General features: G+C 29.7%; 5 protein-coding genes across 7 annotated transcripts; 2 read left to right on the top strand and 3 right to left on the bottom strand.

Annotated features, from left to right (window-relative positions):
* The first annotated feature begins 7,765 nt into the window (after positions 1-7,765).
* Pp2A-29B (Protein phosphatase PP2A regulatory subunit A) lies at positions 7,766-31,589 on the top strand. The gene is made up of 16 exons (XM_016055712.4): positions 7,766-7,993; positions 8,227-8,311; positions 8,735-8,825; positions 10,527-10,627; positions 13,270-13,411; positions 17,251-17,341; positions 18,511-18,658; positions 19,092-19,247; positions 20,127-20,241; positions 20,800-20,956; positions 22,885-23,107; positions 24,618-24,678; positions 24,770-24,924; positions 25,998-26,140; positions 30,429-30,520; positions 30,614-31,589. Exons 2-16 carry the CDS (start codon positions 8,228-8,230, stop codon positions 30,625-30,627), a joined length of 1,773 nt encoding a protein of 590 aa, XP_015911198.1. The 5' UTR covers positions 7,766-7,993; position 8,227; the 3' UTR covers positions 30,628-31,589.
* A 5,362-nt stretch (positions 31,590-36,951) lies between these two features.
* On the top strand, positions 36,952-45,441 carry GABPI (zinc finger DHHC-type palmitoyltransferase GABPI). Of its 2 annotated transcripts, none has more exons than XM_016055744.4 (3): positions 36,952-37,698; positions 39,851-40,027; positions 43,794-45,441. In XM_016055744.4, the coding sequence occupies exons 1-3, from the start codon at positions 37,241-37,243 to the stop codon at positions 43,981-43,983; spliced, it is 825 nt and encodes a 274-aa protein (XP_015911230.2). In that variant the 5' UTR covers positions 36,952-37,240; the 3' UTR covers positions 43,984-45,441. The 2 variants fall into 2 exon arrangements, with proteins under 2 accessions (XP_015911230.2, XP_087012942.1); XM_087156816.1 differs by having other exon boundaries at positions 37,565-37,702; positions 43,794-44,117.
* A 5,172-nt stretch (positions 45,442-50,613) lies between these two features.
* Positions 50,614-75,776, bottom strand: LOC107442205 (deoxyribonuclease-1). 2 transcript variants are annotated; one of them, XM_043055935.3, is made up of 10 exons: positions 75,629-75,776; positions 72,654-72,924; positions 71,217-71,305; positions 68,104-68,184; positions 67,091-67,188; positions 65,611-65,726; positions 63,419-63,573; positions 61,004-61,100; positions 58,029-58,080; positions 50,614-51,015 (listed from the first exon to the last, which is right to left on the bottom strand). In XM_043055935.3, the coding sequence occupies exons 2-10, from the start codon at positions 72,909-72,911 to the stop codon at positions 50,627-50,629; spliced, it is 1,335 nt and encodes a 444-aa protein (XP_042911869.2). In that variant the 5' UTR covers positions 72,912-72,924; positions 75,629-75,776; the 3' UTR covers positions 50,614-50,626. The 2 variants fall into 2 exon arrangements, with proteins under 2 accessions (XP_042911869.2, XP_042911877.2); XM_043055943.3 differs by having other exon boundaries at positions 72,654-72,977; positions 75,629-75,754.
* A 4,982-nt stretch (positions 75,777-80,758) lies between these two features.
* LOC107442232 (deoxyribonuclease-1) lies at positions 80,759-101,274 on the bottom strand. Its single transcript, XM_043055929.3, has 10 exons — positions 101,107-101,274; positions 97,499-97,706; positions 94,903-94,991; positions 94,730-94,822; positions 92,496-92,596; positions 91,177-91,292; positions 86,741-86,895; positions 85,680-85,776; positions 82,751-82,802; positions 80,759-81,196 (listed from the first exon to the last, which is right to left on the bottom strand). Exons 2-10 carry the CDS (start codon positions 97,679-97,681, stop codon positions 80,808-80,810), a joined length of 1,275 nt encoding a protein of 424 aa, XP_042911863.2. The 5' UTR covers positions 97,682-97,706; positions 101,107-101,274; the 3' UTR covers positions 80,759-80,807.
* A 2,754-nt stretch (positions 101,275-104,028) lies between these two features.
* On the bottom strand, positions 104,029-114,795 carry LOC107442228 (uncharacterized). The gene is made up of 2 exons (XM_087156815.1): positions 114,517-114,795; positions 104,029-105,940 (listed from the first exon to the last, which is right to left on the bottom strand). Exon 2 carries the CDS (start codon positions 105,922-105,924, stop codon positions 105,532-105,534), a length of 393 nt encoding a protein of 130 aa, XP_087012941.1. The 5' UTR covers positions 105,925-105,940; positions 114,517-114,795; the 3' UTR covers positions 104,029-105,531.
* Positions 114,796-122,172: the final 7,377 nt, after the last annotated feature.

Here is a 122,172-nt window from a genome sequence, read left to right as displayed (position 1 = left end):
GCAATCATAAGGCCTGTTTAGACGATCCAATTTCTTGGACAGAGATTGATTGATATTGATGGAAACTTGTTTTGCTTTGAGCTTGGATAGTGTAAACAAACATCCAAGAACTTGGTCCAACTTCTTGGACGATAGTAGAGCATGTTCTACTTTCCATCCAAGTTTTTTCTCCCTTAACCAATCAGCGTCTTAGGTTTCGTGACGTCAACAAGCTGGCAGCAAATTATGTCATTTTGTTGTGAGTTTTCATAGATTTTAGTCCAAATAAATTGATCTGTTGAGGTTTATTTGCGCCATTATGATTTTATTTGAATTTATTTAGTAATTTTAAACTTATGTAAGTATTAATTTATAATGTAGAATATGAACAATGTGCAGGCGCAAGTTTTTCTTTCAACGAATCAGCGACATTCAAGAACTTGGATAGTGTCAACGAATCATCCAATTTCTTGGACAGAGAAATCCGTCCAATTTCTCGGATTCAAGAAATTGGACCGTGTAAACAGGCCTATACTGGTTTTTGTGTTTATCTCTGTTCCATCCAGACAACTCAAGATCGTGATTCTTTAAACTTCGATGGAACTTACAGTACTTTTTCTTACTTAGGTATTACTTTACGACCACTTATGTGTACACATTTTACATCAGTTTTTACTAGGATTTTAAGGATATATTAAGTATGGTGATTACGCAACGTTCTTGCACCTCATTTATTAGGATAAAATCGTCCGTTTATATTTTGTAACGTTTTCCAAATACATTAAATAATATGTTTAAATGAAAAAAGATACAGCACATTTTGAATTGACATGAAAATGTCCTTCTCAAATGCGCTATGCCGTCATCTGGAAACTATGTTTTCATTACGACTTCTCGATAAGTTCAGCAGTTATTAATGAATTTGATTAATCCAATAACTATTTTTGATAAATATTTGCCACATAATTTTTAAGTACTAGTTATTTTTATTTTTTTAAGCGTCATTTCACACAACTGTAACTGTTTGTTGGCAAGAAAGCTTTTCTTACAGAAAAGTGATTTTTTTCGGATTCTGGAAGACAAGAAACAATTTGTTAATTAAATTCGGCAAATTTTATTTTTAATATAATTTTGAAATTACATTTTGTTCTTCCAACTGACTTCACATTACTTTAGATATTGATTATTTTCGTCTCTTAATAGGCATAAGCAGGGCCGGATTAACCTATAGGCACACTAGGCACGTGCCTAGGGCCTACGAAATTCAGGGGCCTACGAAAAACTTGGGAGAAAAAAATTTGTTGACAAAAATAATTTAGCTTTAAAAACAACAAGTGTATTTTGCACAAAATTATGAAGATACAAATAAAAATATAATATTTTTCGGTAATAAATTATTTTACAGAATCTTATGATCTAATATATTACTTTTTTGCTATTTTTGGATTCAACGAAATCTTGTATTATGCTGTCGAAGTGCGAGCGATGCCAAACGATCTTGATTCATTGTTGAACGCAAATAATTTTTTATCAATTTTAATCTGGAGAAAGATCTTTCTCCTTCTGCATTTGCATTCATAATTCCTTCTGCATTCATAATTTCAAAAGATTTACTCTTGACAATGTTAATTTCCTTCACTTAGTTATCATAGTAGTATCATGAAAACTATGAAGCTATTTGTAGTATAAATATTTCTTGTAATTAATCTCACTATCAATTTCACTGTTTTCTTTGCTGATTTGTTGTTGTATTGTTGACATGAAGTGTTTACATAGTTATCGATCGAACTAATCATAATGGTATTATCGATATCAACTGCAATATCGGTAGTATGTCGGTATTGCAGATAAACAGATTTGTAAATTAAAATCCATATTGATAAAAATGCAAAAAAAATATGCAAGAAAATTTTAGCATATATTTTGAAAAGAGGGAAGGAGGGGAGGGCCTACGAAAACGGCTGTGCCTAGGGCCTACGAAAGGTATAATCCGGCTCTGGGCATAAGCGTTGAGGTGCATTAATGTATAATTTTTTTTTTATTGTAATAAGTCGTCATCCCATTTCCAGAATTTTATTAAGAGTCATCTAGTTTCCGAAAAAGTTCATGTCGTTTATTTATAGTTATAATTAACAACCCGGTTAAGTAGAAGTTTTTCAAAATATCCTCTTAAAGACGACGCATCTCAAATTCTAAATTGTTATTTACTTTTGGTGATCAAAATGGACTATACAGGTGGCATAGAACAAAACTTTCTACCTATGGCAACACTTCGCACGCTTTCACCCCTAGTGTGTGAAGAGTCATACCAGAATGAAGTACGCCAGTTTCTCTCTTGATTTTCAAATAAATTTAAAAAATTTAAGTTAAGAAACTATATGGAACTGAGAACTACATTAAACAGAGAAAGCGTCATGGAAATTTTAAAAAATATTTGTGACAATTAAATAGGCTATCGCAAAGCTCGAATGCCCCATCTGGAGAGAAGATCGGTTGCATGCCTTTATCCCTTCACCCTTCCATCTCCTCCTCTTTTCAGTTGTATAGGAATGTGCTACGATATTTTTTCCTTTTCTTAATATTTTTCATTTTTAATTAATAAAAATATTTTTTAAAATTTCCGTGATACTTTTCTTTAGAACTGTGTTTAATGTAGTTTTCAGTTCCATATAGTTTCCCAACTTAAGAGATTTTAATCTATGTGAAAATCAAAACAGAAAGTAACGTACTTCTTTCTTCTATGACTCTCCACACGCTAATGGTGAAAGCATGCGAAGTGTTGCCATAGGAAGAGAGTTCTGCTCTACGCCACCTGTAGCCCATTTCGATCGCCAATACGAAGAATATTAAGGAAAGGAAAATTATCGTGGTACATTGCTATAAAACTGAGAACGGGGGGAGACGATCTTCTCCCTAGATGGCGTATTCGAGGGTTACGATAGCAATTAATAAAGCTTATGTTAAATGAAGCGGGTTTACAAGGAGTAAAGAATACGTGGTGCAAACTTCATAGCTCAATATCTTAATGGTCACATTTTCAGTAGGCGTTTTATCTTGAGGAAAGTTCATTTCGTTCCAGTCCGCGAGTACTAGATGCTTTTGACGATATGAAACTGTAACTTTGCTATTTTTAGCCCTCTTGAGTTATTCAAAGAGAACAATACCAAATTTTTCTTTCACCAAAGTTATGCAAACTGTTCTGAATATTTGAGGTATTAGAAATAATATAGAACAATAATACAGTATAATGTTATTTTGAATATTAATACATTAATTCACGTAGATATTTTGAAGCAATAAACATCATGTACCTTAACTATTCAACGTAGAAGACAAGGAAGTTTCAGAAGAAAAAAAATTGCTTATGAAGATGCGGAGAGCAAAGGAAACTTTTTCAACGCTAAACATCTGGCTGACCGTGGAAGGAGTTTGTGTTGATCAGATAGCGGTGTAGAGGTAGAAGAAATTTCTTCCGCGTGCACGCAAGGAGGTACCTAAATGAAATCAGATGCAGTGGGAGTGTTCCATTGGTGATGAAAGAAGGACAATGGTCTTTTGCTCGCATACGTTATCATATTTTGAAAACGATAAGCAAATGGTGGTAGGAATCACCCGGGCTACACACAATTCCTCCCAACCGACCTTTAGACATTTTGTAGACAAATTTCGAGGGGCTGCATTCTAATTTTGGTAACCGGCTTCATGTCCACGCATTTTTTGAAGGATGCATTGAAATTCCCTTCCTATCTATCATTGCATAATACCAGTTGAGTGATCATTTCTGCCCTTTTTAATATTTGAAGGGAAAGTTTATACTGATTTTTGAATTTTTCTATGTAAATGAAAACTAAAGATGATTTTAATAAATAAACAAATAATCGTTAAGAACGGATTGTTGCTGTTGCTGTTGTTGTTGTTGTTCATTTACGTCGCACTAGAGCTGCACAATGGGCTATTGGCGACGGTCTGGAAAACATCCCTGAGGATGATCCGAAAACATGCCATCACAATTTTGATCCCCTGCGGAGGGGATGACTCCCCCGCTTCGGTAGCCCGACGACCTGCGTGCGAAGTCGAGCACTTTACGGTAGAACAGTTTAACGAGGACCAATACCTCACACCCTCGGTCGTTACGCAGGCTGATCCAAGTGGTCACCCACCCGCACACTGACCGCAGCCAGTGATGCTTGACTTCGGTGATCTGCTGGGAACCGTGTCTTAACGATCAGTCCACTGCGGGACGTTAAGAAAGGAATTTTAAGCATTCATTTAAAGAGGAAGCATTTTAGAATAGCTATCTGGGTCACCAAAATCTTTATTGGTGATCGAAATAAGCTACAGGTGGCTCATAGCAGAACTCTTTATCTGTCGAAATATTAAGCATGCTTTTACTATTAACGTGTGGATAGTCATAGGAATTGGAAGCTCGTTAGTTTCAATCTTGATTTTCAAACCGATTAAAATATTTAAGCTTGGATACTATATGTTACTCAAAGCTGCAGTAAACACAGTGCTTAAAGTAATAAGCATCGTGGAAATTTTAAAATATATTTTTGGCAACATAAATGCGGAAAATATTATGGGAGGGATCAAATTACAATACATTCCCAAATATCTAAACAGAGGAGGAGAGGGAAGAAAGAAGGCTCTAGACCAGGGGTTGCCAAACTTTTTTGATCATCGACCCCTACATAATTTTTCGAAGTCTCCATCGACCCCCATAAAAGTAATTTTCTGTTAATTAAAATAAAACTCTATTAGATACTGTGTTTGTACATTTATTTTATGATTTTGAACATTTATTAAAGTAATAGTACATAGTGTAACAATAGTTTTATGAAAAATATATTAATATTGAAATATAAATACCTTAATATTTATGAAATAATAAGTAATTATAAGTAAGTAGAAATAATAAGTAAAGTAACTACGGATTTATTGCTTCTTAATCAATGACATGGGTGTGCCTGATGTTTTTTTCTGCACGGTTCGTTATATTGGGTTCAAAATTGGTCAATTTTAATCTTAAATCCCCTCGAAACTCCACATTTAATTTATTTCTGTTCTTAGTTAAGATTGAATTTACGTGACTGAAACCGGCTTCAACCATATAGGAACTTGGAAATGCTATCATAAATGGCTGAGCTATTTCGTAAAATCTTACATATTTTTGCATTATATTTATATTTGTCCAAAATTTGCTTATTGTTAAAATTTTAAAAAGCGTCTTTACTTCAAATCTCCATAATAATTCAGCAAGCTCATCTTGCAGATTGATGTCCACGTTTTCAATTTGAGCAGGAAATGGCACAATAATCCAATCAGGGATTTCAGTGTTTTCCAAATCAACAAAACGCAGTTTAAAATCATCGCTCAATTTTTGAAGATTACCTGTATATATTTCCAAGTCTTCTTTTATTTCTAATTGTCACATATCTGAAAAATACTGATAATCCTTCGACCAATCGACCCTTCCGGTTCCGATCGACCCCCATTCGACCCCCTGGCTCAGATCGACCCCCGCTTATGTTAAATAGACCCCTGGGGTCTATATAGACCACTATGGCGACCTCTGCTCTAGACATTGAACTGGTCTTCCCCCCAGATGGCATATTTACATGTTGCGATTCCAGTGTACCGGTGGTTAAATGCCGGGCAATAGTCTGGGAAAGATGATCCGAACACATGCCATTGCAATTTTGATACTTTGCAGAAGGGATCACTTCCCTGCTTTGCTAGTCCGACAACCTGCTCGCGAAGTCGAGCATTTTAAGGTAGAATTGTTTAACGAGGATCAATACCACGCACTCTTGATCACTACGCAGACTGATCAAAGTGGTCACCCATCCGCTTACTGACCGCAGCCAGTGATGCTTGACTTCGGTGATCTACTGGGAAACGTGTCTTTACGATCAACCCACTGCGGGGCAATTAACCTTTAAGTAACTTTTTTTTAATGGCGGCCACTTGGAACTATTGTGGAACACAGAAAGTGCCAGAACTGCTAACTCTCTTTCCGTTACCTAGTGGGCACCTGTGGCGAAGCCATGGCGGTGGAGCAGCGTCGCCCACGTCGCACTACCACAACCCGTTTATAGGGTGGGTCACATTCACACACAAAGGAGAAGGGACATAGAAACACAGATAGAGAGAAAGAAACATCCATGCCTTGCACGGGATTCAAACCCAGAACCTTTCTGATGCAAGGACAGTTCCCTGCCCCCTACACAGGCCGGTCGGCCCTTTAAGAAACTTCATTGTAGGATATACCGGAGAAATGTAAAAGAGCATATGTATTGCATTCCACGTTATTAGCATTGTTTTGAGAAGTTATATTTTATTTCATACCTGTCGTTGAACAGCCAACCCAATTTTGGGTTTACGACTACTAATGCTCAACTCCGTATCCTTGTAACTTTGAACCAATCCCGTTTATAGAGGATATCCCGTTACCACAACCCGTTTATAGGGTGGGTCACATTCACACACAAAGGAGAAGGGACATAGAAACACAGATAGAGAGAAAGAAACATCCATGCCTTGCACGGGATTCAAACCCAGAACCTTTCTGATGCAAGGACAGTTCCCTGCCCCCTACACAGGCCGGTCGGCCCTTTAAGAAACTTCATTGTAGGATATACCGGAGAAATGTAAAAGAGCATCTGTATTGCATTCCACGTTATTAGCATTGTTTTGAGAAGTTATATTTTATTTCATACCTGTCGTTGAACAGCCAACCCAATTTTGGGTTTACGACTACTAATGCTCAACTCCGTATCCTTGTAACTTTGAACCAATCTAGAAGACAAGGAAACTCCTGGATCAGTACCCCCAAAGGTTTTGATTTGTTATGGGAGCATGGAGGACTTTGCGACTCGACAGATTTAACGTGCAACAGTCACCATTTACTACACGGGGAGTCTTCGGCCAGCTGGGATCGAACCCACCAACTTTTCGACATAGGCCTAGTGCCCTACCAACCAGGCTATCCCGGCCTTGAGAAGTTATAGGCGTGTTTATATGCGAAAAAAATCATTATCCAAATTCAATTTCCCGTCACCCATCAATATCAAAATAAATTAGCAGAAAAAGAGAGCTGTTTATTATATAAATCAGAGGATATAATTACAAATGATAAAAGTAAGTCAAAAAAATGGGGATTAAAACAACATTAGAAAAATGCCTTCCGCACAGTAACGAGCTTTTCGTTTTTCCCATTTCCCCAACCCTCTTTAATTTTACAATATTTTTTCCTTAAGTACCAAAGTTAGGAAGAAGCCATGAAAATTTCACTTTCGTGGCTCTTAAATAGTTGAAGATAAGACTGACTACGAGGTAAGTTAGAGTTTATCCCAAATCATGGGATACGATTCGGAGAAAGTCTAATCCCATCTTTTTTAGATGAATTCGAACCTCGGTCTGAACCTCGTGGAAGAGAGAGCACAGAGGCCATCCGGTTCACGCTATAAGGTATACGACGCACAAACGTGATGCTCTCCACAATGTGCATACTCTTAGGGGTCGTGCGTCAACTGAATATGACCAGTACCATATTATTTGTACACAAAAAGCTTAAATTTTCCAGAATTTTTTTAAAAAAACTTTATGACGTAAAATTTTAACACATTAAGGCTTAAATTTGATGTCCAGTGCCTCCTCTTATATGTCAAGTGCCCCACGCATCTGTAAAAAAAAAAGATAGGAACTTTTTGAAGATAAATACTGCTTTTTTATCATTTGAAATTATTTACAATTTTACTTATAGTTACATTTAAATGCTCTAAAGTAATTATAAATGATTTAGTAAAAAATCTTACCAAATAAAATTATTTTTTGCAGTGCCACATACGGCGAAATTTGTAACTTTTCATATCTGTTTATATGATTTGTTATTTAAACTATATATTTGACATACGAATGGAACCGTTTCTTTTCTAAATTAGTATCAACACATGAATACATCGCATTGTTTTTGAGAAAATTAGTTTTTATAATTAAAATTGTAGTTCCAGAGGTAAGTACCAATGTTATATAGAGATTATTTTTAAGTTTTTCGGTTTATTATGTTTATCAAATACCTCTACAGTTTGGAAGCCTGTATTTTGCTTATTCTTAAGCCTAGTTGGTTCAGTGATCTGGAGAAATTACCGAAAGTGACATTTTCATAGTATTCTAAATAATCTAAGATGGATTGTGCTATTTATATGAAATTATATCAACAAATTTATTAATTCAATTTGATTATAGGATGGCATCCAGCGATTCAAGTACAGACGACTCATTGTATCCTATTGCTGTTTTAATTGATGAACTGCGAAATGAAGATGTTCAGGTATGTTGTTATAAATAGCTTCGTTAAATTGTTCATTATCCAGGATTTTTATTTAAAAAGAACTTTTTAAATTTGTTACAGATTCTTGGATACGTATCTATTTTATTATACTGTTATGTTCTGCACTAAATGTTCTTTTTATCATATTATATATACTTCTACCACACCTATGAGTCTATTGCTGTAATTTTAAAATTGTGGTTTTTTGTGCAATGGATGCAAATCATATAATCTTATTTATGGAAAAGATAATTATATTTCTTCATCATGTGTATTATTAATAAATGCTATTTACACACTACCTGTACTATTTACACCTGTTCATGCTTGCAGTGCAAAACTTCATATACTTACAGTGCATAAGAATTTTTATCGCGCATTTTATAAATTGTGGGATGTATCTAATATTTGATGCATTTACAGTTGCGGCTGAACAGTATTAAGAAGTTGTCAACTATAGCCTTAGCACTCGGAGTGGAACGAACTAGGAGTGAATTAATTCCTTTTTTAACTGGTAAGTTTAATTTATTTTTCTAATTTAGTATACTAAGTTTTAAATAGTAACATTTTAGATTTATTCAAGATTTTTCGCATATAAATTATGTAATTATCATCTTGGTTGCTTAGTTCTAAATTGCCAAATTATCTCTCACTCAGTATGTTTACTTTTTTATCCTATCAATGAAATTTGCTCTAAAATTTCTTGTCAAAAATTTGCACTTTCTCTTTTGTAACTGAACTGTTTACTAATTCACAGAAGAAACTGAATTCTTTGTTTTGATTTTCTCAATTTTTTTAAATTTGATTTTATTAAATTAGCATTATAAAAATATATTTGTAGCACAATCCTTATCATTTCTTCTTCATCTTGCTCCTTATGATTTGAAGTATGGACTACCTGAGAAATCAGTGATTGTTTTTACTTTGATTTATATTGTAATTGGTTTGGAATCAATTAACTTAATGCTTGTTGTTACCTGGATTTGTCACGTCTTATATTTGCATTATGATTTAAAATATGGATTACCTAAAAGATCTGTGAATTAGGAATTTTTTCCCTTCATAGATTGAATTACAACTGGTTAGGGATCATTTAACTTTATGAATGTTTTTATCCCGATTTGTCATATATCTTATATTTGTATTATGATTTAAAATATAGACTATGAAAGAAAACGCTGAAAGGTTATTTTTTATATGGAATTGCTTTGCTGTTGGTTTGGAATCAATTCACTTTGTGAATGTTGTCTTTGTGAGTGTTGTTACCTCATTGTCATATATCTTGTATTTGCATTATGATTTAAAATGTGGACTACATAAAAAATACCTGAACTATTGTTGTTATATAAATATGGATTGCAATCAGGGTTCGCAAATTTTCCTCATTTGACAGTATAGCCATATAATATATGCAAACCTCACTCATGGAAATTTTTTTTGTTAATAACCAAAAAAAACTTGCCCAGGTTTTTGGCATCGAACCAGCAAAATCCCGACGCTGATTGCAGCTGGTTAGGAATTGATTAAATGTTCTGAATGATGTTACTGGGATTTGTCGTAAATCTTACATTTGTCTTTGTGTCAATTTTTCTCAGTTTAGAGTTTTTTTTTTTTTTAAAAATATTTAAGCGCATTAGTAAATGTTACAATTTACAGTTTTATTTGATTTTAATCAATATATGTCATTAATATAGTCAAATATATAAGATCAGCAAATCAGGTAATGAAGTATCGACAAAATAAAACAAATTAACATTTATTTTAATAATTATTTCACTTTAAACATTGTGGTGTGCAAGGATTTTCGGGTTTGCATCCTTGCGTTTTTGATTTATCCATCTATCCAGCCTATGTTCCTTATTATTTCATCAGAAGTTTTATCTATTTTTTTTTATGTTCGAATTATATCTCGACATATTAAAAAAAATATATATATCTTTTGAACGACATTAATAACAGTAAAATAGCTGTTAAAAGCAATGCTTATTTGCTGGATGTTAGCTCTATCTATTAAAGTAGTAGTTTTATCAATGATCTTTATAAATTTTAGAAGGAAAAAGTTTCATTTTGAAAATATTTCGTGCTAACAAATATGCTTTTTTATTTAGTTTTTTTCCTTCTAAATCTTCATTTATATGAACATTCTTTAAATAGAAGCCTGATAATAAAAGTGGTTTTTCTTTGTAAAATTAATTACTTAAAAATTATGTTTCAGATACTATTTATGATGAAGATGAAGTTCTCTTGGCCCTTGCTGAACAACTTGGTACATTTACTCCTCTTGTAGGAGGTCCTGAATATGTACACTGTCTTCTAGTAAGTATAAGAATTAAGTAGACATATCTTTGAGTCATCCTGTTGCAAAGTTCCATCCATTTTTTTCTGTCGATTATGTTAGTCTGTAAGACTTTCTAATAAATTGAAATAAATGTTAAAATCACTTAAGATATTAACATGTTTGTTTTCATGCAGATACTATTTCTGTGGATTATTTTTCCAATTTTTTGCTATTGTTTTCCTGAAAGTAATTTAAATCTTCTAAAGTTTGACTGCTTTAAATTTAATTATGATATGAAAATTTGCCAACTTTGTCATGACAATATTTGTATTCAGAAATATATTAGAATTACAATAGAAACTTGATGGTAAAACTTAAAGGTTATCATCAGAACACATTCCTTTAAGACAGAGATGTTTCAAAATGGAGAATGATTATCCGAAGATAAAAATTTTTCTTTATAATGTGTCGATATCTTATTAGAAAATGAGAAAATAAAAAATGATGGAATAGTAAAGGAGTTAAAAATGAAAGAAGAAAGGCTGAAAACAAACTAATTAATATAAAGAAAAAAACATTTGTTAAAATTAGATTGGCTGATCTAACAGTTAACATAATTGCTAGGAAGAAAAAATATTGATGCTTTTAGCTTTATTGTGTAAAATAATTGGTAATAAATATGACTAATTGAGTTTGTGTTGCCATTTGAAAAAATACTTAAAGAGTAATAATTATTGGAAAATTTAAGTAACAAGAACCATAATGAAAAAAGAAGTGTATAAAAATCGATATAGAATAGTATTTAAATTGGTTAAATCATTTAAAAAATCTATGTAAAACTTTCATATGAGTAATATTCGCAGGACTTAACTTACAAATGCAAACTAGGAATGAACCATTTTACTGGCATTCATTCTTTCATAGGGTAACTGTCTGAGCCTACATAAATGGATAAAAAGCAATTTATGGTTCATGCATTTTATTTTTCATTAACATTTATTTTATATTTTATAGCAATTATATCTACACTTATTACCTTCATTCTTTGGAATTGTTGGTTTATAAGCCCATAGGTGTCGCTCTTTCTTCGCTCCTGAGGACTAAAATCAGTCTTGAGAAAAAATCAGTGGACTGAATTACATCCTTCCATTAACATTTGTTTCCAATTTAAATTTTCAAAAACAATAAAATGTGCATTTTTTTTTTATAAAAATACGAATAAAAGAAGAAAAAAAAACTGTTAAGATTTAAAAAATTAATACTTTTTTTTATAAAAATATTGTTATTTTTCATAATTATTACAAATGATCAAGTAATGGTGTCACACTACAATAAAAGAATGAGATTGAATAACTTACGCATCTGATTGCGTATACAAAATTTGTAATGTTAAAACTGAATTTGCTTGAGCTTGTAATTTTTCCTGACATTTTGAGTTGCTGGGCAAAAGCTAAATTATTATTATCTTCCTTAAAAAATGAAATTTATAGCTCTAAGGAGAAGCTTTATTATGATGAAGTGAAGAATAAGTAAAGATATAAATGGCTCCAAGAAAAAGATGATGTTGTAAAAATATACATGAGGTTAGCTGTTATTTTTGTTTTGTCTGCTATAAAAAAGAAACTGATAAAATGAAAAATAATGTGCTTTTTTAGAAAAAATAATCCAAGTCATTAATATAGTATAGTATGTAGGATGGAACATAATATATTTTTTCGGATTTACAACTCACAAAAAGTGAGCTGTGAATTTCTGAAAAATTCTCTTCAATATTACTAGACTGTGTTAATTGATCAAATAATAAGTTCTGTCTCGAATTTTTTTATTTTAGTGGTACTCTTGTAAGCCAGAGACCCTATCATTTCTTCAAGAAAAATTAAAATTTTGTTTGGATATGAATAAGGATGTATGTTGAAACATTTAAAAAAAAAATATTCCAAAGTTCGAATAAAATTAATAATTCTTAAAAAGATTTAAGAATTCTAATTTATACAATTTCTTTCATATAGTGTCATTTAATGGGTTAATAACTTAATTTATCCAGTATAAAGGGTCTTATATCCACACTATTCCGTTCAGTCGCTCTAGGAATAACTTATCATAATTTATTTAACCTTTTTGATAGGATGTGAGAATTAACAATTTTATGATTTTTCTCAGTTTAAAAATAAGTTTCAAATTAGTAAAACCCAGACTAAAGTTACTTTTTCAGCATAGCTTTTATGTTTCATTATGTTTATAACTGTCAAAGAATTAATTTTTTTTAATGCAAACGCAGAATCTAGCTCACCGTATTACACTAACATAACAACCATTCTTTATTTTGACTTTCTCTTTTTACGTGCAACATAGATTCCAACATTATTTAATTTTGTTTTATTGAGTACTTTCATACTATAAATTATTTTACCTGAAGTTTCTTACAGCATAGTCTTGTCCAACTTTGTGTAATTAAATAATTATTATAATTTATTGATCACCATAATTAACATTATGTTTTATAGTTATTGAATTCATTCATTTTTTATATATATCTGACTTTTGATTTACATTTGTACTGTACATGTTGTAAAATGTACTCTTAATGTTAATTTTAAATCGATTAAATGTTTTTTTAAATATAAGTGTTTCATAAAAGTTTAGCTTATATAAATTTTAAAATACTGTATTTTCATTTTAGCCGCCACTTGAAAGCTTGGCTACTGTCGAAGAAACTGTGGTTCGAGATAAAGCTGTAGAATCTTTGCGCAACATATCGCAGCAACATAGCGCTGCTGATTTAGAACAGCATTTTGTACCTTTGGTCAAAAGATTAGCTTCTGGTAATTTATTATTTATACAGTTTTTATTTTAAATTTCATCAGAAATTTTACCTGGGAAACTGGGGAAAGTCAGGTAATTAGGAATATGTCCAAAAAATCAGGGAAATTAGCATTTTTGAGCAATCTAGAAAAATCAGAGAGTTTGATATGATATGCGCCATGGGAACTTTGCACCAACATTTCCCATGGAGCACATTTTCTGCTCAAGATAGAAAAAAAAAAACTTGAAATGTATTTGCCAGATTACAAAATATGAAAATAGAAGTGTAAAATGAGGATGAAAGGATCAACTTATGGAGTATTCTTACTGAAGTACAGAAGTGTGTACTTTAAACTTATGTGTTATATATATATATATGTGTGTGTGTGTGTACTTACAAAAGATTTAATGAAATTGAAATGAAACAGCTCAAAATCAGAAAAAGCATTCATCAGGATGCAATGCTTTTAAAAGGAAAACCTTGACATAAATGTTAATATCAATTAAGCTAAAATTGACAATTAAGACTACACCAATTTCCATTTAGAAATTTTTTGAAAGCTTAACTAAAAAGCTTACTGAGAAAAGTAAAGAGAAATATCTGCATTGTCTGCACTTCATTCTTTTAATTAGGATATATGTTTGTATAACATAATTGTTGATGATTGAATATAACTTTTAATATCAGTAAAAGGAAATGTCTTTTGTTGTGTCCTTTATACCCTAAGTATAAGAAAAAACAAATAATGTGGAAATTGTGTATTTATAACATGTGTATTACAATATATATTATCTTTGATTGCTTTAAATACAGTGAATTCCCATTTTAGCACACTAATACAGTAGAGAACCATTTATCCGGTATCCAGATAACCGGGAAAAATTTTGATTGGTTTTCCCGCCATTTTAAACTAGAACGATTATGAAAAAAAGCTGAAATGAACTCATCCTTGAAGTTGAGTAGAGGAAAATGTAAGGAAGGGGAGAATTTTTTTCCCCGCTTACCCAGAGAAACGTCATTTCCTCCGTGACCTTGAAGACAGGGAAGGGAGGAATGTTTTATTTTCTCCTTTAGGCCGTCAATCAAGCTCAAGGGTGTGGCATGCTAATTTCGTTTTCTGTTTAATTTACGAGGGGGGTGGGGGAAATGCATTGCATGCATATCAGTGAACAGAAGATGAAAGAGAAAAATATATTTATCTATTTGACATCGATTAATAAAAATAAAATCTTTTTCTTCTGAATAAATTCTAGTGCGGTATCATTTGCAAGTTTTTATTGATGTGGAATCACATCTGCTGTAATTAAATATCGTGTTTTTATCAACAAAAAAAATATAAATAAAAGGAGAATAGTTTATTAATTTAAACATAGGATTATTTTATGAAGCAGATTGCAGTTTTGTTTTTCTGATTCCACTACGTTTGATTTTTTTTTCTTTTCACGATAAATTTCGCACTCAATAAATTAATTCTTTTTATTCATAAATTTTATCATTAGGTTTTTTTTTTTTAAATTCCGTTGATCTTGCCTTGTTCCGGGTTTCTATATTTATGCTAGTGCCTTTTTTAACTATCGTTTCGATAATTTTCAAGTGTTTTTATTTAGATTACTAATAAGTTTTCCTTTTATTTTATCGTTTCCCCCCGTATAATTAGGTATGAAATAAATTGCGTTATTTAACTATTGGTTTTGTTTATATTAGTTAATTTAGGAATTGTAATTATTTTTAAAAAATAAATACGAGAATTTTGTATTTTTTAATCTTGTTTTTCTTGTCTAAACTTGCAAATTTTTTTATTCTTTTAAATGTTATTTTTCTACCATTTTTTTTTCTTTTTAAAGTTAGGAGTACCTTTCTTTTTTCTCTTACTTTATGCATTAAACTTTTTCCTTGTAATTCGGGTTCGATAAAACATCGATTAACGGCACTTTTTGGTTGATCCAGAAAACCGGGAAATTCAGACATCCGGGATAGCGATGGTCCCGAGCATCCCAGATAATTGGTTCTCTACTGTACCATATTTGTCTATAGTTGATCAAGTTTCATTATATAACATTTCCAGGGGTCGCATTCCCCCTAAAATTCCTAAAACTATGTGCAAACCCTATAATTCTTAAAAATCTGATAAAATTTTGTTAGTGTTCCTAAAAAGTTAGAGTTATAGGCTAAATATAAATAAAAAAGCAATAATCTAAAATATAAGAATTTAACTACATTAACTAAAACTGTTTTAATTTTGCCACTTGGGAATTCTGATTCGGAGAGAGGTTTTTTGATAAATAAAGCAATGCTTAATGTGAGTCACCATGAGAATACTATTATGTCTCTTAGACTAATCAAAGATACCATTTGAAATTATGGAGGAGTGTTGAAGATCACCACAACACTATTGAGGGCAATAAAAGAATCTCACAAATCATATCAAGAATATATTAGCAAAATGATTATAATTAATTTGTTTTTCTCTAACTTCTAATATAAATTGCTGATTTGAAATCTAATAATATCACACAATAGTTTTTTTAATAAAGTAAGGTAAAGGGTAATAATAAAGTTTTGATTAAGAAGGTAAAAATTAAATAAAAATCAAATATAAAAGTATTCTATTTTAGAGAGGAAGGTTCCTTTTTTTAAAAAATTACTGTAGAATCAAAATAGAATTTTAATTTATGGTAATAATTTTACTTAAAGGTATGCAGATTATTTGCTCTGAATTTCCGAACTATTTTTTTAATACTTTTATTGTTTATATAAACATCGCAGAGGATGAGAAAGGGAATTGTTTACAGTATATGTAACTTTAGTTAGCAATATTTTTGTCATGATTTCCTTCAATTTTATCTGATATTAAATTTTGGAGACTTTTCTGTGTACTTTAATTGTACTACATACAATTATCAGAGATGTGAGAATTTAAATTGTTTAAAGTATATACAATTTAAGACAGTATTATTTTTGTTAATATTTAAGTTGATACAGTTTTTATATGGTATATTTTTACTTCATAAATGATTAAATCATTTTCTGTATACTTAATCTGATAAGGATAGGAAAGAAATGAAATTGTGAATTTGTTTAATATATATATCGCTTATAATAATTTTAAGTTCGTAAAGTTTTAGTCAAATATTCCTTAATTTTTTATTTGGCGTTGCATTTTAATTTACGAATTGTTTTGGATTTAATAAAGTATATTTAATTTTTCCAAGTTGGTGTTAATTTATTTTTTCTCTTCATTTATTCTCACTTTTGCCTGTTCCTGAATTATGCACTTATTTTTTTATAGGTAATATGTAAAGTTGAAATTTCATTTTTGCACTTTAGAGATTTCATTCTTGACTTAAAAAATTTCAGAGCTTTATTTTATGACTTGCAATTATTTATGATATGTATGGATAAATTATAATAATCTTCTGTTATGTAATAGACTACCGTGTGATCTATTTTTATCCTAGCAAAGTCATATATTACCCCTAAAATTTACCTAAAATTTTTTGAAAAAATTTCCTAAAATTACCCTAAAATTTTAAAAAACTTTGCTGCTACCCTGCATTTCAAAAATTTTTTTTGAAATATTCTTTAAAATTGTCTTATTTTTGCCCCAAAGGTAAGCACCATGTCTTCTAAATGTTATGGAGATGATCTATTCAGTTATAAATGCTTTCCAGGGTTGAACTATAATAATTTGAATATCATAGTACACTAATTCTGTAAACACTCTCTGTCCTGATTCGCTTATTGAATTAGTAATCAAAGTTGAAATGTTATTTAGACATTGCTTAAAATTTTAATAATTTTCTTTTTATTATTATCATTATCTAAGAAATTTTAAAGAACTTTTTCTATTTGATCTAGGTGACTGGTTTACTTCCCGTACATCAGCATGTGGTTTGTTTGGTGTTTGCTATTCAAGATTATCTGCACCACTTAAAGCTGAGTTGCGCAAGTAAGTAGATTTTTTAAACACATTTCAATTATAGCCTTCAATTTCTGTCCATGTTTTTTCTGTTAAACTTTTTTTGTTCTTTATATTTTTCTGTATAATTAAATCAGAGTCCACTTTCCATTTTTTTCCCTTCAAAATTTCGTCATTGGAGATATAATATTTAAGCCAGTAATGTTTTAATTTGTTGTGTTTTAAACTAGTGTCAATAGTCATCCTGCACATTTAAGAATGAAAAAAAAACTGCCACAACTATGTAAAAAATAGAATTCCGATGTAAAAAAACTAAATAGATTAAATACCCTACACATTCAATGAGATCAACCATATCTATTCTGCTATTTTATCAACTAAAAAAGTCAGAATATATATGAATAATTTTGAACCAGTTCTTCCACATATTATACTGTGATTAAACTTTAAATAAATATTGAAATTACATTTTTATATAAATTTTTAGTCCAATTTGTTAGCCAGCAACTTGCCAAAGTGGCGAGATTTGAGTGTCAAATATTCATAATGTATTCAAATTTCTCTGTCATAATATTGAAACTTTCAAAAGCATTTACAAACTCTCATGATTTTTAATTTAAAATTCTGCTAATGGAACAATACATTAGTATTTTAAATGCCTTTAACTTAAATTATAAGGAACTGTAGCTCCTCATGTAAATTAAGAAGTCGAATGCAAATTGAAATATTTAAAATAAAATGTAAATATGACAATTTATGATATTTTCAGTATTTATTTTGAAACTTTTTTTTAAAGTGTAGATATGCAGGTTTATAAAATCAGCTACTTAAAAAAATTTTATGTCCTTAGAACATGATTTTAATGAACGTCAGGCTTTGTGTTTTAATTTTCTCAAGCTTTATTAACACCAAGTAAATATTTGCTTGTTCTATTACATAATCATAATTGTTAATTAGATTAATTTTATTTCCCAAGTATTCATTGGAATTTGAGACTTTATACATTAAATTATTATAATTTTTTTTTTGCTGACCAAATTTGCTACGAAAAAAAAATTGCTGATTCTTTTTATTTGATTACCAATTTAGTTATATAAGCCAAATTAAGCCTAATACTATGCGCAATTTTTTAATAGTATTCAATTGTACTGTCAGATTCTTTTTTTGTTTATTTATAATTTTCATTCTTTTAATTTTAGCCATTTTCGAAATCTTTGTCAAGACGATACACCAATGGTTCGTCGAGCTGCCGCGAATAAATTAGGTGAATTTGCTTATGTTGTTGAAATAGAGTTTGTCAAGTCAGATTTGATACCGATGTGGGCCAATCTCGCACAAGATGAACAGGTATTTTATTTTACCAGTCTTGCAAATTTTTACTTTTTGAAAGTTCATAATTTTATGTAAAGGTATTTGTCATTGACTTTCAATTAATTACAAAATTTTTTTTTTTATTACTTAAAACATTGGCTTATTTGCCATCTAATACTTATCTTTTATTGTATCCTTTTTATGCTGGTGTAAACAAGCAAAATAGTCATCTACGATGCCATTTTATTGTTTACATGCATGATTTCTTCATAATTTAGTCAAACTTTTAATTATTTTATCACTAAATAATAATCAGTGTCATTATTATGTATTTTTACTTGCACAGTAATCGGTCATTATTAACTATATGATCATCGAATGGATTCCTTGCAAATTATTCAGGGTTTACTGTTTATCCTGTATTGAAAAGGAAAAAAACCATTTAAATGTATTCAATTATATTTTTCAGGACTCAGTACGCCTCTTAGCTGTGGAAGCATGTGTTTCTATATCTGAACTTTTACCTCAAGATGACATTGAACAGTTTGTAATGCCAATTCTTCGTCAAGCTGCTGAAGACAAATCGTGGAGAGTACGTTATATGGTAGCTGATAAATTCAACGAGGTACAATTTATTAAGAAAAATTGTTTTATTGATTCAGTTAGTTACTTCAAAATTATTAGCTTATCAGTACAAACCTTAGAGTTAGTAATAAATTTACCAATGCCCAACTTCTTAAAATATCCCACTTTTTAAAGATTTCATTTCCTTCTTTAAAATTATGGAAATCTTTTGAAAACTACTAAAAAGTCCCTTTTTTTAAGAAAGGCTACTTTATCTTTTAAAACTTTTTGAATTCTTCAATATCCCTTGAATTAGATATTTGGTTAAGTTTTATTTATTTTTCCTAAGTTAGATTTTTTATTTTTGTTTTGTACTTGAAATTTACAGCCTCACAATTCAATATTTCTGTAAATCTTTTTTTTTTTTTTTGTGTGTGTGTGTTAGTCATACTATAAAATTATATAACAATAAATATTAAACAATACATACAAACATACAATAAATATTAAACCTAATTTCTGTGTGTATAATAATAGTTTCATTTCAATAATATCACAGAGAATCATAGGCGATTTTTAGAAATCTATCTTTGCTGATACAAAAAAACATTACTGATTAAAGCATTATTGTATTGATTTGTATCCCTGCAGATTTATTATGTATATATTTTATGATATGACAGCAATTTTGACCTATTTCACCACATTTTTATTTTAAGCATTTTTTTTATAATTTTTTTAATATAAAGTAACCATAGTGTGGTTTTGCTGTTTTCTAAGTAAAGAAGTGCAATCAGTTGGCTTATAACTTCTACGTGCATTATACTAGTTCAGCGCATTATACTGGTTCATATTTTAAAGTTTCTAACTGCTTAAAGTGAATTATTTTCTGTATTTTTCCTGTAATGTCTGTTTTAAAAAAAAATGTGTAAATTTATAGATTCAAAAAGCAGTTGGACCTGAAATAACCAAAACAGATTTAGTACCTGCATTTCAAAACCTGTTAAAAGACTGTGAAGCTGAAGTTCGGGCTGCTGCTGCTCATAAAGTTAAAGGTAAATTCAATGATTTTTTACTTTGCTTAGATAATTGGCTATTTGGAAAATATCTATTCATATTTTATCTACAATTTGTAAAATCCTTATAAATTCTCTAAATTCATTTTTTGAATCTTTACTTTAATTTAACATGATACCAATTTGAGTAAAACTAATTTTATTACTATAATTCAGAGATAAATTATGGGAATGATCAACTTAATATTTGCTAAACTAATACTTCCATATGTTTTTATAAAAAAAAATTTCAAGATAAACTCATAATTTGTAGCTTAATGAATTTGAAGTAGAGTTTAATGAATTCCACAAATATGCACAATTTGGTACCTGAGAAATATTTTGAAATTTTTTTTTTTTTTTTTTTTTAACACAAGGTAAATTTAAAAGATCAGGATCTAATTGATTATTATGTCATGTTTAAGATTTTGAAATACCTTAATTCTTTATATTAATAATAAAGTTTAGAGTATTTTGATTTTTCTTTTTAGTTGGATACTAATTATGTTGAAATATTTGGTAATAATGATTTAACAGAAATATTTTTTATCTTTACAGATTTCTGTCAGAATTTGCCTGCTGATATACAAGAAGCTGTAATAATGAATAATATTCTTCCGTGTATCAAAGAATTAGTAGCTGATGCAAATCAACATGTGAAATCTGCTTTAGCCTCTGTTATTATGGGTCTATCTCCTATTTTAGGGAAACAGAAGTAATGGCTTTTAAAATATTATGCTTTTATTAATCTTTAACTTATACTGTAAATTTCATTAAAAACCTTTAAAATCACAAATAGTAAGAAATTATTTAAAACCTGTATCTGTTTTGGTGGCACAATGGTGGTACACTTTCATTAATTAGATAAAGGACAGAAATGATTTTATTCAACAGTTGCTACATCATACTAAAAGATGAATATACGGTTAAAATGATGAATGAGAGAAGATTAAAAAAGTAATGATTTATAAATATCTGACGAATATGGTATAGCAATTAGGTCATTAACCGTAGAGATTTTGTTTTTGATGTAAAAACTTTCCCAAAAATCCATGTCAACACATGAAATGTGGAAAATAATGGTAAAGAGACACCTACAGCCTTCTGTTCAGCAATCAATTCAGTTTTTAATTTTATCTTTTAACTGTATATTTATCTCTTTTCATATCACTTAACCTCTGTCAGATTAAGCCATCTCTATTTTTACCTTTACTGTCTTTTATCCTACTGGTGATGGTTTACCATTGTGTCACTAAAAAGCGTATAGGTTTTTAAATTATTTTTTTTTTTTTTTTTTTACAATTTGATTTTTAAAGTTTTTTATTAATTCAATTTCATCAAAAATAATTACTCTAATAATTTTATATTATTGTACTGTAACTAATTTTTTGCACTGATTTCATCTTATCAGTGGATGAATATATTAATAAGTTGTTCAATTTATTATCCAAACCTGTGATAATTGTATGCTAGTTAATTAAATCAATACATAAATGTTCACTGCAGAAAAAAAGTTTTCTTTTTTTTTAAAGAAAAAGTGGCAACATACTAATACAATATTCAAGAATGTGTAGAATTTGTTGATGTATCTTGAAATATTGATACATTTTATTTACCGCAATAACATTCATTTTTAATTATTGCGATATAAATGTTTGAAATAGATTTTTAGGATATAATGTGAATACAATACATATTGACATTGATAAATATCAATAGCTTTTGTCAAACATAAAAACTCAATCATCTAAACACTTAGTGTGTAAAAAATAGGGGATCCTTTACTGCCATGTTCTATAGTTAAAAAATATAGGTAACTGGGCTATTCTATACTTACGGGGGCTATTTTACTTGGTGAAGGTTGAAATAAAACAGATGCATTGGTAGAGGTATCTGTTCAGCAAAAAATTAAAAGAAATTTGTCATATCGATATTTATATTTAAAAATGAGCTCTCAAAGAAAATGTCCAATCTCATCTTATAGTAGCAAAACCATGTGCAAAGAAAAAATTATTATTTTTGAATTAAGAGCTAATGAAATGCTACTAGAAAGTTAAATAAATGGGTCGTTGCTTCAAAGACTGGCAATCTGAGGAATCATTTTATGTTTCCACATTTTCTTCAACACAGACAATTTCAATCGAACTTAGAATTTTATTTTAATTTTTTATTTCTTAGAGTAGTTTTTTATAGATACTTAAATAACTTACCAGTTTTTTTTTTAGTTTTTTTTTATGTTGCTGTTTTCTGATGAAAACTTGCATTAATTTTTCTCAAAGCATACTTATGCCAATTATTTATTTCAAAAACAACATATAACAACTGCTCAACAAAACTTTAAATTTTTTTTTTTTTTTTTAATTCTTTAAAAATATAACTTTACAGCATTTGTGAGAAAAATTTTTTTTTTTAAAAGAAGACTATCTTGAAAAATTTATACCATTTGTTTGATTTATTTTTAATTTTACATAAATTTTTCTTTCTAATTGTTTTTGCTGCTTTTGTTTGTTTTGCTAATGTTCCAATCATGTTTTTTAAACAGTTATATTTTCTTATTTGTAGAAGTAGCTTTGTAATATATTTTTCTAAAACAGCTGTTAGCAAAGGAAGTCACAAATAATTTATAATTTAATTGTTTTGCAGCACGATTGAACACCTGCTCCCCCTTTTCTTGTCCCAACTGAAGGATGAATGTCCAGATGTGAGACTCAATATTATATCCAATCTTGATTGTGTGAATGAGGTTATTGGAATTACACAGCTCTCACAAAGTCTTCTTCCTGCCATTGTGGAATTGGCTGAAGATAGTAAATGGAGAGTGAGATTAGCAATTATAGAATATATGCCTCTCTTAGCCGGTCAATTGGTTCGTATTCCCATTCATATACTTTATATTCACAAGTGTTAACCCTTTTTATAAAGATACTACTGCATCTATAAAATCTGTTGAAATTAGTTTTTAAATTTTGCTCTCACATATAATGCTGAGGAATAAATTTTTAATTTTAGAAGCATGTTATTTTTATTATAATACATTAAAATGAAAAAAAAGAAAGAAAATCTTACTTTTTAAACTGAATTTTTGTTTTAAAATTGTTTCCAATTTAGTTTATTTTTGATTAATATATAAATACATCACATTATTGAGTATCGTATTATCATTTATAATGAATAGGTAATAATTTTTTAAGTTTTAAAAGTTAATTGAGATATTTTCTTAACGCTTGAATATTAAAGTGGTGTTGGACAACAAATATCTGTACTGAATAAAACAAACATAATAGTCAGCAATACAAAACGAAAATGAATTAAATTTACCTATTAGTAGGGGAAAATGTTTGCATTTGTTATAATAAAGTGATTTGTGCCGTATTCAGAATTGTCAGAGATTTAGCAATTTTGTTATTGGTTTGCAGTTATTTAGTTAATTAAAAGTCATAAATTAGTAATATTTATTATAATATCAATATCTAGTATTTATGTTCTCTTTTTTTCTTTTCTTGATGTGAGCAATTACGAGGGCAGTTATTCACCAGGGTCTGTAGCGTTTTTAGAAAGTGCTTGAAGGTGCTTTTTTTATTGGGTGTTTTTAAGAAGTGCATAATATTCCCTTTTTCAAAATAAGATTTTTCCTTTACTATGTTGATTTTCGCTTCAAATTATGTCGACAAAGTTCACATTGTTCTATTCAATGTTTTCACAATTAATTCAACCCCAATCTATTTCGTCGTATTGTCAGTTCGTAGCACATGAAAACGCCGTTCAAAATTTCATGATTTTTGACAATTGTCAAAAACAATGCCAAAGGTTTTTTTTTTGTTGACATTACTGTTAAAACAAGATAAAACCATCAATTGTCAAAAACTTTCCAACCCTGCCTAATTATGATATTTTTTTAAAGTGCTTTAAAATATTTTTTGAATCCTTGAAAAATGCTTAAAATGTGCTAACATTTTTTGTTGAATGATTTGGCTACGCACTCTGTTCACATAATAACATTAAAAAATAAGCTTTAAATCAGAATAGTTGATCATTCCTTTGGAATGATATATGTATATGTATTGATACATTTTTAGTTTAAACTAAAACAAACTTCGTGTTTCTCTTGAACTTAATTAATATTTAGCTTTATCAATATTCATAGTTAATTTCTCTCACCAAAGTTTGTTTTTCTTTATTTGCTTGCAATTAAACTTTTCTTTTAAGAATTCTCATCAAAATAATGTATATCCTATCCTAAATTATCCTAGTATTAGCTATCCTAAAGGCAGCAAGAGGAAATAAATTTTTTTTATTCGTGCATTTGATTTTGTGATGGATCAACAATCAATATGTATGTATATTAATATGTATATATATATTTTTTTTCTCTTTAGGGAGTAGAATTTTTTGATGAAAAATTAAATACTTTATGCATGACTTGGTTAGTGGATCATGGTGAGTATTTTTCATTAATTTTAAATTCAGATTTCACACTTAACTACATTTTCTTGTCTCATGTAACTAATTATTAAAAACTTGGTTATAGTATTTGCTATCCGGGAAGCAGCAACACAAAATTTAAAAAAACTGGTAGAAAAATTTGGTTCTGAATGGGCCACTAACACAGTAATCCCTAAAGTATTGACAATGGCTCAGGATCAAAATTATCTTCATCGCATGACTTGCTTGTTTTGTGTGAATGTAAGTATTGTCTTTTATCAAAATATTTATTAAAATGCAAATTTTTTCATTGAAACAATGACTAATTGTTGTGCTATATTGTATTGAACTAGTGTTTAAATATTATTAGTTTGAATTAAACCTCTCTAAAGTGAGCTGATTTTAATAAATATATTAAATCAGTTCATCACAGTTCTTAAAATGTCTTTGTGACAATGACTTTTTTTTTCAGAATTTTTAATTTGGTATGTGAGTAATTTTACATAGGAGTTGGAAAATATTGTGAAATAATTTTTAAAATTCATTGTCTAATGTTGGAAAAAACACCATCTCAATCAGTGATTAAAAAGTTGTCAACAAAAATTTATTCTAAAATAACATATTTAAAAAAAGGGCTCAAACTATGCTACTTCAAAATAGTGGAGATAGTTGATAAGCCATTCCAAAAATGTTTACAAATTAGTGACCTGCTCTTTAATTTTTAGAGGAAAAATTTCACTTTCTAAATTGAGGTAATATTTTGATTTGTAAATTATATTATTATTTAAGTATGTTTATGATTTTTATTACTTAATTTTTAGTACTAAAATTTTTTATAATGTACTTAGTCATTGGCATCTGGCTAAAGTTAAAATTATGCTTATTGAATGAATATGTAAAATTTCTTAATACAGTACAGAACCCGTTATCCGGAAATCAGAAAACCAAAAAACCGGAACGAAATTCAATACATTTTCCCGCCATTTTTTTAAAAAAAAATTTTTTCCTCATAAGATTTTAGGATTTTTCTTTCTTTTTTGAAAGATGTTCACCTTACCATCATTTTGGAAATAATTATTAGTGTATTACTTCATCGTTTTTTCCTCTTTTTAAGATTATTTCCACAAAAAAAAATTTTTTTTAGTTGGATTTAACAATAAAAAAAACGGTTTTTTGTAGCGATTCAGAAAACCGGAAAAATCAGTTATCCGGAATAGCGATGGTCCCGATCGTTCCGGATAATCGGTTCCCTACTGTAATACTGTAATTTTTCTTGGCATTTGCAGCTTTAATTCTTAGTTATTGTTTCCTCATGATCCCTTTTTTTTATATAGGTACTAGCTGAAGCATGTGGATCAGAAATAACCGCCAAGTTTATGCTTCCAACTGTTTTGGGTCTTGCAAATGACAATGTTGCAAATGTACGATTCAATGTTGCAAAGACCTTGCAAAGGATAGGGCCTGTACTAGATAATACGTAAGTTTTTTCTTTTTTTTAAATCTAAATTTTAACTCAGTCTTTTTAAAGTAACTAAAGTTTTACATTTTATTACATTCATTGTTAACTGTAGAAATAAATTTCGATGGAGAGGGAGTTGAGATTTTTATTTTTTAGATTTAAATAAATCTTTTTGAAGAAATTAAACTAATTTTTATTATTTCTTGCTAGTGAAAGTAAAATTACTGAACAGTAAAGATAGTAGGTATTGATGCTGAGAAAATATTTCTATTATAGAGTTATTTCTATATAAATTACGCATAATAAAAGACGATAAAAAATTTAAAATAATCAAAAAGTTGCCTTAACATATAAAAAGCTTTGCTTTAAGAAAAAGTATTTAAAATTTTGTAAAACCTATTTTTAAAGAGAGTGCTTGTCAGTGCTATCTGCTTTGTATAGTTGTCATTTGTAGGAATGTTTGCTTTTTTTTTTAATGAAAAACAGTGTGGAACGTGCATTCTGTGCCTCAATATATTGTATAAGTATATAATTAGTTGAAAATAGTTAGATTTTTTAACTGTTTTATTTTTCGGTTTAAAAACAGCCTCGACTGACAAAAATGAGAAAAAAAGTTTAAATAAAACTGTTGGAAATTTATGTAAATTTATAATCAAATTGCCATGTTTCGAGTGCTTCAAAATGTGATCACATAAATTTGAATTTTATGTAGCATTCAGAATTTGAAGAAGCAGTATGTAATTGACAAGGAAACAATGTGGATTAATGATGAAAGATGTGTTAAGGGTTGCAAAAAAAAAGTAATTACTCAAGTGTAAAATTTCAAACTTGGAAAAATTTTTAAAAAAATGATTGAAAATATGATAACCGCCCAAAAAAATTTATGTGATTTTATGATGAAACTGTCCCAAATTAAACGCTGATGTATTTCAAATCCTGTGAGTGGTAATAACATTCCTTAACATCCCATTAAAATATAGTTATGTGGAAATAATTGGAAGAATTCTATACGCATCAGGGAGTGTAATGGGAAAGGAATATTTTTTTTTTAGATCTTAAACAGGGTGAACCGCCCGCAAGGCTCTTTGCAAACTATGCCTGGAATAAATATTGTATTAAGTAGGGGTGTTCTCAAATTACCACCTTTCATATGTATTTTTAAAAATTCTCATATAAAATGAAATAAAAAAGGATGCACTTGGAAGTTTAAATTTTCAGATAATGTCCAATGACCTGTAGATTCTAAAAACTTAGTAATCAATTTTTACAAACTTTTTGTTGCTTTGATTAAATTATATTTTCTAAAAAAATCCATATTATTAATAATCTATGGATATAAAAAGTTAAGTCAACAATGCCAGGCTGATTGTGCTCCGAAAAAAATCCGGATTTCAGGATTTTTCAATAACAGTGATCCGGAAGTTTCCGGAGATCGAAGATCCAGACGTTTAAAAAAATCATTGATCACAGAAGTTTCTGAAAATCAAATTTTCAAAGGTGGAACTTATAAACACGGTTTATTTTGTTTGTTTGTAAGGCAGATCCAGAGGGATACTTTATAAGCTTTTATTCATGATTAATATTCATTTTTTATCAGTAAATAATTGTTATAATCATAAATTCAAAAAAGAAAGATATATCTGTAAGTTTTAATTACTTTTCCAGGTCATCATAGGTATGTGTTAATGGTATGGGTATGTGTAAAATTTTAAACATATTTTAAGTAAACTAAGAAATATTGAGAAAAAGGAGGAGAAAAACCTTGTTTAAAATTTTTTCAATTTAAACTGTTATTTATTTATTTATTTTTAACTCTGGAAATTTTCCGGAATTTTGACTTGGGCTCACAATTACCCCTGACAATGGCAATAATATAAATGTGTGGCAAAATTTAGTTAAGCGTACTGACTCTATAGAGCTTTATTTAAAAATATTTGGGGAATCGAAATACAATTTAATGTGTGCATTAAAACTTTTATAGTATGTGAATTGTTAAAGGACTCTCCTTCCATTTGAATCTTCCCATTACAAAATGAGGGATTCTGAAAGTTCAAAAATTTGAATGGAGACGTTTGAAATCTTAAAGAAAATTGTATTTTCCAGAGTATCTTTCTGCATTGATGCACTTCTATCGTTCAACAGAAAAATAAATTTTTTAAAAAAATGATGGGAAAAAGTGATTGATTGTTTACTTAATTTATGTCACTCGCCACCTGGCAGGTGGCAAGTGATTATTTTGAGATCTATACACTTGGAGGAATACAAAGGAATACTTTTGTGGGGAATAATTAAAAAGGTTTTCGAAAAACCTTAGAGAAAGGCAGGTGTTCAGTTGTTGTTATTGTTGTTAATTTACGTCACACTAGAGCTGCACAATGGGCTATTGGCGACGGTCTGGGAAACATCCCGGAGGATGATCCGGGATGTTTCCCAGACCGTCGCCAATAGCAGTGTTTTTAAGTTATGGTAACTTGTTTTTACAAAAAGGGCAAAGAAGGTGCATTTATGGGAATCAAGGGACAGGCAGGGAAGGCTGCCCTTCTAAAAATGCCTTGGGAGAATACTTATTGGAGCTTGGAGGCTACTGAACGAACGTTTTTTTTTTTTTTTAATGGGTATAAAGATGGCCTTATATTTCATGCTAATTAAGCAAAGATCCGGAGTGCACAAAAATTCTGGATACTTGAGATCTTGGTTTTCTTCATGAACATATTTTCCTTTAAAAATGCTTTTCCTTGACTTGAACAAAAATTAATCAGAGTGCCTGCTTTAAAAAAAGGTGAAATCTGAATATTATTTTTTGTTTCTGTTTTATTTATTTTCTTTGCAATTTATGAATATTGGTCTGATAATCAATTTAAATAAACATAAATCAAATCATTATGTTCCATACATTCAACATTATCTTCCACAAGATTATTATTTTTCTAAATGGTATGCTTTTGATTCTTATTTTCCCTACTTGCTCATTTTCTCTTCCTTTCTTCCTCCTCCCCTCTTAAGGAGGGAGGGAAAATATGTCCCATTTAATCTTTTGTTTGAAATTTTATATATACTAGCCAAAAGTTCTGATTACTTAAAAATATGCTATACCACGAACGAAGTACTTAGTGTCGATTTTTGTTTTACCTACATTAGTCATTTAAAAGTATAGAAAAAGTTGTTACCTAAACCAGTGTTTTCACTACAAAGCGAGAACGCGAGAATCTCGCATATTTTTTTCTTTTCTCGCATTAAAAAATGATTAACGCGAGAAGTTCTCGCTCTCTATTAATGAATTTCAAAATGAGCGAATCTCGCGAATTTTGGAAAAAATATCGTCTTCCACTATTTTAAATGAAATACGTTTCTCAATTCTTAATCCCTTGATCTTTCCTTATTTTCAACATCGGTCATTGTTATCAAGCTTTCCTATTTACCAGTATTGTTCAGAACCAGTGCGAACAGCAGAACACAATGCCCCCCACCTCCGAAACCCTTTCAGAACACATTTCTCTTCAACCACGTGTTAACCGTAGGTAAGGTTTGTGCATGTAAGACGTTTAAATTTTTTGAACTTGAATGTAAGATGCACAAATACCTTGTTAAGGCAACATTTTCTAGTCCATAACGCACAAATGAAAAGGAAACAAATGTCGGTAGGAACGGTCAAAACAAAACAAGTACGGATATTCAATGGATACGGATCAAATACTAGCATGAAGTAAGAACATGAAAATAACTTCGCTATTCTATAGCAGAAATAATTGAAACGCCTATGCTGGCAGGTGAAGAGGATAGGAAAGTGTGTGCACAATGCTACAAATTTGCTTAGTGGTTCCGAATAGTTCAGCATCTGTTGCATCCAAAACCGAATTAAGACAAAATATACTAACAGATTGACTGATAAGCATTTGAGCAACCTAATGAGAATAGCTGATGAAAAAGTAGATATAGAACATTTTCCATGTGATAATGCAGCAAAAATATTCAATGCTTTAAAAATTAGAAGATGTTAAAAATGAAATATTTCTTTTCCAAGTCTATTCGTGTTTTTTCATTTTTAGAAATCTCACCTAACTTTTTGAAATCTCACCCAGTTTTTGAGAAAGGGTGAGAAATTCTCACCCACTTTTTTTCTGTAATGAAAACACTGCCTAAACTCATTTTTTCTATATTTTAAGTTTCCGATGAAGGTAAAGCAATTTGTCATTAAATTTTCTCTTGTGATACAGCGTCCTCTTAAGGTTTTTGGGTAGTTATATTCTGTATTGTCTAACTTTCATTGTATTTTACTTCTGTTTATGTATAAATATTTTCATTGCAGTGCTCTAGAGAGTCAAGTCAAACCCTGTCTTGACAAACTGAACAATGACAATGACATAGATGTTAGATATTTTGCATCTGAAGCTTTAGGAGGTAATGGGTAAATCTTTTATATAATTAAAGTTTATATTGCGAAGATGATTGTCCGATCGAATAATTTGTAATGTTCTTTTTTATTCTTTCTAGCTTTAGGAGCTTAGTTTGATGTGCTGCGGAAATTATGGCTTTTTGTTTTATCTTAAAAAGATGTTCAAGTCATCATTAATCTTTTCTTTGTTACAATCACTCAAGTAAAAAAAAAATACAAGAGCTCCCAACCGTGCATAAATGTATACATTGCAGATGTTGACAATGCCATAAAGTGTGCAATAACTCACTTTAAAATAACTAATCATCTACAAATGTATTTCCTCTTCAAAGTAATGCTAAAGCTGTAAATTTCACTCCACTATGTTTTAGTTCTCAATTCCTAATAAAATATGATTTTAAGTATTCTCTTTTTGTTTTCTTAAATTTTTCCAAAGTTTATTTATCAAGTTGATGTGAAAATATATTTCTTTCACTAGAAATACTTTCCAGAATGTATGCTGTATACTCCAGATTTTGCTTTGAATGATTGTTGTGTTGACCTTTATAAATTTCCTTTATCATATTTCATTTCTAGTTCATTTGAATGTATTTAAATTGCAACTAGAGCATTGTCTGCCATCAATAAGCATTGTACTTTTATTTTTTGTTTGTGTGTGTTCTTATTTTGTATACATTATACCAGTGTGAGCTACTTTTTTTAAGCTGTTCTTAATTTATAAATAAACGTATGGTATAAAATATAATCTGGTCTGTATAGGTTTGTCATGACTTCGCTTGTAGAAGTTCAAATGTTTGTGATTCTAAGTCACAGAGAACCACTGTATAGCTGGGGAACTTGTATAGATGAAATCATCTAGAAAATGCTGGACCATTTTTAATCTCAATTTATGAAATGTAGTACTACTTATTAAATAGATCTGCATTTTTTGCCCCCCCCCCATTTAGCATCAAAGAGATCAACAAAGGAAATCCATATTTTGAACATCCAGTGTTTGTAAGACATGTTTCTTTGTTGGTTATTTTGCCTTTTCTGTATATCTTGTGAGAGTATTAAAATTCAATTATTAACTAACCTGTATTTCTCTTTCTTAATCTATCTCATTGGATTGAAGTTATTTCAATCCAGACATTATTTTTTGAGGGGTGTTTTGTTTAAGTACTTTTACGATCTGTTTCATTAACATTACCATATTATGGAATTAGATAGATTTGCCATAATATCAGGGTTGCCACAGATGACTAAAATGCTACTATTTGCAACTATGGCTCCTCTTTTTGCTTGGTTAGTCTATAAAAGCAACTATTTTCTGGAAAAGGAGACTATTGGGAGATTTTTCTGTGCTCCTAACAATGTTTTTTTAATCATAAATTGGGTTGATAACCTGTGGCCCGCAGTAGCTTGTGAACATAATGAATTTTTTTTATATAAAGAATAAAAAAAAATTTGAATTGCAAATTTGAGTCATCACTTTTACATGCGCTCAATTTGCACAGATTCCATTGTGAATCTATTTTGTTTCTCAATTGCCTTTTCAACAGTTATTGGTTCGAAAATCTGCCTGATTTTAAAGAACCCAATTTTTAATATGATACTATGATGGTTGAGTTTTAGTAATCACTTTTTCAATATATATATATATATTTGCTAAATCAATTATTGATAAAAGGACAAAATTATGTGAAAGGGAAAATTAATAGTGTTTTTTTTTAACAAAAAATTATTTTTCTGCATTAATTCTAGCATATAAAAGTATTTAATGTTCTGCAAATATACTTATTTTTTTAATATTAAAATTTAGTGCTAGAACACTATCATTCATTTAAAAATTATCGTATTGTCAACTTGACTAAATGGATCATGGTATATTACATTGAAGTCATTTTATAAAATTTTAGTCATTATTATAGTATTGAAAAATTTTTGTTCTTATTTAGGCAACTATTTTCATAATTTTAGGTGACTATTTTTATGCTTAAGGCTACTAGAAGCAACTATTTTGTTCATTTTTTTTTCTGTGGCAGCCCTGTAATATCAAAAGAAATTATTTTACAGATTAAAACATTCAATCACAAGTTTCATCATGACATTAAAGGTAATTTTTTTTAAGCAGATTATGTGTTCTTTAAAATTTTAAATAAAAATGACGGAGAAAAGTTGGTGAAATGCTTTTTTCCTGTCCTTCTTAGGGAAGAAGTATAGATGAGAACTATACTTTTCTGATACCTAAACATGGGAGCCATGCAAGTTGTGTATTGGTCGCATGCTTCATCTGCCCTTACATGCTACATTTCTACTAGAGGTAGTGTCTATTTTATGTTACCGTTGAATTGACCGCGCATGTTGAGTGAAGTGAGTTCTGTGACACTGAGCCAGTGGAGTGCAATAAATTGTCAAAGTTTAATTTCTTTAAATGCAAATTTAAAGAAATTAATTTTAATGAATGAGGAGAGGTTAGAAAAATCTATGATTTCGAGTTGAAAAAAACTTCTACTAAGAAATTTATTTGTACGGGAAAACCCATATAGCACTTTACTGATTGTATTTTTAATATAACATCATTGAAATTTTTTATATCTGAAATATTTAATCGGTGCAATTTATGTAAACCAACAAATGCAGTTGAAATGGTTCCAAAGTGGAAAGAGTTTTTATTTTATTTTTTAATTATGGCAATGTTAATGTGCTAATAGAGTTTATTTCTTCATGCGGAATTATTTTAAATATTAAAAAAAAATATATACCAAATAAAAATTGGTGTGGTGAGAAAACTATTAACTGGATTATTCAGAAAGTCCTAAGTCAAGTGAATGTTTATTATGTGAGATTTAATGTGTGTCCTGGCTCCATGGTTCAATAACTTGCTAAATGATCATAGTCTTTTTTTTTAATTTTATTTTTTTAATTATCCTACATTTTTATATTATCCTTCACTAAAGCTTGTATTTTTACTGAAAGATTTTTTTGTATTGTGTTAAATTTAAAACGAATTTGGAATATATAATAAAGCACACTACTCAAGATTATGTGTGTTGTACACAGCCAGATTGAGCTTAGTTTTTATCTTGTTTCTCTGTTTTGATTGTAAACAAATTTTGATTTATGATATGGTAATGGTATTACAATTTGTAGTTAGTTCTGCTTCTGAGACTTGCTGAAGGCACTACTATTGCTACCAAGTAAAAGAAGCTAATAAGATATTAAATTTATGTAATTTTGTTTTCTGTAAATTGGTAATCAATGTTAAATTCAAAAAATTACATTTTTGCTGTCAAAATATAAAATTATCAAAATTTAATTTTTAATGAGTATGGTATAAGTATTAAATTTTCCTTATTTTATACCTATACTTATAATACTTATTTCTGTTCAAGTAGATATTTTTAACAATGTTGATTTGAGAAGAAAAAATTTATCTCAAAAGTTTTAGAGATAAATTTCAGACCTGCTTTAAAATTCTTTTCTTATAGTTCAAGTTGTTAAAAAAAATCACAATTATAACTTAAAATTGCTTCTTTAGATGTATCTTTTTAACCTTTCTTTTACAACTGTTGCCAGAAGTGAACTTTATAAACTGGCTCTATCATGTTAAGTACCCTATTTAAAAAGTAACCTATCATATTGTTTTTATTTTTTCAAAACAAAAATAACCGTTTTTACTCACTAGCTAACCTTTTCTGCTTATGCTCTCTGTAAATATTCAGTTCTTTGCAAGTCTCACAGCTCTAAAATAGGGAGTGTTTCTCATGTTGAAGTTTCTCTCTTTAAATGTGCAAAACCTTGCCTTTTCTTTATTCATTTAATTAGTGACGGTTGTATAAGTTCTTATGATTAAAAGAGTTACTATGTGAGATGGATCAATTCTTATTGCAATGAAGTTTCTCACTATAATTTAAAAAGTATTTGCTTTGACATTAATCTGGGTGTTAATCTTGGAAATTATTCACAATACTCTTTGAGTGTGGAATATGATTAAAGTCTTGTAAGTCATCACAGTACATTATTTATTTCCCCATAGATAAATAAACGTTCGCCAAATAGATTACTAGCTGAGTTTCTTGAAATCTGGATGTTAGCATAATTCATGCTTTAACTTCTTCAAAAGTTACATTTTAACTTAGAGCTGGCTGAAAAACAATTTGGTTTGAAAACAAGTATTTTTTTATTTTATTTATTATTTTAACAAAGTTCATGTAATAGCACATTATTTATCATTACATGTATAAAGATATATAAACATTCAAATTAAAGTAAACTGCCTTATTTTTGTGTTCATAAGTCTCCACCGAGATTATGATTCAAATTTAATAAACTAATTTTTAATGAGTATAATTTGGAAAATTAATAATTCTGTTTGCATTAACAAACCTTTTATGATTAGTCAATCACATTTGTAGTTATGTTAAAAAAATAAAACAATTATCCAAAGAAGGCTAATGAACTGTAAATGATCTGGTTAAATATTAATAAATCAAAGTGATTTTGGTTTAAAATGTGTAGGATGTCAAGAAAACTGCAGCTCAAATTGGCACTGGAGTTATGCAACGTGAGTAGTAAAATATTAGTCGCAGAATTGTCACAAGACCTTTTGCATGGATGAATAGCTGGAATTAAATCATTAGTAAAAAAAAAATATGATGACTACATTGCAGTTTACCTTACAACGTTTAAATGGACTTCGAGAATAGTGAAAATATACATTTGTCTGAAGAGTATTAAATTCAATTTACTGGTGAGCGATGAATGTTCGACAAGAAAAAGAAATAATGTTAAAATTCTTACAGACAAACATAGTTAAGGCAATATTATGGTTTGGGGTCTCTTTCGTTTCAAAGAAACAGCATTGCTGCATATTTATAATATGGATTTCTCTATGTCTTGGTATTTAAAAAAAAAAAAAAAACGATTTTCTAGTGTATGCAGACTAAATGCCACAAAATCTGTTCCTCTCAGGAAGTGTTAGCAAATTATCCAAATCACACCTCAAAGCGTGTGAAGGAATGGTTTGCACATAACATCTTACTAAGGCCGTGTCATTTTTCCAGATCCCATATGACATTTATGGGAATAAGTGAAACGTCGTGTAAGGAGTCATCAATATTCAAATAAAACCTAATCTAAATAAATGAATTAAATCCAAGGCTTGCAACCAGAAAGATAAAATTATCTGGAGTACTTGGAAATTTCTATACTCAATGAATAGGGTCATAAGTGTTTTTCTCCCGAGCAAACTAATGGCAATCGAAATAGGCTGCGGGTGGCGCAGAGCAGAACTCTATACCTATGGCAACACTTCACATGCTTTCCCTATTAGCGTGTGGAAAGTCATAGAGGAAGGAAGTACGTTAGTTTCTCTCTTGATTTTCATATAGATTAAAATCTTTTAAGTTGGAAAACTACATTAAACATAGTTCTAAAGAAAAGTATCACGGAAATTTAAAAAAATATTTTTATTAAATAAAAAGGAGAAATATTAAGAAAAGGGAAAATATCGTAGTACATGAAAACTGAACAACTGAAAAGAGGAGGAGAGGGAAGGGAGAAGGGCTAAAGACATGAAACCGGTCTCTCCCCAGATGGCGTATTCGAGTGCTGCGATCGCTAATAATTTGAGGGATCGCGGGTTATACTGAAAACGAATTATAAGGCATATGAGAAATACAATCTTAAATTTACTGATAAATAATTTCAATGAGTTTTCTATCTAACTGCATGCGGTTCACGCGCTTCCGATTGCCACAAAATATTTTCCCGCAAAAGACTCACAAATCAGCTTATCCAGTGTGCGGGTGGGTGACCACTTGGATCAGTCTGCGTAGGGACCGAGGGTGTGCGGCATTGATCCTCGTTAAACTCTGCTACTGTAAAGAGGGCTCGACTTCGCGCGCAGGTCGTCGGGCTACCGAAGCGGAGGCGCCACCCCTCTGCAGAGGATCAAAATTGTGATGGTATGTCTTCGGATCATCCTCCGGGATGTTTCCCAGACCGTCGACAATAGCCCATTGTGCAGCTCTAGTGCGACGTAAATTAACAACAACAACATTTTTCTCTAAAGAGAAAACGCATGAACCGCTCCTAAAATAGTCCTAAGATTTCACGAATCAGGTTCTCATTCGCATTTCTGAAATCGCTTCTGGGAATTTTTTTCATGAAAGAGATTTTATTCCATCATGTTAGAACCGTTTACACTGCCATCTAAAATTTTAATTGAATATATTTATCCGCGAAAAACTCTCTAAATGCGTTTCAGTGTTCGCATACACATGCGAATATGGAATTTTTTCGCATGCGTTAAGACTGGCTCTAATCTGATTGGTGCAGCTTTCACACTGCATGAGCTGTATTAGAACTTTTTTTCGGATCAATTGTGACAAACACGGTACATATCAATTACATTTCAATGAATCAATCGTAAGTTGATTGGAAGTAATTGATTAATGATTAGTTATCTTTGGAGTTATCTTTAAAGAGAACAGCGATAATGAGGAAAATAATAATTTTTTTTCCTTGCTCATAATTCCGATAATGAAACAGCAATTTTACATAAGTAAAGGATAGCTAAAAAGACAAGATATCTGTAATAGGTCTTGAATAGTCATGAACAAATAAATATTAATTCTTTTTTTTATATATATATAATTGTTATCTTTGTTTAAGACTGAATGCATTGAGTTTATTGTGTTGACATCTTTATTGAAATCATAATTATTACTGTCAGAAACGCAATGGATTTAGAAGTAATTTCTGCGTTTTGTTTAATGCCATTTGCAATGGTAGTTGCTGCGCAAGGATGGACTTGGGCATTTGCAATTCTCAGTTCGGTACCTTTATTATTAATTTTATATTATTACAATAAATTCATGTCCCAATCCAAGACAAAATTCTTCTTGGGGTGGAGTGTGGTTACATTCTTCTTCCTTTTTGCTGTATTTGAATTGGAAGTGGTACCGTATTTGGAAATTCTCTTTTCTGAAAATTTGTGTCTTATGTGTTGTGTCGCAGCTATGTGCTTCTGTTTTTTCATTGTCAAATCGAATTCTCAACCCGCTTCACAAACTGTTCTTCAGAATGAAAAATCTGCTCGAATAAAATGTGAAACATGCACAATTCTACAACCAGTTCGTACTTTGCATTGTGATTTATGTGGTTTCTGTGTTCTTAAAAAAGACCATCATAATGCTTGGCAAGTATGCTTAATTGCCTGCATGATTTTATTTATCAATTTGTGAATGCTGAATTATGTGAATGCTATGCATTTTAATGTTTTTTTTTTTTTTTTTTATAATAATAATTTTCTTTGAAATCCATTTAGTTTGATATCCAATTGCATGTGTTCTTAAAAAAATATGTTATGAAATTTATGCATCATTTATTTTTAATTTGTTCATAGACAATCTCAGTAATGAATCTGATCTTATGTTTTGTTATATTTTGATACTGTTAAAACTATTTTTCAAAGTGAGCCTTAAATTTAAGTTTTATAATAAATCTTTGTAATTTTATTTCTGGCTGCGAAAATTTTAAATATTTTATTTGTTTGATTGGTTTATTGTTTATCCTATTGTGTTTTATGTTTAGAAAATCAAACTATTAGGGTCAGCCACAATTTTAAATAAGGCTTTTCAAATATTTCAAACCTAGATTTTTTTCTTTCAAATTTTAAGAAAAGGGCCTTACAACCTATGTCAATACAATTTATATTAATAAATAAAAGTTATATAAATTCAATAGAACCTCTTTAATATCTACTGAAAGGCAGATATAAAATTTATTTGAGATTAAAAAAGTTGATCTTATCAGTTAAGAATTTTTTTAAAATAAAAAATTTTATAATGCACAATCATTGTAGTGTTAACTACATACAACATATATTTTATTTACTATTATTTTTTTAAAGTTCATTATTTTAAAAGTTTTATGCTTCCTAATATTAATTACATTTATTATTTATATAAGGAAGCATGAAACTAAATATGATTATTAAGTTTCAGAAAATATAAGAAAGCTTGACTCATGATGTCATTCTCAGTGAAGAACTTTTTAATTTTTGCTTTCTTTTCTAGAGATGTGAAACTTTTAAAGTAATTTATATTTATAATAGGTCCTTTTATAAGAAATACAATTTACTTTGAAAGTAACTAATAAAATTTCATAATTAATTATAATTACTAACTTGTCAGGAAGAATAAGATATGTTGGCGGTATTTTGTATTATGCTCATAAAAGTGTACTCTTTTCTACGTTTTTCCAATTTTATAATTGCAGAAACAAATGAAATGATGACTTAAAAAAATAACTTAAATGTTACTATAGAAAAGTTTTTGTGACAATGCAATATATAGTGCTGTCACATTTTAATTCATGTTAATGTTAATCTAATGCTTTCAAATACTTATTTGGGAATTGTTTAAATTTAAAATATTAAAGCTGAGATCAAATTAAAGTTTCAAATTTCTAGAAAAGAAAGCAAAAATTAAAAAGTTCTTCACTAATGATGACATCATGAATCAGGCTTTTTTTTTCTTTTTTACAATATTTATTTACTGTAACTTATTGTTGCTTATTTTTTTCCATTTATTACTACTTATTTTTTTGAAGCTAGTAACAATCAGATTTTAAATTAGAAAGATTTCTCAAAAAACTAAAGCAAGTTTCCTATTTTTTAAATTTCATTTTGTACCAAAATCTTATGTTTTTACCATTTAAAATAATGATAATAACATACTTATTTAAACTGTATTTTCCTTATTTTAGTGCTATTAAAAATGACTTAGTATTTCATAGCTTTTTAAATATTTTTAAAAGTGGCAAATAGAAAAAAAAAAAAAAAAAAAACAGTGTCCTGTTTATTTATTATCTCTTGGGCAGTGACAACTTAGAAAATATTTTTAGTTTTGTCTTTTGTTTCAAAATTTGCTTTAATAGACATTAAATTATATAAAATCAGTTTTTCATAGTTACATAAAATACATGTAAGTTTTTCATTGTTTTTATTGCATTTTTCCTCAATGAACCTTATATCTGTTTAAAAACATAGTTTTATGACAATTTCGCAATATGATTTTTTAAATTATTAAGTCTGGATATAAAGGACATATGTATAATATTAGGCATAAAAGTCAACTTCTTTATTTTCACACTATTTCAAAAACTCATCTTGTGTACCAGAAATATGATACTAACCAAATGATGAATATTTTCAAGAAAGCATAAATGTAATATTTTATTCATTAATAGTGTCGCAAAACTCTGATTAAAATTATTATATCTTTTAATAAATCATTAATTGAATAAACAAAAATGTCTCATTAAGAAATATAATTTTGTTGTTCTAGGTTGGATGTTTGTATTGGCTCAAGGAATCAAAAGTATTTTATTGGTGGTTTGGTGTTTCTCTTGATAAGTTGTGTCTATAGCAGTAACTTGACTCTCACCACTATCTGCCACCCTACACTGGTTGCAGGAATACTTCTCATGCCAGATGACTGTACTGATGTTTTTGACGATTTTCAGTCAGTAAAATTTTACAATTTTAAAGTATTCTTTGTATCATTTGCAATTTATATTATTTATGATAAATTTGTACTGAAAAGGGAATAGATATGTATAATTATTAACTACTGAAAAACAAGTTAAATCAATCTTTTAATAATAATAATAGATCTTTTTCTTTTTTTTTCTTTCAAGTATCAAATCTATATTCAGTATTTGTATACATATTTATTTTTTATTTTTGTCTTAGTTTGCATTCTGGTAAGTCCAAAGTTTTATGGGTTATTTACTTAATTTGTTAGCTTTTGCATTTCTAAGCAAAGTTTCCCATTGAAATATTTATTTTCATTACTAAATGGTATGCTTTGCTTAAAATACTCAAAAGGAGTAGAAAAATATTCAGCAGACGCATTTTGAATTTAAATTATATTTATTAAAAAAAATGTGAGTGAAATGTTATTACTGTTCTGTGTTTCCAGCACATATTTCTGAAAGTTTTGAATAATTTACTATTTCATTAAAGTGTTACAGAGATAAATTTATACATATTCTGATATAGTATGACTTTTACTTAAATACTCATAACTTTGTATGTGTTTCCCAACTGACTTAAATAAAATTGAAAACTTTCTTCGAACACAGTATCAATTAAAAGAACACAAAATATCAATTAAAAGACTTTTGGCTTAGTTTGATTAACCCTTGTAATTATCTTCCTCTTGTTACAATCCTTTTATTGCCACCTCATTGTGGCAAAATTTGTTTGAAAATCATGGATTTTTTTAAAAATGTTTTAATTTTATAGAGCTTTATATTGATTCATACCACAGGGATGAGTTTGGTAGAGCTGAAAATCGAAATTAAAGAAAAATCTATATTTTTATCGACATTATAATTGAAAAAGTACCTGGAAATTGAGCAAGAAAAAAATGTATGTAGAAAGCATTTATCCACAGTGTGCTATCAACGTTTTAATTAAAATATTAATTCTAGATTTTATTTATTTATTTAAATGATTCAAATATGAATCCAATATGGGATTTTTAAATCACGCAAATACGAATATCAGCGCTTAATTTTAAAATCGCGCTAATACAAGTTTTGATGTTTGAGTTTAAAATCGCATGAATACAAATTCCGAATTATGGTTTTTACTCGAACACAAATAATAATTATAGTGGATTTTAAATCAAGTGAATATGAAATGCGATATTTAATATAAAGTTGTAAAAATTCAAAACTCGATGCGAGATTTTAAATCGCATAATAAGGAGTCACAATGTGTGATTTTGAATCATGTGAATATAATTATAAATTGCTTTTGCATTGTTAAGAAAAAGTGGAAAAATAAATATTTTTTATTTCTCAGGAATTCAAAAAAGACAAAATTTTTTGAAGAGGCAGTTTTTCTTTTCTTTGTTAGCAGTTGTAGAAAATTTTCTGCTATGGTGACAAATTTTCCATGAGCAGCATTTGCGTGTTTGTGTATATTATAAGGGTCTGTCTCCCAATTTTTTGTAATTACAGTCACTAGTTCAAAAAGTGCCAATAAAACACTTTACATGGCCCTGGTTGAATTTAGCATAATTTCCAGGTTACATGTAGCACTTTTCTCTTCAGATCAGTAAGGTTTAATTGCAGTACCGTTTCTTTCAGGGTCAATAAGCTGAAACTATCCGACTAGAAGAAATTGGCAATTTCGAATAAAATTTTTTGTATCTGTATTTTAACTATTGTTTGTTAGCTTTCAAAATCATTTTAAATTTTTATTCCCTTACCTTCAGAATCGAAGTTTTAGTTTCTTTTTTGTTTTCTGACAGTTGAAACAGAATAAAAATTATATACTTGAAATAAATTTTTAGAAAAACATTGATTTTGAGAAAATCTCTTTAGGCTAGCACACATTACAATAGATTAATATAGAATTCTTTGATAGATTAACATACAATTAATTAATATAGAATTCAATACATTAATATAGAATTCTCTGAAACTTTGTATATAGATTTTGTATAATGTTAACTATGTTTTGAACTCGAAGCTAAGATCCAAGTGTGAATTTATCATGCTTTTCGTAAGAATGTTTGGAATTTTTATTTAAAAATTTTTTACAATTTTGCCATTGCCTATTTTTTTCAAAAAAATATTAATTGAATTTTCAATTAAATGTTATACAAAATGTTTTCCTATATTTACTTATTAAGTATTAATTTATGGAAAGAAATTAAATATTATCTTAATGTGTTTTAAAGTCTTTAAAAGGGGGACAGTAATTATATTTATCCGTGCAATTAAAATTTAAAATTGTCACTAAATTTTTATTTTTAAAGTTTTTTCAGTGCTGGTCATTGATTTGTATATTTTAATATATAATCTTAATGTAAAAATTGTCAACGGTAAGTAGGAATTATGAGATGAAATTTTCCTAATTGTCTTTAGCAAAAGTTACTTTTTTGAGAAAATCACTCTTATATTTTTAAAATGTCATTGCAACAGTACTATAACTCATTATGAACTAATTAAAAATCATTCCCTCAACAGCCCATTGTGGGCCAGGGAGTTTATGGAGGATAAGGCTCCACGATTTCATGACCAACGGCATGATTATTGCAATGTGGTCAGCTATACTCACAGGCGGCCTTTACTTCCCATACAAGCTGATACCCATCGATCTGAAACCCCCACTGGGGATCAAACCCCTGTTCTTCACAATGACAGCCCATTGCTTTAACCACTGAGCCATCGTGACTCATTTACTAATGTAATTTTGCTAATTCGAAGAACTAATTTTAAATTTATGACTATAGTTAAAAAATTTAAACAATGTAATAAAATGTTTTATACATTTTTAAATTGATGATTCTTTTAAAAATTTCAATTGATTTAAATCAATAAACCCTGCATATAAATATAAGATCCCTCACATTCTATTACTTCTAAGACTGTAGAATCGCAAATTTAAGACAATTCAGCATGAGTCATAGTCATGAGTATTAGATTGATTCTGACTATTTAAAAGTTTGGTTCTATGGGCTAAAAAAAAGCTTTTATTTATTTATTTGTGTCATCATTTATTTGTGTTAAAATTATATGTCAGCACTATCTCTTAAATTGTATTGTTTTCTACCAGGCCTTTTATTTTTTTGCATGAAACATATAACAGAAATTAATCTCCCCCTACTACAATGAGCGTTATTATTATAGCTTTCTTTGACTGAAATTTTTCGGTTTCACAATTGTTAAAGAAATTTAGTTAATAAATTTGCCTTTTTTATATTTTGGCATTTTGTCACAGCGATTCAACTTGACTTAGAATACTGTGGGTCCTAAGGACTCTAGATATTCATGTTTCCGAGTTTTTTTTACTGATGGCAGGTCTATATTTAAAATAATATTAGTCTCCCATTTATATTCTTTAGAGACATCAGTCCGAACAGTCTCACAGAATAATGCTTTTGTCATAACTTTTTATTTTCTCATCCCCTTAAAATTTATTTTAGCGTATTTAATGCTCTATGGCATGCAAGCAGAATCGCTGTTGTTAACAGAACTCCTTATCAAAGCTATCCTTTATGCAAATATGAAACAAATGTGTAATAACTTTTGTCAAAAAATAGTAAAATTAATTTAATCATTTGATTTGCTTTTATAACACTTCTTGAATTGTGCAAATGATTAAAGAAGTAACACAAAAATACACAAATGATTAAAGAAGTAACACAAAAATAAATTTTAATTATTTTTTTAAGAATATTAATTTAATTATCAGTATTTTTATCTTTATAGCATTGCAATTTGCTTTGTGAGTGCAGTTTATACTTTGATGATTGCTGTTTTCTGCTCTTATTTGTTACTACAACAGCTCTGGTTTGTGTGTCACAATGCTACGTATCAAGATTGGAAAGATGGAAATATAAACTTATATAATAATGGGATACGGAGAAATTTAATTGATTTTTGGTATGGTTATTACTGAAACGAGATCTCAAAAATATTTGTTTTATTTGTCAACCAGTTTTTTTTTTTTTTGAATTTGTATGTTTGAAAACTATCAATTTATTTTTGCATTTGTTATATATGATGTTACCAACGTAACAAATACTAATAATTTTTTTAAAATTATTATTTTATATTTTCCTTAAAGTGATTAAAACTCTAATAATTGAGATTTCCTATGCAGACTAGTGCTTATATATTATATTTTTGTGTCACTGTAATGCAGTTAAAAAAAAAGAATTACTGTATTATTCTGTATTACCAATATTTATTTGAATTTTTATGCCATCATTTATTTATTTATTTTTTAAAAATTATTTATTTATAATTGTAATTATGTCAGCCTATTTTATTAGAATACTTGTATTTACCAAAATACATTTTGAAGTGTTGTTTTTCTTACATATTTTGTTTTTTTATTTCCTCAATTTCAGCACTATGCTGACATAAATCAACTATGCATGAAGTTTTAATGCTAAGCACGAGGTTCTGAATTAAAACACGTTTTTTACTGCACAACTGCATAGAATTTCTGATTTTATGTAAGTAACAAATAAGTGTTTTGTTGCTGAATTGCTTTCAGTTTTGCTAAAGAAATATGAAAGCTGTAATTTCGGTTGTTTCATCCATATTATTAAAAGTATTGTTTAGTTTGACCACATGCTTCTACTTTTGACCCTCTATTACAGCTAAAAGGTAGTGTATTACATAATGTTAGCATGTATATATCCAAGAAGAGTCGTACAAAGGTTGTAAATGAAAATAAATCAAATTCCAAAATCAATTAAATAAACTAACGATTCGGTGCTGCTTTGTACTGTTTACTAAAAAAGGAGAAGATGAGTACTACTGTGGCATAACTATCACTATAAATAATAAATACCAATTCACTAGTATGTAAGACATGTTAACTTGATTCCATCACAAGGTACCTTTTGATAGATGAAGTGTGACATAGTCGATAATTAAATCTCCCCACTACTATGTGGAATAATTAGGCAAGTGAATTCTAAAATAAAATATCTTAATACTTATTTGACAAAAAGACATTTATTAAATATTCATATTGCAGGGTCTGGCAAACAATTTTTAATATAACCTTATTAAAAGTGAAAAAATTAGCAAATAATAAGAGTAGAGTTTTACTAATGAATAAATTTAATTGGTTTCATAGTGGCCAAAGCATAAACGCTTATTGAAATTTTCAGGAATGGTTTGCTAGCCTTCTACCTCTAATCTCTCCGATTCACACTAAAGCGATTGTTTGTGTGAGTCCAAACTTTTGCGCACAAAGTAAACAAAAGATTTCACACTGTTGTTTTCTTTTGCTTAAACAACTCTAAACTAATAGATCTGTTGCTTGACTTTGTAAAAAAACTTAAAAACATTATATAAACTACAAAATAATTTATTATTAAAATGGTAGACAACAAAAAAATGAATACAAATTAAAAGGAAAAGAGTTAACTTTCTTTCTACAGTGCAGTAACTTTGTCCGAGTTTTACTGCTGCCCCCTATAATTCTAAGTATGGCTAAGTATTATTGTAACAAAAATCTCAATTTTTAGAGTTTATTGATGAAAATCGGGATGTTAACTTTACAATGAAATATTGTAATTATACAAAAGGAAAACGGGAGTTTTTTTAAATGATAATTGAGGTTCTATTGTAGTTTTGAGTTTTATAATTGAATGTTTGATTGCATACATTGAATTGTTATTGATATTCCAGCTCAATTATTAGAAAAGAGGTAAAATATTAAATGTAGTTGTGCTATTTCTATTCATGTTTTTGTTAAGGAGTATATCATAAGTATCGTAGGAAGTACCTAGTTGTATATATCCTAGTAAGTTGAGTTTTTTTTTTGTACATAAATTCTTTCAAATAGTCATTGTCTTTAGATTAAAATGTTTATTTTGTACATTATAAAGTGAGTTTTATGACATTTATCACTTTTTCTTTTTATATTATAGTAAAAGTATGTATTTTAAAGTGTAAAGTTTATCTATGTATAATTTTATATTTGCCTCATTTTTATTTTCATATCCTTTTATTTGAGATTTATTTCGATATTATTTTATCGACTCTAGTCTTTCATTTGCACTGATATAAACATAATTTTATTTATTGGAGATTATAAACATTAGCAAATTTTATTTTCTAACTATATTTATGTTAACTTTTGATTTTAAAGGAAAGTTTGGCCTCGTAATAAATTTGCAAAAATAATATTTTTTATTGCCCTTGGCTGTGATATTAATTGTCAAATCTAAAGTTAATTATTTATCTTTTTCATAAATAATAGGATTATAAGTCTCATTTACATTATCCCTCCAAACGTTCTGCTCGTGGAAAAAATTTAAATCGAAATTTTTCCACTTTGCACTACTTTTCTATTAAATTTCATGGTGAAAACCAGTTCTTTAATGCAGAAAAGGTTACCGCTTAAAGTTTGGAAAAAAGCAGGGACTAGCGTTAAGAGGGTTAATGACTGATTAAAGGTAAAAATTCATTTTTGTTACAAGATCTGAAAATAGGAACATTCAATTAATGCTTATATACTTTTTTAAACTTATGTTCAAACTACTGAAATAATCATATCTAATTACTGTTTAATCTAATATATTCACGACAGGTTTTACTATTTGTAGATACTTCTTTCTAAGTCTTATAATAGAGATACCAATAACTTTATTTGAATTTATCAAAACTGTCAAGCTTTTATATTGTAAGATATTTGTATGTAATGAAACATTGGCTGTATTTTTCTCTTTTGTTGCCATTGAAGTATAAATGTTTATTGTATAACTGTTAGAACAATGTAACTATTCGTGTGTATTGTAGTATTTTGAATATTTATAAGTGGTTATACTCAAGCCATTTACAATGTTTTTTTAAAAAATATATTTACTGTGTTTAATAGTAAAATGTTGATGTATATAGAATCTGAAAATGAATTCTGTGTTTATAAAGTAAAGAGTGAGAGAAAGGAATTCTATTTTATGCAAATTGTGTACAACTTTAAATTAGATTCTATGTCTAATGCTCATTTATTGTTTCAAATATTTTTCTTTTGTAATTTAGTCATATGTTCATTCGGCCAATAAAAAACGTCCTTCTACATGTCTTTCTACTTTTCACTTCAAGCCAACAAATCAGGTTTTCAGATTTGCTCTCCTTACGTCTATGCTTCAGCACTGGGGTGAGAGACCATTGCATGTTGTCCATGACTTTCAGTCTCTGTTTATTTTTATTTGTCCAAGTCATGTTCATCAATTATGTTTATTCATTTAAGTCTAAATTATGTTTTTTGAATTTTTCTTTTATAAAGATTCTCATTCTTTTGCAAAGATATCTTCACAGCTAGTTCCGTTTTAAAAAGTAATTAGTGCTCAAAAATAAATACGTATTAATGTAGGGGAATCTTTTCAGTTGGCCACTCTTGTAGTTGACCACTAGAGCAATGCTTTGCAAGTGGTCAATTTACAGGGGTTTTAATGTGTTTATTTCAACCCAGTGATAAAGATCTTGCTTTGAAAGCCCGTGTGCAATGAGCCAAGAGGCAGACTAAAGATGTGGATGAATGATTTAAAAAATTTAAAGGTCTCCAAGAGCTGTATGGAGAAATATTGTGTGGCAGGCTAGGGCCCACTCCGGGCTGTAGTGCCAATAAAGAAGACAGTGTTTATTTATTGTTTTCTTATTTATTACAAGTAAAGTATAGTGGGTATTGTAAGTATGAGATTACTTCCACAGTATCTTTTTTTGTAAATTATGAAAAGTATATTACAAGTATGTAATGAATAATTCGCAGATAAAGTTTATAGGATTGGTGTGTCATGAGATAATTTTAAATCTCGTAAAGGGTCCAGAACTTGGAAAAGTGTGTGAACCCCTTACTCTACTGTAAAGAATCGTTTGGGATTTGGTTTCACGAAAATATAATTGTAAAAACGGAATTTTAAATGTCTAACGTAAAAAAATGCTAAAATAGTTAAATTACATGCATAATTATTGCACTTTTATTAATTGAAGAATGTTAAAATAGTAGTTTCTTGATCGTGTATTTTCGTTTTCTTACATTTTTGATATGTTTATGGTTAAAAAAAACTTTCTTAGGACAAAAAAAACTTCTCTCTTTTGTAAAATAAAGTATTGACAAAAGGCGGTCTCCACCTTTTTTTGTCGACTATTATTTTTTTTCTTCAATAAATATGGAATTATTTATAATATTTTGTAATATTCTGAAAATTGCTTTACTTTATGCTTTTTTAATTTTATTTTTAATTTTTCTTCATTTTAGAAATCAAACTTGTAATATTTACCTCATTTTGAGAAATGCTTTAAAATAAATGCCTTACATTATTAATGCCAAAAGTTTTTTTTAATCGTTTAAAGTTTTCTATTTTTGAAAAAGTGATCTCATGTTTTTAACCTCTTAATAATCTTATTATTTTCAAGAAAATTGTCATAAAATTGTATGTTTTTTTTATTCAAGAAAATAATATGAAAAAAGTGTATATACAACGTATGTATTTATTATTGATTTTCAGAATTTTTTTTAGCTTGATATTTAGAAAATTTAATTCTTTAGGTGAAGCCAACATTCAGTGTTATTGAGCTTGAATGTTGATTTTCCTGTAAGCAAGGAAAATTAAAAAAATACCTGTTTTAAACGTAAAAACAGAATTTTTTAAAACTTAAGCATAACAATAGTATATATTCGTAATTTTTTCTTGTATGCATGCATGTAATGTTTCTTGTATGTAATTTCAAAGCATGAGATGCAAAGGCCAACATCACACTGATATATCAAAAATAGTAACTAGTGTGTAAAATAAGAAATAAAAAATTCTGGGCTCAGGAGACTGATATATTTGGTGTATTACTTTTTAATGCTGTGGCCCGGAAATATCACGGGAACGGGAAATAGAGGTCGATACTTCACTCCCTCATTTTTACGGACGCGAGAATGAGCCAAAGTCAAAAATGCCATAACTCATCACTAGCGAGTATAAGAATTTCATAATTAGTCCTATATTATAAAGCACTAATTGTCATTTTCAATGAGTAGGATGAATTTAAAATGATTCTGAAAAATTTATATATGCTGATTAACGAATAAGAATCTTTTGCTTTTTTCCATAGCTTTTTATCAGAAAATTGAATTAACTAATTTCTTATTACATGCAATATATTTCTGTCAAACAACTGGGAATACGTAAATCCCAGATCTGGATGTCTAGAGATATCTTTAACTTGACAGGAAGAAATAAAAACTGATTACACACAGCTCTTAGAAACTATTTGTAAAGATCTTTCTTTTATTCACTTAATTTGCAAATAAATAAACTGTTGATTAATAATAAAAAAAAACAAAAATATTTTAAATGTTATTACTTTTGTACTACTTATTATCTATCTAAGACTGGAATCAAATAAAAGGTATAGAGCCACAGTGGCTCAGAAGGCAGAGTGCTCGCCTTCTGGTAAGGTGGGCCCAGGTTCAAATCCAAGAGATTCTAGTCGATTCGAATTATGCTTTCAGCTCGCACCGGGGCTAACGTAAAACAGCCCAGTGGTAAATGGATCATGGATTAGAATCCCTTGGAGTTGGGAGATTTTCATGGTTTCCCTCTCCATGTAACGCAATTCAGTGTAATTCTAAAAAAATATAATGTATGACTAACAGAGAATCGGTTGATTTGTTGAATTGGGTTTATCAATTATTTATCTATTATTACTTAACATATGAGAGGTTCGCCAGTTTGTCTCGAAATTTAAAAAGGGTTTCACAAAGAGGATAAGGTTAAGAACCTATAAAAAATTTATAATATTCTGAAAATTACTTTATTTTTTGTTAAAATAAGTCTTCATTTTAGAACTTTGTTGTGCTTAGTACATTTTAAGAAATTACAAACGAAATGCCTTCATTTAATAATATCAAAAGTTTTTTAAGTGTTTAAAATGGTCAAATGGTGGAAAGTGGTTGCTGTTAAAAATGCTATAATTAGTACGTAGCAAAATTTTTTAATTTATCCCTATAAACTGCAGCACTATGTACGTAATAAAAATGCAAATACCGTATACTCTCGATATCTCGAACTTCGATTTCTCGAAATCTTGTTGTGTCAAAAAGTTATTTTCCCCTTTTCATTATATATCCACCTAATGTTAATTTGAATTCCTATGTCGAAGAGTTTCTTCTCAAAACCTTGTTATGTCGAATTTTTTTCGAAATAGAAATTGAATTTTGTCTTTTTTTTGGAAAAATCACAATGTAAAATCATTATACACCAATCCTTTTCAATTTAATGCATAATTATTTTGGCTTACTTTTAAAAATAAAATTATCATTGTTGTATTTAGGCTTATAGTCAACTCTCATTACATGCATATTTAATCAAAACTATTCTTATGTTTCATGGCTCTACTTTTTAGAGTAATATTTTAGAATATATTTTTCTACTTTTTAGAACATATTAAGATCTGAACTTGCTTTCTCGAAATATTTTTATTGTCCCTTCAACTTTGAGATATCGAGAGTATACTGTAATTAAAAACTTGTTTTTGTCGCCACCCAATAGAAAAAGTTTTAAGCGTATAAAAGTTACGGCATCCCTCTAATTTATTGTACTGGTTTTACAAACCATAATAGCACAATGATTTTTTAAAATTGAATAGTCTATTCCGAAGAAAACATTTTGTTCATCGGCGTAAGAGCTTCTGTCTTCCAATGCTCCTTCTTCCAACTTGTACAATATGGCTTCATACTGCTCGTTCGTAAAAGTGAGTGGCATGGCTCTTTTAAGACTTCTCAAAGCACCCATCATGTCTTCGAAGTCTTTAGTGGAATTTTTCATGAATATAGTGCCTGATTGGGATACCTGGGTTGTGTAGTGAGCAGCTTTGCCAGCTTCTACGGCTTCTGACTGGGTGACATTTGGCATTCTCGAATCCTTGACTGTAAAGCAACTTTCTGAAGTGAGATGTTGTTCACCCGTGTCTGACACTAAAAAAGAAAATAATGAATAAGTTTAAAAAAACTAACACATATGTTATCGTGAACGACCGAAATCAAGAGAATGTCGACTTTCACCGGTGAATGTCTGAAATATTTGTTTTATCCGATTTGATATTAATTTATTTGTTCGATATTTTAATATCTACTGAGGATAGATTAGGAGAAAAAATCAATGTTCGGAGTACTGGTTAAATGCATACTGGGCAGTGGCACTTGACCTTAAAATAACATTGATGTAGGGCATACCGGGCAAATGTATACGAGGCAGTGGCACTTAACTAGATCTCGTATATTTTTCGAACGTTTACCAAAGTGACTATGAGATTGCCAACATTCACCGGTGGAAGCCAACACCCACCAATTTCGGTCATTCACAGTAAAATGTTAAATTCCGATACAATATAATAATGTAATTATTTATTTATGTGATGACGACTTAGGAATTTACCACTTTCTGGAATTTTTATGTGATTTTTTCTTTGTATAAAGTGATAACAAAACTTATTGTTCACCCAATATCTTTGTATTTGAAGTATTAGTGAAATTAAAATGTCTATATGAAGTTGTTACTTTTATAATTATTTGCTTACCACTGCAAAAGATCTTTATAGGATAGCATAAAGGAAGACAACTATATCTTTAATTTGTTTCATTCAAAAGAAATTTGAAAAAAATATCCTTTACAATGCTATGGTCATAGATTCATTTTTAATGCAGTTACAATGTACGCGAAATTCGTTCGTAAATTTGATATATATATATATATACTATATATATATATATATATATTATATATATATATATATATATATATATATATATATATATATCAAATTTACGAACGAATTTCGCGTGAACGACCGATATATATATATATAAGCTAAAAAATTGAGAAAATATGGGAAAAAATACAAAATAATGACAAGAGAAAAAAATTATTAGCAATAATTTTTCTAAAAGAATTTAAAAGATCAAAATTTTTAATACCTTAAAAAAAAAAAAAAAAAAAAAAAAAAAAAAAAAAAAAAAATATATATATGTATATATATATATATATATATATATATATATATATATATATATATATATATATATATATATATATATATATATATAATAAATAAATAAATACAAGAAAACACTAAGAAAGTTAAGAAAAACAATAAGTATCATTTTTTTTTTTTTAATAAAATGTTTGTTATTTTTTTTTACTTATTATTTCCCACCCCTTTTTTTTCATATGTCTATAATTTTTCTTTGTTTTATTCTTCATTTTTTGAACTTTTATATATATATATATATATATATATATATATATATATATATATATATATATATATATATATATATATATATATATATATATATATATATATAAATATAAATATAAATATATATATATATATATATATATATATATATATATATATATATATATATATATATATATATAAATATATATATATATATATATATATATATATATATATATATATATATATATATATATATATATATATATATATATTTCTTTTAACTTAATATGAAAAGCATCGGTTGGTCAGGGGATTAAGCGTTTGCCTCTTAATGAGGTGACCAGGTTCGAGACCCAGCGGTTGCTCGTTGATAGAAATTTTGCTCCCGGCTTGCACCGACCACAGTGCTGACGTAAAAATATCCTCAGTGGTAGGGGAATCGGGAGTTTTCCTTTCCATGTAATGCAAATGCGGGTTAGTTTAATTTCAATTAAAAAAGTCATCCACAAAGGGTAGATTGTTTTAATGCTTGATACATGAGTTTCCTTGTCTTCTGGGTTAGGTTCAAAATTACAAGGATATGGAGTTAATTATAATAGTCGTAAATTCAGAATTAGGTAAGCTTTTCAAAGCTGGTTCTAAAATAAAATAAAACCTAAGATGAAGTAAATAGTCAGAATTAAAAGTCGAAAAGAGTTTTTTTTTTTTTTTACTCCTCACAAGAAACAGCTACAAATAAAATTGTTTTGCTATCTATCTTTCTTTTTCCCCGTCTCATTTTGAGCCCTGCTTCAAAAGTGACGCAGAGAGAGCTTTTTTTAATCTAATGCTTCGAATTTTTCTATTAAATTAAACAATATCTAGCAAACTGCTTCGTAGAGCAGAGGGCTAGTATCGACCCTGCTCATTTTTTACGCAATTTCAACGCTATTGTTTATACAAATTGACACTCGCCGTTAAAGTCACAGCTTATGTATGGTTTCGGATCGAAAGCCCCCTGCACCCGGCAAAATATTTTTTTTTTTTTTTTTGGGCGAACATACTTGTCATACGCATCGCAATAACTGTCTTTTGTGAAGAATACAATAAGCTCTCATTGCATTTTACATTTTACATTGCATTTTTAAGTTTAGCTGACATAGATACATATTTTTAGGATATAAAAGATTCATGTCCTCCTATTTGGTATAGTATATTTCGTGGAGTGAAGTCACAATTTAGTGCGAAAACATACCATATTCTGGAGGTGACCTGTTTTCGCTATAAGCTTGGAGATATACCGCTAGATTGCGGCTGTTGTTGCTTATGAGATGGTTCGTATAACCTAACAATGAATTATTTAAGTGTCGCTTGTTATTTTGTTTTTGCTTGTTATCACACAATGAGTGATTCAGAGGACAGTTCTTCAGATGGTATATGCCAGAAAATAAAGGAGTAACTATGCATTGTGAAGGAGGTGACTACAAATAATGATATGATGCTTGGTTTCAAGGGTACGGTAGGTAAGTAGGTACTTTATTTACGTCGCACTAGAGCTACACGATGGGCTATAGGCGACGGTCTGGGAAGCATCCCTGAGGATGATTCGAACACATGGCATCGCAATTTTTGGTTGCCGGACGACCTGCACGCGAAGTCGAGCACTTCACTGTAGAACAGTTTAACGAGGACCAACACCGCACACCCTCGGTCCATACGAAGGCTTACCAAAGTGGTCACCCATCCGCTTACTGACCGCAGATAGTGATGCTTGATTTCAGTGTTCTGCTGGAAATCGTGTCCTTACGATCAGTCCACTGCGGGACACTTGGTTTCAAAAACTGGTGGCTGAGCATTATAGAAAAATGTGCTATCAAAATCCTCCCATGAAAAAGCAGGAATGGAAAACAAGTTTCACTTGATAGCAATTTTATTTATAAAAGCATCCTAACTGATGAAGTATCTCATTTCATGAGTGGTTTATGCGATGTTAATATTTACTCTATTCAGAGAAAGTAACCTAAAAATGGGGCCATAACCAATAACCCAATTTTGGAAAAGTTAACATAAACAATAGTAAAACTGCAGACATCAAAAAAGTTTTTAAAATCTGAACCAGTGTTTCCCAACCTTTTTTGCACCATGACCCACCTAAGCCTTTCTAAAATTCTTATGCCCCCCTATGTAACATATACATAATTTTTAATATTACAAAATCGAATTGTTCACTTAAGAAACTTAGAAAATTGTTAGCGAAACAAAGTAAGTAAATTTTCCGAACATATGATGAAAAACTAAAACTCGAAATAATTTTAATAAAGATTTTTCTATAATAATTTAATATTTTAATTTAGTGAGATTCTTACCCTTGATGCTTGCTGCACGTAGATTTTATCTTAGGTTCCAATTTGGTTAGCTTCAGTCTCAAGTGTTATATCCAGACGATATCTTTTTTTTACCAATAAAATCATTTACAGCAATAAATCCACATTCAGCTAAATATGAAGATGGAATCGGTAACAATAGTTTTCGTGCACATTTTATTGAATTTGGGTATTTGTTTTCTGTTTCCTCACGAAGCCATGCCATCACTCCTTTCATATTAAATAAAGTTTTAACTGACTAATCATTTTGCATTTCTGCAAGTTCTTCTTGATATATTTGATATATCAGACAAATCCACTAACATGGACTGCAACATCCATGTTGGAAAATAAATTTGTTTTAAGTCAGAATATCTTTCTTTTAAATCAGCTAATAGAATTTTCAGATGATAGACAATAACAAGTAAAGCGGTATCATTTACTTCACATTTTTGGAGCCAATGAAACTGTTCAAAGTTTTTGTTGTTAATATATTTCTGACATAACTCAATAAGGGTAATGAAGTCAAATTTCTTCGCTTTTTCATCAATAAGAGTTTTATTTGTTCCTTGAAGTTTCTTATTTAATATATTCAGTTTTTCAAAGATATTGGCTAAATAACTGACAAATGCTTTATCATCGACTGTAAACAGATACTTCATTTCAGGTTTGTCGCTTAAAAAATCCCTAAGTCACATAATATTTATTGACCGCAATTATTTAAGAATTTGCTTTTTCTTTCGATTTTGTCACCGAAATCTCGCATTGCATTTAAATGGCCCAGAGCAAATGGTTTAAACTCATGTCGAGTCCATTTTTGAATTGCCCCCCTTTACAATAAAATTGCCCCCCGGTGGGGCGTGGGCCCCTCGTTGGGAAACACTGATCTAAACCAAATTAGTTTTTATCTTCCTATGGAGAAATTAGAAATTACCCCAGCACAGATGGTCAGAAGGCAAAAGATTTCTGAACTTAGACAAATATTCATGAACATGTAGTCTTAGACTTAAATGAAATCTTCATTTAACTTCTAAATGTCAAATCTATATTATATAAAATGTATGTGTGGTAGTCATGCATTTGGAAAACAATCCATTAATGTAAGTCATAAAGGTATTGTTTTCCTATAACCTATTTGCACCAGTAATATATGAATTCTATTCAGTCGTTATTATGTTTGCGATTTTGCTTGTTTCCTAATTTAAGAGTTTAAAATTAAAAGAGTTATTTCTTAATTATAATGTAACTAGTGGGCTGCGCCCCCTGCTCGCTAACGCTCGCCAACCCCAGAAAATTGCTGCGCAATCTTATATGGTTTGCCTCACAAACCAAGCTCACTTCGCTAGCTACTAACTTAGGTACATTGCAAATGCACAAAATTCTAAGAATTCAAAACAATCATTCAAATCCATATAAAGACTTTTTTTTTAAAAAAAAATTACATCTTTTTAGTAAATACTAAGTCATTAAAATAAATTTGAATTCAAATAAATGACACGTAATTTGTTAAACCCATTAGAAATGTGCTATAGTATAATTCGCGATAAAAATCAAAAATCGTCAATAAATTCGTAATATATAAATTCGTGAAAAAAAGTGCTTTCGACAAAATACTAAATAGAGATCTATCGACAAAGTCTACTACTCACTTCTGCCTAGCTTAATAGTATGAGATTGCCGCAGCTGATGCTCTCTTGTTATTTCCGTTTCCGTTTTTAAAAGCGCTATATGTTGAGCCACCTCAGCTAGATTTGGCATGCGACATTTTTAGCGGCAATCATTGGTCGAAACAAAACAAAGCAAACGTTGCCCCCGGCGGAAAAGAAATACAGCCAAAATTTGGGAGCCACATAAGAGAATTATATATATAAGATTCTATGAAATTATCTTATTCCGCTGCATCTTAAGACAAACTTATTTAAATCGCTCTCAAAACTTATGAACTGTTTTACAATTATTATTTTTGGTGCAAATGACGTCAATAAATATTTATAAATTACAGTTAAAGAGATTCGTTAAGAGTTTTACCAGCAGCTTTGTGCACAAATTTTATGTAGTTTATATCAGCCTGTATACTAAATACAATTCATATCGCATCTAAAAGGTACTTTTAATTTTAAATTTTATTTAAGGAAAGAATAACAAACAAAAATTATTTAGGTTCAGTGATAAATCTTAATTGAATCATAAAAGAAATGTTTGGACGTGGGAGGTAGGTGCACAACATTTAGCAAACGGATTTCTTTTTGGTACGTATATTTTAAGAGAATGATTTCAACTTTTGTAGGGGGGGGAACTATTTATTCCAAGAAACAACATGTGAGCCGTGGTGGCTAATTTGTTGGGTTTGAATCCAAGTGATAGCTGGTCGATACGAATTCCACACCCGGCTCGCACCGACCACAGTGCTGACGTAAAATATCCTCAGTGGTAGACAGATCATGGGTTTGAGTCTTTTTGTCGTCAGGCTAACCGTGGGAGGTTTTCATGGCCTTCCTCTCCACGTTACGCAAATTCGGGTTGGTTTCATCAAAAAGTCCTCCACGAAGACAAATTTCCTCCAATACTTGATCCAAGAGTTCTTCTGGATTAGATGCAAAATTACAAGGTTATGGAGTCGATCATAAGTAATCGCAAACCAAGATTCGGTCAGCTGTTCAACGACGGTTATAAAATAAAAATAAACAATTATTGGTGTTGGTAAGTGGCTGCAAACACTGGACTTGATACCCTAGTATGTCATAATAAGTGTAAAAAAAATCTTGGTTGTAAGTTTTTCGTAAAATTTATTATAGCACCATTTGCCCTGAGTTCGACCCACTCGATTTCAATTCTGCAATCAGTGGGGGATTTATAAAATGAAATCCTGTGCTTAATTGGCTAAAAGATTGGTTTTTCATTTGGTAGGTAGCTTAGGATAGGACTTATAAATGGTACGGCAGCTTCATACGCTTGGCAAAAGCTGCACTATGCATAACCATTTTAAACAAAAATATAAGATTTGAAAATCGGGGCACATCCTAAGGGATGTTTTCCAGGCCGTTGCCAATAGCTCATTTTACAGCTCTAGTGCGACGTAAATAAGCTTCTACTACTCAATCATGAAGAATATATCGTTATTTACTTACGCGTAAACATTTAAATAAAATTGAAAAAATAAATTTGAATTTTGATCGAAAATTGAATTTTAAAGCATATCCGATTCTTAAAATATTTTTAGATGTAAAATCAGGGACAATGTATCAAATAAATCTGACTGTCTTGGCTTCGAACGTCTTAAAATTACTAGGTTAATTTTCATTTCTACCTTAGCTGTTTATAAAATTAATTAATGAATTGATTAATAAATATAATAAATTTTATAAGCAAAACAAAAAAAGTGAAGTTAATGAAAAGTCCTTACTTTTTCCTCGTATTTTTATTTCAATAGGCTTGTGATCTGACAGAGTCCTTACCTAAGAGGGAAATTAAGAGTCATGTATTATATTTACAATAATAAGCTATACTTTAACAATTTAATGGGATGCATGCAAGTGACGCAGTGTGGGAATCTCGATCCTGATTGGTAGTTGAAATGTGTCATTTGTTTACGTTAGCAACTGTTCTTTCCATATGAGTTAGTCGAGCCCGTCTGCATAGAAGTTGCTAGTACCAATTCTCTTAGGTGACACATTCTATATTCTTACTCAAAGATTCTTTCACAAAGATTTCAATACTCTTACTATATATTTCTTACTTAATACAAAGACAGGCATGAAAACATGTAGAACATAAACAAATTATGCATTGAAATTACCAAGTACACAAAACAAAAATATATTATGATTATATAAAAGTGCATAAAAATAATAAGTTAATTAAAATATGTGGACGAGGAAGAATTATATTTCAGCATATCGCTGTGTGATATGGCACTGCTGTATTTAATTAACTTCACGTCAAGTAACATTTTAACTTATGTGTAAAAGTTTAGCTCAACTTTAACTCGTCATTTTGCTTATCAGCTGACGCTGACGTCATAGGTCACATGCATGGGTATCAGTGATCTTCTTCTTGAAGTGTAAGCAACCAATTAGCACTTTAACGTATTCAATTCGTAGAACGAAAATTCTCATTTTTGGGGAATTTTTTTTAAAAATAAGCTTCATGGGTTGTCAGAAATATTTTATAAGTAGTATTAAAACTGTTTAATTTTCCCTTGCTTAAGTTATTCGCGATCGCAGCACTTGAATACGCCCTCTAGCGGGGATGATATTTTCAGGCAACTATTTATTAAGTTTACATTTAGTTCTATCAGATTCATTGGTAGAGAACCTTAGAGAACCATTGGCCTTATTTTTAGCAGAAAATAAGACACAAAATTTTCCGAAGGAAATGGCAGAAAAAGAACTTAAAAAAAAAAAAAAAAAAAAAAAGAAGGACGCAGAACATTGTTAAATCATTCTAAAACAGAACGCACCTAACATTTGAAGAACAATTTCTCAATAATGTTTTCCCTTCTATTAGCAACAAACTTTCAAACGATAACTTCCGATATTATGATCGCATACTGTTACAGATGTCTGTATGACAGTAAAATACATTTTTTTTCTGTTTTCAATTCATTATAAATTAAAGTGAAGTCAACATTGCTTAGTTGATTCCAATAAATAAATGTGATTTCAGACTATTCTTCTTCATAGAATAGTATATACAGGGTGTTTATAAAGTCCCGGATCCATTGTGATGTTTAATATCTCATAAAATAATAAAAATAGATTGAAATTAATAACATAAATGGTTAGATAGACTCAAAAAGTTTCATGACCCTTGTCAATGAACTTACACTTGTGCCCCCTTCATCGCATGGAGAATATCTAGTCGATAGTCAATTTCACGCCAGGTAGCGGCAAGCATGTCGGCATCCACAGAGGCTATTAGGGTTGTAATTCTGGCTTTTAAGTCATCAGTGTTCGACACGATCCTCCTTTAAACATTGTCCTTTATAAATCCCCAAAGAAAAAAGTCCAGCGGCGTTATATCAGGTGATCTGGGTGGCCAAGGAATTGGATCTCCTCGCCCAATCCATATTCATGTCTCATCAGTCGTCGGTCTCATCAGTCGTATACTTGGACATGTTGCAAAACTTCGTATTTCCACAACTGGAAAAGGTTCAGCCACATGTCTTTTTGCAACAAGATGGTGCACCACCTCATTGGGGTATCATCGTTCGTAGTTCTTGGAATGACTATTTTCCAGGAAGATGAATGACCTAAAAACCAGAATAACAACCACAATAGCCTCTGTGGATGCCGACATGCTTGCCGCTACCTGGCGTGAAATTGACTATCGACTAGATATTCTCCATGCGATGAAGGGGGCACAAGTGTAAGTTCATTGACAAGGGTCATGAAACTTTTTGAGTCTATCTAACCATTTATGTTATTAATTTCAATCTATCTTTATTATTTTATGAGATATTAAACATCACAATGGATCCGGGACTTTATTAACACCCTGTATTTCTGTATCTATATAATACGGAAAACTGCAATAAAGAATCATCCGAATTACTTGAAATAGTATTACTTTTTTTATCTTAAGCATTCCTTATTTTACGTTTTTTGGTTTATAAATAATCATTTGTCTCAAATAACAACGCCCCCTATAGGTCGTTGCTTTCGCGAATATAATATAATAAGTTATTAAGTTCATAAGCGTTATAAGTTTATAGGCGTTATAAGCGTTTTAAGTTTATAAGCGTTATAATAAGTTATAATATATTGAGCTACAGAATATTTTAGCCTTTAGAATTTTCTTAAAGACTTTCTTCTTCTTCTTAGTCTTTAGAATTTTAGAATTTATTATTAAAAGAAATTGAGGTGATTTTGACGTTTTATGACTATACTTTTATAACTACCAAAGCGGAATGTTTTGAACAAATACCTTATAACTTACTTTCTACATTTTTATTGATGGTTTCACGATAGAAAATATTTTATCCTGCTCACTTCAAGCAAAAATGTTTACCAATATCGAATGATTTATTTGTAAAATTGGGTATAATATAGCCTACGTCACAGGTTGTGTTGTTCCTACTAAATTTAACCCATGAACGGCATTTTCTGCGAGCCTAACTTCAATCCACAAATAAACAAACGAAGTGTTCGATCGTTTAAATAGCTGCTCGCCAGATTTTATTGCATTATAAAAAAAAGTTATTGAAACTAAATACAACTAAATAAACAACAACAACTGAAACAAATAAAAACAACTACTAATAACAATAACTAAATAAACAACAACTAAATTCCATTCGTTTAGCATTGCGTCATATGTTGTTTCTACTAAATCGAAGTAGTTGTGTTTTTCATATTATACCCAATTACGATATTTTACCTCTTGTAATGAAAGTCCGAATTCTTGCTGCAAATCTAAAGATCTGGCTGAAGCTAGGATGACACCGTTGTTCATATTTTCACCCGCATATACAAACCTAGGTTTTTAAAAATAATTATCAATATTTAAAAATAAAATAAAAATAAATTAAGCATTTCACATAAAAGGTTTCTTAAAATACTTATCTGAAACAAATTATTTTCATTCTTTGCACTCAGTCACCACTGCGACCTATAAAACACTGTGATCTATAAAACAAAGGGGCCATTCTCATTGTATGCGTAAAATTCGCTCATGAAGTGAAGTGAAATGAAATGATTGTTAAATTATGAGTTTGTTTCGTATCAATAGAGTGGTATGGGTGGTTCTCACGAAATATGACAATTTAAAGTATTGCTCCAAGATCTAATACTATACTACTAAAATATTTTTTTTTCTTAAATTTTAATAAATAGCATTGCTGTTAGCACTTTAAAATGACCTTGTACTAGCATCGACTGCTTTGTATATTTATAAAATTTAATTGAATTTCAAAATGTCATGTTTCTGGTATGTCACAAACAATATTTTCAATTATAACTTGCTTCAAAACTTCGCATTAATTTTTTTTTATCTCAACCTAAGCATTTCTAGAATATACGGAGAGGGTATTATTTACAAAAACTTCGTTTAAAATAATTTTTTCTGTCAATAATTTGTTTGTCCCAAGAAAATCTGTCATTTTCCTGGCTACTTTTATTTAGTGGTTTATAACCAAAATAGATAGAGCCAGCAATCAATATCTTATGTTAATAGATTGATTAGATACCCTCCTATCTGAACATGTCTTGTTGCATTTAAGATTAACATAATAATTAATAACATAATAAAGAGAAAAATCAAACATCTTCCTTTATTTAACAGTAGAATGAGTTCCACATAATGGCGCCACTCTATAGTGCTCTTCAAGATCTCGTATAAGGATGGACAAAAATTTAAGCGAGGTAACAATTTTTTCAGCATTTCTTTTTTTAATTGTTTTTAAAACTTTTTAACATTCGGACTTAGCGGGCATAGACATACCCCCCCCCCTAGTCATAACGTCTCGAAATTCAAATTACCATTAAATGCATAGTTGCTAACGGACACATTAAAGCTTGGTAAGAGACTCAAAATTTGGCAAGTTACCGATAGATAATAGAGCCAAAAATAAAGCCAACTCCGTGCTATTAATATTAAATTTTAAATAATATGGTTATAATTTAATCACTAAAAAGACTGTTAGAATTTAATCTAGAGCTGTAATCGAAATATTTAGTGGAAAAAGCAGCTCAAAGAAAAATAGTTCGTGGAGTCCCACCGCGCGGAAGAAGTTAAACTTCGCAACCTGCAACGTTAATTGTAGAAGAATCAGCAGTCATAGAAAGATCACTAGTTCTATTCAACGGCTCTTTTTCCTGCTCCACTCGCTTCCGTGCTCTGTAAACACGGTAATATTGTGCATTTTTCCCTCGTGGACCTCTTGAACCAGTGGAAGTGCTTGTGGTTGCCTCATCGTCTCGCCCAGGAAAATGTATTTGTATTAATAATGTATGTGAATGCGTCATAGAAAAGAGAAAACCTAACAATCAATTGATATTCACAAGAGACGTACCTTGACATAACCTTAAATCCGTCGCCTTGTCCGAGGGATTGTTTTCACTCATATTTTACAATTGTTATCCACTAAATTTGAAAATAAAAAATACTACCCTATTAAATTTTATGTGTATCAAAACAAAGTAAAAAAATATTTATAGAAAAACATTACTTTTATGACTTTTATTATTTTCATGCTAGTGGGAACCAAAACAATATGGAAATGAATGAGGGAAAACTGGATCCTTCCACGTGATTTCCCGGCCAATAAAAATGTAGCGTTAAACGTTTAACGCAACCTTGTTGGAAGTCGCATAAGAAGTATAACTTCAATACAGCTAAATATAGAATTTGATAATTGATTTGTCGCGATACTGAATGAATGAGTTACATATTTGTATTGATTTACAAAGTTAGTCATTACATTGATTGTTAAGAAAAGAATAAAAGTATTTACAGTCGCTTTTTTTATACAAATTAAATAATTAAATAAGCTTAATTATATTAGGATTAAGAAAGACTAAAAATTTATGAAATTATAGACATTTTCAAAGTTGGAGATATATAATGCATATAATATCATCACAATTCAGCTAAGAGGACATTACAAGTTGTTTCTGAGATTTTCACATCGAAGGAAAATGCGACGGCTAGTGGTTACATTGAAATATGTTAGTTAATGGACATCTAATTCACAAATATTTCCTAGATCAGTCTTGGAAATTAAATGGTATTTAGTCAATTACGTCATTAAAGATTTTATTACTCTTAATATTATTGAGAAAAAGAAATAAACACCTGTCAAGTGTACAACTTCTGTAATTGGTTGTTGTGTCTGTACCGTGACCGATCGGCCAAGTAAACTCAGGTCTTGTCCAGAGAGAAATTTTTTCCCAATCGTCCTCTTTCACGTAAGAACAATCCGCGTTGAAATCACCCATCAACAAAATATCCTGAAACAAAACATTAAAAGGAAAGTAAAATTTGCTGTGTGGGGTCGAATAAATATTGCCATAATTGCCAAAAAAAAAAGCTTATCTTCGACAATTATGGACTCCCACCTCCCTCAGTGTTAGCAAAAGTAAGCTTACGTAAAAATGTTGCAACAACTTCCCTGAACTCTAAGAGCCTCTTACAAATTGCCTCCATAGAAATTGCAAGTTTTAAAAAAAAACATTAATTGCAATGACATGGAAAACATGTGAAGAAAAATAGGAAAACATGCATTTAAAACAGAAAGGGACGTAATAACTGAAATAAAATAGGTAAGTTCTTTAGGTTGGTCAATAGTCTAAATTTGTTCTATCACCCTTATTTCATTAGCTCTATTATATGGCGTAGTTTTGCACTTTTATTTCAGCTGTATAGGAAAGGGATGAATCGAGTAGATCTTTCCAGAGTACACTTTTCTGTTGTAAAATATTATTCACATCAAAATGTCTGTTTTGCAGTGCAAATGATTGAGTTAACAGTTTATTGAGCTTTGGTAGTCGAGCACTGGTTTTTGATTTATCTTTAAGTGCGTAGCATTCTTGTTTTAGGGTAATGTCTGCGTCAGTACTTAAAACCTTACGTAAGTGAGCGTACGGAGGCTAACGTAAATTTGCGAAATCTACCTAATACGAGCGTTATTTTTTTTTTCAAGGTCTGATTGGTCGCTAACGGAAAACTTCGAGGAAAATCCGCTAGGTCTGTGCGCTGTGTCTTTATTGGCCAGGGTAAAGCGTGGATTAGCGGTTGTCATTTTTGAGTACGTATGGAGCACATAAACATACTTCGAAAAATAGAGTCTCCCACCAAATGTGAATTGCGTTCAGTCATTCGATTTCTGCATGCTGAAGGAAGCTATGCAGTTGAAATTCATAGACGAATGAATAAAGCGTACGGAGAATCGTTCATGAGTGATAGCAATGTGCGGAAATGGTGCAGGAGCTTTGATGCTGGTGTTCGCGCAGATGTTCGTGATGCAGGCGGCCAGGGAAGGAAGTCAGTGTCAACCGATGATCTTGTTCAGAGCGTGGATCAGGCGATTCGCGGAAATCGTCAGTTCACAATTTCTAGGTTGAGTGACTTCATACCGAAAATTTCACGGTCAGCTCTCCGACTCGAGTACCGCAAACTCTGCGCGAGATGGGTTCCCAAGATGCTGTCCGACCATCACAAACTCAACGAATGAGCGCCACATTAATCTTCCTCCAGAGCTACCATCACGACGGGAGATGAGTTTTTGAACAAATTTGTCACAGGAGATGAGGCATGGGTCCATTACGAAACTGAAGAAACACTGGCTAGGAGGACAAACTTTCGCCACAGACAACGAGCTGCAAACCAGCGTACAGAATTGGCTGAAAACACAGGCGGCTGCATTCTATGATGAAGGTATTGGAAAATTGATACCACGCTACGACAAATGTATAAATCGGAATGGCGATTAAGCCGAAAAGTAGCTTAATGTTGTATCACATTGTTCCATACAAAATTTCCTTGATTCTGATTGTGATTTTCTCTTAGCAACCAATCGGACCTTGAAAAAAAGAAATGGCTCTCGTATAAACGCGTTTTCAAAGATGTTCTTCATCCATAGAAAAACTTTCAAAACTTTAAAAAAGGCAGAAAAATATTTCTTTAGCATCGTTTATCTAAGAAACACCTTTAAAAATATATTTCAACTATTAATGACTCTTTTTTAGGATGTCTTAGGTTCTTTTTGCTGGACTTTTTGAGTAAAACTACAATATTGCTGGCATGAAAACCAGAAAAAAAACTTATAACTTTCACTCCTTGATTGGGTCGATCCGAATTTTGCATGGGTAAATAGGACATCATTTCCAAAAGCTTCAAGCATGATCTTTCAAACTGTGCCAACAGTTTATGTGAAATCTTCCAAACCATTTGTAACTAAAAGAATGATTGTTTACAGAGAGTTAGAACAGAAATGTTTCTATATTTTTGTTTAACTCCAGTAAATGCAGATTGAAAATTTACCAAACCTCCACTTTATGCTTCATTTTCATGAAGTCATAGACGTCTGCTAAGGCACTTATCTCCTGCACTGCTTGAGATGGCTTTACATGAAATCCGATGACACCGAATCGCTTCATATCTCCTGCAATTGTAGAATTGGAATAAATATTAGATTGCTTGGAAAAGTTGAATGAAACATCGTATTCACATTATAGAGTTAACAATTGAGCGATAATTGGGTACTTGCACTTCAAAAAGATCACATATACCCAAACATGTGACCTATGACATCAGCTGATCGTTTGTAGGCAGAATGGCGTGTTAAAGTTGAGCTAAGTTTCTTCACGTAAGTTAAAATGTTAATTAAAATGAAATTAATTAAATACAGTGCCGTATCGCACATCGATATTGTTGAAATATAATTCTTTCTCGTCTACGTCTTTTACTTACTAAACTTAGATTTATTATTTGTTTATGTATTTTATTGTAAGCGTGATATACTTTTGTTTTGTGTACCTGGAAATTTCGATGCACAGTCATTTTCTACATGGCTTCGTGCCTGTCTTTGTGTTAAATTAGAAATATAAACTGAAAGAATTGAAGACTTTGTGAAAGAATCTTGTGTCACTTACGGTAATTGATGCTTGACGGACTTGGCTTACTCGAAATAGAATGGAAGGAACAGATGCTAACGTAAACAAATCACATGTCTCATCTAAGCTCTATTGCTTACATTCCTACTCATGAATTTATTTTGTCATTCTGAAATCAAAGTTTGTAGTGTATATATACTCCAAAAATACAATTCCAATTCACTAGTATATCAGACTTGTTAACTCGTTTCTATGCAAGGGTACCTTTTCATAGACAAAGGTTGACATTGTCGATAACTACTGTCCCACATTGGTGACTCGGACGTGATGGAAAACGCCTACCTTGACTTAAACTCCCAGTTCGATTTGAATACGCCTACTAAGATGAATGATCCGCATTGAACAGTTGACTTGCTATTTGTGACTGCGACATTATGCACCTCCTTGCGTTGTAGGTACTCAGTCTCTATCACACCCATCGTCGGCCTGTATACAATCGACTGCTAATGGCATCACAGAAGCGACCACGACCGTAAACTTAATACATCTCTCACTATCAGAACTCAAAAGTACTGTGATCTTAATACAGCTCTCCCGGCTTCTCACAAAAACAGCAATAAATCAACTTGTGATATCCCGTTAATCGAATTCTATCACAGATAAAATTCTGATGAGGGAGTACTGTAGTGCATCTACCACTACAAAAATACAATTCTAATTCACTAGTATATAAGACATGCTAACTCGATTCTATGTAGAGGTACCTTTTCATAGATGAAAGTTGGGATTATCGGTATGACTCTCCCACAAAGTTCATGATTATTTTCAACTCTTTTTATATCCAACTTTTACTTATTTCCTAACATACGTGATACGGAAAAAATGTGTAAAGTAAATTTAAAAAAAAGCTTACTTAATGTTGGTGATTGAAAGAGAACAAAGTAAGGTGACCGGTAGAATTTTCTTGGATCTGAGTAAGAATCCACTTTTATCACTTTCAATTTATCGACTCTAAAATTGAAAAGGAAAAACAATTTTAACAGCAACTCCACACGGAGAATTTTGTAAAAAATTTAAGTGTGAAACAATGACAAGTCACAAAATAAATTAAAAAATGGGGAAGGCATATCACCTCCATATATGAATATTATCATTTCTTCTCTTCTATCTTTTTTGTATGTATGATCCCGATTGGCATCAGGTTTTTTCCCTGAAATTTGCTAATATCCGCGAGGCGTATTATGAACATTGTTACTTTTTTCTCTCCATAAGGCATAGTTTAAAAATCTATATACATGCATGTTAACGACGAAGTGCGAAATGCTAAGCTTTTTAAAAGACTGAAATATGGAATTTTTTCTTTTTTTATTAACATTAGAAGAGTACACATTGCGTAGGAATTGCCCGCCAGGACAAATACGCTTCGGGCAAAGTAGGAAATGTGAGAATTTCAACGAAAGAAACAGATCACAATTATTTGTTTGAATTGTTTTCACATATTAGATTGGTGTTCAATGTAACTGTAAACAAAATTTAGGACATTAAATTATTGTATTCTTAAAATCTGCTTGTGTCCACAGGAAGCTCGTATGAAATCATATTAATCTTTTTTCTATTAATTTATTTTATTCATCAATAAAGAGCTCTATGTTATTAAAATCAGCACGCGTCTACAGGACACTCGCATAAAATCATGTCAAAAGCATTTATTCCATTACTTTATTCATCATTATAAAGTTTTATATTATTAAAATTAGCATTTGTCTACTGAACACTCGTATGAAATCATACTGAAAGTATTTATTCTAGTTTCTATTTATCAATGAGGAGACTTGTATTAATAAAATCAGCATATGTCTACAGGACAATCGCATGAAATCATATTAAAAGTATTTATTTTATTCCTCCATAAAGAGCATACTTTACCTGTATAAGAATGCGCTGAACTCGTTTGTTATTATATCATTATTCATTGTCAAATTATAAGTGACTCCTTCAGGGGCAAATCTGAAAATAAATACATACTTAAAGCATTACTTTTCTGCTTTTCAATAAATTCATCCTAAAAAAATTCAAATAAAAACTAAATAATAGAATTTATTTTCAAATATCATAATCCTTTGGTTGGTTATATTTCAATCCAATTAAATTTGTTATTTTTCCAACTTTATAGATAGGAAATCTTAGCTCACAAGCTTTGTATACTTTTTGTAAATAGAATAGGCCTCTCAAGGTTACTCGCTTTCTCTATGTTCTCCACATTTTAACCTCTCCGTCACCATGGTTACTGCATATCTTACTTTTTCCCCGAGCGATTATGTTTTTTAAGAGGACGACGTACGGCGGCAGAAAATTTGAGTAGCTCATTCTCTTTCTCCTTTACTATTAATTTAAAAATTTAAAGTGCAGAAAAAGACTAGCAGTAACCGACCAACTCCCGAAAGAGTTTTCGGATAATGGTTTCACCCGTTGTCACGTGAACTAAACACTACAAAATTACAGTAAAGTAAAATCAAAACCAAAAAGATTGATACACGTAGGAAAAATCACAAAATCGAAAAGATGATAAAAATAAAACAGAATCCTCAAAAAAAGTTAAAAGCGCTTAAAACCCCTAAGTGAGTAAAATTAACCCACAATAAAAGTGTCAAAAATACAGGTAAAAACATATAAAAGTAAGGTCAGGTAAAACATCAAATGGTAAAAATACGTACACATTAAGTACATATAAGACTAAAATAAGATTAATAGAATAATTAAAATAGTCGACTGAAAGTTCAAGTGTCCCCCTTTCAAGGCTAAGGGCCTCTAGGATTAAGAATGTTCTAAGGTAAACCAAAGTTTCTCTAAAAAGGATAGATATTCAAAGATGGTGAGACTGAGGGTGCAGAAAGAGTGAGTTCTGACAAACCATAAAATTTCAAAATGATGAGATGATAGCTTGCAATAGAGAAGTTCTCTTCGAATAATTTGCTTGTATTTTAATATTTTGAAGTATTTTTTTGAGCAATTGAAACTTCATGGCAAATTTTAGGCTTGCCTGAACTTACTATTTCTTTCCTTAATTAATTAAGTAATTAATTATTTATTAAATAATAATTATTTATTATTAATTATTTATTTAATAGCTATTATTATTAATTATTTATTGTTATTTAGCTATTAATAAATTTTTTAGTTTCAAATTAGTAATTATTAATTATATATAACTAATTAATATTAGTATGAATTTATTTTTTTAGTATTAATTAGTTTTAAATTAGTAATGAGGGAGAAAGAGAATTTTTTTTTTATTTATTTTTTTTATTTAAACGACTTAAAACTCCTCATGCACCACAAAGTATAGCATGAGGCTTACAGTTGTAAGTAAAAAACAAAAGGAGAAAAATTTACAAATTTACACTAAAAACAAAATTCCGCAAGGCCGCAAGACTTTCAATACTTTTGACCAGTTCTGATAAGACAGGTGGCCAACAAATTGAAAGACGTCTCAAATCAGTCTTTAAATTCATTCGGGCACTCGCATGGAGACTACAGTGAAGAAGAATATGTTCAGCATCTTCATCAGCATCACCGCAAGCACAAATTCCACTGGTCTGCAGATGGAAACGAAATAAATATCTTTTAAAATTTCCATGGTTTGTTAAAATTTGGGTCAATTTAAAATCAGTTGCAAAGAATTTACATTGCAAACGGTGAAAAATGGATGGAAAGAACCTTTTCGTCCAGAGCGACCGAGGCGAAGCAAGAAATTCTGCATTCCAGTCCGCAATGATTTTATCTCTAGCGATGCGCTTCCAGTGAGAAGCTGGAACAGACACCCTTAAGTCTATTTCACCACACGTAGCTTCCCTAGCCAATTGGTCTGCTCTTTCATTGCCCAAAATACCGCTATGGCCACGAACGTAAGAAAAATGAATAGTTACGTTTTCAAGAGTGTTCAAAATCGAGTGAATTTCCACCACAAGCTTCTCAGTAGAAGTCGTGTCACGCAAAAGAAAAAGTGAAGAAAGAGAATCTGTACAAATGAGATATTTAAAAATTTGATTTTCACTAAAAGAATTTTGTATCCACTTAACAACCAGGTTTATACACAAAAGTTCAGCCTGGAAAACAGTACATTCATTATGCAGTCGGTGCTTGGCAGTAACAGAATTTGAATTTGGCAGAAAGAGAATTTGAGGGAAAAATTTTCTTCCGCAGTATAGCGTCCTCTTAAGAAGGTGGAATATACCGATAACATGTTAATAATCTTCACAAGTACTGAAGTGAAGACAGATTTTGAATTTCTTTTGTTACGTCTTTTTGTAACTCCTTCCCAATTTCGTTTCTCCGTAATTAGCACACAAAATGTAAATCTATCATAAATCAATTCTTAAATTTTTAACGATTATATTTCTCATATTAGTTAAGTAAAATATTAGTTTTTTTTTTTAAAATTATTAATTTTTATTTATTAATTATTTTTTTTACTGAAACTAAAATAGCGTCACCAATGTTCTTTTAATAATGACACATTTATTGAAATCTAGTTGGCTTTAAATTTTATTCTTATATTTTTGTTTATTTCTTTAAAATGCTTTTCTTGCGTTTCCGTATAATATTTTTTAACATTAATACTAAGGATTTTTTAGGTAAATGCAAGGCAAACAACATTGTTTACGCAAAACATTAAATTAGGACAAAAATAATAATTAAACATAAATGTTGCATACGCCATGCAGCGCCACCTGTAGTTAAGCAGACTCCCTCTACATTCACTCACTGAACGGCTACGGGGAGCGAGCTCATTAAGATGTTCCAGCTCTTATTATTTTGTATCGCCATTTAAGTGTTTTTTGTCATAATAAATTCTTTAAAACGCAACCCTAGACTGCTTTGAAGCTTCATCGACACTCCCCGTCCGTAACATAAATTTTACAATATTTCTTATATGTTTGCCTTTTGATAAATTGAAGTGAGAAAATGATTTTTAAAGCAAAATGCTAATAACTATACAGGTAAGCTGCGAATAAAGCTTCGTTCTTTTGTTATCTTACCTGTTGACATTGCTAAGAAATCTTCCAATCAATCGCTTATCATTTGTCATTAATTCCGTTATAAGAATCAAATCATAACGATGAACTACCTGAAATCATATGAAATATACATTCGTAATACATTCCCAATGTTCAACATGCATTCTTGTTTAAAATTTTTTTAGTTCAAATGAAATTGCTAAAGCTCTTCCCCTTATTTAAAAAAACAAAAAAGAGTAAGATTTAAAATATAGGCTTTTCAATGTGAACGCAGCTCGAAATGCATGTTTAAGAAAATTGACGCAAGAAAATGGACTCAGCACAATTTTTCAGTGTTCAACCCAAATTTAACAACAATTCATAAAAATTAACAATAACTCAAAAATAATTTATTTAATTAATTAATTGCATTATATTATTTTAGTAATGAATAATTAATAAATTGTATTAAATTAATTAATTAATTGTATTAAATTAGTTAATTAATTGCATTAAATTAATTATCATTAATGATTAATTAATTCAATTTTGAAATTTATTGCAATAAATTATTCAATTTTTTAATTAACAAATTATTTGTTGTTTCGTTTAATTTTTTAAAGGAATTTCGTATTTACTTTTCTTTACTTATTTAAATACTAAGCATAGTAATTAGAGGACCAAGTACCGGACTTCAGAGTCGGGGGGGGGGGAGGCTGAGATATCACAGATTCACAAATTTTCCAGGCATTTCTTAGTATTCAGAACACTAAGCGGTAAAGTGGTTTTAAAAAAAAATCTAAATTCGTAGGAAGTCAATTTGATACCACTATTAGAAATATATAGGACACGTGACAACCTTGAAAAACGCACGGTTGATTTTTCAAAAAAGATTAATTTTAAAATTTGTACCAGGTGACTAAAGCAAATGGGAGATATCACTTTACGGATCTATTTCGATTTTTGATCCATTAGTTTATTCTTTAAAAAATGTCAAATTTCACTGAGAAGTTTGCTATGTCCATTTCCTTAAACACACGTTATGTCTTGAAACACGTATTTTGAGCTACGTCTGTATTTTCTTAAACAGGTATTTCGAGCTATGTCAGTATTTTCTTAAACACGTATTTCGAATTATGTCTATTTTCTTAAATCCGTATTTCGAGATTTATCCAAAATCACTAACTGGCTATAGATTGTTTCTTAGTATTATTTCCAGATTTTCACTAGAGGCCACTAGATAAAAGCACATTACACATAAAAACATTTTATTGTTTACCAGAAAATCGTTGAGCTTTTCACTAAAAAAGATCTTCTGAAAGATTTGAAAATGTGGCTTATCTTTGTATTTATCCTAACCTTTCGCATATAAAATATTAAATGAATTAAAATATGCACTTTTTTTTAAATCAATAAGATTGGAGTTAAATGAAACTCAGAAATAGTTCTAAAAAAGGAAATAAAATGCGTTGTACTTACCCTTTCTAAATTAATCATTATGTCGTCATTGCCTAATTTTTTCTTTCCAAGAGTTTGAACGTTATATGATCCAATAAACAGAGGCCGTTCAACAACTTTAATTTTAATGTCTTCTTGAAACTTATCTTCTGCAAATTGTGTTTCCACTCTGTTTGTTAGAATTCTGTCATCGTCAATTCTGAATGCATCTACATCTTTCAGAATTGATAGAATCCCTAACACAACAAACAGCAAAGAATAGAAGGAATTCCCTTCCATTTTGCACCAATCACTGTTAAGAATTTTTAAAAATGAATTTTTCAAGTGACCGAAACGATTATAAAACTAAACAAAAAGCAAATTTTAATATATTCCATTACATTATTAACAATTTACAAGGAAGTTGTTAGTGTATGTCTCACCAAATTCATTAAATTTCACCAAATTCATTTTAATAACTATGCAAAGCTATCTCTTCTTCGATTTGAGAGACAATCTGTAAGGAACTGAATAAAATAGAAAAACACAACAATGTATAGGACTTCGTTTCTTTGTTGCGGGTAACAGTAAAGGTTTGTGTGGGGTCAAGAAGAGAGAAATCCGGATAGCTATTTCTCGGTTGTTATGCGCTCATTTCTCATCGAGTTAATTTGTATTTGTAAGCAATAATTTACAAAATCTGTTATTTATAAGTACAGAAGTTCAAGTTGATGACCAGTTCAACTGTTCAGATCAGTTTAAGTTGAATTTATTCTTCAAAATTAAATATTTTCTTAAAGCAAGATCCTAAAAAGATAACTTATTTAAATAAATTTCTTTTTATTAATCAATACTTAATTATTACATAACAAAACATCACTAGGAAAAATGGCCCTAAAAAGAGCTAAACAATATAATGAGATTTTATTTTATATAACTACCAACACTGAATAGTTGTTTTATTGCGCTGAACAGTTGAAATTAGACGCTCATATACACTTTTATAAACGTCGTTGAACAGCCGGCCAAATTTTGAGTTTACGACAACCAATGTTCAACTTCATAGCTGCTGCATTTTGAACCCAATCCAGAAGACAAGGGATCTCCTGGATGAAGTATAAGGAGAAATTTGACTTCATGGAAGGATTTTTTGATGGAACTAACCCGCATTTGCATTACATGCATGGAGAGGATAATCACGAAAACCTCTCACGGATAGCCTGACGGCAAGGGGACTCTAACCCATGATCCATCTTCCACTGAGGATATTTTACGTGAGCACTGTGGTCGGTGTGAGCCGGGTGCGGATTTCGTATCGGCGAGTCATCGCTGGTATTCGAAACCGGTTCACCTCATTGGAATTCGAATGCTTTATCCCCTGAGCCACCACGGCTTTTCATATACACTTTAAGGAGAGAAGTAAATTCTATTCACTAATGATGGAGAAATTGTATGTCAAGCTCCACGCATTCACACCATTTGCAAAATATTTTCGCCTCCGAAAACACCAATTTTGGCATACTTTGACTAACGTCTATACATTGTTTTGAATCGAGTACGAGATGGTGTGAAATTGTTATTCTCTTTCATGCTGCTAAACGTCTACGGAAGCAAAAGATCGCCGTTTTAAAATATATGTATGTTTTTAGTTGTGTAATAAGGATAATTATATATTAATTTTTAAAAATCTGTTAATTGTCTTAGTTAGTCTCATAATACTTAATGTCTATTCGCTTCTATTCTGTTAAACTTAGTTCAAATTTATGGTAGTATTCTCTCTGTGTTTATGTTTAATTAACAAACTGATTTTTATTAAATTCCTACCATTAGTTCACACTCTCTCTATATATCTTGTTTAAATTTTTAATCGTTCATAAAATACTTTTTATTTATGCACTCAGTTCAAATAAAAAAATTTTTTTGAATTTGCAGTGGGTGAACTTGATGGTATATAGTTTCTTCAAATATTAGTTCATTAATTAAAAAGGGATGAGAGAAAAACGAAATGGAATTTTCTGAATGGTTAAGGATTAGTCATTGTTGTAAATTTTGCTATAAGCGATTCAGTTTCTCACATATTTTAAAAATAACATCAGGGATAATTTCTAACTTATAGCTCTATTTGAGGAAAAAAATAGTTTATTGCGCATTCAAGTTCAAATATATTTTTTTTAAACTTGTAGTGGATGACACTTGACAATAATACAGATTTTTCAAATATTAATTCCTTCATTAAATTTAATTAATTAATTTTAGTTTTATATGGGAGAAAAAATAAAAAGTAACTAAAATAAAATTTTTCTTTTTCTGACCTAAGTAGGAATTGACTTTAAATTTTTTTTTATAAGTTGCCAATAAATTGTAATTAATCTTAAATTGTTCTAAAAAATGACATCGAATTGTATTGAATATTTATTAAGTTATATTTATATATAATAAGTTATACGTAAGACAAAATAGTTATTTTTTTTTATAAAAATGTGCATATCTCCATATATATGTAAGCTAGGTTTGCGAAATTTTGTGAAATTATTGCATATAATAACAGAACTAATTTTTACAAGTTACAAACATATTTCTACATTATTTGATAAAGGGTGTTCAAAAACTTTTTTTCTTCATTTGTACTTAAGTGTCGACCCATCAAGCTTACAAAAGTTTTAAACTTCATTGATAAGTATAAGACAATGCATAATCTAAACACTTATAAATTAGTAAAATGACTCTGCAAGTATTTTATTCGAAAGATCAAAAGAAGGTGGTGGCATCGAAGTGTTTCCATTATTTTAACCAACCCTTGTTTATGCTTTTTTTCTTTATTTTTGAAAAGTTTTTTTTCGAAAAGCGTATATGAAGAGTGGAGTCTTATAAACACCCCGTATTTTGTTCTAAGCCATCTTACCGGATAATTCTAAAGGAAATTAAAAAAAAATACTTTTGCTAGATTTCAGCATAAATTGGCTGCCATAATGTAAGAAAAAAAGTTAAAATAAAAAAAGGGGGAAATGCATACTTACCGTGTTAGGATATTCAGTAAAATATCACTACATCTATTTTTGACACATAACACCTACGGAAAGCGATATGGAATTTAATGTGAAAGTAGATAAATTTATCTAAATCACAGGTGGTTTCCCCCTTTATTTTCCAAACATTCGATACAATTATAAATCAGACAGAAACCAAACACACCAATGCTTTATTTTTATCTCTCTATTATTTTATCACTATTTATGTTATCTTTTAAAATTAGAAATCTCATTTGCATGTGCTTTTTAAATCAAATCATATCACATATTAGAAGGAATGAAAATATTTCCATAAAAAAATATTTCAGCTTTCCTACTGCTTTAAAAAAGCTTTAAGATTTTATGTGGTTTATTAAACGGTTTCCAATTTATCATTGGGTATAGAGCCCTGAATGATAGAACATCTTTTGGAGTCCACCATTAAGTAAAATGAAGTAAATGTGCATTTAAGCAAAGAAAGTCTGCTATTGGGTTGATGGGCAAGTAATTTTGTTTTTTCTTTAGGAAATTGAAACACGATTTTCTTATAGTGAAAGAATATTTATAGAATCATATATTGTCCATTCTGGTTCAATACCTTTTGCCATCTTTCTAGCAATGCCATGATTCCAAATATTTATGCTGAAAGGGTTGCCAGTTCCAGACTAAAAAAACCTCTTTCCAACATTTCCTATTTAAATTTCATGATATATCTTTGTATTTTCTTTTAGTTTGACGCTCACTTATTAATGCAAAATAAGCTCCAAACGATTTCCTTATTGCCAAAAATTATAAAAAAATTCGCAAACTGTCCGCCTCTATGTTAGTTGTGTTTGACATTTTGTTCGGGACTAAACAAATCTCTTTTATACATTTTCTAATTAAATTTCTTGATATATCTTTGTATTTCCTTTTAGTTTGATGTTTATTATGAAGGCGGTGATTGCCATTATTAATATTACAGTCGTGGTTGAAATAGTCTCCAAAGGAAAATGAATAAAATAGTTTAAGTAAAAAATTGATTTATTAAGTAAGAATTAGTATAATAAAAATGACCATATTTAAAATATTCAAATCATAAAAAAAGAGAAATCCCTTACGGGGATCAAGAGATAACATTCTCTACATCAAGAAGTTTTGCTAGCATGAAAATGATATTTTTTTAACGTTTGGGACTGGGAGGCATAAAAGGGCACCCCAGTCGCCACAAATTTGAAATCCAAAGTGAATGAATTTGTTTCCAACGGACACAAGAGCATGGAGAAGAGATCCAAGATTGGCGAATTATCGACATATAACATAGCCAAAATAAGGTCAACCCCCCATAATCAATATTAGGTTTGAAAATACTTTGGTGATCGCGAATCGCCAACAAGACTGAGAGAATTAGTATAACCGTGTAACTAAAACATATTGGTGGTCAGAAATTAACAATAAAGAGTTATAAATATATTTTTGTTTTTGATTAGGCGCGACAGTGAATTAATGTGTCTACATTAGTATTGAAATAAAAAAGTTAGTTGTTACATTGATCGATAAGAAAAGAATATAAATATTTTATGTTCGCGCTTATAACCATTAATTCATTGATTTAATTTAAATATAATTCGATTAAGATTGGTTAAAAGAGGTGAGTTTAAGTAATTAAGGATATTTTAAAGGCAAGGAAATATGTAATGCCAATTGTGGCATCCAGCATCCCCGCTGGATACAGAAAAAAATGTAATAATTTTTTTTTTACTAAATTGATGGTTCTCTCCCATGTTTCAAGAAAATGTTATGCATTAAGACATGAAATATCTATGCAATACAAAATATAATATACACATATACACTTATGTGTAGTTAAATATCAAAGTAAAATTATTATTCAAAAATTTTTTTACAACATACAGTTATGGCTCTAACATATATTTTCAACATTCTTGTTATTAAATCTCATATGTTCTGAACTTTTGATGTAAGATTAGCTGAGTAAATAAAATTCTCCATTAGCTGAGCATTATCATCACCTGGCCAGGATATTTTAATTTCTCTCGAATTTGAGAGAATAGCAAACATACATTGTTTCTTAATTTGTACACAAGTCCTTTCTTGAGAAAAAGAATTCACTTAAGTTTTGTTTGCTTGCATTATTTTATTTTTCAAATATATATATTTAAGCACGAAAAAAATTTTGAACATTTTATTATGTTCATTTGAAAATTTATACTCTGCAAAAAATCTTATATTCATTGTGAACAATTATTGAATTGTATAAAATAGCTCAGTTCAAAACATTTAAAAAAGTTGCATTATCTTTTCACAGTAAATACATATTTCTAAATCAAAATGCAATATTTTGGTGTCTGGATTTCTTGTATTTAATAACCCTATTCTTATGCACAAGAAAGTAAATATATTTTCTTATTTCAATTTACTCTAAAAAAATTAGGACAAAATAAAATGTCTAATATTGTTCACGTCAATTTATTATTGTTACATGATAAAAAGTAAAGTTGTATTTAATCTTTACAGCTATTGTAAAATTAAATAAAAAAACTAATTACTGTAAATTAATTATTACTTACGTTTGTTTATTTATTTATATTGTAAGAAAACAATTTATCTCTATGTCACTGAATGAATTTTAATTACCTGGCACCTAAGTAAAGAAAATGACTTTAAATTATTCCTCACGGATGCCTTCACGCAAAACAACAACCACACTGAAGCCATAATTGGCATTACATATTTTCTAGCCTTTAAAATATCTCTAAATACTTAAACTTACTTTTTTTAATCATTCCTAATCGAATTATATTTAAATTAAATCAATGAGTTAATCTTTATAAAAGCGAACATAAAATATTTTATTCTTTTCTTATAGATCAATGTAACGGCTCACTTTAAAATATTCTTGGAACCATAACGATTCATAAAATTTATCTAATGAGAAGCAGAAACTGAACAGTTTTATCTTTTGAAAACGTCTGCAGCGGCAGCTGGATGACGCAATGTCATTTCTTAGTTGAGATTCATTGGCATACAGGCTCACATTTTCTCTCAGCTTTTAAATTTTTTAGTTCTTTCATCATCAGATGCTCAATATCCAATTTCGCTCTGTGTGGTCCTAGGCACCAATTTTATGAAGGCGGTGATCACTATTATTAATATTATAGTGGTGGTTGAAGTATTGTCTCAAAGAAAATGAATAAAATCGTTTAAGTAAAAAATTTATTTATTAAGAATTAATATATTCAAAATGGCCATATTTAAAATATACAAATCATTAAAAAAAAGAAATCCCTTAAAGGGATAAAGATAACAATCTCTACATCGATAAGTTTTGTTAGTATGAGAAGGGTATTTTTTTAGCGGTTGGGACAGAGAGGCATTAAAGGGCACCCCTAGTCGCCACAAATTTGAAATTCAAAGAGAATGAATATGTCCTGAATCGATGTGAATGAATTTGTTTGTTGTTTGACACAAGGGCACGGAGAAGAGATCCAAGATTGGCGAATTATCGACATATAACGTAGCGAAAATAAAGCCAACCCCCCATAATCAATATTAGGTTTGAAAATGATTGCAAATCGCCAACAAGATGGTGAGAATTAGTATAACCATATGACTGAAACATATTGGTGGTAAGAAATTAATAATAAGAGTTATAAATAGATTTTTGTTAACGATTAGGAGAGACAGTGAATTAATGAGTCGACATTAATATTGAAATAAAAAAGTTAGCTGTTACATTGATCGATAAGAAAAGAATATAAATATTTTATGTTCGGTTTTATAAAGATTAACTCATTGATTTAATTTAAATATAATTCGATTAGGAATGGTTAAAAAAAAGTAAATTTTAGTAATTAAATACATTTTATATATGTAGTGCCAATTGTAGCGTCACACTCACCTATTAAAAAAGAAAAAAAAAAAAAAAAGCTCCGGGACTAAACAAATCCCTTTTCAACATTTTCTAATTATATTTCTGGATATTTCTTTGTATTTTCTCTTAGTTTGATGCTCACTTATTAATAAAAAGTAAGCTCCAAACTAATTCCTCATTGCAAAAAATTATAAAAAATTCGCCAACTGTTCGCCTCTGTGTTAATTGTGTTTGATACCTTGTTCGTAACCAAATAAATATCTTTTAAACATTTTCTAATTACATTTCTTGATATATCTTTGAATTTTTTTTAGTTTGACACTGACTTATTAATAAAAAATAAGCTCTGAATGATTTCCTCTTTGCCAAAAAATATAAAATATTGGCAAACTGTCCACCTGTATATGTTGAAAAATTGTCTCTTATACGTTAAAAATTTGCTCAGAAAAAAAAATACTGAAATCATAATTTCCAAATATACACTGTCTAATGAATAAATATTAGAAATTTAAGAATCACGGCATTAAAAATAAAAAACTGTTGTCAAAAAGATTAATCAAATTCAATAAAAAACCTCTTCATTATTTATTATCAAATTATTTATTTTCTAGATTCAGCAATTTTGTTAATTTTATATTAGAAAATAGGAAATTGATTATAAAATTATTAACAAAACTAACTGTTGAAACTACATAAATATTAAAATGAAACGAAATATTGAGGCTAAGTAGTAATTTAGGTAATGATTGAAACCTAAAATAAGTGACTAAATTTGAAAAAATTATTGTATTTTAGAAATGTGGTCCTTAAACTATAAAGTTTTTTTCTGTCTAAAATAATTATTTCTTCTATTTCCCTCAGCCATTTGTCTGGATCCGTGGCTGTAACTATAGTTACGAGGCATTACTATTTTAAGTAGGGGTGTGGGGTCACTGTTTAGGACAGGTTTTGGCATGGGTCGGAGAGAGAATCTTTTTCTTCAGTCTATTGTGTGAAGAGAAGTTACCGCTCTAAAATGCGCTATTCTTGTTTTCATAGCAGCAGACGGTCATAGACTTTGTGGCTGGAGGAGTTCTTACCCTAGACAAACTATAAATTTGGCGTCCCTTTGTCCCTCTTACTGTGTAAATTCACGATAGAGACAATAAAGTTTACTTCGTCGGAGGATGTTAACTGCCATTGGATTCCAAGTATTTTATTTTTAATTAATAGTTAAAAGCAACGATAATGAGGAAACGTGTTATAATTAATTCGTTAGACAAAAATAGTTTCAGAAATTACAAACTTTATTTATCTTTTATTTTTAAATTACTTTTAATTGATGGTTGTGGCAGTACAATAGTGAAGGGTAGTTGTTTCGTCGGAAAAACTGAATTCTATCAAAATGGTGTATGTTTCTTTCTCTAAATCGTCGTTGGCAGAAGGATCGCTTAAAGCTCCATGTTCCACTTTGTAAAAAAGAGTATCCAATATTTCCGACGATATTAGTTGAGGATATTTGGCTTGTAATTTTTGGAGATTTTGCAGTAACGTGTCGCCCTCTTCGGATGAAGCATACAACTCTGATGAAGTTTCCGTCGTTTCTATCGTGAAGCCAAAAGTCGTTTTTTGAGACCTCAACTGTGCAGGAAAAGTTCTTTGGCGAATATCCTCCAAAGTCAGGCACAGACTGGGTTTCAAATTAACCTTTGCCTGCTGAGAAGCTGTTAGAAATAAAATTGTTAGTAGTTTAGAGGTCGGTATATATGTGCTTAAATATTGCAATAAATATATTTTATTCATTTCTCCTGTTGTGAGAAAACTAATAAACATTTCGAAGAAGAAAGAAAAAAAGAAATGTAATTTTATGCAATAACAAATTTCTTAGGCATGTTGTGTTTTGACAGCATTTGAAATTTTTACTTAGATCTCAAAATAGGTAAGAGATAATTAGGTCAAAATAGGTATTTTCTCAAGAAAAAAAATAATGTTTACATTTAATAAAGAGAAAATAATTTCGAAGTGAAAGATATTCTTACAAATTTTTTAATAAAATAGTAATTACCATTTCTGCAGAATGATGGTATTTAAAAAAAGCAAAAACAATCATATTAGGATTAACTTCTTTGTAATTATTATTATTATTTTGTATATTGTGTAAATTTTAAAATTATAATATTTTAACTGTAAAATGGCATATATTAAATAACGCGTTTTTTTAGCATTTAAAAACAGCGCTTTGAAGCCTAGAGTTGGGTAACCAAAGAAGGGTATATACATTGTCTACAAGCGTATATACAAGGGGCAATGTACTATACATTGTCTATTACCAATTCAATTATTGTTGTTAATTCGTTTTTTTAAATCATACATTATGAAAACTTTGGCATCACGCTGTTTATCGTATTTGTTTTATTCAAAATAATTATGAAACAAAAATTATTAAAAAATTGTAAAAAATTATTTAATTATTATTCATAATTATTAAAAATTATTAAATAATTATGAAACAAAAATTATTTAAATGATTTCCCTGATGTTACAATTAAGAACTTGATTTCAATAAATATTTAAAATAAAAAAAGTCAACACCAAGTTTGATTAAAAGCTAATTAAAAAGTGATTATTGAGATGTTTCGGATGCAGAGATTCATTATTGTTGCTTTATGTAGAATAAATTTTGCAGAAGGTCAAGTCGTTAATAGACTATTAATAGTCTATTAATAGACAATGAAAACTAACTAATTAAAAATTTGGTAATAAAGAAGCACCAAAAAAATCGTTAATAAATTAATTAAACCTAATCACGTAATATGCTAATGTTTAAACGGTTTAAGAGAAAAAAAATTAAAAATAAGATTTTGATGATAGGTTATTATGACATTTAATAATAACTAGTTATATTGAAATAAAAAGTCTAGGTGGATCAAAGTTAGCTGTTGCATTTATTGTGAAAAGAAAAAATAATTAAAGATGATTAAAGACTTCAGAAAAAATGAGATTAAAAAGCTAGGAAATATATAATGCCTATAACAGCATCATAGTATGCTGATAATTCAAAATTTTAAACAATGATAATAAAATAGTGTGAAACAAATATTGTTCTGTTTTAATGAACAATTTAAAGGAAAGATGAGTAAAGCTATGCTAATAGTTAATAAAAATGAAATAATATATCTATAAAGAAAAACTGTTTTTCAACCTACAAGCTGTTATAATTAATTAGACGATCTAAATAACTTTTCCACCACCATAGTTAAAAATGTTTCAATTCTTACTGCCTCCCTTTAGCAACACTTCTACAGGCCAGTGGTCAGAAACAGCTGAACCCTGAAAGATTTCATTCATATATATTGAATAATCATAATTATCAGATTGAATTATAATATTTAAGGACGATCTACTCTGACGTCATCTCGACGTTTTTCTCAGAGTTTCTCCTGGACCAATAGGCCCGCGTAAAAGAAACGGCTAGTTGACACAGTAAAATTATTAGTGGACACTTAAGGGTAATAGTTTTATGTCTCTGTCATATTTTTGATTTCTTCTGAGTGATTATACCAAAAACGATGAATATCTTTATCATGAGGGAATGAAATACTCATTTATTTATAATTTATTGAATTTATTTACTTATATATGAAGTATATAAACGATCTTAAGTTGTTAGAATTCGTTTCTAAAAGCTTGTTTTTTTTTTCTGTTTCTTTAAAAATAAGTAAGCGAATAATTTTTCAGGGTTACTTGAATTGTACAGTTCCAACTATGTAACTATTGTTTGCGTTATCAACTGTTCTTTCTATTCCATTTTAAGTAAGCCAAGCCCTTCAAGCATCAATTCTCTTAAGTGGCGCATTCTATTTTCTTTCACAAAGATTTCAACTCTTTCACTATAAATATTTCTTACTTAACACAAAGACAGGCGCGAAGCTATGTAGAAAATAAACAAACTAATTATGCATCGAAGGTACACAAAACAAAAATATATCACGGTAACAATAAAATACACAAAGAAATAATATATCCAAGTTAAGTAAGTAAAAGACATAGAGGAGAAAGAATTATGTTTTAATAAATTCGATGTGCGATACGGCGTTGTATTTAAATAACTTCATGCTAATTAACATTCTAATTTTTGTGGAGAGACTTAGCTCGACTTTAACATTCCATCTTGTTCATAATCGATAAGCTGGTCATAGATCACGTGTCTGTGTATCAGTGATCGTCTTTCTCTCGAGTTGTAAATACCCAATTTAAACTAATAGAAGAAAACCATAAACTCGCCAGTTTAACTAGTAGTTAAGATTTTTGCCGTAGTGTGTTGCTAAAATCGTTTAGGGCAGCGTTGCCATTTGGCCACGCATTGAAAAAAAAAAAAAAACGCTTCGCTTTTTTTCTATGCTTTAACATTAGAGTGGAAACTCTATATATTTCTCTGTGACCGTCAACTAAATATTATAGTCGCAGTTCATTTCCAATTTTTTTTCTCAAAGTTAAATGAGTATTTTGGAATCGATAATTTTTTAATTTTCATCTACATCACGTTCTTCCTAGTGAAAAAAAATTTTTTTTTATAAATTTAATTTATTTAAAAATAAATTTAATTTTTACTTAAAAATTTATTGCATTAATATTTGATTATAACTGATTTCAATAGCTTAGTGAAAAATCAGTAAGCAAAATAATTTGTTAACTTTAAAATAAAAAATTTTAACACTAATTAAAAAAAAATTTCAATAAAAAAAATTGCAAGGTGCACAAATACATTTTTTTATCAAACTTTAGGGGCATGTCAAGTACGGATTTTAGTACAGAAAATTTTAACGGAACTTCGTGCAAAAAATTTGAATCAAGTACAGAAAATTTGAGCACATTATGCAAGTTACATAAAAATATGTTTTTGAAAACATGAGACAAAAAAAAAAAAAAAAAAAAAAAAAAATAGCAGTCAAACTATTTCCTTTTGATTCTTATTTTCTAATAATGACTCTTTAATTACTCCGGCAATAAGAAATTCGAATGCAGATATATTTTCTTGGTAATGGAATACGTAACGAAGGCTGCAAATATTCTGAAGTATCGATGATTGTTTCATTATCACTGTTTTTAAATTTCCATGACCAGTGGCTTGAAATATTAAAAACAACTACATATCATAAGTATCAAAAAGTGTTACAGGCAGTGATGCTGATTCCTCTAGCGTCAATATGTTGCGATGATTTTTATAAGTGCTTTTAAAAGAATTGCAAACTTGAGCATTTTTCCCCTACTACTTTAAATAAAGTGGAGAGTCAGAATTTCTCAATAGGCTGTTCTGCAGGAGTACCATTCTTTTTTCTTCATCGCAATTTTTTGAAGTTCTGTCACCAAGGAAAATAAAAATAAAAAAAAGCCAAAGTTTAAGTGCCTTACACTTGAAGCAATTCGATGATTTTAAACTATATAATTTTGTTGTGAAGAATTATCTGGTATTTAGAACTGACAAATAACTTAAATATTTCAAAAGTTATTAAGCTTTTTCAAAAATCGCTAATTTGGCGACATTTTTCCTCCTACATGAAAATTATCAAACTCACTGCCTTATTCTGAGTTTTTGCAAATTTTTATGAGCCCAAGTAATACAGCCCTAGTAATACAAACTTAACTATTAAAAAAGTAGACCACAGATGCTTTTCATTTTCACAAAACTGTGGCTTTTCTCCATATTGACGTTTTGCGCCATTTTCAAACTGAGCGTAGACAGCACTGACTTTAGATAGACTGAACTTGACCTAACAGTGTCATGAGTAACAGTTTCAAACTTCCAGCAGTTATAAAAATAGCGTATTATTCGCGAAAAATGCATAATTTCATATTACGAAACTTTCGAAAAACAGTCATAATGCCGGAAATACAGAATTTATTCTTTATTTAAATTGCTAATTTAGTTTAAAAACATTTAAACTGTTACCACATTATTTAATGTAACTATTCCTACTCTATGAACTTTATTAATTACAATATCTTTCCGAGCACAAGTACTAAAAATTTCAAAGAACTGATGTATTCCAGTATTATTATGAATTAAAACGAGTAATGCATGATAATTTTTGACATGATAAATCATGAGAAACAATGACGAGGGCGTGCTAATTGAAAGAAACTTATTTGGACTCAAATTCCCAATTTTCGTGCTGTTTTCAGATCATTCAAAACTCGATTGCTTACCAATTCAGAAGATATTCCTAGTTCATCGCGGAATTTGTAGGCTTGGGCTGAGAAGTCAACAACAGCGTCCAACATATCATCTCCTGCGGTTATGATTCTGTTAAAATGTAACAATGAAATGAAAAAGAGCATACAAGCTCGCAAGAAGCATTCAGATTAGTATTCAGAAGCAGTATTAACCCTTTTCGCGCTGGCTGTTAAGCATACGAAACGTTCTCAATCAGCGTCAAAAAGATGAAACTATTTCTTTAACTATTTATTTCTGGTGGGGTAGTAATAGTTTATTTAATTCACCGCTACTTAGTTCAAAATAAAAAAGAATTATGTAACACTGTGAACTATTATTGATTGAAAGTTTTAGAATAGTCGCTGTGGCTCAGAAGATAGAGCGTTCACCTTCCAATCAGGTGAATGGGTTCGAATCCCAGCGATGGCTGGTCGATACGAATTCCGCACCCGGCTTTCACCTACCACTGTGCTGTCGCAAAATACCCTCAGAGTCCCAGAGCTGAGTTAGAGTCCCAGAGCTGATGGGCTAACTGTGGGAGTTTTTTTCGGTTTTCCTTTCCATGTAACGCAAATGCAGGTTAGTTCCATCAAAAAGTCCTCCACGAAGGCAAATTTCTCCCAATACTTGATACAGGTGTTCCCTTGTCTTTTGGATAGGGCTCAAAATTGCAAAGTTACGGAGTTGAACATTAGTAATCATTAACCCGAAAATTGGGTTGCCTGTTCAACGATGGTTGTAAAATAAAATATATAAAATAAATGTCTTAGAATGAAAGTGAAATCAAAATTAAGCCTGTGAAATTAGCCATGTCCACATTTAAGGAACCGCTTTTTTCCATCCAATTGGAGTTCATGATCAATTATGCAGCTTACAAGGAAATGACTATAATAAATATATCATTCAATCTTAATATCATAAGTCTTTGAGTGTCCTAACATAAGTCTTTGAAGCGCTGAATTTGAATATATTATGCATTTATGTTATTTAATTTACTTTCTTCTTAATAGTTTCAAGCGGAATTTTGAGAATAAAATAGAAGATGTATTTATACCGATCATATGGACAGCAGTTAAGGGATTGTGTGGTATCGATATCATGAGTAATTAGCCAAGTGAATTCCTCTCTTCTCCAAATATCAATCAAGTTCCAGTCTGATATTCTAACATTGGCACAACCCGCATTCATATCACCCATTAGAATAGCATTCTGAAATAAATGAATTTATATATATATATATATATATATATATATATATATATATATATATATATATATATATATATATATATATATATATATATATATATATATATATATATATATATATATACATATATACATATATATATATATACATATATATATATATACATATATACATATACATATATACATACATATATACATATACATATATATATATATATATATATATATATATATATATATATATATATATATATATATATATATATATATATATATATATATATATATATATATATATATATATATATATATATATATATATATATATATATATATATATATATATATATATATATATATATATATATATATACAACTCCAATTCAAAATATTAGAATAATGATAAGTAAAGCACATAGTGGTTTGAGATATGCATTTATTTTGGTAAAAATGAATACCTGAGAATTTTGAAGTGTGTTATCACATTCTACATGTTTTGTAGATGAACATAGCGTAAATAAATTATTATGATATTGCAAAAGTTTTTACAATGAATTTTTTCTAAAAATTCAAAAAATTGGAATAATTTTCACAGTGGTTCAAAAAATTAGAATAACATGAACAAAAATAGCATAATTCATTTAAATGAAATCTGCATGAATAGTTAATACTTAGTGGCATCTCCCTTAGCTTTAATAACGTCACGCAAACGATTTTGCATACGATGCACTACTTTTTTGCAGTCATCTTTGCTGATAGTTGCCCAAACGGATAGTTGCCAAACAATTTCACGCTTTCTATGAGTTCATTTTTGTCCTTTGGAGCTAAATCCTGAAGGCGTTTCTTCATTAAACCCCATATATTCTCGATGGGGTTTAAATCGGGTGAATTGGCCGGCCAAGGAAGTAATTTGACTTTATTGTTAGTAAGCCAAGTAGTGGTGGTGTTTGACGTGTGACAAGATGCAGAGTCTTGTTGGAAGATAAAGTCATCCTCAAATAGATCTTCCGATGGCGGAATCATAAAATGTTCAAGTACCTCCTTGTATACTTCAGAATTTACCCTTCCTTTCAAAATGCACAGCTTTCTTAAGCCCTCAGCACCCATACACCCCCAAATCATTACAAAAGTGCTAAACTTCACTGAGCGTTTCAAGCAATCTGTGGTAAAAGCTTCTTGCTTGCAACGCCAATCACGGACACCCTGATGACCGTGGGAAACGCAAAACATCGATTCATCGCTAAAAAGTACGTTATTCCAGTCCTGAATACCCCATTGCAATCTGTCTTTGCACCACCTCACTCAGGCTCGTTTTTGCTTGCGTGTAAGTAGCGGCTTTTTCTTGGGCACACGTGATTGAAATTCAAGTTCATGGAGTCGTAGTAGTGTGGTAGATGTTGAGGCATCCACTCCTTGTTCTCTCCACTTTCTACTTATGAATCTCAAGCTCTTGAAGCGATTTTTAGTGACGACACGTTTCAGCATTCTGTCTTGTCTCAGTGTGGTTATTCGTTTACGACCACTATTTGAGCGATTATTTTTAAAACTTTGATTTGTAGAATAATCTTTTAAAATTTTACTTACAGTTCCTTGAGAGCAATTCACTTTTTAGGCAATCATTTGTTGACTAATTCCCTCATTGCGTAGAGTCACAATCGCTGTCTTGGTAGTGTCCGGTATGTCTTTCGTTCGACCCATTTTAACTCCCAACTAACTAAATCTGATTTTCAAACGAGCCTTTATACTCGTACTAGCTCTACAGTGGCGCAACTTATGCAAATTTTATGATTAACGTTGACCAATCGCACAATTTTACAGATATTCTAATATTTTGAATCGCCTCTGGAAATATTTTAATATTTTGAAAAATTTCAATATTTTTTTATAAATTCTCTAATACTTCTTTAGGCGCGTGTGAACAATAATATCATACGTCAACTAATTGTGGACGGTTGATAATTTTTCCGCTCGCCACCGTTGTTTATTTTTAAAGATATCACGCATTTTATAAGGTAATACAATGCCTTTTTTGGTTATTATATTTTGAATTGGAGTTGTATATATATATATATATATATATATATATATATATATATATATATATATATATATAGTATTAAGTAAGAAATATATAAAAGATTATAAATTGGATAGGAGGAGCTGTCGTTTGTCAGCTGTTGAGGCAGCCTAGGCTTGCAAGCGGCTGTTGCGCTGACAAAGAAGAAATATATAGAAGAAAGAGCTGAAAAGAACTGAAAAAATAAGAAGAAAGAACTGAAATAAGAAAGAATTGGACACGGAGGAAGGAACTGAAATATGTGTGAAAGAATATAGAATGTGTCACTTAAGAGAATTAATGCTTGACTGACTTAGCTTACTTGAAATAGAACGGAAGGAATCGTACGCAAATGCCACGTTTCAACGACCAATGAGGATCGAGATACCCACACTACGTCACTTGCAAGTATCCTATTTCTAGCACTGTAGGTTATTTAAGTTAGTATTTCAACCTCGACCCCCCAAATGCGGGTATACCGGGTTAACTCGTCGTCGCGACAGCCCTCCCCCTCAGGAGAGGTAGCACTATTGGTTATATCTAGCACTATAGCTCTTAGAGAGATTTATTTTCCATATATATGTAAGCTTAAATTTTAATTTATCAGCACATGTAATTATTATTAAATCTTCTCAGAACTCGACAAATTATGGAATATTTTTTTGTTACAACATTAGATTTTATCAGAGAATTATCCTGAAATATGTGAATAAGTCTGACAAAAAATGTTGAATTTTGCGAGAATTATAAAAGAAAATTCGAATAAGATTTTTCGTACTTAGGTTTGCTCTCGTTTTTGCTGGCAACAAATATGTTAAAGAAGCTATAACCAAAACGAATAAATCCAGTAAAAATGTTAGTTAAAAAAAATCAAATAATGTGTGTTCTTTCATAAAAATCATCATAGAATGTCTTTCATACGGCCATAATGGGTTAAAATTTGCATACCAAGAGAATTTTGACATTCGAAAAATAAGATACGAAGATACCTTACAGACAAAATTGTAGGTTGTTTTTGTAATTTTTGCTTCCGTTTTGAGTTAGTTTTATGTATTTATTTTTCACACACACAATTTTGCATAATTTACCTAAAGTTTGATGTTTTTACCATCGGAGAATAACGATTCGAAAAATCGTGATACTTTTAAATTTATGATTCACTAATCAAAACCAACCTTTGACTAGTATAAATAAAAATAAAAACTAGACTGTCAGAAATTAAAAATGAGAATTGATTTGTTCTCGAAATAGGATACCTGTAAGTGGCATAGTATTGGTATCTTGATCCTGATTGGTTGTTGAAGCATGGCATTTATTTATGTTATCAACTGTTCTTTCAGTCTATTTCAAGTAAGCTAAGCTTGTCAAGTATCAATTCTCTTCAGTGACACATTCTATTTTCTATCACAAAGATTTCAATTCTTTAACCACATATTTCTTACTTGACACAAAGACTAACAAGAAGCAATGTTGAACATAAACAATCTAATTATACATCGAAATTGCCAGATACGCGAAACGAAAATATAACATGGTTACAAAAAAATAAATAAATAAGTAAATAATCTAAGTTAAGTAAGAGACGTAGAAGAGAAATAATTATACATTGACAAATTTTATGCGCGATACGGCGTTATATTTACTTAACTTCACATTAATCAACATTCTAACTTATGTGATGAGACTTAGTTCAACTTTAACACGCCATCTTGTTTCTAAACGATCGCTGAGGTCATAGGTCACATGTCTGTGTATCAGTGATCGTCTTCTTCGCGAATTGCAAATACTCAATTCGATATAATTTTGAAGTTTCCATAAAATATTCAATCTGTCAGTACAACATCCATGAACTAAATATAACTTTAACAAAGACTTACTAGTCTGCATAGGGACCGAGGGTGTGCGGTATGGGTTCTCGTTAAACTGTTCTACCGTAAAGTGCTCGACTTCGCGTGCAGGTCGTCGGCTACCGAAGCGGGGGTACAATCCCCTCTACAGAGGATCAAAATTGTGATGGCATGTCTTCGGATCATCCTCAGGGATGTTTCCCAGACCGTCGCCAATAGCCCATTGTGCAGCTCTAGTGCGACGTAAATGAACTACAACAGCAACAACAAAGTCTTACATAAAAATTTCATAAATAACTTAGACATCAATGCAGTTATCTTTATAAAAATTTTTAAACTATAAATTATTTTAAAAGAATGATATGAATTTTTTACCTTTTCTTTAAATTTTTTTGCAGCATAGTCGTAGACTTGTGCGAGCGAACTTGTTTCATTGGCGGCATTTTTGGGTTGAGTGTGAATTCCGATAGCAATCATAGAAGATATGTGTCCTGAGAAGATATAAAAACGTCAAAGAAATTTTTAAAGTTCGTATGAAGTATCTAATTAAACAATAATCAGAATTTCTTGGAAATAAATTTTATTTTGTATTAGTTTTTTTCATAATGATTTGTATAAAATGTAGTTTTAATGCTAATAACATACGTTTTATTTTATAAAAATAAAATAAATTATAAAGTAATTTTTTACAAGCTAAAAGCTGATCAATAATGTATTTAGTTTACACAACTTTTATTAAAAAATAATATAGGTAACAATCTATTACTGATCGTCTAAACTGCAAACCAAACAATGCAGTTAACATCTTTAGTCTAACTAACTTAATCAACCAACTAACTAAATCCCCGAAAATCATTTATAGAATGATTAAGTTACTCGATATATCACTAAATACTCCTATGCTGTATTTCTTTAAGTTCAAACATTTCCACTGAGTTAAAGGTTAAGTACCCTACCACTTTCTTTTATAAAAGAACCGTTTGAAATTTTTTAAGAAACTTTGAATTAAATACTTCAACTTGCTATAATGTTGCTACCACTGTGAAATTTTTTTTTCAACTGCCGTACAAGTTGGCAGCTACGCGATAATATGTCTCGCAACTTGTAAAAGCTTAAACGTACAACTTTAAATATTTCTAAATATTTTTAACTTATTTAGATTTAGTGGTGGTCAAATCATTTCAAATTATATTCATAAATGAGAGGAAAAAAATTGAAAGTATATCGATTTAACTACCACTTTAAAAATAAGAGTCTATGCAAAACACGTAAAAGTTGGCAATTATATAATTCGATGGGAACAATCTTTTTACTTAAATATTCTGCAAATCTATTTGATCTTTTTGAAATCATTTCTTTCTTTCTATAATTACACGTTGACCAGGAATACGTTTACAGATTTAAGCCTCATACATGCGGCTTTAAGAGCCGAAAGAAAAAAAAATTGGCACGAAATTGCCAACTGCTAACTTTTGCCAACTTTTTGAGCAAAATTTTTCATTGTGATTGTAAAAATAAACAAGAAATCTCAAAACTTAAGCAAAATCTTTAAAATCTTACAGACACTCGCATGGTTATCAGAGGTTTTAAAATTAGGGTTGAAATACTTAAATGTAGTGGTAAATGAATTTTAAAAACTTCTATTTAAGCTTCCATGAAAAACGCAAAAATTATCGGTGGTGTTGGCACCTTACTTAGAGTGGGTGTTGAAAAATGAGCAATGTATGGCGGCCTCATAAAATCATCCTCCCTATCTGGATAAGAATGTGCCCCTAGCAGTTTGAATTTATCATTTCTAAAAGAGAAAAACAAATAAACAAATGGGGAAAAAACTGTAATAATGATCAAAAATAAATAAATGAACAAACAAAGTTACTAAGCGTATTATAAATACGCGTTCAATGGTTATGAAAAAAAATGACACACTTAAAATGCTGATTTTCGAAAGCTCCGCCGTGATATGAAATGATGCTTTTTGCGAATAATTATGTTCTTTTTATAACTGTGAGTTTGCAACTGTTTCTCGTGACTGTTAGATAGAGTTTAGCTCATCGAAAGCCAGCGCTGTCTATGATTATTCTGAAAATGGCAAAAAGCCTATATGGAGACAAGGCACAGTTTTGTAAAAATGAAGAGTGTTTGTGTGTGGCAGGTGAAAGGGGGCAAATTTAAATATTTCATACATATTTCTTGAACTAGGCTTAGAAGTGACCTTCTAGTCCTTAAAATAGCGTGTTTGATGGACAGGTCTGTCTTAGGACTTAAAAAAGTCAATGTAATAAAAAATTTAAGAACCCTAGGAGGAAGCTCAACAATAAAATATTAATAAACGGATAAGTTCAACTGTCATTTTATAACGTAAAATTTACTTCATAATAAAGTAGTTTTTATCCGTATTCAAGGATGCTCAAGCAAAGTGCTTGAAGTGAATATAAAGCAACCTCACTTCCTGCTAACCACAAAGACTCAATACAAACGGAACCCAAATTCTTGATGAATGGGATAGCGGACGCTTAGAGGCCCATGTGCCCAGCTAAATCGTACTACTTGCACTAGGTATTGAAGAATGTCCAAAAAACCAAATCGTTCTCTTTAGAGAAACTATCCCCATTGTCATAAATGTAAAATATCTTGGTTTAGCCATAAACAGCAAATTCAAGTTCAAAAATCAATGGTGAACAAAGCACAAGCAGCCTGTTATAAATTGCAGATTCTTCCTCAAAATGTAAAAATGAAACTCAGATGTAAATGCCTACTCTATATCTCAATGATCCGTCCCATCTTAACTTACGCTTCTCCAGCCTGGTGTCAACTCAAAAGATGCCAGATTAAAATACTGCGAAAAATGACACAAGCAAGATGGTTTAGCCGAAATAAGAACATACATCACGGTCTCAACTTTGATATTATTTAGAACATCATATTGCAAAGCTAAAAGTTGCATATTTTTTTAAAAAAAGCCATAAATTGTGACTACAAGATTTAAGGAAATTTTAACAATTGAAAACTTGGCAAAAGACACAAACCTCAGACCAATGGCAGCTTTTTTTTTGTATCGACGCATCTTTATCTAGAATACAAAATATTTAATTTTTTCCCCTCTCCAATTTGGATTCCAGTTACCAGAAAGAACCACCTTAAAGTTAAGACTTCAACGTGGGTGGGAAAAGAGCCGTAAACGGCCTCAGGCATCCATATAAATTTTTATGATGATGATGATGATGTATTCAAGAATGCCACGGCTCACTAACGGAGATGCTAATTTGCTCCGGACAGCGGATAAATACTTTCGAATGATATGTTTTCAATGTAAGATTCTTGGTTTAGTAAGTTTGATTTATAGGGTTTTTACTCAAGACTACTTTGAAATTATTCGAAAGCTTTTGTGATACTCCACTTGTTTATGATTAAGCCGTGTTGAGCCTTTTACAAAGTTGGCAAACGTAACCGAAAATCAGCAAGTTCTCATTTGTAATTCTTTATCGTTTTTTTTTTTTTAAATAGTTTGTCAAATCCGCAGCAGTTGGTATCTCTGGAGTAAAAATGCAAAAATTAGCAACCGATAAATAGTAAAAATGCATTAAAACAAACTAATGTTAGCAACTTTTTCTAGTTTATATCTTTCAATTTACTTTTGAAAGTGAATCCAAAGAATGTTTTCGCTTTAAATATGAATAGTTTGGAATGTTAATCATGGTGGTAGTTTTGGTTTAACAATCAATTAAATTAAATAAATATAGATGAATTGATAGCTTCTACCACTTGGTGTTAAAGATGATAATGTTTTTCGTGAACTTCGCTCTTCTCTTTGAGTTTTTGATTAAAAAGATATTATTGTTTTCTGCCTATATAGTAGCACGCCAATTGGTGGACCATTCTTCAATTCCGCATACGAATTCCTGAAGTTTTGTAAAAAAAAAATAATTACCTATAGATATAAGCGTATTGCTCTTTTGCATTTCCTCTACCAAGTCTTTCGCTTATCGTCATTACGTATTTAGAACCCTTCACTTTATTCAATCTGAAAAATACCAAAACGAAATTATTTTACAAATACAAAGCGCAACTGTTTTGATTGCTCAAATTGTAGTGGAGGCTCACTTGTTTAGGTTTTTCAAAACATCTTCCATCATCGTCTCATCTAAAGTGACAATCTCCTGAACCAGCACCAGATCATATCTCAGTAACACCTATTTTTTTAAAAAATATTTCTTTAAATTATAATTTTTTTTTTTTTTTGTTGGTACTTATCGGTAATGGGAACCAAGTATTGGGTGTTGGCGACCACTTTACTGATGTTTCGCCAACACGAACACTGGTCTCTATAACAGATAAATATAAGTTTTAATGCATACAGCGATGCGTTATCAAAAATATCTCTAATGACGTAAACAAATGATACATTGTTACCCGTGTATTGTTTTAATCTGAAGACAGTTACAAAAATTATTTCAAACACCCTAGGAATTTTTATGTAAAAAACAAAACACGCACTTTATGTATATACTTTGCATTGCTATAAGAACTATCTGAATGTGTAAGAAATATTTCTGATGTAATTTTTTTGCAGAATTGAATGAGACTAATTTAGAGATGATCGGACTCATGGTTTAAAAGTTATATGCGTTTTATATATAAAAAGTATATTTTTGTACTTCTTTTGTTTATGCATCTAATATTGCTGAACAGACAAGTAAGGTATTGTTTCTTATGAGTTCCCTTGCGTTTTATTGAATGAGACCAAGCAGGAATTAAAAAAGGTAATAATACAAAAGTTGATTTTTTTTTTGTGTGTGTGTATAGAAAGTGCTATTTTTGAATTGCACTTGTTATGAAGAAAACCATTATAACTTCACAACTATTAATTCCTGTTAATTCGAATTTTATCTCATTCAATTTTGTACAAAAAATTTGATCATAAAATATACCTCCTATGTTCAGATATCTAGATAGCAAAATAAAAAGTTTATTGCATATATTCTTAGATGCAATAAAAAGTTTATTGAGTTATATCAAAATAAGTACTTATTTAGATAAAAACGCTTGCAACTTTTGAACTTTTCGTTCTATTGGCGTAAAAAATACATAGGAAATACATGTTGTTGTTGTCGTCCGTCATTAGGCAAGGGTGATTTTTCTTGTTTTCAAGTGTCACCATCTAGGGCCAAGAGTAGGAAATACACGACTTGTTTGTTGTTGGGTAAATAGGTACATATGTATGAATTTGTATTTTTTGAACGAAAACCCTTATAACTTCTAAACTATTTCTTCAATCACCTCTGGATTGGTCTTATTCAGTTCAACGGGAAAAAATACATTGAAAACAATGCCCTCCAGTTTATTTCAACTAATTTATGACTTAAAAATAAAAGATCCAAAGATTCGGTAAATCAGTCAAACCGCCGAGATACACTAAATTTTCAACGTTCCAACTAACTACTATCAACCAAAAATATTTGCAAGTTAAATATCAATGTTGCAACTCACCAATTCCTAAAATGGGATGTCTGCAAGGGATGTAGTGTGGGTATCTCGATCCTGATTGGTTGTTGAAATGGTGGCATTTGTTTAAGTTAGTAACTATTCTTTCCATTCTATTTTGAGTAAGCCAAGCCCACAAAATATCAATTCCCTTAAGTAATATATTCTACATTCTTTCACAAAGAGTCTTTGCGAAATATTTCAATTCTTTCCCTATATATATACTTCTTACTTAACATAGGCACGAAGCCATGTAGGTCATAAACAAACTAATTATACATCGAAGTTGCCAGGTGCGCAAGAAAATATTATAATTACAATAAAGTGTAAAAATGATAAATCTAAGTTAAGCAAAAGATGTACATGAGAAAGAATTGTATTTTTACAAATTCAATGTGCGATACGATGTTGCATTTAATTAACTTCACATTAACATTCTAACTTAAGTGGAGAAGCTTAGTTCGACTTTAACAGGCTATTTTGCTTACAAAGGATCAGCTGATGATGAGGTTTTAGGTCACATGTCTATGTATCACTGTTCACCTTCTTCTGGAGTTGAAAGTACCCTATTGTCGTGATATAAAAATCAATACAATTTACAATACCTTATAAAACATTTGTGACCATATTTTAAATGTTTACAGACTGCGGTCAACCTGCTGTCCTATAATCATAATATTGGGCAATACCTGATTAAGTAATATTTAACTAAATCTTTGTAAAATTCTATTGCTTTCTTCTTTGTATGGTAACCACATAAGTTGGCATCCATTAAAATTGCTATAAAAAGGTGTGGTCGTAAACTACTGGTCATACCAAGTGGTACCAGTAAGATATCAGGTATATTGGTGGTACCAGGAAAACCTTCTGACTTCCTGGTGAAGTAATTTTAATGGGTAGTTGCAGAAATAACATATACATATTTATTTCCATCTGCGTATTTTTGTAATTAATCAGTAGGAAATAACCATTTATGTAAGCACACTTCATAAATTCACACCCTCATTAATGCGAAACGTTTTCCGTAAAGATAGTAAATAAATTGAAAATTTAAAAAAAAAAAATATTAACACCATAATTTTTGTAATTTCTTTAAGAAGATATTTATCATGCTTTGTTTTGAATTAAATCGCAGAATAGCAGAAGAAATGCTGACTGTGGATAATTTATTGTTTCTCATAAAATAAATTTTAAAAAATTCGGGATCTCTTATTACCTTATTAACAATGTCCATAACAGTTTTGTTAGACATCTTGCTATTACCAAGATTTTGAATGTTAAAAGCTCCAACTCGAAGCGGTCTCTCTACAGTTGGTCCTTGCCATGTTTTGCAGATAGTGTAAGACCAAGTCAGTGCAAACACAACACAAAGTAAAATTCTGGCTGTTTTTTCCACCATTGCCTCCTCTTCACGATTTCTATAACTGTAATAAACAAACTAATTAAATTTCGCTGTTTAAGTTGTTGATCATTTACAAATGAGTAATACAATTTAGAGAAATTAGGACTCATAACTGTGTTAACTCAATGGATACTGTCTTTAACAATGCGCTGATTGCTGGTGTATTATATAAGTGTTAAAATCTTGAAGAATACTACACTAGAAAGTAATTCAATTTTCGAAATTAAGACTCATAACTGTGTTAACTCAATGGATACTGTCTTTAACAGCAATGATGCTGCTGAGTGCTGGTGTATTATATGAGTAACAAAAACTTGATGAATACTCCGGTATTTAATCAACTATTAACTGCTTTTAGTAGAAGCAAAATTTTTAGAAAGACAACTATTTATACCACCAAACTTAGTATTTTTTAAGTAAAAAAAATTGCTGATGTTTTTATGTTTAAAAATTCAATAAATCAAACAAATTTCAACAAAATTTATGCTTAACTGCGATTTTAATAAAGTATGAGCTATGAAAAAATTCATAAGTTTTGGATAAAGCAAAAATTTTATTCGTCATGATATCAAAGCAATTTTTTCTTTATTTTTGAGATTTGCTTTTTTCTAAACATTAGCACAACAAAACCTATACTTTTGGGTTGCAAATAATTTTAACTAGTGCCATTTAAATTTGCATAACGGAAAAAATATTTTTAGGTCGTAAATACGTGTCTCATTCTTTAAAATTTAGCCATGCACTTAGCATAGTTTTTTTTTTAAGCATGTAGTTTTTTTTTAAGCATGGCAATTAACTGTCTATTTTTCATTCGTTAAAAGTGAATTAAATTGCAAAGATGCAATAGACACTGCAACTTAACGCTGCATTTTGTATTGCTGCACAAAAACTAAAGCTGGCGAGCTTAAAATTGCGAAAGTACGTAGAAAAATATAGAGGTAATATTTTGAAACGAAAAAAAAATTAGCAATCGAGAATTAGTTCGAGAATGATTAACTAGTTAAAACAGCACGAAGGCCGCGTTACAGACTGCAAAAATGCAACTACAGAGTTAAAATTTGACATGCTGAAGAAATCATGTTTGCTTATAGACTTAACACAATTTTTTTTTAAAATTTTAATTTATTTAATTGTGACATTTTGTTTTGCTGCACGAAATCTAAAGAACTTAGAAGTGGCAGAAGGGAGTTTGATAGAATAAGAAAAATTAAGATTAAATCATTAGTTCGAAAATCGAAAATTATCAAATGCAGAATAAGAAGTGAAAAAATATTTTTTGGCCAATCCGCTGCTGTTGTTGTTGTCTGCCATTAAGGAAAAGGGGTGAGATTACTCTTGTTTTCCAGTGGCTCCATCTATGGCCAATAATTCGACTTCAGCCACACCCATACACCACACCCGTTAATAGGGTGGACTCATTCATACATCCATTCATTCGTCCAGAGATCGTAATTTTGACCTGAATCATAGAACGATCGATCTCTAATTCAATACCCCAGAGGAGTTGATTTGTTATGGGGACATGGAGGACTTTGTGACCCGACAGATTTAACGTGCATCAGTCACCAATTATTACACGGGGCGAGTCTTCGGCCGGCTGGATTCGAACTCCTGTTCTCACAAAGGTGATGGTCACTCATTGAAATGCAACTACAGAGAAGAAAGTGTGCTGAAAGGGCCATTTTCAGTTATGAACTTAACGAAATATTTCTTCTTCTTTTTTTCAAAATTTCAATACGTTTAAAAGTTATTGCAATTTTAAAAATTTTTTCCATTATTTTTTTTCTTTTTTTGTTTTAAATAATTATTACTTGTCCATGGTTATCGAAAAATGTATCTCTCACGAGATCTCCATTTTATAAGCTCACTTGACACTTAATGTCAAAAGTAACAAAAAATTTATAAATAAAATTAAATACGAGAAAGGAATAAGATGTTGCCTCGCATAAATCATTACATTTATTTTGAAATTTTTCAAAATTATAATAGCCTGAAAGAGAGATGAAAATTGTCTCCAATTTGAACTGTTATACAATACAAGGCTATCGTTATAGATTGTTTACAAGTAAAATTACTTCTTATTTATTGCTTTTTATTGCGTCGCATATTCTATATTCCTTAATTTAAATATTTTTTTTTAAATACCGTTGATAATTTTTTCAATCCAATGAATTATTTATTTCATTGCGATTAACGTATCAACGAAATGTCCTTACAGAAAATTATAATATTTATATATTTAATAAACAAAATGAACTTTTTCTTTTATTGAAAAATTTTGACTTTTATGGGGGGAAAACAAAGATAAATAAGAGGTCACCATAGGGATTGGTGAATGGACGGAGCAAGTGGTACAGTTGCTAGTATTTAAAAGCAAAATTTCACAGCAAAACATCCACAGGAAATGAATATTGGCTGCTGAATTAACTCTGCGTTCGAATTATATCTTTTTCCCAAAATTGTGATAAAATTTTGATTTTTTTTCTTCTTTTTTGTGGCAAAGGGGAATCAAACTTTAATTACAGTGATATAACTATATAATGAACTTAAAACTATACAATGATGACCTCAATTAATTTCACGAATATACATGGTGAAACCTAGACGTACTGAGAAAAAAAGTATGGTCAAAACTACCAGAATATGGTTACATTCACCGTGTTTGTGGCGCTGTGGGAACACTAAAAAGTTTGGTAATTCTTGCCGAAGCGCTTTGGTAATGATTTTGGTAAAATTAATATTGGAGCATAATTTCGTAATATATGACGAAATTCTGTAAATGTAGGGAAATTTGGTAATTTTATCATGATATCTTAGAGCATGACATAAAAACCATTTATTTGGCTAAATTTACTTTTCAGTTTTGTATTTTTTACTAAATGTGTGGTAATAGGAGCTATAATTTCGAAAACCCGAATTTCTGGTGAACCATTACCACATGAAGTGAAAAATCATCAAATGAATGATTTAAATACCGTATATTTTTTCATCACATTTTCATTGTAAGCAAAAGAACAGTTTATAAAGTTGTTTAAATAATCACAAAACAAGTACTTTTTGATTGGTAAATCACTCCTACGCATGTCATAAGTAAAACGATCATATATTCATCCATCATAATTAATTGGTGTCAAAATTAACATAACCAGTGTCATTATTTAAAAATTAAGAGATTTCTTCATTTCTTTCCAAGAAATTTAAATATCCATGGCATAAATGATTTCTTTGCTATTCATCAAGAAGGTAAACGATAACAGCTTTAATTTGCTTAAAATTGTTACATTGTGAAAAATGGATGTCAGAAATAGATTTTTTTTTTTGTTGCTAAAATGATCCAGTTGTTGGGAATAACTACATATTTCGTATTATTTGATTTAAATTTCCTTGTGATAAATAGCTTAAAATTAATCAAAATCTCTTACCTTAAATCAGAGAATCTTCAAACAAGCTGGTTTCGGACTAGTCCATGAAGATTGTTCCGTACAATGTACTTCCAGTTTTTTTTAAACATATTTAATGCTTCAAAAGAACATTAAACTTTCAAAGAATAATATCTGATAAAGTACACCTGTGGAATCCCACGAAAAGACTAAAGATTAGAATCAACTTTGTACCACATTTGAATCTATTCCAAGCTTTCACACTTCTCAAAAATCTCACGCAACAGTTTTTGAAAATTATAAATTAAATTTTAGGTCTATACCAAAATTCTATACCGTTTTTCCACCCACAAAATTTTTACACATTTCTCTTCTATATTATTTCTTACAAATTGACTTTTTCCAAAACACTTGTAACGGAAAAGGTAAAACCCGTTGAAAGAAAATCTAAAATTTTAAATTAAAAAAATTTCTATTAAAATTTCAGAGTTCAGAGGAAATTGCTTTTTTCATTTTGGCGGGTGATATAATTAACTCCTCTCTATATTTACATAAAAATTCCACACTTTCTTTGCAAGAACTAGAAGTTCCAAGAATGCCTGACGATTTGAAAATAAATTAAAGAAAAGTGGGAGGAGACAGAAATGTGCGATCTGTTGTTTTCCGTTTAGGAAACCATTTTTAATTCTCAAGAAGTTTCAAATTTAGTTACAAGCTTTTTCAACAGATGGTGCTGCTGACTGGAAAACTTATAAAACAATGCTTTGTGCTGCATGTCAAACCGTTCCAACAGAAATATTTGCATCGGCGACTATTAATTCTATCCTCAGACTGTTCCACGTTGTAAATATTGATTTATAGTTGAAAATATTGATTTATAGTTTTTTCTCCTCTGTAGCACCATTTGTTTAGGAGTAGTCGGTACTTCACTGTCTCATTTCGTTTTTCTTTAATGATATTTTTTTCGGAACACCCCGAAAAACACTTATCAAGTTTTATTTATTTTGAAAAATCAAAGTTTACTGTAGTGTTTGAAAATATGAAAGACGTTTAATGTTTTAGGGAAATAAGTTACTTGGAATTATATTTTATTTTCAATAATCTTTAGTTAAAAATGCAAGACACAATATTCTTCAATAATCTTTAGTTAAAAATGCAAGTGTTTAAAAGCTGTTAACATATTGTAATTTATTTAGTGTGACACTTCCAGACGTTATATAAGTGCAAGTCACGAACATGGATGACATGTCACGGTTACTTCACCGAATCAGTGTTTTTAAAGGTAATCGAAACCGAGTGTTTACTTCGTTTATACTTAAGTTTTTGAAGCGGGATTCTCTAAGACTGAATACTGTGAAATCATCGATAATTGATCCAAAAAGGAAGTTATTTTCTAAAAAGAAAAGTACTTATTCTTTAGGGGAACTGTAATAAATGGCCAAACCATCATTGACTCTAATAACACTTAATTAATTTACTAATTAAGCTTAATTAATTTAATAATTATACTAATTAAGGTACCGATAGGTATCTTACAAAGATATTACGTTAATAGAATTTTTACGGTTCCTATAAAGGGATAAGTACAGCAGTAAATATCTGTGGTAAATTTTGACTATCATGAGCTGGCCTCGAGCGATAGTATCCGCTGAATACAGTTAATTTCTATTTAGATAGAAAGAATTTCTAAAAACGTATTTTGATTAATCTCAAATTCAGGGGGAAAGACAACAAAAAGAAAAATTAGAATCATTTTAGATTTAATAATTGTTTCGTAGTGTTGAATAATACCGATTACTTTTTTCCTCTGTTGCGAAGATCAGGTATTGAGTTAGTAAAAATAAGTTCATCCTATCCACAAAGTATTTTATAAATTCATGATAACGACCTTCTAATTTATGCAAAATTTTGAAGGTAAACAGGTCATGCTATTTACAGGATAATATCATCATCAAAATTTATCTGGTAGCCTGATGCCGTTTACGGCCTTTTTCCCATTTGCATTTTATTCTAAACATATTATAATACATATGTATATCCTATCGAAGTATGAAATTGATTGAAACATATGTTAAGATAAATAATTTTAGGATAAAAACTATAAAATGATAACTCAAAATGGAAATGCGCTAAAAGCAGCTGAAACCAAATTCGTCTTATGTAAGCAATTTAAATAAAAATTTAGAAATCAAAAATAAGCGAAACGAAATTTTAAAGATATGTATGTTAGCAAAAACAGCACTTCATCAGAGAACGCACTGTCTTGTAATGCAATCGAGCCTTTCTGTAGTCAGACCAAAAACTGACTGTGCCCCGAATCCCCCTAATGGAAAAACTAAGTATGAAAATGCAATACCTCAAAAATTCAACTATAACAATTTGAATTTGTGAGGTATTGCATTTTCTTATTTAGTTTTTCCTTTATGGGTGTGAAGCAATTCGACAATTACAATTTGAATTTTTGAGGTATTGCATTTTCTTATAGGGGACTCGGGGCACAGTCAGCTTTTGGTTTAACCACTGACTACAGAAAGGCTCGATTGTATTACAAGACAGTGTGTCCTCTGATGAAGTTCTGTTTTTACTAACATACCTATCTTTAAAACTTCGTTTCGCTTATTTTCGGTTTCTAACTTTTTATTTAAAATATATATGTGTATTTATCATACTACTGGTATTTTTATTACCTTTTAAAAAGTTTTTAAGATGGAGACTTCTGGAGATTTGTTAAATTGCTTCACACCACGAAGACATATTTCTAGAAATTACAAAGTCACTTTTCTATTTATTCTTAACATAAGATTAAGAAAATTAAAATGATTATTTAAAAGCATGTTAACTTTGTTTTGCGAATTTTTAGCGAATGTTGCGAGTTATGGACTAATTATGGATGAGAGCTTTAAATTAGCCATACAAATTATGATCTTTAATTTATGCCCTAATTGACAAAATTCAGGAAACATATAGTATGTAATTTATTTTATTCTTAAGAAAAATGACATAAAATATAAAATACACATTGAACTCATAAGAAGATACAGATGCCAATACACAATTTTATGAAAAAAAAATCATATTAAAATAATAAAAAAGGTATGAAAAAATAACTGGTGCTTAACTACAGACACAATAATACATTTTTATTTGAAAACACTACTAATGCACGAGCCTAAATTTTTTTCACCTTTAAAATATACAAGTAAAGTTTAAATTTTCATCAGTATGATTATTCTAGAAACATGAACTTTGTAAAGCTGGAAATAACTTTTACAATGGTGATTTGGATCTTGTTATTTCAGTTCCTTTTTCATATGCCCCTTAAGGAAGGGTAGAATTTCTAATAATTGGATCAGTGATAAAAAAAAAGCATATCGATGATTTTAATTCCTTTATTAAAAAAATATTAAATAAGTAAAAAAAAACAGAATTTGAAGATAAAACAATAAGACCAAATGCTACAAAGGATGTATGAATATTCGCCATCTGTTTCAACACAAAAACTACCTAGATAAATCTTATCCAACACTTTTTATATCATATTTTGAAACGCTTCTTAGTCCTAATAGTCTCGTTCTCTCTTGTCTCTTCATTTTTAGATAGAAAAAGCGTGATATACAGGTTTCTCATCAAAACACACTCTGTTAAAAAAAAAAGCGATCCACGTTGAATGATAGTATAGATTTCTTTCGGATATTATCTAAGAACGACTCTTTGTATTCGCTAATACTTTTCTTAAACTTTAGTAAAGAGCCTAATTTAAACCCTAATATCATAATAGATTCAGTAACATAATAATACATTCATGGAACAGGTGTAACAATTCCCGTTGTTTATCGAATTCCGATTTTTTTCATTATTTTATGAATTGTTTGAACCATGATTTAGTGGAGAAAAAAAAAACACTCACAGATTTGTGATCCTTAATAATGGGAATACACGAAATATTATTTTTGTTATATTTTATAATTTACTTCAATACATTTTCTTTCAAAAAATGTCTTCAGAATACAATATTATTTACTATTTTGCGTACGGATAATGCAATTTATATTTTTTGAAAAAGCAAAAATAAGGAATTCCAAATTATGTCAATAATTTATAAATTAATTTTGAGAGGCATTTGAAGAATTATTTATAAATCAAAATTATTGAAAATTAACAAACTAATTTTGGCTTTCATATTTACGCTTCTGTAAAGCTGAAAACATGAGTAAAAATTCAATTAAACGTCGGAGATTGTTTTCTTTTACGGAAACATCATTCAACTTATAACAATAATGTAATTCAGGTGATAACTTAATTTATCTTGAAAACTTACTAAGGTACAACTCCGTTGATTTTAAAATATTTTACGATTCAATAAACGGTATTAAATTTATATATTTATACGGTAGATTCAAAGTGGGCCGATTTTTTTTTAACAACAGTACATAATGTGAAGCTACTTGCAAAGTCCAACAAACAAATTTATGCATCGCTCAGCATTTTCTTTTGGACATCAGGAGTCGAGGGTAAGTGTTCCTCGCTGGCACGGACATTGTACTTATTCGTCTTCTTCAAACGACGCCTGTTCTCCATGGTTGCTGAACAGAGGGTAAGACCGAAAAATATGCAACCACCAAATATGCAAAGCAGGCCAAAGGCCAGCATGATTGGACCAATCACTCTCTTCAAATCTGATCTGATGTATCTCTCGTAATTCTCGTCTGCAACGTTGGGTCTGACTTCCGTAAAAGCGATACCAGAAATGATGGCTCCGCCCAATAACATGGCGAATCCTAGGAGGATGACGCAAAATGTGCAGTAGCCAACAGTTCTTACGTTACCCATCCGCCATCTGTTCGTTGGATCAACGGCCATCCTTGACGATGATGGTCTGGAAAAAAGAGAAGAAATTAGTAAAACTCATACTGGATCCGTTTATTGCATGCTACATTCAAAGAAATGTCTGTTCAACGTTGAACCATAATAACAGTATCTTGATGCATAATATCATAATAGCCGAATCTTAAGGAACTCAAATTTGAATAATGTAGTCAGACAGAGAATATTGTTCGAAAAACTAGACTATTGTTCTAAAATTTGTTATTTTGCTTAAAAAAATTATGCTTTTTTAAATTAGTGGAATAATTGAAATTTAAAAAATGACATTCCTTAGTTTTCAACATTACTTCAACTAAAGAACATTATTCGCAATTTTTGAAAATACTATCTTTCTTTTTCATATCTGCAGAAATAATCTGCATACCTTCAAACATAATCCATCCGCAGACTGCCAAAAACATTTTTTGTTAAGAACTGTGTAAATATAGAAGTTCAAAGGGATTTTTCTACTTCCTCTAAAATATACTCAGTAATATTTTAGGCTTGTTTTTTTAGTCTAATATGAAAAGCAATCTGCAGAGCCCGTTACTTTGGTGGTGCAAGAAGCAGTTTAATATTGTAACATTTTTATTGTCTCCTAATTCTTATTTAAGTAGTTTTTCATCCCTCTGGTAAGAAAAATAATTTATCACTTACACACTTAGTAAAAAAACTTTTACGCAAATTTATATATTATTTTATTTACAATAATTTAAAAACAAAGTAATAACGAGAATACTGGCTACATAAATATTTTTATCCACAATACACGTATTTAAGCTTTGTCATAGCTTTATATCCCCCTTTTTCCATATTTATATTAAAAAATAAAAGAGATCAAGAAAAATATTTTTTCGTCCCTTTTTGGAAAATATCTGAAAAGTTAAGCAAAACGAAAACTGGTAATAATTTAAAGATTCTTTTAAGTAAATTTGTTTAATTTAGCTTTGTGTGTTCATTATTCTTCTTACAATAAATTAAATTACTTCCAAAATAATCATTTGTAGACAAATCCAAAACCATCAGCGCTTTGTTATTTATTGAAACTCAAGTGGTAGCTAAATCGAAAAAATACTAACTTCTCTTACAAGAGTTTTTTTTTCCAATATGGATAAACAAACCTTGTAGTAGTCTTGTAGGTATAAACAATATACACTAGCCTATAATAATGGAAAAGACACTTTCAGTTTTTGACATATTTTAAATTTCTCAAGAAAAACTTTAAAGATTATTTTGTAACTTTAGAGGTGTTTATTTCATGCAAGTTTTCATACTTAGGAATAAGATTTAAAGCTTTCAGAGGTTTTGAAGACGTGCAATAAATTACGAAGGGAAATGAATATTTTTGAACACCCTATGCCAGAAAATTAATCAAAAAACTTGTAACTTGTATCGATTACTTTAGTTGTTATTTTTAATAGCTACATAAAGTTAGTTTCCTAAACCTAGAGAAAATATTTATGAAGATATGGACCTTTTATGTAAAATTAATTTTTTCACCTTACGTTTTTTTGCTATAACTTCATAAATATTCAATGGAATTAAACAAAAGTTTTGGAGGAATTTGAGATTAATTACTTAATTGTCGATATAAAATTTTAAAAAAAAATTGTTAAAAACTGCTCAAGATATGAGCATTTAAGTTAGTTATTTTATACTGCGCATGGGTAGAAAAATTATAAAAGTTTTTTTTTCTCCATAATTTTGTAACTAATCGTATTTGACAACTAATGATAAAAGCTTTATTTGAATATCTTAAAAATTTAAAAAGTTTCAAGCAATTTTCTAAGTAGTGTTTGTATTTTTTATAAGAAAGCTCAAAATGATTTGGGGTTATCCACAAATTTGATGTTGTACTATTAAATAAGATTTATTCATAATGAGACCGGCATTGTGGGGAATCACCCCCCATAAGAGTATGTCTTCGTCTGCAAGTTTTATTTCTCTATACCATCAAAGTTTAGTTTTCGGACAATTATTGTAAAATATTATCATTTGTAATTAAATTTTGTTTTTTGAATCAAAATAAAATTTGTGAAAAACCCCTGATCGTTTCGAGTTTTATTTTGAAGAGTACAAAAACTACTCAGAAAATTGATTGAAACTTTTTAATTTTTTAGATATTCAAATCAAATGTTTTAATTAGTTGCCAAATACGATTCCCTAGAAAATTATAATTTTTTCAGTGCATGCGCAGTATAAAAGAACTAGCTTAAATACCTTATAACTTGCGCAGTTTTTAATTAAGTAATTTGTTTTAAAATTTTAAATCGAAAATGTTTTAATTAATCTTAAAATGCTCCAAAAACTTTGTTTAATTTCATTGAATATTTATGAAGTTATAATGAAAAAACGAAATTAATGAAATTTTTATAAAAAGATCCATATGTCCATAAATATTAAGTCTAGGTTTAAGAAACTTTAAACAGTTATTGAAAATTACAAGCAATCGATACAAGTTAGAAGCTTTTTTCTTTATTTTCTGGCATAGGGTGTTCAAAAATACTTGTTTTCTTTCATATTTTATTGTTGGTCTTCCAAATCTCTGAAAGCTTTCAATCTTATTGCCAAGTATGAAAAACCGCATGAACTAAACATCTCTAAAGTTACAAAACAATCCATTAAGTGTTTCTGGAGAAATTTTAAAAAATGTCAAAAACTGAAAGTGTCTCTTCCATTATTGTAGGGCATTATATTTTGCAATAATCAATATATTCTTAATTTCAACTAAAAGAAGTCTATCCTACATTAAATTTGACATACTCAAGAGCTGGTGGGCATCCGGTAAAAACGCTTGTTACTGCATGTAATATGCAATCAATAAAGCAGCATAATTACTTCTAATTTTTCTTAATTATTAATATCTTGTTTTTTGAACCAATCTGTATGATAAATATTATCACAATTTAGGATAGCACAATTGATTTATCAAACCTTCTTTTCTAGAGATAAATTGAATATCAAACAGATTTTATCTTAATTTGTTTCATATATGTGATTGAAGCAAAATCTAGTTACGTTTCTATCTAATCATAAACATTTGAAACATATAAATAGCGTTTATATTTTCGATCAACTATAAGTTGGACTAAGCTGCAAAACCCAGCTGGCTGAAACTAAACTTTTGAAAAAGGGAAAAGAAAAGATAAGAGAGAGGAAAACAAAAAGAACTATCCCAAAATAAACACTTATGTGCATGTTATATTTTGAAATTAGTAATAATAAATAAACTGATGGTAATACACTTTACATATTTTTGATGGAACAATTGAGTTTTTTATTAACTTAGGCAAGGAAAAATATTTAAAGTATATTTCCTTGAAACTTTCAGCTAAGCCGCATTTCCAAGTGGCTTGGAGGGTTTGTGTCAATAACTAGGGACTCTTCATTCATATGAATGAAACAAGATACCAAATCATCAAGCTGAGCTGATGTTATTTCACATACATTTCACAGTGCTAAAAAAAATAATAAACGAACTACCCTGAAAACTTTTGATCTAATGATCGAATCTTCACGTTATACGTCTTAATCTTAATTGTTCTAGTGGGTGACCTTAAATATGCTACTTAATTCGATCACTCGATATTTTAAGTTACGAAATCAGACACAAAAACGTATTTTCTCTGAATAAACATACCGTTTTTTCGATGGATTATCGGGTCTTTAATCCTCAAAATGTACGGGGTAGTCACTATTTGGGAAAACATGGTTCCAATAGTTTGATTAACATCATTCCAAAGAAATATAATTTTTAGTTACAAAAATACAAAATTTGAGTGAAATCGTTTAAATAGTTTCTGAGAAAATCATATTTTTAAAAAAAGAAATATTTCTAAAATTAGATTTCTCGGGAAATATTTGACCGATTTTGCTCAAATTTCGCACTTTGCCATGTAAAAATACATTCTTTAAAATTATGTAGAAAATTGTGTACCTTTTTTTGACTATTACTAAATAAAATTATAAAAAATAATAAATACTCAGTAAACTTTTATATGCAATTGTATTTGGAATTGTATGTATTTTTTGTATGAAATTATCTGTGGCTAAACGAATTTTATAATTGCGAGCAAAAAGTTTTCAATTCTCTTAAAAATGTCTCCAGACATGGTGAAAGAAGCAAAAAATAAAATTAACCTTAAGGGGTCCAAACTTTGGCTCGCTCTCCTCCTGACCAAACTTTTGAGAACCCTATTTTCGGACCAAAATAATTTTTACAAGTTGCAAATTTATTGCTACATTTTTTTGGCATATGGTGTTCAAAAACACGTTTTTTCGTTTGTTATTTATGGCCGGTCCCTCAAACCATTAAAGTTTTGCACTTCATTGTTAAGCGTGAGAAATAGCATAACCAAAACTCTTAAAAATTATTCTCTAAGCATATATTTTTTTTTAGAAATATAAAAAAATGTGTTAGTATAGAAGTGTTTCTATTTAAAGCATTTAATGAATTTTTTTAAAACGAAATCTTTGTAAGAGAAATAAATTGAATGAAAGCTAAGGAAGGGTACAAATGTCCCACTTTCTGTCGAAATGTTATATACATACAAAACCTCAGACCTTTCAGTATCTTTAGCTTAGTTATCTATTCGTTTAGATGTTATTGAGTATCGAATTTGGTTGTATAACTCCCAATCATCTGAATCCACGTGTTTATTTTGTTTAAAATTAAGCTTTTAGAATGTCTTTCTATAAAACTAAATAATTCAAAAATCTCAACTGTATTTAAAATTTAAAAAAAAAAAAAAGTTTTCTACTGAAAAGAAACATAAATGGGGAAATGATACTAATGCGTTTAAAAGAAACGTAAAAAATCGCAAAACTATTATTGAAGCCAATGATGTTTAATTAAATTTGGCAATAGGTGCTAAGCGAATTTTTTTAAAAAAAAAGAGCCATGTCATGAAAATAGAAATAATGGAGAACTGATAGTAGTTGGTTTAGGAGAAGCATAAGAAAATCATCATATTATTAATGACGTCAATGATGCTGAATTGAGCAGTGGTGGCTCAGAGGATAGAGAGCTCGCCTCCCAATGAGGTGAACCGGGTTTGAATGGCATCGATGGCTGGTGATACGAATTCTACACTCGACTCTCACCGACCACAGCGCTGAAGTAAAAATATCCTCAGTGGTTGACGGATCATGGGTTAGAGTCCCCTTGCCATCAGGTTGACTGTGAGAGGTGTTCGTGGTTCTCCTCCCCGCGTTACGCAAATGTGGATTAGTTCCATCAAAAAGTACTCCCCGACGGCAAATTTCTCCCAATGCTTGATCTAGTAGTTACCTTGTCTTCTGTATTGGGTTCAAAATCTCAAGGTTGAACATTGATAGCCCAAAATTTGGGTAGGCTATTCAACGACGATTGTAAAATAAAGTGAAAATGATGCTGAATCAATTTTGGTAATTAACACCACTTATAGTGTGATAATTAGAGCAGTTTTAATAGATATCTAAAGCACTAATAAAGGTACAAAGATACCCACGTTAATATATTTGGTACCTATTAAAACTGCATTAATTGACTGTTCATATTTTTTTTTTACAACTACTCTTTTAATTCTTCATACATCGTCTGTATAAGGTGTCATTTAATTACTATTTCAACAAAACTCGAGCATCTGTAAACACAACAATAGAGCAGAGTGATTGTTCATCGACTTATCTAAAATAAGTTGGAATATACCTTGCAGTTTTATAATAGTAACCGGAGAAAGACGTTTTTCACATCCCCTCGAAAGTGATAAATATCAGAAAAAAAATCACTCAATTATAGTAAATGTTGACTATCGTGAATCAGTCTTGAGCAAGAGCATCATGCCAAATGATACTGAATGCAGGTTAATCTTTATTTTGATAGAATAAACCGCTAAAAACGTGTTTTTTTCTCAATCTAAAAGAATAAAGCCTCTTGTACCAAATCGTAATAAATAAAAAATAAAGGATAATTATTTAAGCTGCATCAATTGTGTTTGGTGAACGTAAGTATTTCAGTTTTTTGCATGATTTAAGTGTTATTTAGAACTAATTTAGTGATTATTCACTTTATTTTCTCTCCCCCCCCCCCGTACTAGGAACGGAAATTCAGCTAGTACAGTGTAATCCTAACATATTGAAAAATCTGCTACAGTTTTGAGGAGTGGACTTTGGAAATCTGCGTATTTGGAATATCGCTGACTCAAATTTATTAACTAGAGCATTTATAAGTCCCTAAAAATATGCTTGTATTTTCAGAAATGAGTGATTAGAATGATAGTAAAATAACTAAATAATACAATTAGAAACTATTAGGAGACAGTGCTATTGCTTGACATTGTTTTTAGATTTTGATTTATCTATTTTTATTCTATAATTCTGATTGTGCTTCTAACTAGTTGAACCACACCACTCGATCGCAAATGGATGATGTAAGTCATTTAAAATTTAACCCTTTGCTGTGGAGGTTCTTTCAGCAATTAAAAAAAGGTGCAACCCTTAGAGTTCTCGAGACAAATCCCACAGTTTACCCATTTACCATACAACATTAAATAAAGTGGTTACTAAACATGAAAACGTAAAAGCAATTGCATTCTGAGTGGTAAGTAATTTATGGAGCCGGACAGTTACTCTCGAGTGCAAAGGGTTAATGTTGAATTTATAAACTTTTTGAAAAAAATATTAGCAAACTTTGCCAACTTACCCTATATATGGGATAAGTTGGCATAGCATAGGGATTTAATCGAGCTGTTAAGCGTTACGGGAAAACTAAGAAAACTGGTAATAAAGTTTCGAAAGTCATGTTCGATTGTTTTTTTGTGCAGAAATTTTTTTTATTTTAATTTTTTTTTTTTACTCGTTTTGGATTTACCTGTTGCAAAAACGCATTATTTTGTACTGATGTAAAAAGTACTCTTATATAAAAAAAGTGGAAGGGCATTTATGTTTAGATTAATTTGATATTTCCTTGTGTACGCTACTACTTGAGTAGTTAAATATCTTTTTGGATTTAATTGTGCTCAAAATATAGATGCTTATATTATTAATATATTATGTTTATCTTGAATTTTTTGTTTTGTTTATATTAGGTACATATTAAGAATGAAATAATTGTGTTAGCAGTTTTTATTTTTTGATTCGATTCAGTGTTATATTTATATTATTTTATTTTGTCTTATTATATTTTGTATTTTTGTTTATTATTGTATTTCCAGCTCTTATTCTTTGACTAAATGGTAACTTTTAATGTGCGAACAATAGTTATGAAAACAAAAATATTTCAAGTCAAGGAAATAAGTAGGAAATCTTTCAAATTTAAGAATAAAAAAAGCGTCATCACGTCTACAGTAGTACTCCCAAAAACAATTATACGCAGAAAAATATAAATTCTAATTATATTAAACTCTTGAGAAAAAAAATTAGTTAAACAATATGCTTTTAAAAAGCTGAAAAAACATTCATGTTATAGAGTAAATAACAGTGAAAATTACGATATGCAAAATAAATAAATGAATACTATTATTAAAAATAAATTAATATTGTAAATAAATAAATATTAATGAAAATAGCAAAGACGTATAAAAAACCTTATCCTCTTGTATTCTCTTATTTAGTTCTTATAACCGTTCTTAAAAAATAAAATTAAAAAAAATATAAAGGATAACTCACTTTTTTTTTCTTTTTTGTAAACGTGCGTAGTATATCATTGTAATAAAAAACTCAGACATTGATAGGTTTAGAAAAAATACGGGTAAAAAAAAGTAGAAGGAAATGTCCACTTGGTAGAGAATAGTTGTTATATTTTACTACTTTTGATAGTTGTCTTATTGCTATTATATTATTTTTAATAGTTGTTTTACAAGAATAGTTGTCATAGCAACTGAACTATTTTAAAAAACATGCTTCATTTGAAACCTGATTCTCCCTTTCACCAAGATTAAAATGAGTTAATTAACGAAAAGAACAACATTAGGGGGAAAGGAAAAAGGAGTTGTATTGAACAGAACATCCGGTGGTATTTAAACTTTAAGTATAGGACTTGCATAAACTGGAAAAAAAAAAAAAAAAACTTCAGTAAGCCTAAAACGAGTTAATTGAAGAAAAAAACATTAGAAGGAAAAGGAAAAAAGGCTGTAATTAACAAAACATCTGGTGGTGTTTAAGCTATAAATGTGGGAGTTGTATAAACTGAAAGAAAAAAACCTTGACCAAGACTAAAATGAGTTAATTAACGAAAAAAGCATTAGAGGGAAAGGGGAAAATGACTGTAATTAACAGAACATCAGGAGGTGTTAAAACTATAATTATGGGAGTTGCATAAACTGAAAGAAAAAAAAATCAATCCTGAAAAAGGGGAAAAACATATAGAAATCGTTTTCAGACCAGACACCTCCTATGGCCGTGTATAGTTGAAACATTTTACAATTGTTCAATCCTATTGCTAATGAAATATTACATTTTGAGCTACACCTCAAAACCGTTGCATTGTAAACAAACGCTTGGATTCGAATATTTTTGTTAAAATGATCCTCTTGTTTATGGCCAAAATAGCTAGCTATCATACAACAAATGTGTAATTAGAAATAGACACTGATTAACAAGGTCACTTACCTTTAATAATAAATAATCGAGTTAATAATCCAAATGCGAAAACTAAATATCAAAAATGGCGTGGTACTTTTTCTTGTTACTTGATTGCCTCAACATAATTCTTATCACGAAGAATTTGTCATAAGTGGCTCTTGCCCCGCTATTCTTATCTGCATCGCTCACCTTCTTTCAACTCGTATAAAGATAAGGTTACCTGAGATACAGCATACCTTACACTCATCTGGACTTTGTTTTCATATCTAAAAAATCCATGCAGGTTTCAAAACGGCTAGAATTGTGGTTAAAAACTGATTTCCAGAACTAAGATAGAGTTCCTTGGTAGAGGTATTTTTTTCCCCGGTATTACTCGTGTTGGTGCATGTTTTAGGCTTAACTCATCTGAATAAACAACTGAATGCTTATTTTTTGTGCGACAGAGATGGCACATCCGTTAAATGGGGGTATTTTCCTTAAAGATGTCACAACTTACAATTCGCGATCGCAACGAACTATAGGGGGGCGTTGTTGTGTGAGCCGCTTACCTGCGATTTCTATATGAACCGTCATTCAGTTACTCTGGAGACGTCGTTAACGTAGCGTGTAGCATTGCAACGTTCCTTCTTTATTGTGGCTAATTAAATTTAAAAAAGAAAAATGCTTGATATTCTTTCTTCTGCAAACGAAAACTAAATGGTATCTCTTTTTATTAGAGAAGGAATATCCAAAACGCATCGGAAAAATATTTGTACATTAACAGAAAAAAATATGTATATTTCTTATAAGAGTTAAAACCTAATTTCCCGAGAAATAGTATTACTAAATTTAATGATATAACATGAAAGGCCCATTTAAACTTTACATTCTATAGTTTTAAGAATCATATTACTTCAAAAATTAAAATGAACAAAAAGTATACATAAGCCTCATAATTTTATGAAATTTAATTTTGTAAGCAAAGTTTTTTTGACAACAATTTTTATCAAAAAATTTCAAGTTTCAATAAAAATCATTATTTAGAAACTAAGAAACGTAAAATAAAGAATGCTGACGAAACAAAAACAAAAAAAAACAATTCTTTTTTGTCGCCATTTTTAGTGCTACGAAAATTCGTCTTTGGGATTTGCCAAAACAAAACAAGAAGCAATTTTATTTTTTTCAGGAGGGAAATATTTTACCGAAAAAACGAAAATGTACCAATTCCCACAACATAAAACTTTATCTTGGTAAACGTACGTTTTGGAAATGTTATTTCATTTGGAATCTTATTTATCAGAGTTCATATGGCGATATGATTGTTTTGAATCTATGCTAAACTCTATATCGGCTCATTTTCCACCGAAATCCGATTGACTATTTTGATTTTAAATAAAGTGTTTTATTTTATGAATTGTCGCAAAAATTTTAAGTGTAGATTGGCGGCACTTAAAAAACCGCCAAATCTGTAGCGGCGGTAGCGTTAATAAGTAAGTACCGAATTTTTATTCCATACTTTTCTGAATCATATTACTTCAAACATTGGAATATACAAGAAGTATACATAAACACATAATGTTATACCATTTAATTTTTCAGAAAAAGTATTTTTGAGAACAATTTTTATCAAAAAATTATAAACTAAAAAACGGAAAATAAAGAATTCTTAGGATAAAAAAAACGATTTTAAGAATTCTTTACATTGAAATAAAAACTTTCATATTGTTTCTTTTTTTATTATTTTTATAGTTCTTAATCAGACGTAAAAAACCATTCTGTAGAGAACCAACATCAAATGAAAAAAAAAATATTTACAAGCAAATTTTTTATTATAAAAATCATTGCACTTACCTGATTTATAATTCCCGGAGAATTCCAAAATGATAAGTTCCTTGTTTGAAACTTTATTCTCAAATAATATATGCATAGTTTATCCCTTCATTACTTTTAGATAACATACTACACAGTAAAATTTTATAATTGATATGAATTTGAATATGTAGCTAAAAACAGAATAGCTGAATTCTAGTTGAAATTATTCCTTCAAAACAAAATAATAATTACCAAGAAAACGATTCAAATTTATTAATAATCAGCACAAATGAATCTATTTCAAGTAGTTCGGATGATTCTTTATTGTTGTTTTACGAATAATAGATACAGAAATATATACTGTTCTATAAAGAAGAACAATATTCTATAACTACATATTATACAGTTCTGTGCATATTCTGAATTCTTATTTATTCATTGGAATGACGAAAGCAATGCTGATTTCACTTTAATTTGTAATGAATTGAAGACAAGAAAAAATTATTTTACCGTAATGCACACAATCTGTAACAGCAAGTTATCATGAAATTGGAAGTTATGTTGTTGGTAATAGAAAGGTAAAAATTATCCAGAAATTGTTCTTCAAATGCTTGGCGTGTTCTGCTTCAATGTTTGGCATGTTCTGATTAGTTTTTTCAAGAAGTTCTACCTTTTCCTTAGGGAAATTTTGCTTCTTATTTGCTGCTAATGAAATGGCGTCCGTCGTTGCCAATGGTTTTGTGGGAACTAATGTCCGATATTTTCAGTCTCCCGCTAGATGGCGTACTCGAGCGTTGCGATCGCGAATTAGCAGTTTAAATAAAAAAATAAATTAAGATTTGTAACAGATGGTTTGTTACAAATCACAGCGTGTTATTATTTATTCCCTTTTTACTATCTGTTTTGAGTTCGATTGCAGTAAAATTGTCCCAACTGGCTTGAATACTCACAATTCAGATGGAATTGATTTGATGTGTGTCCACAATACAAGATTAAAACGCTTCTCACAGCTGCAAGCAGAATCTATTGCAAAAGAGAATTTATTTATTTTCAACTGGATTGAGAGCACTAAACTTCACTGGAGCTTTGTGCTGGATAACGTCAGGGCAATACAAGTTTTATTCGTTTTATGATCTCTTCTATCATAATTTTTGGCCAAGAAGAATTTATCATCCATAAATAACAATAATAATTATAATAATAATAGTGCATAATTCAAATAAATATTTAAGTAGACAAAATGGATAAAAATAGTTTCATTTTTGAGCAACCTAAAGCGGAAAAAAGAGATGCACTTAACACCATCCAAAACGGAAGTTATCGCTTTTATAATTTTTTCCTACTATTAATACAACGCAGCTAAATAAGATAGTAAATAAGCTACAGACATCTTAACGTATCCTACTAAGAAAGAAAATGACTTCCCTTATAGGTTTTTCGAAGAAAAATGTTTAAATAGTTCATAAATAGCTTTTATGTTTTATGTTAAGGAAGTTTTATACTAATTAATTTAAAAAAAGGTTAATAGGTTGTCCGGTGAACTAAAATATTGGAAAATTTGAAATTTTTTAATTTTTTTTAAATATTTGCATCACTTCTAAGAGTTTTTTACTAAAGAATAACTAATTTCTAAAGAAAGTTCTGTAAAAGTTCTTGTTTTATGTAAAACATAAGTTAATTTTAAGTTGGAAAAAAGTTCCTAAATTGGGTATAATATAAAAAAAACACAACTACTTCCACTTAGTAGGAATAACATTTACCATGACGCAATGCTAAATTCTATGCCACTATCCACATAAATCAATTATTAATCAAAAATCGAATATCAATTACTTTTCTTTATAATGCAATAAAATCTGGCGAGCAGCTATTTAAACGATCAAACACTTCGTTTGTTTATTTGTGGCTTGAAGTTAGGCTCGCAGAAAATGCCGTTCATGGGTTAAATTTAGTAGGAATAACACAACCTGTGACGTAGGCTATAGTATACCCAATTGCGCCATTTTTTTCTGGTTTAGGTATTCAAGAATGGAACAGCATTATTCTTTTTTTTCTTTTTTGATATAATAAAACATAATTTATGGAAACTTTTTGATGAAATTTTTTTATATGCAATGTTTGCTAGAAAACTTAGATTATTTACAGCAGAAATATTTACAGTTCTATTATTAGAGCTATTTACAGCAGAAATTATTTATGATGAATTCGACATTAAATAATTCGCGATCGCAACGAACTATAGGGGGCGTTGTTGTATGAGACGCATACCTGCGATTTCTACATGAACCGTCATTCAGTTACTCTAGAGACGTCGTTAATGTAGCATGTAGCATTGCAACGTTCCTTCTTTATTGTGACTAATTAAATTTAAAAAAGAAAAATGCTTGATATTCTTTCTTATGCAAACGAAATTAAAATGGTATCTCTTTTTATTAGAGAAGGAATATCCAAAACACATCGGAAAAATATTTGTACATTAACAGAAAAAAATATGCATATTTTTATAAGAGTTAAAACCTAATGCCCGAGAAATAGTTTTACTAAATTTAATGATATAACATGAAAGGCCCATTTAAACTTTACATTCTATAGTTTTAAGAATCATATTACTTCAAAAATTAAAATGAACAAAAAGTATACATAAGCCTCATAATTTTATGAAATTCAATTTTGTAAACAAAGTTTTTAGACAACAATTTTTATCAAAAAATTTCAAGTTTCAATAAAAATCATTATTTAGAAACTAAGAAACGTAAAATAATGAATGCTGACGAAACAAAAACAAATGAACAATTCTTTTTTGTCGCCATTTTTAGTGCTACAAAAATTCGTCTTTGGGATTTGCCAAAAACAAAACAAGATGCAATTGTATTTTTTTAGGAGGGAAATATTTTACCGAAAAAACGAAAATGTACCAATTCTCACAACATGAAACTTTATCTTGGTAAACGTACGTTTTGGAAATGTTATTTCATTTGGAATCTTATTTATCAGAGTTCATATGGCGATATGATTGTTTGGAATCTATGCTAAACTCTATATCGGCTCATTTTCCACCGAAATCCGATTGACTATTTTGATTTTAAATAAAGTGTTTTATTTTATGAATTGCCGCAAAAATTTTAAGTGTAGATTGGCGGCACTTAAAAACCGCCAAATCTGTAGCGGCGGTGGCGTTAATACGTAAGTACCGAATTTTTATTCCATACTTTTCTGAATCATATTACTTCAAACATTGGAATATACAAGAAGTATACCTAAACACATAATGTTATACCATTTAATTTTTCAAAAAAAGTATTTTGAGAACAATTTTTATCAAAAAATTATAAACTAAAAAACGGAAAATAAAGAATTCTTAGGATAAAAAAACGATTTTAAGAATTCTTTACATTGAAATAAAAACTTTCATATTGCTTCTTTTTTTATTATTCTTATAGTTCTTAATCAGACGTAAAAAACCATTCTGTAGAGAACCATCATCAAATGAAAAAAAAATATTTACAAGCAAATTTTTTATTGTAAAAATCATTGCACTTACCTGATTTATAATTCCCGGAGAATTCCAAAATAATAAGTTCCTTGCTTGAAAACTTTATTCTCAAATAATAGATACATAGTTTACCCCTTCATTACTTTTAGATAACATACTACACAGCAAAATTTTATAATTGATATGAATTTGAATATGTAGCTAAAAACAGAATAGCTGAATTCTAGTTGAACTTATTCTTTCAAAACTAAAAAATACTTACCAAGAAAACGATTAAAATTAATTAAGACTCAGCACAAATGGCACTATTCGCGATCGCAACGAACTATAGGGGGCGTTGTTGTATGAGACGCATACCTGCGATTTCTATATGAACCGTCATTCAGTTACTCTGCAGACGTCTTTAATGTAGCGTGTAGCATTGTATCGTTCCTTCTTTAATGTGGCTTATTAAATTTAAAAAAGAAAAATGTTTGATATCCTTTCTTATACAACCGAAAACAAGATGGTATCTTTTTTTTTTAAAGAAGGAACATCCAAAACACATCTGAAAAATATTTGTAAATAAACAGAAAAAAATATGTATCTTCTTATTAGAGTTAAAACCTAATGCCTGGCTAAATTTAAAGATATAACCTGAAAGGCTTATTTAAACTTTACATTCCATAGTTTTAAGAATTATATTATACTTCAAACATTAAAATGAGCAAAAAGTATACATAAGCTTCACAATTTTATGTAATTTAATTTTGTAAATAAAGTTTTTTGACAAGTAATTTTATCAAAACATTTTAAGTTTTAATAAAAATCATTATTTAGAAACTGAAAAACGTAAAGTAAAGAATGCTTACTATACAAAACAAAAAAAAAATTCTAAAAATTCATTATATTAAAATAAATGACTTTCATGTTTTTTCTTTTTTAATTCATAATCGTAAGTAGAAAACCATTCCATAGAAAACTATCATCAAGAAAAAAACTACTTAAAAGTAAATTTTTTTATTTTATAAAAATTAACACTTACCTGCTTTATAAATCAGAAGAATTCCAAAATGATTTGTTCTTCAATTTTTGTTACCATTTTTTAGTGCTACGAAAATGCGTCTTTGGAATTTGCCAAAAATAGAACAAGATGCAATTTTATTTTTTCTGGAGCGAAATATTTTGCCCATTGTCCACCGAAATCCGATAAACTACTTTGATTTTAAGTAAAGTGAGTTTTTGATTTGTCACAAAAATTTTAGGTGTAGATTGGCGGCACTTAAAAACAGCCAAATATGTAGCTGTTGTGGCGTTAATATATAAGTACCGAATTTTTATTCATGCTTTTCTGAATCATATTACTTGAAACATTAGAATATGCAAGAAGTATACATAAACACATAATGTTATACCATTTATGTTTTCCAAAAAAAGTATTTTGACAACAATTTTTATCAAAAAATTATAAACTATAAAACGGAAAATAAAGAATTCTTAGGATAAAAAAACGATTTTAAGAATTCTTTACATTGAAATAAAAACTTTCATATAGTTTCTTTTCTTATACTTCTTAATCAGACGTAAGAAACCATTCTGTAGAGAACTATCATCAAATGAGAAAAAAAAAAGTTTTACAAGCTAATTTTTTTATTATAAAAATCATAACACTTACCTTCTTTATAAATCCGTAGAGTTCCAAATGAAATGTTCTTCGTTTGAAAGTTTTATTTTCAAATAATATGTGCATAGATTATCCCTTCATTACTTTTAGATAACATACCACACATCAAAATTTTATAATTGTAAGATCTCGATATGAATTTGAATATGTAGCTTAAAAACAGAACAGCTGAATTCTAGTTGAAATTATCTCTTCTTTCAAAACTAAGAAATACTTACCAAGAAAACGATAAAAAAATTTATCAATCATCAGCACAAATGACACTATTTCAAGTAATTTGGTTGATCCTTTATTGTTGTTTTCCGAATTATATAGATACAGAAATATATACTGTTCTATAACAAAGAAGAATTCTATAACTATTGCAATTCTTGACATTCTGAATTCACATTTCTTTATTGGAATGACGAAAGCAATGTTGACTTCATTTTAATTTGTAATGAATTGAAGACAGAAAAAATTATTTTACCGTAATATACACATCTGTAACATCAAATGATCACGAAATTGTAAGTTATGTTGTTGATAATAGAAAGGTTAAAATTATTGAGAAATTGTTCTTCAAATGCTTGGCGTGTTCTGCTTCAATGTTTGGCATGTTCTGGTTAGTTTTTTCAAGTTCTTCAACTGTTCCTTGGGGAAATTTTGATTTTTATTTGCTGCTAAGAAAATGGCGTCCGTCATGGCCGATGATTTGGATGAAACTAAATGAAAACGTGATAAATTAATGTCTGAT

This window comes from Parasteatoda tepidariorum, chromosome 2 (genome assembly GCF_982258835.1).
Source record: "Parasteatoda tepidariorum strain Cologne lab strain chromosome 2, Ptep-v5.0, whole genome shotgun sequence".
NCBI classification, from domain to species: domain Eukaryota; kingdom Metazoa; phylum Arthropoda; class Arachnida; order Araneae; family Theridiidae; genus Parasteatoda; species Parasteatoda tepidariorum.
The sequence above is the reverse complement of the archived record's forward strand: the minus strand, read 5'-3'. Positions and strand labels throughout refer to the sequence as shown.

Coding starts and splice junctions, on each gene's coding strand:
- Pp2A-29B (XM_016055712.4), top strand. CDS start 8,228: ATGGCATCCAGCGATTCAAGTACAGACGACTCATTGTATCCTATTGCT. Junction 8,826..10,526: donor ATTAATTCCTTTTTTAACTG/GTAAGTTTAATT, acceptor ATTATGTTTCAG/ATACTATTTATGATGAAGAT. Junction 20,242..20,799: donor TGCTGCTCATAAAGTTAAAG/GTAAATTCAATG, acceptor TTATCTTTACAG/ATTTCTGTCAGAATTTGCCT.
- LOC107442205 (XM_043055935.3), bottom strand. CDS start 72,911: ATGGAAGGGAATTCCTTCTATTCTTTGCTGTTTGTTGTGTTAGGGATT. Junction 68,185..71,216: donor TTTCTTAGCAATGTCAACAG/GTAAGATAACAA, acceptor ATTTATTTTCAG/ATTTGCCCCTGAAGGAGTCA. Junction 67,189..68,103: donor TTCAGCGCATTCTTATACAG/GTAAAGTATGCT, acceptor TTTCAATTTTAG/AGTCGATAAATTGAAAGTGA.
- GABPI (XM_016055744.4), top strand. CDS start 37,241: ATGGATTTAGAAGTAATTTCTGCGTTTTGTTTAATGCCATTTGCAATG. Junction 37,699..39,850: donor AAAGACCATCATAATGCTTG/GCAAGTATGCTT, acceptor TTGTTGTTCTAG/GTTGGATGTTTGTATTGGCT. Junction 40,028..43,793: donor GATGTTTTTGACGATTTTCA/GTCAGTAAAATT, acceptor TTATCTTTATAG/CATTGCAATTTGCTTTGTGA.
- LOC107442228 (XM_087156815.1), bottom strand. CDS start 105,924: ATGGCCGTTGATCCAACGAACAGATGGCGGATGGGTAACGTAAGAACT.
- LOC107442232 (XM_043055929.3), bottom strand. CDS start 97,681: ATGGTGGAAAAAACAGCCAGAATTTTACTTTGTGTTGTGTTTGCACTG. Junction 91,293..92,495: donor TTTTTCAACACCCACTCTAA/GTAAGGTGCCAA, acceptor ATATCTTCTCAG/GACACATATCTTCTATGATT. Junction 85,777..86,740: donor AACTGCTGTCCATATGATCG/GTATAAATACAT, acceptor ACATTTTAACAG/AATCATAACCGCAGGAGATG.